Source organism: Geotrypetes seraphini, chromosome 3 (assembly GCF_902459505.1).
Source record: "Geotrypetes seraphini chromosome 3, aGeoSer1.1, whole genome shotgun sequence".
Classification (NCBI taxonomy): Eukaryota; Metazoa; Chordata; class Amphibia; order Gymnophiona; family Dermophiidae; genus Geotrypetes; species Geotrypetes seraphini.
This window is the reverse complement of record NC_047086.1, coordinates 156,243,026-156,347,242: the sequence shown is the minus strand read 5'-3', so window position 1 is coordinate 156,347,242 and position 104,217 is coordinate 156,243,026. Positions and strand designations below refer to the sequence as shown.

Below are 104,217 nucleotides of genomic sequence, written 5' to 3'. Positions count from 1 at the left end.
TGTCAGCAATGCTTCAGTATAATATGTGGTTATAAGCAGACTCCATCATGTTTGGCTGCCTATATGGTTGGCAAGGTGGAGACCTGACAACCAGTGTTTAAGCATGAGTAAAGGGGGCCTGCACAGAGTGGTGAGCGTGATTCTGGATGGACCGTGCGGATCTTTATCTGCTGTCAATTACTATGTTATCTGTGTATCACTTACCTTTGTAATTTGGGGCATGATGTCTGCCACTATAAGGTATGCTCTTTCCTTGATGCTGCAGCAGCCGTACTCTATGGCACATGTGTCAAACACAAGGCCTGTGGGCCGAATCTGGCCTGCCTGGCCCTTTTATGAGGTCCGCGGCAGTGCACCCGGAACTACCCCTTCTCATGGCCCAGCATGACCCGTGCTGGTCCAATGTCACCATCACGCTGAAAAATCTTCATTGATTCAGAAACATTGTCTGTGGCTCCCCTTCCTGCTTTCTGTCTGCCGTGGTTCATCTCCAATGACACAACTTCCTGTTTTCGACCAGGTGGACCACGGCAGACGGAAAGCAGGAAGGGGAGCTACAGACAACGTTGCTGAATCACTGCCAAGGCCAGCAGATTTTTCAGCGTGATGACAACATCAGACCGGCACAGGAGGGAAGACATGCTGGGCTATGAGAAGGGAAAATTCTGGGAGCACTGCCATGGGCCACTTTTTCAGCGTGATGGTGACATCGGACCGCGCGAAGAGAAGGGGGAGGACATGCTGGGCCGAGGAAGCCTCCTGGACTAACTGGTTCTTTGGAAGGTTTTGGTTTCTTTTTAAAGTAGGAAGGGAGAGGGTATTAAAAGCAGTGCCAGATTGTTTCTGGCCCCATAAGCTCTTGCTTCACGCCCAGAGGACAGAGAGAGAGATGGTGGGCAATGTTCTGAAGGGAGAGAAGTTGGACCTAGGGTGGTGTGAAGGAAGAGGGAAAGAGATACTTGAAGGGAGAAGAAAAAGGAAGAAACGATAGACCTTGAGGGAGGGAGGCAGGCAGACAGGTGGAGAGATGAGATGGGGGGAAGGCAATTGGGAAGAGAAAGGGAGAGAAGTTGGATCTGGGGATGGAAGGGAGGGAGAAATGTTAGGCCTGGGGGTGGAAGGGAGAGAGAGATGCAGCATCTCTTTTTTTTCCTACCATCTCATTGTTCAGCTTCAAGGGGGAAGGAAAGAAGAACAATAGAAAAGAGAGGGAGCAAACTGTTGGCCTATCTACTCCCCATTACCACATCTCTCAAGTTTCAAGTTTATTAGAAGTTTGTTGTACACGCAATATCAAATATTTCTATGCGTATTACAATTTAAAATTGGGAGACAAAATAAAACAATTTGTACAATTAAACATACAATGTATGTACATAAGTAATTAGCGATACAAAAGGGAAGAGAGGTGAACTACAATCTTTAAGGAAAGTAATAATACATTTAAGGGAAAAAAAAACAAGAGGGTAATGAAGAATTTTTTTTTTTTTAAGAAAATATGGCTAAGCCTAAAAAGAGGATAGGTGAGGTTGTGACCTATAAATAAGGTCTAGTTAAAATTAGGTATTTGAGCCTGGGATTAATATTAGATAAATTATTCTATCTATGACTCAAATGCGCCTTTGTACAGGTAGCATTTTAATGTGCTTTTACATTTTTCTAATGAGGTTTCTTCATGTAAATAGATTGGTAAATTGTTCCAAAACTGGGGTGCTATGACTGAAAAAATTGTAGAACTTCTGGTACCTATTATTTTTAGAGAAGGGATAGTCAACAAATGCTGTTCCGTTGATCTAAGTGTCCTGGCTGGAGAGTGTGGTATCAAGAAATGATCTAGAAATATTGGTGCATTGGTTTGTTGGATTTTGAAGGTTATCAGTATAATTTTATAGATTATTCTGTGCGAAATTGGTAACCAGTGTGCTTTTCCTCTCTCCCCAAGGTCCAACATTTTGCTCCCTCTCTTTTCTGTTGTTCTTCCCTCCCCCCTTGATGCTGAACTAGTACAGCTCATCCACCCCACAAGGGAGCAGAAAAAATGTTTGGGAATTGTCATAGAAAGTATCACTACCACCTCATTACAATGCACAATAAAAAAGAAAACAAAGAGTTCAATCCGAAGAGCACTCTGCTATTTTTGTTTTTAAATTGTTAGCTCATGATCACGCTAAATTGAAGAGTAGGGTTATTGAGGAAAGTGAAATTTTCTATATTGAAAACTGTGTAATACTCAAGTCTCAGGACTTAGAAAACAGGTAGCGATGGGAGAACAAAGAAATGGAAGCTAATGAAAAAGCTTCTTGCTGCAGTAGAATCACCAGTGAAAATTAATTCACAGTGTTATATCTGATCCCCTGCTCTCTGGAGAAGTGATGGCTGGAGGGTTTTATGAGGGAAGCTAAGAGAAAGGCACATCCTCAAACTACTAGTAATAGGAGAAACACACGCACACATATATACACCAAAGAGTTTTAAAAAAATAGGAATTACTGCACAAGTCGCATGCATTTCTTCTATGGCAGATACATAGCAGATTAGGTTAAGTACAAAATACCAGGAACGTATATATTTTCAAATGTGTAGTCTGTGGGTTGTACCTTACATTTGGAAGAACTATTGCATATTGTACTTACTGTACTTTTATTGAGCTTTCTTTCTATAGATTTAGTCTGCAACCTTTCATACTACTAGCCACCAAAACTACCTCTCTTACTTTACATGATTTCATATCACCCCTCACCAGAAGAGCTCGAGGTGAGTTACAATACAAAGAAAATCATACGTACTGTACAGCAAATGTTCTGATTTTACCACCCCTCCATTACATTTGTCCTGATTTAGTTTTGAATTGTAATTGTCTTATCATAAAATCATGCTTTTAAGTGTCTTTAAACAATGCACAGCTCTGTGTAGTTTTCAAATCAAAAGTGAAGGTGGTTGCCTAACCTAGGGTCCACAATTCCAAAAGCACTTTTACATATAGATTGTAATTTCAATCCATTCATCATGATCATGATGAGTTAAGCTTCATAGGCTCAGAATGAGAGAAAAGCCAACCATTAGAAAACTTAAGATCATAAGAAAGGCTGTGCTAAGAGACAAGATGGCGGTGCAGTGAGGACGCCGAGAAATTCCCTCTTGCTGCTATACAATTTCCTACCTGTTTGCACGGGGGAAACTTGAAAATTAAGATGCCAAAAAGAAGAGGAAGAGTTGCTGCTTCAGCCTGGCAGATCGAACCTACCTTGTTGCAGCAGGAGGTTATAACGTGCTTCTTAACATCTTCATCTTGGGGCGAACCGGCTTTGCCGAATCAGAGAGAGATTTCGGCACTCGGGAGCAAAGCTTTGCTTAGTTCCGCGGGATCTGCGCCTCCCCTGCAGCCGTGAGACTGGGGAGTGTCAGGAGCTTCACAGGGATGGGATTCAGCGTCACCAGCAGAGCTTGTGGGCTTGCCGACTCCTCAAACTGATGTGGCTGGGTCATCGAGGTCAGAGAGCGGGCTGGAGTCTTCAGCAAGTGAAGGACAGATTTCTTCACTCCTTCTACTGGTAAGACCTGCTGAATTTACACTGGAGTCAGTTTGGAAGGCTTTATAATAATAATAACAATAATTTATTTTCTTGTATACCGCCCTACCAGCAGTTCTAGGCAGTTCACAACAGAGAGAAAAAAACATTTCAATTAAAAAATACAATCTCTTATACATTATCTAATGAACAGATTAATACAACATAGTTAAAATGCATTTCAAACATGCTGCTGTAATGCCTTATACCATGGAATTACCAAAACAGAGTTAAAACATTTACAAATAATCCAGAACACAGCAGTAAAAGTCATCCATAAGGCCATAAAATTCGACCACGTAACTCCTCTTCTGATAAAAGCCCATTGGTTTCCCATCCATCACCGTATCATCTATAAAACTCTACTATTGACTTTTAAAACAAGAAACACTGGACAGCCAGAATTCATTAATGAGTTTTTGATACCATACACTACATCACGTTTTCTTCGTTCCTCGGAGCAAAATTTATTAGCAATCCCAACCTTGAACCATATTAACACTAGAAGAAACACTATCTTTTCAGTAGTTGCCCCAACCCTCTGGAATTCGGCACCAAATGCTCTAAGAGAGATAACGAATCTTGAGAAATTTAAATCTTTTCTAAAAACATTCCTTATCAAAGATGTAAATGTCTTTTTAAGGATTCTAAAATTTTTTTATCTTTTATAAGTCCACTCGTATTGGACTTACTTGTTTTTAATCTCGCCCTTTTGTTTAAACCTTTATATCTTACTTTTCTTTAATCATTGTAGTTCTTCCCTTTTTTCCACTTGTACCCATTTGTCTAATCGTGTATGTCATTGTTTTGTCTAATCTTGTATGTTTATTTTGTTAAAGTTATGTATAATTGTATTATTTGTTTTTACCCTATTTAAAAATGTATAACCACCTTGAAATAAATGATAAAGTGGTATATCAAATTTTTAATAAATTTGAAACTTGAAACCCAATAAAAATACCATTGTAAACATAGGCATAGTAAAAATCAACATTCCTGTTTATCAATTTCCTAAATATAGGGTAGGAATAAACTGTGCTGGAACCCTTCAGGCTCAGACACTGGATAAAATTGAAGAGGAAATAAAGGCTCACGGTGAAAAAGTTGACCACTTAGACCAATAGGTCCAAGGGTTACAATCCTCTCAATCTTCCATAATACAGGACAGACTATTGTTTGCTAGGGAAGTGGAAAATTTTGAAAATTACACCAAGTTGTTGAATCTTAGGATTTTTAATTTTCTAAACTGCTGACAAAGGGCTAGATTCACTAAACCCTTTGATCCTGTCTCGACGATCGCAAAAACCAGTTATACTGGTTTTGCAATCGTTCCCTGACCCGATTCACTAAACTGCTGCCGATCAAATCTCCTACCTGATCCAATCCACCCATGCAAATGAGGGGAAATGGCATGCAAAAGTAGGAAGCCATCGATTCACTAAGCAGAAGAAGAAACACCGATTGGGTTTGCTGATCTGAAGTGAAGTGACTGCTGAGGACCAGTCGCTTACTATCCTTGCCGACTCTCCTGCCCTCTTCCGCCCTTACAACCCCATATAAAACAACAATCAAAATAAAAACTGTAAAATATCTTTAAAACCACAGGTTCACATTGCGCTTTTTGCACCAGCTCACATGGCACTGTCTGTGAGGGAGTTTTTAGCCAGTAAACAAATAAAGTGATACCTTGGAATCCGAACTTAATCCGTTCCAGAACCCCATTCGAGATCCAAATCGTTCGAGTTCCAAGACAATTTTTCCCATTTAAAATAATAGAAACTGGATTAATCCATTCCTGGGTCTCACAAACTCAAGTTTTAACAGTAAATACACTGGATTTTAAGGTAAAATATTAACAAACTAGTCTTTAAGCCCGTTACATTAACGGGTGCTAGAATAGATGTGTCTGTGTTTCTTTCTCTCTCTCTATCTCTCTCTGCTTGGCCACTGTCTGTGTCCTTCTATCTTCCCCCTCCCGAGCAAAGCTGTCTGCCCCCAGCACACCCCTCCCCCCAAAGCAGCCCCCTTTCCCTCTCCCTTTCTCTCCATGGCCCCTTCTGTCTTTCTCCCCCCCCCCGAGCACAGCTGTCTTTCCCAAGCACACCCCTCCCCTCCAAGCAGCCCCCTTTCCCTCTCTCCCTGGCCCCCTGTATTGGCCCCATTCTTACCCTCCCTCCATGCCGGCGTCTTCTGGCCTGCTCCTCTTCAAAGCAGCCTGCGATCGTGGTGGCCGGCTTTAGCGAATCTCGCAGGCCGCTCTCCAACTCGGTAGCACGTTCCCTCTGACGCGATCCCGTGCGTCAGAGGGAACTGCTACTGAGTTTGGAGAGCGGCCTGCGCGGTTCGCTAAAGCTGGCCACGATCACAGGCTTCTCTGGAAGAGGAGGAACAGCAGTGGCGGCGGTTGGTGAGTTGAAGCTCCAGCTCATTTTCGGACACGGGCAGGGAGAGAGCTTGCCTGCGCTTAGGGTTGGTGAGTGAGGGCGGGAGGAGGGGGAGTGGCCAGAGTGATCCCTGCGGCCGGGTTCTAAAATGGAACACGGCCACGGATCACACACCACAGCGGCAGGGATCACGCTTTTTTAAAAGCGCATGCGCCGCTAAGGTTTTATTATATGGGATAATACAATACAGTATTTTCCTCACTACACTACACAAAGGCGAAAATCACACGAGATGCTTTCACTACAGCTTCCGACAATGAACTGAATGACGTATGGGTGGCCCGAGCGCTGGGGAAACGTATGCACAAACACACATGAACAATGTGCAGGGTGTTCAGATTCCAAAGCAGCATTTGGATTCCGGGGCACAAACAATGTGCAATGTGTTCGGATTCCAAAGCGTTCCAGGGCAAAATTTGCTTGAAGTTTTTGTTCAGATTCTAAGTTGTTTGAGTACTGGGGCGTTCAGATTCCAAGGTATCACTGTAACTGTATTGGAACACCCTCCCTACTCATCTGATCTGGCCCCCAATTACTGTTTTCTGTACCCATAGATAAAGGAAATATTGAAAGGAAGACATTTTGATTACATTCAGGACATCAATGGTAATACGACAACAGCTCTGATGGCCATTCCAGAAAAATTTGCTTTGAAGGGTGGACTAGGCACTGGCATTGGTGCATAGCTTCCCAAGAGGAGTACTTCGAAGGTGACCATATTGCGGTATATAAACTATTATTATTATTATTATTATTATTATGCAGGTGGCACCTATATGACAGTACAGTAGGGTTTGGGGGGGTTGCTGGTGTTCTGGAGGCAGGTATGTATATTTTTATTCTCATTTTTATGGCGGTGGGGGGGGTCAGTGATCAATGGGCGAGTGTGTGGGGGTCTGTACTTTGTCCCTGCCGTGGTTATCTGGTCATTTTGGATACCTTCTGGGCACTTATATCTGTTTTTAGATTGCCTAAGTCACAATGTATAAGTTCTGTCTAGGCAGTCTCATTGAACTTTTGATTAGCGCTGCAGGGCTAAGTTTGGTCGGCCCACCACTACTCGAAAAACACCCCTTTTCATTCTGGGCACACAGTGGCAGTCAAAAGGCCTAAGACGCCTCTAGATACATCTAAAACCTGTTTCGATTATTGGCACTTGGATGATCTGTCTTTTGGGTCATCCAAGTGCCGATTTAGGTGGGTTTTTAGACGTATTTTTGCTTTGATTATGAACCTCATAGAGTCTGAGCTGTCATAGTAAAAACCCACTATTTAAATTTGGGATAAATGACAATAGAGATTGGTTTAAAAAGATTCAACATGCTGTAGATAGTTTATTTTAAAAGGATCAACTTGGGATCTAGCTAGGTACTTGGAAACTGGGTTGGCCACTGTTGGAAACAGGATACTGGGCTTGATAGACCTTCGGTCTGTCCCAATACGGCAATTCTTATGTTTTTATGTTCTTATGAGTATAACGGAAACAACTGTCTATTTGCCTTGTGCTGCGGATTTTTGGCAGACAGCAGCTGGAAAAAATTGCCAAGAGGCAGCTTTGGACTATATATGCAGAGATGTCAAGTTCCCCAGTTCCAAGCTGGAGACATTTTGGCCAGTCCTGGTTTTGAATATAAATCCCAAAGTAGTGTGTGGGATTTGTGTAAAGCATAACCCTGCCCATTGAAATCAGTGCTGCATATTTCAGAATGCACCAGGATGAGCAAGTCAGAAACCCAGGACTGTCCCAAAATCTCCAGCCTGGAACTGGAGAACTTGGCCTCTCTTTATGAAATAGCAACCAAAGGTACAGTATGTATTGTCATAAGAACATACTGGGACAGACCGAAGGTCTATCAAGTCCAGTATCCTGTTTTCAACAGTGGCCAGTCCTGATCACAAGTACCTGGCAAGATCCCAAAACAGTAAATCAGATTTTATACTGCCGATCCTAGAAATAAGCAGTTCATTTTCCCAAGTCCATCATAATATGGTTTATGGGCTTTTCTTTTAGGAAATTATCTTGCATACTAACTATTTTCCACCACATTCTCTGGCAACAAATTCCAGACTTTAATTACACATTGAGTAAAGCAATATTTTCTTTGGTTTGTTTTAAATGTACTAGTCCTAGTATTTTGGGAAAAAGTAAACAAGCGACTGACATTTCTACTCCACTCAATATTTTATAGACCTCTATCATACAATGGCACATCCAGACAGCCAATTTTGGGCAGGCCTGAGCCCAAATTAGGTGGGCATCTCTCAATCTTTCCCTCCCTTCCTACCCACCCCAGCCTATGCAGCAGCCTCTCTCTTTCCTTCCCCAGCCTATGCAGTGGCCTCTTTCTCTCCCTCCCTCCCTCCCTTCCCACCCACCCACTTCCTAGCCTGAGCAGCAGCCTCTCTCTTTCCTCACCAAACTACTGCATTTATTTGAAGGGGTGAATGAACATGTGGATAAAAGTGAGCAGGTTGATATTGTGTATTTGGATTTTCAAAAGGTATTTGACAAAGTACCTCATGAAAGACTTCTGAGGAAATTAGAAAGTCATTGGATAGGAGGTAATGGATTAAGAACTGGTTGAAAGACAGAAAATAGAGAGTAGGTTTAAAGGTCAATATTCTCAATGGAGAAGGGTAAATAGTGGGGGTTCCCCAGGGGTCTGTGCTGGGACTGCTGCTTTTTAACATATTTATCAGTGATTTAGAGATGGATATAACTAGTGAGATAATTAAATTTGCTAATGACACAAAATTGTTCAAATTGCAAGAAAATAGTGAAAAATTGCAATCTTGTGACACTGGGCATCAAAATGGCAGATGACATTTAATGTGAGTAAGTGCAAAGTGATGCATGTAGGAATGAGGAACCTGAACCATAGCTAAGTGATGCAGGAGTCATTGCCCAGGAAAAATATCTAGGTGTCATCGTTGATACATTTAAACCCTTAGCTCAATGTGCGGCGGCAGCTAAGAAAGCAAATAGAACATTAGGAATTATCAGGAAAGGAATGGAAAACAAAAATGAAAATGTTATAATGCTCTTGTATTGCTCTATGATATGGCCACAACTCGAATACTATGTGCAATTCTGGTCGCCATATCTCAAAAAAGATATAGCAGAATTAGAAAAGGTACAGAAAAGGGCAACAAAAACTATAAAAGGGATGGGATGACTTCACTATGAGGAAAGACTAAAACAGCTAGGACTCTTCAGTTTGGAGAAGCTCAGGGGTGATATGATAAGAGGTCTATAAATTACTGAGAGTAGTGGAAATGTAGATGTGAATTGCTTGTTTATTCTTTCCAAAAATACTAGGACTAGGGTGCATGCGATGAAGCTACTAAATAGTAGATTTTAAATAAATCGGAGAAAATTTTGTAGTCATTTGGCTTGTTCGGTCATCTAAATAGTGGAGGGGAGGGAAGAAAGGGGTTTTATTGATACTTGTTCTGTATTTATAATTTATAAAATGATAGTTGTACAGAATATTGGGTTGTTTTTTTTGTACTTTAATAAAATGATTTCAATATAAAATCATAACTATTTGAGGCTTGTGTGGATGGTGTCAGACAGTTTGCGGGGACGGGGACAAACTTTGTCACCCTGTCATTCTCTAGCTTGCAGTCAAGAACTGAAAATGTTACAAAAATAGGGAAAAAATCTAGTAGTTGTAAAAGCACCTCATGGCACCATCAAATATAGGGTTAGTTCTTGCTGAGCTGGAAACCATAAGGAGCCAGAGGATAAAAATATAGTACAGAAATGTAAGTCTAATGAAAGCACAGAACATGCTTGAAGAAAATGATCTATGTGGTAACGTATGAATTTGTACCAGTGACAAATGCTTGTATAAAGCCTCATCTAATGAAGGCATCCAGTGAGATCATTTAAGCCATAATTGCCGCTTCCCAGGGTATTTCTTCACAGTTATGGCCCTATCTGGAGGACCTGCCAAGGCACTGACAATAAATTCTCTATTTGCAGAGAACATCGATGATTATAACCTAATAGGCAGTGATTTGCTGACATTTTTTAATCAAAAGGCTCTCCCTAGCTTTATACCAGTTGTTGACATATATCATGTTTTCTAAAAATAAAATTAACAAGAGACTCTAAGGATCCCCCTTCAGTATATCACTACTGAAAAGAGACTGCTCTTTGTTATCATCAAAATATTTTTTATGAGGAAAAAGATCAAATATTCTTGTACAGTTAATTCAGTGGAACAAAGCATATCTGTGATTTACAATAAAGGAATAGCTTAATATAACAGCAGGCTGAGAATCAGGAAAGCTCAGTTCAAATCTATGTGACTTTGGGCAAATTACTTAACGCTTTGCTGCTTCAGGTAAACACTGAGGTTGAGGGGTGGTAGATTCAGGGGCAATGCTAGGAAATTCTACTTTACGGAGAGGGTAGTGGATGTCTGGAATGCGCTCCTGAGAGAGGTGGTGGAGAGTAAAACTGTGACTGAGTTCAAAGAAGCGTGGGATGAACACAGAGGATTTAGAATCAGAAAATAATATTAAATATTGAACTAAGGCCAGAACTGGGCAGACTTGCATGGTCTGTGTCTGTATATGGCCGTTTGGTGGAGGATGGGCTGGGGAGGGCTTCAATGGCTGGGAGGGTGTAGATGGGCTGGAGTAAGTCTTAACAGAGATTTCGGCAGTTGGAACCCAAGCACAGTACAGGGTAAAGCTTTGGATTCTTGCCCAGAAATAGCTAAGAAGAAAAAATTAAAAAATTTAAATTGAATCAGGTTGGGCAGACTGGATGGACCATTCAGGTCTTTATCTGCCGTCATCTACTATGTTACTATGTTACTTTGATTGTAAGTCCTCTGTGGATAGGGAAAAACCTACTGTACCGTAAGTGAATTTGGTATATCAGTTACTGTTTTCAATTGGTTTCATAGATTCCTAGTTGACAGACCCTATACTGTTAAGGATGACAAATTTTTACATACTTGGACACCACTATGTGATGTACCCCAGGGTTCCCCATTTTCTCCTTTGCTATGCAATATGTATATGTATTTTTTTAATACAACTTTCCTGGAACAGGATGCAAATTTTTGTATCCTGATGATATATATTATTATGACTTATATTATTTATTATAATCTTATTTGCCTGAAGATTTCTTCCTATGTATCTAAACTCAATGACTGGGCAGTCTCCCATAAACTAAAGCTAAAAGTGACTAAAACTAATATTTCTCTTAGACTTCCATGGCTGTTACATGGTCTTATTGTGTCTGGGTAGGTAGAACTGACATTTCAGCCATCATGCTGTGGTTTTCTTTAGGGTATGTTGTAAGGTCTGCAGTTTGTCTTTATATATAGTGGATCCTCAAACCTGATTGGGCCTTGAGGTGATTGAGACAGGAAAGTCATGAATTTAATCATGAATTTGAATTTTGGCAGAAAAGTCCATATAGGAAAACTGCTAAAGAAAAATTACATCAAAACAGCCTACGGTATTATTTCGTACTTCCATGAGAGCCAAAAGTCAAATGTCTTCTAATAATAATAAACTTTTGCTCATTATGACAAGGGTTGCCATACAGCAAATTATGAAAAACTGGAAAAATTGGGATCGGTTGAATTATAATTTTTGGTGGAATTCGTTATGCCAAATCTTTAAAATGGAGCGGGCAATAGCCATACAGCAGGGACATTTTAAGAAATGTAGGGAGGTTTGGGAGCCATTAACAAAATACTGTACAGAATGAATTTTATTTTTCCCTTTTGTTCATACACGTCCAGGGTGAAGGGGGGGAATACTTTATGATTTCTCATGCTTAAGAACAATTGTTGGGTATAAGGGGGGTATTTGATGTGAATTAGAATTTGATGATATATTAAGTGATATTAAAGTATAAAAGCTAGATTAGGAGTCTCAATTGAAACTTATTTCCTAACTTTTTTGAAGCCCACTCCTCTCCCCCCTCCTATTGTTTTTTTCCCTTACTCGTCTCATTTACTATCAATAACTTGTATTTATTTCCCCATTTTTCCCTTCTGTATTATATGTTCTGTCAGGTGAGTCGTATTTATTTGGTTTGTTTCCCTCAGAAATTTATAATTTTACTGTTTAGTACATCACTTAGAATTTTGAATAACCAATTAATCAAATCTATAATAAACTTGAAACTTGATAAAATGATTGTTTCTTATGTTACACTTATTGAAAGTTTTAAAAATGAATAAAGATTTTTTAAAAACCTCCAAAACAAACAGCCTATGAGAGTGCACTACAGAAACTTGCATCCACACTCACACATGTGAAAGACTGATTACCTATGCTTCAAACCCCTGAAGAGTACAAAATCCCATACAGTTGCGACATTGGCAAAATCGGACGCATTATAGAGGAAAGGCTACAAGAGCACAAGAGACACCAAAAACTATGCAACACAGAAAAATCAGCTGTAGCCCTTCATGCTAAGGCAGCTGTCATACAATTAGATTTGAGTACACAAAATCCTGGAGAAAGAAGACCTGGTGGAGGCTGAGAAGAATCAAAAGTCAATAGAGATTGCAAGATACCACGATAACTTCAATTCAGAGAAAGGGCTCTCCCTAAACAAAGCATGGCAACCATTCATCCAAAAGGATGAGGCCAAACACCTTCTTCCTCCCTCTCAAAGTTTTAGAATATGAGCTCAGAAAATCCTCCTCCACCTTCCCCAGAATCAGAACTGTTCCAAAGAAAATCCTCCTCTCCCTCCTCTTCCCCCAGAATTAGAACTGTTCCAAATTATTTCCTGCCTCTATCTCACCAGAATTTAAAGTTGTGACCAACGGACTTTCCTGCCAAAATTCAAATTTGTGACCAATGAACTTTCCTGCCTCAATCACTTCTAGGCCCAGCCAATTGGGTTTGAGGACTCACTATATATCAAGGCAAACTGCAGACTATCAGATGTTGAGGTTGAGCCCCCAAATGTAATCTTTTGTGTTTAAAAGTATGCCATTGGCTAATCATGTTGTGGGTGGCTGAGAGGTCCTGGATTCAACTCTCAAAGAGTCAGCAGGAAGTACAATTACATTACATTAGTGTTTTTTATTCCACCAATACCTTGTGGTTCTAGGCAGATTACAATAAGAGGAGATTCTGGTCATACCCAGAAGATTACAAGATAGCTATTTGATTGGAACATTTAGGGACTGGAGATAGATTGAGGTAACTGGTTAGATCTTGAGCTTGTCTTGATAAATTTCCTAAATAACATAGTTTTGATTTCTCTTCTGAAGGTTTTGTAGTTTGGTGCTGAGGTCAGTAAATCAGAGAGGTGGCTGTCTAGTTTCACTGCTTGCGTGGTGAGTAGTCCGTCGTGCATTTTCTTTTGCTCTATGCCTTTTATTGGGGAATGAGTGCAGGGTGTCTGTGTTCTCTTGGTCTGGATAAGTTGTTCCGAATTAGGCAATTGATTTAGGCTGGTCTATTGCCATTTAGGGCTCTATAAAGAATGCAGTAGAATTTGAAAAGTATTCATGCTTGTACTGGGAGCCAGTGAGTGTCTAGGTAGGCAGCGGTGATGTGGTCATACTTCTTCAGTGAGTAGATCAGTCTGAGAGCTGTGTTTTGCACTGTTTGTAGTTGTTTTATCGTGGTGGCGGGGCAGGATAGGTATAGGATATTGCAGGTCTGGCATCTTTCCTTTTTTCATCTCCATCCCTGCAGCTACAGCGATGGACCCCCCCCATCCCCAGATCCCTTTTATCCAGCATCTCTCCCTCCTCCCCCACCATCCCAAGGTCCAAAAGCTCTCCCTTTCTCTTCCCAACTACCCTCCTATCCAGTATCTCTACCCCCACCCCCTCTCCACACCATCCATTGTGTCCAACTTCTCTCTCTTTCTGTTCCTTCCCTCTCTAAATCCCATTGTCCACCATCTCTCTCCCAGTCAGATCCGTCATCATCTTCAAAGAAGCACGAGATGCAGATTTTTACCCAGTACTCTGCTCTTTGTTCCCATCCTGTTCTCACTAGTTTCTCTTGCTGTCTCTTTTTAACATTTCCTCTTCCCCAAACAAACTCCAGCAGTTTCTCTGACTAGCTCCCCATATCAATCTCTCTCCCTCCAGTCTGTCCTACTCATCTGGGCCCGCTCTCCCATCCTCCGCGGGATCCTGTACTTGCTTGCTGCACTTTCACTCTTGGGGTCACACGGGCAGCGTGAGTGAAGCAAATACAATGCTTTCAGCAGCCCCAGAAGCCTATCACTCATCTACAGTTTCCTGTCCCTGCAAAGGTGAGAATTTTCCCAAAGATGCACAACATGGGAAGTCTTTCATCCATTCCAACCCCATGACAGTTGTCGGTGCAAACTGATCTCTCCATTAGCCGCTGTTCCACCCTACCTGAACCTGTTCCTCGTTCTCTACAGCACACAAATTCCGACTTCCACAGCCAGGAACCAAACCCCGCCCTAACACTCGAAAGGCAGCCTTCTCTATGGTCAGATGCTATAACAGAGGAAAAGCTTCCGGGGCTCGCGAAGGCAGCGTGTTTGTAACGCTGCCCGTGACCCCGACAGTGAACGCATGCAGTGCTGTTGGGGAGCTAGCAGGGTAAATAAGTACCTGATCCCGCAGGGAGGTGAGGGGGAGGAGGGGTGGATAGAGCTCCGGACAGGTGCGTGGGTCTTGCATTGAAGATGACTGGCATAACCTCATGCACTTCCTGACTGACCCCACCAAATTGGAAAGGCTGATTTTTTACAAAAACAAATCAATTCAAATTGATTCACCCAAAGTGAATCGATGAATTGATTTCAATCGCGAATCGGGCAGCACTAGTCTATGCCACTTGAAATACTGCTCAGTGAAATCAAGTGAAGCTGCAACCTCGCTCTTAAGTATGAGTTGTACTTAAGTCAGGCGTCTGTAACTTGTGAACTGCCTGTAGTTTATTCACTTTTAACATACATATATATTCATCCAGGTCTACAGATCATTCCCTATTTAATTTTCCTTCTTTTAAACATATTCACTTAAAACTTTTTTTTAAATCTTCCTTCTTCTTTCAAGCTGTGCAACTCTGGAATAGTCTCCCACTGTAGACTAAATTCTTAACATCCTATTTACTTTTTAGAAAACATATCTTTTTACAAAATATCTTTCCTCCTCTCTTTTGTTTGCTCCTCTCTTGTAACTTCTTTTGCTGTAAACCACTGTGGAACTGACTAGGCTTAAAAGAAAACTGCGCAGGAGTTGCTGAACCGCTCAGGGAGTTTTCAGCTCTGGGACCTTTCCACACCCTGGGATGCTGCTGCTGTTGCACTGTTTGGGGCTGGTGCTGCTCGGATCCCGGTTCTGCTGCAACCCGGCTCTCCTGCCGCGGCCCATTCAAGCCATGGAAAGCCTGTTTTGGGACCTTGGACAGTTCCTGGAAGATGACCAAGAAGGAACAGACAATGAACAATCCTTTGATTAATCGGTGGACTTCAACCAGCTCCCCCCCAATTACTGCAATAAGGAGCATAAGGAGAGAAAAGTGGGCAACGCCACTATTTTCAGCCACAGGAAGATTGACAAGATGACCAACAACTGAACAGGAGAGATGGTGATTTCCCAAAAGACATTCACCTCCATAGACGAGGGGGACCAGGGCCTCATGGACCGCTGGAAGAAGAATTTGGAGAAAGAGAGGCGCCACTTCAATAGACTTCAGGCTCTGAGAAGGCCTCTGAGGACCCATCAAGAGTTGGTACACCCACGACTCGCTTTTGTCATGATGCAAATTCCTCAAACCACGAGAACCAAGCTGCTCAATACCGACATGTTCCTGGAGCTCAAGCGGGAACTTCACATGCAAAGTATAGCAGCAGAGCCAACCCAGCAAAAGCTGGTCCCACAAGCCCCAGGACAGCACGAGTACCAAAGAAGTTGGCCGAGTCTCACAGGCCTACTGAGGAGAGTGTTTGCTTTTGATAGATAAACCAGCATGTCCTGTGAGGTAACACAGTGCAGTGGAGTCTGGAAATAAAGATGTTAACAGCTGAGAGAAAAAAAAAAAGCAATCAAATTAGATTATATTATGAAGTGGAGTCCTCCTTACTTTGAAATGCAGTGTCCTGCAGACAGTGCGTTGTGAGGAGGAAGGGCATCTATGTTGAACACCTGGGGCCTGTAGGGGCCAGCATGACAGACCTGGTTGTACGGATATATGAGGGCTCTTCAAAAAGTTTCCGCACTTTTATTTTCTTTAAACACTATTTATTAAATATCTCAAAAGCAAATTACATCACTACCTGCAAGTGAGCCAGCTTGCCTGACTGACTAGTCGCATGACATTCTGTGACGCGCCCTCTTACCACTTCTTCCGCCCCAACCATTTTCTGTGAAAATATGAAAATGTAGAAACTTTTTGAAGAACCCTCGTAGTTGACAGTACACACTGACGATTACATTACAAAGCAGCCTCATTTTTCCCATCTACAGCTGATTTGAGTGATCCTGATCAATTTCTTTGAACTCATCTATACGCAGACTAGATTTTCTACAAGGCATTACTGTATGCTAACATGCATTAACATGCAATATTTATTGCAAGTCTTATCTTATATAATGAGACCTAGTTAGTAATGCATGTTAACATGGTATCACATTTTGGGGCCTGTTTACCAAGGTGTGCTAAGCTGTTAGCAAGGGCGTCAGCACGAACCTGCAGTAACAGCTACTGCATGCTAAAACCAGCCAGTGAGATAAAAATCCCAAGCTTTTAAACATGGGCTGGGGTGGGACTAAGGCAAGTTAATGGGCAGGGAATAAGGATAGGGTGTGCCCAGCCCCGACAGCAAGCAGTACGTGACCACACGTTATCCTTGGTGCCAGTAGCACATTAAATCTTTTTTATTGTAATTATAAAATAAACTATACAATGACAATCTTTATGAACAGCAGGACAAAGATAACATAAACAAACTGATTGTAAAGAGCTTGGGCTCTTACAGCTCTCCACAAAAAAAAGGTAGAAAGTTGTTCATTACTAACTGAAATCCCCTTACCACGCCCCCACTTGTACCCAAAATGATCTACAATGTTGAATCGCATCAGGGCCCTTAAGACACTAACACAAAAGTGCTCTTTTGATCCCCAGTGGTAGTACCACAGCACTACCGTTACAGCCACCATTCTGGCAGTAATGGGATGGCTTCAGAGGAGGATTGCTCCTGCTTCATCTAGTAGACTACCAGGGATACCCCTGGGCACATTCAGGGGAAGGGTTAGGTTTGAATCCTTGTGGATGTTTGGATTGCTTGCTATAGTCTTGCATCTGGGAGGGGGGCGCTTCTTCATTGGTGGAGCTCTTGCATTAGAGCAGTGGTTCCCAAACCTGTCCTGGAGGACCCCCAGGCCAGTCGGGTTTTCAAGATAGTCCTAATGAATATGCATGACAGAGATTTGCATATAATGGAGATGCCAGGAATGCAGATCTGCTCCATGCATATTCATTAGGGCTATCTTGAAAACCCGACTGGCCTGGGGGTCCTCCAGGACAGGTTTGGGAACCACTGCATTAGATGATTAATGCTTGGAGGGATTTGCACTGGAGGGACTGAGTTACATCATCACAAGTACGGGATTTTGATATTGGTGTTGGGGGGGGTCTACGTTACTTGTCTTAGTAGATAGCGAGGGTGCATCCGCACTATCTACTGAGGCATGTAATACAGGCTCATGCAATATCTGCCCTGTGAGGTAAATTGTTTCATACATGTCTGACTCTGATCTGAAGGGAAACCAGACAAGCAGGCAGTTGCTGGCCACGCCCCCTCCATTTACCAGACAGGTTTTGCGTCTACCCACCTTAAGTTTTGCACTTAAGGAAGGTAATTCTCAAAAGGTTATTGACATTTATTTATTTAATTCATTTTCTAGCCTGTTTATCCCCAAAGAGCTCCGAACGGGTTACAGGTTAACAAATTACTGGTAACTGGGCTGATTCACTCTAAGCGCAAATTCTATAATGGTAGTTATGCATGCATGTACCATTATAGAATATTAGCATAAATTTAGATGTGGAATACACTCAGGTGTTCTGGAAGGGGGTGTGTGTGATGGGGAGCCATGTGATGAGACTAACCCCCTCTTCTATGAAACCGCGCTAGCAGTTTCTAGCACGGGGAGCCGTGCTGAATGGCCCGCGCTGCCCCTGACGCTTATAGGAACTCAATGAGCATCGGGAGCAGCGCGGGCCATTCAACGCAGCTCTCTGTGCTAAAAACCGTTTTGTAGAAGAGGGGGTAATTGTTAGGCTTCATTTGCATAAGTCACTAGGGGGCTGAATAAAAATGGAGGAGTAGCCTAATGGTTAGTGCAGTGGACTGAGATCCCAGAGAAACAGGTTCAATTCCCACTGCAGTTCCTTGTGACTCTAGGTAAGTCACTTAACCCTCCATTGCCCAGGTACAAAAACTTAAGATTGTGAGTCCACTTGGGAGAGAGAAAATATCTGCATATAATTTGACCATGTCTCTCCACTTCTGTCCAAGCTTCACTGGCTTCCAATAATCGCCAGGGTCCACTTTAAATGCACCTGTCTAGCTTTCAAAATCCTACACGGCATCCTCCCTCCCTGTATCCCTCTTTCTTGGAACTCCTCAAACCCTAATACCACCAGATCCACCCACAAATTAAAACTATCCTTCCCCTCATTAAGAGGCATTTCCCATACAGGAAAACTAGGGACCTCCCTCCCCATCAGAATCACCGAGCTCTGGAACAACCTTTCCTCCCCTCTTCGGAACCTGAGCTCTCTCCAACTTTTCCGCAAACATCTGAAGACCTGGCTATTCTCAAAAATGTGATACTTACTCCATCTCTGGCATTCTAAGTCCTCTAAAAACTCTTCATACTTGGACCTCTAACCCTTTATTGTAGTTCCTTTCTATCCCATATCCTGTACACCGTGCCGAGCTCTACGAATGTGGAGATGATGCAGTATACAAACCTAAGGTTTAGTTTAGTTTATAATGTGTACAGTGCTGTGCACATTTAGTAGTGCAGTCGAAATGATTAGTAGTAGTAGTAACTCTGCATTTATGCACCTAACTGTGGGCAGTTAGGTAAGTAAATGCTCGTGTTTTATATAACCTGTAGTAGCATAACTACTACCTGACACATCCCGACCCACCCACTCCCCTTCAATTGAACGTTCTGAAATTTGAACGTGCCACTTCTAGAATAGCGACTAAAAGGCCACTTCTAATACTACTACTATTAATTATTTCTATAGTATTACCAGATGTATGCAGTGCTGTACAGAGTCAAGTTTCAAATTTATAAAAAATTTGATATACCACCTTATCAATTTATTTCAAGGTGGTTATACATTTTAAAATAGGGTAAAAACAATTAATACAAATTAACATAACTTTAACAAAAAAAAAAACATACTCAACTAAACTATAACATATTAGACTAGACAAACGGGTACGAGTGGGAAGAAAGGGTAGAACTACAATGGTTAAAGAAAAGTAAGATATAAAGATATAAACATAAGGGAGGGGTTAAAAACAAATAAGTCCAATGCAAGTGGACTCGTAAAGAAAAGAAGAAAACATCCCTACTTGAGTGAGCTTACAATCTAAACAGCCAAAACAGGATGTCATGGATACAGGTAAGGGAACGGTTAATCAGATGGCTGGGTTGGAGGGCAGAGGAGTAGGGTTAAGGATTGAAGGCTATATCAAAAAGGTGGGTTTTCAGGGAAAGGGCTTGGCGGACAAACTCTGGTAATGTATTCCAAGCATAGATGCAACTAGATGAAAGGAACGAAGTCTGGAACTGGCAGTGGAGGAGAAGGGTAAAGCTAAGAGCGGCTTATCTAAGGAATGGAGTTCTCTGGGAGGTGTATAAGGAGAGAGAAGAGAGGAGAGATTGAGGAGGAGCAGAATGAACACACTTGTAGGTCAGCAATAGGGGCTTGAACTGTATGCAATGGCAGATAGGGAGCCAGTGAAATGACTTAAGGAGAGGGGGTGACATGAACATAGTGAGATTGGTAGAAGATGAGTCGTGCAGAAAGTTTTGCACAGATTGCAAGGGGGAAAGGCGACACTGAGGGAGACCAGTTAGAAGTAGATTGCTCAGAACCTAACGCCGGTGCTAAAGCCGGCATTAGGGTACACAGTATGTTCAGAGGGGCTATAGCATAGGAAATAATGTAGGGAGCAAACACTACTGCAAACAGCATGCAAATGTAATCCAGCCAATAGTAATTAGGTCATTACCTATTCCCTCCCAATGATGAGAGAACATTGCACAAAATAAAGCTGCATTTACCACCAAAAACCTAACGCTAGCTTGTGATTTCTTGTCAGATTCAAAGGTACTATCCTGCAGACCCTAACGTGGTTGTCAGTGCTGGGGCAGCTCAAATTGTGTTTGCAAAGAGGATTATAAATAGCAACATGTACCTTTAAATTAAACATTGTGCAGTGGCCAAAGTGGACTGCTTCTTAGATTTTAACAGGGTGGTTATGAGCAAGTCCAAATAGCCCTTGCACACTAAAGCTTCGTGCTCAAGAGCCAAGCCATAAGACCAAAGCGGTCTGGAACCTCCAGGGCAATAGGGCCTTGCAAGAGGAGTTCCAAAATGACAGGAAAGCTTGAGTCCTTTACCCCTCTGTAGATGCACTAGGTCTGTGTACCATGGCTGTCTCGGCCACTCCAGGGCAACCAGAATTACTTGCCCCTTATGGGTCCTTATCCTTCAGAGGACTCTTCCTATCATCGGCCATGGGGGAAACACATACAGAAGCTCTGCTTGAGGCCAGGGCTGGACCAGAGGCCAGGCAGTCACTTCCTGGCTTGTATCTTCGACTGAAGAACAGAGTGGCCTTCTTGTTCTTGGCTGATGCCATAAGATCAAGAATCAGTCACCCAGCGCACAAAAGAATTCTGTCAAAGGCCGCCTGAGACAGTTTCCGGGATCCAGTGTCAGGCAACTCAGGAAATCCACTTGCACAATGTTCATTCCAGCTAGGTGTGCCACTGAGAGGGCCAATAGATGGTCCTTGGTCTATTGGAACAGTATTTGAACCTCCAATCTTAGCGGTGCAATCTTGGTACCGTCCTGTCGGTTGATGTAGGCTACAGATGTGGCATTGTCTGAGAAGACATGGACCGCCTTGCCCTCCAAGATGCCCGAAGGGCTAACCTGATCGCTCTCAGTTCCAAGCAGTAGATTGACCAACTCCTCTACAAGGGTGTCCACCGGCCCTGCAACAACCATCCTTGGTAATGGGCTTGCATCCATAGTCAAGATCTCCCATGTGGATATGCACAGAGGCATTCACCAGGATAGAGACCGTGGCTCTAACTACCAGTCAAGGCTGCACAGAACTGTGTTTGTCCAAGACAGACTAAGTCCAGGCCATATGACTACAGGGATCACCAGGAGAGTAGCACCTCCTGTAGAGGGCATAAATATGCTCTTGTCCTGGGTACTACATCTATCATTGCCACCATGGATCCCAGCAACTGAAGATAATGTGAGCAGAACAGAACAGCTCCTACAACTTCATTGTAGAGAGTAAGACTGAGGAAATCCAGCACAACCCAGAGTGAGAGGAGGAGGAGCAGCAGAAGAATATGTAAATTAGGCTCTCTACAGACTTTGTAGTAAAAGAGGGTAAACACCTGCTGGTCAAGACTGATATTCCTGTTGCACTAGAATATTGTTTTTTCTTTGGAGCTTATAAACGTTTGTTTTAGGAAATTATCTAAACTTTTTTTAAACCAGATTAAGCTAACTGCTTTCACCACATTGTCCAGCAACAAATTCCAGAGTTTTAATTACACATTAAAGCCTGGATTCTCTAACCGGCACTGTTGTCGGTGGTCATCTTAAAAGCGGCCGCTGATCGCATGTCAATCACGTATAATTAGGGAATCGTGCCTCTGGCAATGGTAGGCACCAGAAATGTAGGCCAGGGTTTTCCAGGCCTACATTTCTGGTGTCAACCTTTGATGTGAATCGTGCCTCCATAGCTGCTTTATGGTGCTTAACACCATTTCTGGCTTTAGCCATGCCTTAGGAGGTGCAATTCCAGTGCAATTTTTTGAAAATCACTGAGAAATGTTGTTTAAACACTGCTTTTTCACTGAGCTTCAGCACCTACTGGCACCATTTAGAGAGAATCCGGGCCTAAGTGAATAAATATTTTCTCCAGTTTGTTTTAAATCTACTATTTAGGAGCTTCACTGCATGCCTCTTAGTCCTAGTATTTTTGGAAAACAATAAACATACACCCATTCCACTCCACTCAGTATTTTATAGACCTCTCTCATATCTCTCCTGAGCTGTCTCTTCTCCAGACCGAAGAGCCCTGGCCGCTTTAGCCTTTCCTCATAAGCAAGCCATCCCATCCCTTTTATCATTTTCCTCACCCGTCTGCGTACCTGTTCTAATTCTGCTATATCTTTTTTGAAATGCTACTTTCTCTTTCTTTTCTGAAATCATTTACTTTCCTCCTCCAAACTCACTATCTGTTCCTCTGATCCGATTCCCACCTACTCAGCACAATTTCTCCTACTGTCATCCCTTCTGTCATATCTTCAATCTTTCACTTTCCACTGCAACTGTTCCTGTCTTCAAACATGCCGTAATTACACCACTCCTCAAAATATCTTCACTGGACTCTTTCTGCCCTTTCAGCTGTCATCCCATCTCTCTTTCTTATCCAAGCTACTTGAACGTGCTGTTCACTGCCATTGTCTTGACTTTCTTTCATCCCAAGCTATTCTTGACCCACTTCAATCAGGTTTTCGCCCTCTACATTCTACAGAAACTACCCTTGCTAAAGTCTCCAGTGACATGTTCTTGGCCAGATCCAAAGGCCTCTCTTCTATCCTCATCTTTCTCGATCTATCTGCTACTTTTGATACTGTTGATCACCACCTACTCCTTGATACGCTGTCTTACTTGGATTTCAGGGCTCTATTATTTATTGGTTTTCTTCTTATCTCTTCCATTGCACTTTTGATTTATGTTCTGGTGGATCCTCCTCCACTGCTATCCCACTATCAGTTGGTGTACCTAAGGGCTCTGTCTTGGGACCTCTTCTTCCAATCTATACTCATTTCCTTAGTGTTCTGATCTCCTATGGTTTTCAGTATCACTTTTATGTTGATGATTCCCAGATCTATCTTTCTACTACAGAAATTTTTACAGGAATCCAGGCCCAAATTTTAGCCTGCCTGTCCGACATCGCTTCCTGGAAGTCCCATCATCATTTAAAACTGAATGTGGCCTCTTATCTTTCCTCCTAAACCCAGCTCTCCTCTCCCCCTATTCTCTATTTCTGTGGATAACTATCTCATCCTCCCTATTTTGTCAGCTTACAACCTCGGGGTCATCTTTGACTCCTCTGTTTCTCTGCACAAATCTAACAGACTGCTAAAGCCTGTTGTTTCTTCCTCTAAAATATTACCAAAATCCGACCTTTCCTTTCTGTAGATATTACAAAAAAAAACCCCTTATCCACACTCTTTATCATCTCTTGTCTTGATTACTGCAATTTGTTTTTCTTCCCTTTAATCCATTCAAAATTATGTTGAATGATTCCACCAGTGTCACTATGCTCACATTACTACTACTACTATTTCTAGAGCGCTATCAGCTGAATGCAGCACTGTACAGAGTCACGAAGGAGACAGTCCTTACTCAAAAGAGCTTACAATCTAAACAGACAAGATGCCAAGGTGGGGGATACACTTAGGTTAATCTTCTGACTAGGGTGGTGAGCAGTGGGCAGCAGGGAGTGAGGTTATGGATTGAAGGCTATATCAAAAAGGTAGGTTTTCAAATAAGCCTGTTTCTTAAACATTACCCCTCTCCTCAAGTCACTTTATTGGCTCCCTATCCATTTCCGCATACAGTTCAAACTCCTCTTATTGACTTACAAGTGCATTTGCTCTGCAGCTCCTCAGTATTTCTCTTTCTCTCCCTATATTCCTCCCCAGGAATTTCGTTCATAAGTGTCTCTTAGCTGTACCCTTCTCCTTTACTGCCAACTCCAGATTCCATCCCTTCTATCTTGTTGCACCATATGCCTGGAACAGATTGCCTGAATCAGTACATCAAGCTCTGTCTCTGGCAGTGCTCAAATGTAGGCTAAAAGCCCACTTTTCAAGACAGCTTTTAACTGCTCTTATCAATGTATGTTTTATCATTCCCTCTGAGAAATTCCCTAGCCCCTATTTGTTCCATTTGTCTCTTCTGTATGCCCTATTTGTATTTCCTGTTCTGTTCAAAAAATTTTCAATAAAAATATTTGAAATCATTTGTCTCTTCTGATTAGATAGTAAAGCTCTATCGAACAAGGACTGTCTCTTGTTTAAGGTACAGTGCTGCTTTATATCTGGCAGCGCTATAAAATTATAAGTAGAAGTAATAGGTTGGGTTTTTTAAAAATTTAAAGTAAGAACGTATTTTATTTAGTACACGAATCTCCTTATTTTCAAATATAATTTGCTAAGGTCTCCTACATTCTATGAGCTGTTTTTTCCCTAGATCCGTCCTCGCAACAGCATGTGCACACTCTTCAATTTCCAGGCCAAGGCAACAAAGGGTAGCTAACCCGTCTTTTGACGTCACAGCGAGAAGGATAATAGAAATGAGGGCGGGGCGCTGTAACGTAATAGAGAAGGGGACCTGCTTTGGGAGGCGGGGTGCTGTGACATCACAGTCCTTGGAACGGCGCAGGGAGGAAAGGCAGCGCGTCGTGACGTCACAGAAAAGGGCGGGGGTGTGGGCTGGTCAGTGCAGAATCAAAACAAGCGAGGCAGACGCGCCTTGTGAAAGCGCTCGTGCCCCTCCTCCCTCTCTTAAGAGTGTTGGTGCTGCAGCGTTAGTAAGAGAATAATAATGTACGCTCTTACTGTACCCGCAGAGATTTTCTCGGGATTTCACCCGCGCCTAACCAAAGCTGCACTTCTGTGCAGCCGTTGAGTTTTAGTTATTACAGTATTATTTTTTTTTCTTTAGTTTTGGTTTTTAACGCCTCCTCCCTCCTTTTAAAGACACCGAATGGCAGACAGCAAGATGACGGGGAGTAGCCTGCGCTGAAGCATAGCCCCGTGGGGAAGCCGAAGCCATGCCGAATGTGAAAAATAGCAAGGGCAAGAAGAATAAACGCGCGAACAGCAGCGGGGACGAGCAGGAAAACGGAGCCAGTGTAGCGGTGGCAGCAGGAGGAGCCGGGGCAGCGGCAGCAGCGGTGGCAGTAACGGCGACTGCAACCATAGTTCCGACAGCGGCGGCGGCGGCGGCGGCGGTAGCTACGGCGGCGGCCTCTTCTTTTCCTACGGCTGACAGCAGGAACGGTGAGCCCAGGCTGCTGCTCTGCTCTTGCATGCGGCTGCTGCGATCGGCTCCTAATGGCGCACGCTTCGCGTTTGCACTGGCACCACCGTAGCCTAGTCGGGAAGCCCAGCCCCGCGGCGCGAGTGTTTACGTTCCTTTCCTTGCAGTTACTCGGGGAAGGGTGCAGTTGATGATATCTTGTGCACCTATCTGTCGAAAAGGAGCCGATCGGCGCCGAGAAGCTGCGCAGAGACCCTGACAGATGTAAACAAAGAGCTTAAAAGTCTGCCTTGCTTTGGTGTCAATTGAACTTGAGAAATTGCTTCGGGATCCCTGCTTGGTTGCTCTCAGTCCCTCCCCCTTTTTCATATGGTACAGCACTGCTCAGTGTAGTAAATATAGCTGCTACAGATTTAAACCAACTCAAGAAGACGGGTGCGACTTTCTTGCAGAGAAAGTTAGGATGTTAACCCAACCCCACCACCAAACTAGAGCCATTTTCTGCTGTGAAAAAAAAAGTCATTTAGGTGAATCTGTAGTTTGTGCTTAGAGGTGGGATACCTACAAGCTTTTTCCATTGATCTCGTGAGAGTTGAAAATGTGACTGCAAGGGAAGGGAAAACCAAATTGAAATAACTTATTTAATCTCTGTTTAAAGAAAGTGACTTAGATACCTCGACGTATTAATAAATAACGTTTATTATATAGGTAGCCTATATTAAACAGGGCTGACTATATAATAATTTGCCCCACATAGCATCGGCAACTAAGCCACTAAGGCGATAAAGGGGCAAGGACAGATCTTAGTTGCTTTGGTCCTCCTGAGCTAAGGTTGCTCGGTTGCTCCTTTTATTTTTTTTTTTTTGCATAGCCTAATCTCTGAATTTATATATGCTAGTATTATGTTTAGAGGACTCGATTCTCCTTTAGTATATGTATTTTTTTTTTTTTTTTAGCTTTTTATGCTTATATAAAAAAAACTAGGGATTGGTGGTTTTTTTGGGTTTTTTTTTTTTTTTTTACCCCGGACGCTGGGTGACTGATCTGTGTTTTAAAGAGTTATAGACTTTGAATGTGCTTAAAATGTACTGCTTCATCGAAAGCGGCATTTCTTAGTCGGTTCTAGAGCAGTCTCTAGATTCACGGGTGAAAATTGACCTGTCAAGTTGGGGAAGTGCAAATACTTTAAATGTCCCCACCCTTTGACTCTGGTTTTGGCGAAGGCTCAGCACACGAAAACCAAACAAACACACTTCCGCACTATTCCCTTTTGGTGGTAAATGATCTGCGTGAAGTTATTTGTTGTTGTTTTTTTTGGAGGGGGGGAGGGGGTTATTTTATAATATCAAATTAACAAAACCCATGAATATTACAATCCGTGAATTAGTTTTGAATGAGAAACATTACTAAGCATTTGCTGTCCTATGTTCCAGCCAGCCTGGATGGGTGTGTCGAATTGAGCATTGTGTTTGTAAACTAAAGTCCTGTTTTTTCCTTTCATTTTTCACTTACAAGAGCAGTCTGCTTGAAACTCCTTGGTTTTAGATATTTTCTTTGGTGCTGGTCCCTTCAAGTGCAGATCTGTGGGGCTGTTAAGCATGCTACAGACCATAAGTCTGGATCCTTTTCAAGTTAAGGAAACACAGATGCAAAGCTAAAATAAGCCTGGTTGGCATTTCCTTTGCCTTGCATAACCAAGAAAGTTAATGGTTAAGCTTTATGTTGGCATTTTTCCAAAGTTAGAGTTGGCAGTGTGAACTTTTGTAGTTTGTAGTTACCAGTCGTATCATTTAAATTAGGAGTCTGTTTATCTTTTCATGCATCTTTAAAAAGTTTGACCCTGCTGCTTCTATTTCTTTGGGGTTTCAACTGAATCAGAAGCTGTCCTAACTAAGCAGAAACACCATGTGGTCAATTCTGAACGCATCGCCCGGATTTAGGTGCCAAAATGCAAGGCACTAAGCACAAATCCTGTTTTGGCATATGGGTGCTCAGGTTCCTTTATAGAATAGAACCTAAGTTGACATTTACCTGCCAACATTTAGGCCTTGTCACATACATCACAAGTTAGAGAGTAAATGTATTTGAGTAACTTACAGTATTTTATAAGTTACTGTACCTCCATAAATTTGGGAGCTGCCCCTGTCTCCCTTGCAGTTGCACACTAAGCTTCCAGAATACGCTTAGCACTCAATGGCATGAATGTTAAATTTTTGCTTGTTAGTGCTAGTATTCCAAATCTTAGTTCACAAATGGCATTTATGCTTAGGATGGGGGGGGGGGGTGTCAAAATCTTTGCACCTAACTTGGTGTTTTCTCCCTCCCATTGAATCCCAGGGACCACAGTTTTTTTTCAGACCCCTATCCAAATGCATCCTGGAGCCAGCTATTAGATATTGCTGTTGTACAATGCCTGTTTCCAGGAGCTGCGAGTCCTGACACCTCACTTGTAGCCCTACCTAACGAGAGTACAGAATTGGTAATTGTATGTGCTCTTGCTTTCTCATCTACCATGTTTCCCCACAAATAAGCCCTACCCCAAAAATAAGCCCTAGTTAGGATCCCTCCCCCCTTTGTACACCAGAACCCCATCTACCCTCCCACCGTGAGCCTTACATACCTCTGAAGCCTTCAACTAAAATTCTGTAACTTCATCCAACTTGTTTGATGCAGAATAAATTCAAATAGCATTAACTTAGCAAAAGAATAAAAATGATTAGATGGGCCATTTGGCCTTTATCTTCCGACATGTTTCTGTGTTTCTTTTCTTTAGGCTTTTACTATGATCGCCGTTTTAATGCAATGAGGTTTTCACTGGCAACGGGCTGCTTCGCGGCCTTCCCCCTGCCGCATCGCTGATGATGTCATCAGTGATGCGGCAGAGGGAAGGCCCCAGCGGGGAAGGCCGCAAAGCAGCCCATTGCCAGTGAAAACCTCATTGCATTAAAACGGCGATCACAGTAAAAGTCTAAAGAAAATAGAGAGTGACATGGGGACAAATTTTTCCCTGTTCCTGTGGGAACTCATTTTCCTATCCCATCTATCCCATCCTCACAAGTTCTTTTTCTGTCCCTGCCCCATTCCTGCAAGCTCCATCCTCATCTGCACAAGCTTCAACCCTTTAAGTGTTTGAGTCTTGTGTGGTTAAGGCAGAGCTTACAGGAATGGGACAGGATGTGAAGGGATACTTTTCATGTGTCTTGCAGTATTCTTTCAACTGTGTTTGAAGTTGTAAATCCAGACTGTTTGCCTTCTCTTGCTGATATACTACAAGGCCATTGTATGTTTGAGAGATGTGTTTTCTTATTCTGTTGTAAAGTGAATCTAATTGTTTTCTTAGCTGTATTTGTAAGAAAATTTAGATAAGGCTCTGCTGGCCAAAGCACCTCTAGACTTTGGTCTTAGATAAGTAAAGGATTTGTTATTTCTTTTAAAGTTGCATGTGATCTGTGTCCACATATGGTTTGCATTTACATCTTATGCTGACGACCCTTACCCATGTAAAATGATATAAAAGGAGATACAGAATATTCAATAAAGCGGACATGTTTGAGAGATAATAGGCGTCTGCTTTCTCTTAGATATTGTCCCCGAATGCATCTGCTTGTCAAATGACAGAGTGTGTACGGCCATAATCGGGCTTTATCCTTTTCAGGATGGACCAGGGATGATCACACTTCCTTCTAATATAAGTGTGCAAAAAAATCTTTGTACTAACTTAATTGCAAATAAAGCTAGTTATTCAAATGAGATTACAAAGCATATGCACAGAATTACTATATTACTATGTAAACATTGCAGACTCTCAATTCGTTCTTAACATTTTAAAAAAGACTATTTATCAACAACAAAAAAATTTGCAAATCATTCACTTATATAGTACCACCAATTTGATCAGCAAGGCTTTCTGTGTGAATGTTGATGGCTTAAAAAAATTATTAATTATTTCTGTCCTGATGAAAAAGAACGCACATCAAATGCGTGCAACCATAAAACTGCAGCAGCCTAGTAAAAGGTTCCAATAAAGATGCTGCCAACACAGCATGCACCATGATTACAGAAAAAATAATGGCATTAGCTGACTGTTGCTTCCTTTCTCAGAAAGATGTAGAGTCTACCGATGTTAAACACTCAGTCTGATCAGAAAGGATTTTATATGCAAATGTGACCACAGTTCGGTATAAAGTAAAGTAGATAAGTATAGTGAGATATCAATCCCTGAAATATGTATTCTTTGAAACTTCTCACCTAACTGCGTTTTTGTCCATGAAGCGCCTTGAAGGAGTGTGAAGTTCAGAGCTCTTAGAATGTTGATATTCTCTGGGAACCAGGCATCAGATGATATAATTTGCCTTTTTTTCTTCCTAATCTAGTAATATCCTATTAAATTCTGTTGTTTGTAATCATGGATCTAATGGTAGACTTGAGAATGATTAGTTTATTATATTTATTTACATATTTTTGTTTCTTTGATATGTATTAGTCTTTATCAATCTTTTCTGTACAATATTTTTGCTTGATCAGAGGTATGAAACTTGATTTAAAAAAAATAAAACAAAATGAACTAGATTTACAGAAGAGTCCTGTAAAAAAAACCCCAGCTTATCTCAAAAAAAATATATATATCAACTTGCACAGAGATCAAGAGAAAATGCCATCGCTATCAGACGTTACAGAGACGAATGTTGCTACATGAATTTATGTCTAAAGCAAAGCACAACTGGTAACGTCTGATGAATGTAATAAGGCAAGGTACAAGATGCTGAGAGACGCCGATTGGCTTCCTTCTGTATATAACATAAACTTTTATTTATATACCGCAATACACCATTAAGTTTGATGCGGTTTACAAGGTTATCCAAAGGCTGGACGTGTCCAGCATGTGTTACAAGTTGGGGACATAGAATTTATGTTATATTAGATGTTAATCAGGTTTTCTATTTTGCCTTTACCTATTCATTTCAAGGTCGGATTGCATTACAAGAGGCTAGGTCAGTTACCCAGGAAGTTACAATGGACAGGTTGACATGGACATTCAATAGAGTTCCTAGTACAGGTAGATCAGGGCAGTTATTAATACACTTGATTTTTTTTTTTTTTTTCAGATTCTTTATTCACTTTTAAACTACAGTTGTGCACATTAATTAATACATTTACACAGAATATTACAATTAAAGCACATTAAACGTACAAGAATTTATAACAAAAATTATTTCCCCCACCCTTCCACCTATTAATCAATAAATAGATACCTACAAGAAATATCTAAACATCCCCCTTAAATCAATTCCAAAACGTACGCCCTCCCCCTTCATCCCTCCCTGGATGTGTATGTTAAAAGGACATCTGAAGAGGTCAGTCCTTACAGTATTTAGTTAATGGCTCCCAAATATCCATGAATTTCTTGTAACTTCCCTGCTGAATGGCCATGAACTGTTCCATTTTAAAAATATAACAGAGGGATTCCCACCAAAATGTGTATTACACTTGATTTTGTGTTTTTTAAAAATCTACCATTCCGGGATACTTATTTATTTATTTATTTAAAAAAATGTCTATCCTACTTAAACCTAAGCGGTTTACATAAAAACAAACATAATCAGCATGTAACTAACACATAGGTAAATAGATTTTATTGATTTAATTCGATTTCTATCCTGTCCTCCCGGGAGCTCAGAACAGGTTATAAGCCAACATTCACAGAAGTTACATTGGATAGTACATTTGGCGATACAATACTATACTATACAATACAGTCACACAGAGCAAGGCTGGGTAGTACAGTAACTTGAGGACATTCATAGGGAATTGCTGAAGGGCTATTACAGAATAGAGAATGACATGGGGAAAAATTTGTCCCCGTCTCCACCCCATCCCTGTGAACTCATCCCCGCAAACCATCTGATCCCATCCACACAAGCCTCAAATAGTGTTATACTGAACTTATTTTATTAAAGTATAAAAAGAAACAATATTCTGTACAATTGTCATTTTATAAATCAAAGTTCCGGCTGCCAAACTAGAGAAAGAGTTCTTCAGCTGGCAGGGCTTTGTTTATAAATATTTATCAATACCACTAATATACTACTTTATCCTAAACAAAAGAAATAGAAAAAAAATTTTGATCTATCTTTGTTGTCTGGGTTCTGCTTTCCTTATCTACTCATCATTCTATTCCTTCCATCCACTGCCTGCCTTCTCTCTGCCTCTTCCATATGGCATCTGCTCTGTTACTGTGCCTCTCCATTCCATCTCTTCCTCCACCCTCTGCTCCCCCCATAGTCTGGCATCTCTGTCTTCTTCCCTTCCATCTTTCCTTCTCTCCCCCAAGTGGTTTTTAGCATCTCCTCCTTTTCTCCCCTCAGATCTAATATCTGTCTCCCCAATCCAGCATGTGCCTTTTTTTTTTCTTTATCCCCTCCTTCCTTCCAGTTCCCTTCAGCATCTGTTCCACTCTCTCCTACCCACTTTCCTTCAGTGTCTTCTCCCCCTCTCTCTCCTACCCACTTTCCTTCAGCGTCTTCTCCCCCTCTCTCCTACCCATTTCCCTTCAGCGTCTTCCCCCTCTCTCCACTTCCCTTCAGAACCCTTTGTGTAGTCCAGCAGCTCCCTCCCTCCCTTCCTTCCTTCCTCCCTCCCCCTTACCTTCGCTGATGATTTTTTTAATTTTTCTCTCAACAAGCAGCCGGAGCCTTTTCTGAAGTTGCATGTGGCTGCTGGAAACTTCTCTGACACAACTTCCTGTTTCCGGTTGCGTCAGAGGAAAAGTTTCAGACAGCGACTTCAGAAAAGGCTCCGGCTGCTTATTGAGAGAAAAATAAAAATTTCCAGTGAAATTAAGGGGTAGGAAAGGAGGGAAGGAGATGCTTGGACCGCAGCCATTGGGAGAAAGGTAGCTGCTGGACTGCGTGATCAGAGATGAGTATTTTGCATGCGTTCCCTCAATTAACTGTGGGGACAAGGCCATTCATCACTCCACGGGGCGTTGAATGGCCTTGTCCCCGTACCTGTGGCAACCAGGTTTTTATCATCCCCTCTTCAGTCACCGTGTCTCTATTACAGAAGACTAAACCAGGGGGCTGCCAGCTGGTGGTTGTGGGCTGGAGAGAGATCAGTCAGAATCATAATTCATTCAAAATAATGTCACCACAAACAAAGTTGTTTTCAGCAGTTTCTTAATTTTTTGAAGATCAGGAAGCAGCCTCAACTGTCCTGTCAACTTATTTTATAATAATGCGCCTGCAACTGATATTATAGATGCTCTCATAATGTACTTTTGCTAATTCATCTGTTGATAATAGAAAGATTCCCTCTTATCTTAATAATCTAGGAGGCTTGTAAAGTTTCATCAGTTGTGTCAAATTCCACGGGATGCTATAGTAAATTTATTTTAAAAGCCTTCTGTTATTAGGTCCTACTTCTTTGCTCCTTTAATAAGCCTTATAGAAGTGTTTTTTAAAAGTTATGACATTTTTATATATCACATCTCTTTCAGAAGTAAATTAAAATAATCAGTATTACTTATCATCATATAAAGAGCTATCATTCTTAAAGCCTCAAAAAATGTGATTTTACTGAACAAATTATGTGCATCTGAAAATAATTTTTTTTTTTTTAAATATAAATAGTACTATAACCACTTTGGGTGAATCTCTTCACTCAGATAAGCATACTGTACATCCCTGTATCAGAAAACTACTGGGGTCAGGGCCCTCACAGAACTGCAGAATGCAGAGGTTTGATCTGGGACGTTCCCTATTTCAGTAACAGCAGGTTACAAGGTAAAGGAGAAAACCAGGATAGCACTAGTAAAAGAAGTATCAGTATAAAGCAGTTATATTTATGTGTGGATCAGAAGAAGATCCTTAAGTATCAAATAATTCATTCAGAGGCCAAGGAAATCTGGCAGAAAGATGCGGAAATATTCACTTGCATTAGGTTCTACTAGATGATTAAAAAGAATATTTAAGCCTATTTTAATATGTTGCCCTGTACATATTACACTCTGTGGCCTAGGAGGAAGCTGGTTCACTTCATTATGATGAACTTGCATAGAATTTCCTATGGATGCAAAATTTCACACTTGCTGTGCAGAATTTGGCATGTGGCCCGGGAAGCAATAGTGGCAGTTTACATGGCCAGAAAGAGAAGCTGGAGGGGCTGGAAAACAAAAAGAGGCGGCTGTGCATTCAAACTCCATCCCTGAATCCCCTTCCTTGTCCCTCTATCCCAGTGTTGAGCTCACTGCAAGAAAAAAAGTGGAACAGGTGCCATTGCCAGGTCACATTATGATATAATTCATAGGCAGTTTCACCATTATCATACACCATTGGTCAATTGCTTAACACTTACCATGTATACATATATGATTTGATCATATTTCACATTAGGACCACTGAGGAAGGAGTGTTCTTCGAAACATGGACCGTGTCGGGTTCTGGTTTAAAACCCCATGTGAACCATATTCTTTGGATACAAACTGCAGTTCTCTTTTTTGTTTGCTGTTTGATACATTACTGCAGATTTGTTGGATTTTCTTTGCTTGTGTTGGTATTGCTCCTCTTCCACCAGCTAGTTTCTGTCTACACACAGGTCCATGCCTGAAATAAGAACATAAGAATAGCCTTACTGGGTCAGACCAATGGTCCATCAAGCCCAGTAGCCCGTTCTTAAGGTGGCCAATCCAGGTTACTAGTACCTGGCCAAAACCCAAGGTGTAGCAATATTCCATGCTACCAATACAAGGCAAACAATGGCTTCCCCCATGTCTTTCTCAATAATGGACTATCCGCTCTTACCACATCCTCTGGCAATACATTCCAGAGCTTAACTATTCTCTGAGTGAAAAAAAAATTCCTCCTATTGGTTTTAAGAGTATTTCCCTGTAACTTCGAGTATCCCCTAGTCTTTGTAATTTTTGTCAGAGTGAAAAATCGATCCACTTGTACCTGTTCTACTCCACTCAGGATTTGTAGACTTCAATCATATCTCCCCTCAGCCATCTCTTTTCCAAGCTGAAGAGCCCTAACTGTTTTAGTCTTTCCTCATATGAGAGGAGTTCATCCCCTTTACCATCTTTGTCGCTCTTCTTTGAACCTTTTCTAGTGCCACTATATCTTTCTTGAAATAAGGAGACCAGAATTGAACGCAATACTCCAAATGAGGTTGCACCATGGAGCAATACAGGGACATTATGACATTCTTAGTCTTGTTAACCATCCCTTTTTTAATAATTCCCAGCATCCTATTTTCTTTTTTGGCTGCTGTCACACATTGGGTGGAAGGTTTCTTCATATTATCTACAATGATACCCAGATCCTTTTCTTGGGCACTAACCCCCAAGGTGGACCCTAGCATCCGGTAACTGTGATTCAGGTTATTCTTCCCAATGTTCATCACTTTGCAGTTGTCTACATTAAATTTCATCTGCCACTTGGATGCCCAGTCTTCCAATTTCCTAAGGTCTGCCTGTCATTTTTCACAATCCGCATGTGTTTAAAAAACTTTGAACAGTTTAGTGTCATCTGCAAATTTAATCACCTCACTCGTCATTCCAATTTCCAGATCATTTATAAATAAGTTAAATAGCACCGGTCCCAGTACAGACCCTGCGGCACTCCACTATTTACTCTCCTCCATTGAGAAAAATTACCATTTGACCCTACCCTCTGTTTTCTATCCGATAACCAATTCCTAATCCACAGCTGAACTTTGCCATCTATCCCATGACTCTTTAATTTTCTCAGGAGCCTCTCGTGAGGAACTTTATCAAAAGCTTTCTGAAAATCTAGATACACTATATCAACCGGCTCAACTTTATCCACATGTTTATTCATACCTTCAAAGAAGTCAAGCAAATTTGTGAGGCAAGATCTCCTTCGGCTGAACCCATGCTGACTCCGTCTCATTAAATCGTTTGTCTACGTGTTCCACAATTTTATTTTTTATAATTGTTTCTACCATTTTGCCCGACATAACATTGGCCACCCTCCAATCTTCAGGTACTATAGACGATTTTAGCGACAGGTTACAGATCACTGCCTGGCTGGCCTGGAACGTCCTATCCAACATTAGAATTGACGGGCGGTGAAAGTTGGTCACCCCTGCACTTCAGCGTCCTCTTTATGGGGAAGGGAAGCAGAGAGAGCTCAGAACTCGGCCTGTTCCCCGATGGCGGCAGTGGAAGCCTATTCCCCGGCGGTGGTGGCAGCCTGTTCCCCAGTGGCGGCCTGTTCCCAATGGCAGTAGCTTGGGGAAGGGCAGGGAGAAAGAACGATAGAAAGGGGGGGACAGGGAGACAGAAAGAAAGAAGGGAGATGGGAGACAGACAGAAAGGGGGCATGGAGAGAGAAAGACAGACAGAAAGAAAGAAAAGGGAGCATGGAGAAAGAAAGAAAGAAATGGGACACGGAGAGAGAGAGAAAGAAGGGGGTGGGGTGAAAGAAAGAAAAAGTTGAGGGAGGGAATGAGGTCTGGAGGAGAGGAAGCACACAGGAGGCTGAAAGAAGGGAATTGGATGCACAGTCAGAAGAATAAAGTGCAACCGGAGATTGATGAAATTACCAGACAACAAAGGTAAGAAAAATGATTTTATTTTCAATTTAGCGATCAAAATGTGTCCGATTGAGAATTTATATCTGCTGTCTATGGCCCCCTTTTACTAAACCACAACAGCGGTTTTTAGCGCAAGGAGCCTATGAGCATCGAGAGCAGCACAGGGCATTCAGAGCAGCTCCTTGCGCTAAAAAACGTTATTGCGGTTTAGTAAAAAGGGAGGGGGTATATTTGTCTATTTTTGTATAGTTGTTACTGAGGTGACATTGCATAAAGTCATCTGCCTTGACCTCTTTGAAAACCTGCGGAATATAAATGATAATTAACATTTTCTCTGCGTGCAGTGTCCTTTGTGTTTTTAAAAATTTTATTGTTGGTAGATTATTTTGACTTGGCCATGAAGGTAAGGAGTAGGGAGGGAGGGAGGGGAGCTGCTGAAAGACATCTAATAATCCTTGCAGGCTTGACTGTGCAGGGAATTATTTTTGTAAAATCATGTTTTGTTATGTGACTGGCATTATTTAGACTTTAATTTCTATGAATGAATAGAATGAAAATGATATAAAATTGCTTGCTTGCTGAAGGGAAGTGGAGAGAGAGTGGGCTGAGGATGCTGAAGGGAAATGGGGAAGAGAGAGTGGGGAGAAGACGCTGATTTATAAATTGATAATTGTACAGAATATTGTTTCTTTTTATACTTTAATATAATAAGTTCAGTATAAAACTATTCGAGGCTTGTGTGGATGGGATCAGATGGTTTGCGATTTCGACTACGTGCGGGTGAGCGGGGTGTCAGTTGGGTTGACATAGCCATCTTAGCGCAAGCGGGTATGGCTCTCAAAAAAAAAAAATCTTAATCATACTGCTGATTTTGGCTCTTTTGACTAATGAGTTTGCCTATCACTGCCCTAGGGCATACATATTCAGGGCTTCCAGTTTCTCCTCCTACATCTTTTGGCGCAAACCTCCTACCATTTTTGTTGCTCTTCTCTGGATCGCTTCAAATCTTCCTATGTCCCTTGCCAGATATGGTCTCTTAATCACTTGATGAAGTTACAGGGACATACTTTTAAAACTAATAGGAGTAAATATTTTTTCACTCAGAGAATAGTTACGGTAAGTGCTGGAACTCGTTGCCAGAGGATGTGATAATAGTGGTTAGCATAGCTGTGTTTAAAAAAATGTTTGGACAATTTTCTAGTGGAAAATTCCATAGTCTGCTATTGAGACAGACCTTGGCGAAGTCATTGCTTGCCCTGGGATCGGTAGCATGGAATGTTGCTACTGTTTGGTTTTCTACCAGGTACTTGTGACCTGGATTGGCCACTGTGGAAACAGGATTCTGGGTTAGATGGACCATTGGCCTGATTCAGTATGGCTATTCTTATGTTCTTTCTTAATGTAGGGAGGGGTTGTAAAATGAAGCAGTTGGTGTGGATGAGCAGACTGAAGAGGCCTCATAATCCTTTTCTGCCTGTATGTTTCAGTTGTTTCCTTTTTTCTATTCTTTCATTCTTCTTTCTCCTAATCACACTCTCACACACATTCCTGTTACCCTACCTTTTATACACTACTTTTCTCTTATCACATGTCCTTCTTTCCTGCACTCCTCTTATCTTCCTTTATCTCATACCTCCACATTTCCTCTTCTTTACACTTTCCTCTCTCATTAAATTGGGTGCACTAGATTTCCAGGGTATGCAGATTTATTTCATGCATATTTATTGTGGATATCCTGAAAGCCTAGCTCCCTGTTGAGTCACCAGGACAGGTTTGGGAACGTCCATTTTACATCTTATAAGCCAAAAACCTGCCTAAGGCTTGAAAAAGCTAACAAGCGAAACATGTCAGCGTTTGTAATCCCTAGCCAGAGATCACTACATTTAAGTTAAGTATAACTGAATATGTTTTTAAAAAAAGTTAAACATTCAGTAAGCATAAGCATTAGTAAAGTTTAAAATTAAAAATATAAGAAGGTGGATCCGATGACGATTAGACACGTCAAGCTTAGAGCAATGAGACATTTTGAGCTCTAAGTGGTGCTGCTGAGGATTCGGTTGAGTCGAAATCATATGAGGGTGTTGACAAGTGGTTACTAATATAACAGCTAACGGGTAGACTTTGGGCATGCTTAACTTGAATGTCTTACAGCAATAATTGAATCTTTTTTCCAAGACGTCCTAGGATCTAGACAGAACTTAGATGTCCGGAGTTAGACCAGTTTAAGAAGCATCTAAATGCCACAGAGGTAGCCAAACTGACCAGAACCACTGGATGCAATAAGGTATGACCCCCACACACTCCTCCAATACTCAAACCCTCTTCCACCTCCAAAATATCTGAATGAAAGAGTACATACCTGTCTCTAGAACAACAGCACTTAGTATGGGAAAGCCTAATAAAGCATCACATAGGTATCTTAAGTAACTTGGTGGATGGGCTAGTGAATCATAGAGAGGAGGACTCAGGCCCATAAGCCACTCTAACCACTACATTTATGGTGGAAAGTGTGAGCCCACCAAAACCCTACTCTACTGCCATATAGGTGCCACCTGCAGCAATGAGGGCTATTGAGGTGGTAGACAGGTGAGTATACTAGGTTTTGGGGGGCTCACCATAAATTATAAGGGGGTTATGATGAAATGTGCTTTCTGGCACTTTATGTGAAGTTCACAACAGTGCTCTATTAGCATGTCTGTGTGGCCAGTCCATTAGAATGATGGCCACTCCCATGTCCAAATGGTTTGGATTTGGATGTTTCTTTGGTCGAAAATAGGCTATAAAGTCAGGCATCCTAAGGGTTGGATGTTCTGTTGGCCTAGACGTTCAAGTAGGCGATTTTTGGACATCTAGCAGTTTGCTTTCAAAAATGGATGTTTATGTACTTCCGACTTTGGATATTTAGCTGGAAACGTCCAAATCGGACTTTAGATGCCCTTTTTGAAAATGGCCTTCTGTGTATTACTATCACACAACTGGCTCTTGTATATAATTTGTAGTAAATGCAAAGAAATAATGCAAAGATTTAAAGAATGCATAACCTTTTCTCTTTTTGGCCAACAAAGTAGAATTGTATTATGCAAAGTGATTACATCGTGTTTCAACATGCGTAAACTACCATATAGGAACATAAGAATTGCCGCTGCTGGGTCAGACCAGTGGTCCATTGTGCCCAGTAGTCCGTTCCTGCGGTGGCCCTTAGGTCAAAGACCAGTGCCCTAACTGAGACTAGCCTTACCTGTGTACGTTCTAGTTTAGCAGGAACTTGTCTAGCTTTATCTTGAATTCCTGGATGGTGTTTTCCCCTATAACAACCTCCGAAAGAGCGTTCCAGTTTTCTTCCACTCTCTGGGTGAAGAAGAACTTGCTTACGTTTGTACAGAATCTATCCCCTTTTAACTTTAGAGAGTGCCCTCTCGTTCTCCATACCTTGGAAAGGGTGAACAACCTGTCTTTATCTACTAAGTCTATTCCCTTCATTACCTTGAATGTTTCAATCATGTCCCCTCTCAGTCTCCTCTTTTCAAGGGAGAAGAGGCCCAGTTTTTCTAGTAGGTTTTATTTATTTAGTGACTAGATCTGCCAACTTTGTTTTATTATGATGTCAACTTTCCTGGAGGAATGCCTACCCAGTTGAGATTTCCGAACATTCAAGATGAATTTACTGGGGGTCTAGTGCAGGGGTGTCAAACTCAAATCACATAAGGGGCTGAAATCTAAAACACAGGCTAAGTCGCGGGCCAAATTTTTTATTAAGATACCCCCTCCTTTTTTGTTTATTTTGTATGTAACACATAGCTGGCATGGGGTTGGAGAGGTTGTATCCCTATACTTCTACTAAGACTAACCCCCTCCTTTGCTAAGGCATAGTGTGGATTTTAGTACCGGCAGCGGCGGTAACTGCTCCGACACTCATAGGACGTCTATGAGCGTCGGATCAATTACTGCTGCTGCCGGTGCTAAAACCCACACTACGCATTAGTAAAGGAGGGGGTTAGTCTTAGTAGAAGTATAGGGATACAACCTCTCCAACCCCATGCCAGCTATGTGTTACATACAAAATAAATAAAAAAGACTTTCCTCTCTCTTTTAGGTCCTAGTTCACACTTGCTGTCTAACACCAGCTCTGACAGAATACACATTTCAAATCTGACATATTGTAATCACAAAATAGAAAATAAAATTATTTTTTCTACCTTTTGTTGTCTGGTCATTTTGCTTTTGGTCCCATTTTCTCTTTCTGATTTTGTCTATCTTCTAATTCTCTTTCCAGTGTCTGCTGTCCATTTTGTTTCTCTTCTTCTCTCTTGCTCCAGTCCCTTTCTCCAACATATTGATTTTTCCCTTTCAACTTTTCCCTTTTTTTCTTTTCTGCCTCTGTCCACTCAAATTTCGCCCTCTCTCTCATCCTTCTCCTTCTTCTTTTTAAATTTTCAACTATCTATCAATTTTCCATCTTCTCTTATTCTGTAGCTCTCCCATTTCCCATCTCCTTTCCTAGCCTCCTATTTCCTTCTATCTCTCCTCCTCTCTCCTCTTGGTCCAACATTTTGCTACCTCTTTTTTCTGTTTTTCTTCCCTCCCCCCTGGATGCTGAACAATGAGATGGAAGGGAAAAAAAAGAGATGCTGCATTTCTCGCTCCCTTCCACCCCCAGTCCTTTCTCTTCCCAACTGCCCCCATCCCATCTCTCCCCCTGTCTGCTTGCTTCCCTCCATCTAGGGCCACCATTTCTCCCTTTCTTTTCCCAACAGTTCTCCCTTCAAGTATCCTTTTCCCTCTTCCTCCACACCACCCCAGGTCCAACCTCTCTCCCTTCAGCTCTCTTTCTCTCTCTCTTCATAGCCCTGCATGTCTTTCCCCCCAGTGCTGGTCCCTTTCTCCTCACAGCCCAGCATGTCTTTCCCTCCCCCCAGTGCTGGTCCCTTTCTCCTCACAGCCCAGCATGTCTTTCCCTCCAGCGCCAGTCTGATGTCGCTGTCAAGCTGAAAAATCTGCTGGCCTCAGCAATTCAGCAGTGTTGTACGTGGCTCCCCTTCCTGGTTTTTGTTGCCGCGGACTGTCCCCAATGACGTGCAACTTCCTGTTTCCGCCTGGGTGGACCATAGCAGACGGAAAGCAGGAAGGAGAGCCACGGACAACATTGCTGAATTGCTGCCGAGGCCAGCAGATTTTCAGCGTGATGGCGACATCAGACCGGTGTGGGAGGGAAGACATGCTGGGCTGTGAGAAGGGGAAGTTCGGGAGTATTGTTGCGGGCCACATAAAAAGGCCAGGTGGGCCGGATTCGGCCTGCAGGCCTTGTGTTTGACACATGTGGTCTAGTGCAGTGTTCTTCAATCACTGGTCCGTGGACCGGTGTATGTCTGTAGAAATTTCCTGCCGGTCCACAGTGCTGGCAGATGCATTGGGCCTGAGACAGTGTTCTTCAACTGCCGGTCCACGGTGCAATCGATGCGATGTTATCTTCGGGCCAGCTTTCCTCTTTGTTACTGCTGCAGTGCACAAAGCCGTGGGCAACGGCTCTTACGGGCGTCCTGCGCCTGAACCAGAAGCTTTCTCTCTGATGTCATAATGTCAGAGAGAAGGCTTCCAGATGAGGTGCGGGACGCGTGAGGAGCCGCTGCCTGCGGCTTTGTGTACTGCAGCAGTAAGGAAGAGGGGAGCTGGCCTGAAGATAACACCGGGGGTGGCATAAAACGGCAAGGCAGGAGCAGGCCAGAAGGTAAGGCACAGCATGGAGCATACACAGCATGTGTAGAATGAAAATAAATCCCTGGTCTTTGAGGCTTCACTGCTTAAATAGTATCATAGGCTAGCTTTCCATTGCCCTATGTTCTAACTGGCTGATTTTTTTACATGGTGGATAAAATCATATATCACAAATTATTAATTTAATTTTTAATCGCATTGTTACATAATGTTCATCCACAAAACGAAGCATTAACTGAGTTAGGCAAAATTGTCTGATTCAGTGCGTCTGATAGAGCTTTTGTTAAAATTGCCTCCTTTTCCCTGTAAATGGTTATAGGGAAGGTAGAAGTATAGCTGGTCATGTACTATTTGTCTTTAATTAGAGAAAGAGAAATCTAGTAAAAAAAAAGAAACATGGAGGGAGGGAGACAACAAAGGTAGGGGAAATGATTTTATTTTCAATTTAGTGATTGAATTGTGTCAATTTTGAGAATTTACATCTGCTGTCTATATTTTGCACTGTTCAGGAAGAAATGCATTTGTTTCTTTCTCTCTGGGGTTGTACAGCATAGAGTCTTGAATCTTAGGGTTTCATTTGTATATATTAGTATTTTTAGTTTTTGGTCCTGTAGTTGTATAGGGGTTATCTGTGTTCTGGTAGGAATGAATTTTGAGAAACATACAGTGTGTTTTGTGTAGTTTAATTTTGTGGTTAACCATTATGTGTTGTTAATATAAGATTATATTGTGTGTGTATATATGAAAAATGAATTGAAAAAATAGTGTTACAATTAGTACTATTATGGGGGCGGGGTCTGGGCCGGAGATTGGACAGAGATGGGCAGGGTCTGGCCAATGACTTATCCCAGTGTTTTTCAACCGCTGGTCCGCGGACTGGTGCCGGTCCATAGGTGTAAAAAGGTTGAAGAACACTGTTCTAGTGTATGCAGATCTGTGCCTCTGGGAGCGATTGCAAAATTTACTTCACTATCCCTTCAGCACAAACACACTGATGTAGTTTACAATAAAATACTAAAAAAACTCAAGGAGGCCAGCTTTTAATTGAACACGGGGGTTGTTTAGAGTGTTTACATCTCTTTAAATTAAATGAATTGATTTCAACGTTTGCACCACCGCTGCTGATCTGCCTCCAATCCTGAGTTTTTTCTGCTTTGATCAGATAAGTAAAGAAAGCAAAAGTTTTTAATGATATATTACAGCATATAGTATATTTATTGTTCTTTGGATGGCAGCAAGAGGGACTCTGTAGTGCGATGATGGTCCCTCATTACAACCAGCGCATGGTACATTTGATGGTTCTACTGCACTTTTTGGTTGGTGACTGAGCAGTTTATAATATTGATATAGCACTTTGAAAGCACTCTGTGCACTTTATTAGGACTTTTTGTAGGTTTATTTATTTCTTTATTTAATTTATGGTATAGAAGTAAACTTGTGGAGATGTTGTTTGATTGAATAGTTTACAATAATAAATCCATAGACGGACTCAACCACCTATAACATGTATATATACAACTGGCACCGTACTGTTCCTTTCTCACCAAATGCCTGCCTGAAGAACCTTTCTTGTAATAGCTGTTGGGGGTGTGTAAGGGTTGATTGCTTGGCTGAGAGTGAACTTTTCAATTGCACAATTAGGAAATAAGAAGTTCACGTGACTTTTTTTTTTTTTTCTATTTCTTTATTCATTTTCAAATTTACAATAAGTGTAGCAATATATCCAAACAAATTAACAATAAATATAACACTTAATAATCATCAATGGTACAAATAATATGCTCTTATCTCCCACCCTTCCCATCCTTTCTTATCATATAATCAATACCTTATACAATATGTAACAATAAATTTACCTTCCCCTCCCCCCCTCACAATCAAACTTGTAAATTTAAGGGAAAAAAAATAAAATGTCATCTAATCGGTACAATACTTTGTAAATGGCTCCCACACATCCTGAAATTTCCTGAAAAAACCGCGCTGTATTGCAATAAATCTTTCCATTTTATATAAACATGACTTTAAATGTAACCATCAAGCAGCTCGCCATAATTTTGCATTTTTGGCTTTTGGTAGGAAGCCAGCCTTAATTCATTTCACTCCTCTATTAACTATTTATTTTCTAGGCCAGGATTACTGGTAACTGTTGCATTAGTCACCCTGTACTCAGAGAATTGAGGTAGATGTAGGATTTTTTTTTTTTTTTTAATGTAATGAAATTTGAGTGTTTCTTGTAAAACTTATGCTCATGAAAGGTGTCATGGACACTGAAACCGGGAACCTCTATTAATACCTGGAGCTGGTATTGCAGGGGTGGGTTTCTGAGTAATGCGCTGTTTTTGAAGGGAACACCTTAAGCGGAGATGGGATAAGTTGGCGCCCATCCCTGTGTGGTCCTTGACCTCTTTGCTGAGTCTGCCAGTAGTGGGGCCAGCTAGTGCCAGTTTGAGGTTGTTGGCTTGTTTGTCATAAGGGCACACAGCCCCTGGGAACTAGATTGAGGCCACTAATTTTATTTTGTATAGGGTACTGAACAGCTGTCAGATCACAATGACTTTCAGTCATACCAATCTGAGTCACATTTGACCCTGTGATCTAGAGATGAAAAGTTCTGTAAACTTGCATCCACTGACAGAGCCACCCATTTCCCTGCATGGCAGGTGCTTTCCAGTGTCTGTCTAAAGTCTATGCAGCTGTATAGCTGCCATCTTTTTTCAGTTGGATACTGAGATTGAAAAGGCAGAAAGGAGCTGGGTTTTCCAGCTTGTGAAGGTAGTTTCATATAAACGCTCTTTCTAACTGTAGGTTTGTGGCTCTGTGTTTCATACTTTCTAAGCAACTGCTTCAGTGTCGGCATGTTCCGGGATCTCTGATTTAAATCCTACTCCTCTAGCGGCAAAACATATTCCCAGGAATATACAGTAATACAAAAAAGACAAGGGAATATTCATTCTCCCCTCCAACAATGAGGAAAAATTCTTAACCACTTAGGTATACCCGACAGCTGGTCCCTGGGTTGTCCTCTTTTCCGTCTCCTGGCTTCTTCAGCACAGATTGTTTTCAGGGATTTCCCCCTTCCTCTTCGTAAATTAAGTTTGTTGCATATGGTTGAGTCTACCGGGTTTAGAGATGTAGTGTTCCTGAGGTGGGAAGTTAGTCAGCCATCCAGAGGGTGTACTCATCCAGACTATTCCCCAGCCCCTTACAATTGCTACTGCCTCTTTGTTTTGGTTTTTTTTTTCTTCTCATGGACTCCCTTCAGGGGTAGTCAGCTAGAAGGGAAGACCTTTGGCTCTTCTGAATACCAAGGCCTCTTATACTTCCCTCTAAAATACAAAAAGAGACATCCATGTCACAAGGGTGTTTGGTGGACTCAGCCTTGATTGCACAGTTTACAGGGGTATATTTTGGAGCAGGGTTCCAAATGTTTCTTTGTTACTACATAATGGATGCCTTTTTTGATGTTCTGCTGCACAAACCTATGTGTACAGCTGCTACTACTATTATTTCTATAGTGCTGTACTTTAAACATGCAATAGCCATCCCTGCTCAGAAGAGCTTACAGTCTAATTATAACAGACAGACAGGACAGAAGGGTGAATCTATACAAACTACTCAGATAGGGAATTACAAAGGGAATGATGAGGTAGATAGGGGACTATAGAGGGAGTGACAAACAGATATGAGTGCTTTATAAGTGGGTTGGGGTTAGGACTTAAATGCAACTTCAAAAAAGTGTACTTTTCAGTTTGGATTTGAATATCTCCAGAGATGGAGCCTGTCTTACTAAGTTAGGCAGTTTGTTCCAGGCATACGGCGCAGCAAGGTAGAAGGGACAGAGTCTGGATTTGGCAGTAGAGGCGAAGGGTACAGACAAGAGAGACTTACTCGATGAATGGAGTTCCCATGGTATAGAGAGAGATAGGAGAGGGTGATGGGTGAGATGGAATCCCTTGGCCAGAGTATTAGGTTGACATCTGTGGGGATGATAGTTGACTTGCTGAATTGTTTTGGAGATAAAGGAAGGTATGTTAAATTTATATATCGGTAAAGCAGGTCTTTAGAAAGAATAAGGGATTTTGCAGAACTAGACAAAGGTAGAACGGCCATCCTTCTGACGATAGAGAAATGCTGTATATGGTAGAGAGAGGTTTTTCTTGCTATATAAAATTTTACATTATATTACATTACATTTGTGATTTCTATTCCGCCTGTGCCTTGCGGTTCTAAGCAGATTACAGTTAAAGAGATCAGGACATTACCGAGAGAATTACATTACAACGATTTAAGTAAATTACATGTTGTGGTATAGAAATACAAGTATAAGATATCTGGATTTATCGATAGAATAACTTGACAGGGTTCAACTAGTTACAAGGTTCAGTGGGGAAAACAATATAGGCAACTGAAGAAAGATACCTAACTTTGAAGGAATCAGTTAAGTGGATACCTAAGGGATATGCTTATTTAGGAGAAGGTTAAATGGATACCTAAGGGAGATGCTTATTTAGGAGTTTGGATATTTTTGGTAAATGAGGTTCAAGGGGATGACTAGTGTGTTATTTGCTGGGGAGAGTGCATGTGCGATTGGGGAGGGGAATATTAAGTAAGGACGTGTTTTTTGAAAAGAAATGTTTTGATTTCTTTCCGAAACACTTTGATGTTTGTTGTTTTGATCATCAGTTTTGTGATGGTGGGGTCAATTTTCGCTGCCTGAGTTGCTAGAAGGCTGTTGTAAAGTTTCTTACGTCGGGTACCATTATGAGGGGGGAAGGTGAAAAGATTCTGAGCTCTTCTTGATCTGGGTAGTCTGTAGCGGCAAAGATGGTTGTTCAGGTAATTGGGGGCCATACCATGGGTTACTTTGAAAAGTAAGCAGTAGAGTTTGAATTGAGTTCTTGCTTTTATCGGGAGCCAGTGAGAGTCTACATAGGCGGGTGTGACGTGGTCGAATTTGCTGAGTGAGTAGATGAGTCTGATAGCTGTGTTCTGAACGGTCTGTAGTTGTTTTATCATAGTATTTAGGCAAGGTAGGTAGAGGCTGTTGCAGTAATCTAAGGAGCTGAGTATGAGGGATTGTACAATGATCTTGAAGTGTTCTTTGGAAAAGAATTTTCTTATTTTTCTTAGGTTTCGCATGGTGAAGAATGCTTTTTTTATGGTTTTGTGTATTTGTGTTTGCATTGTGCAGCCTCTGTCTAGGTGTGTTCCCAGAATTTTGAGAGTATTCTGTATTGGATATTTGATTGTGTTTACATCTAGTTCTGTTAGGGATGGTTTTTGTTCCTTCTCTAGTAGTAGGAATTTGGTTTTCTCCGCATTCAGTTTTAACTTGTGGTTCGTCATCCATTTTTCTACAGTTTCCAATGTTGTTTTCAGGCGTCCGTTGGAGGTGGGGTCTTGGATGTCGAAGGAGAAGAGGATGGTTATATCATCCGCATAGCTGAAGGATGTAATGTTTAGGGCGTCTAGGGCCGTGCCTAGGGATGCTATGAAGAGGTTGAAAAGTATGGGCGATAGAGGGGATCCTTGTGGAACTCCGCAGGGGTTTGACCATGAGTCAGATAGAAGATCATTTGACTTGACTCTGTATGATCTTGTTTTGAGGAATCCTTAGAACCAGTTGAGAACATTACCCTTCTAGAGCAAGGAGCAAGGTTTTGAAAGATTTACAAGAAGAAATTGGGTATTCTGTGTAATATAATATAGACATACTCAAGTTATTCCCCCTCTGGCTTTCACTTTAAGCCTTTGTGGTTCCTTGATTAGATGATGGGCTCCTCGATTAGATTTGAAGGGAGGCATGGGTAGGGGGAGTTCATATTTCAGTTTAGTTTTCTCTTAGGTGACAGAAACCTAGTTATTTTTATAAGGAACACAGTAGATTCATAGGGTGTTTTTTTTTGGGGGGGTGGGGGGGTTTGGAGAGGGGGCAGCCAAATTCTAGATATGGCTTAGGTAGGTTTCAGTTTAATGCAGTTCCATTTTGAAAGTATTTGTGTGTTTGTTGATGTGGATAGCCCTACTTGTAGGCTTTATGAACTATGACAATTCAGTCAGCTGATTAAAATCTCTTTACTGTAAATGAGCTGCATTGTTTTCTTTGTTGAATGGTTTTCCTCAACAGAAAAATTGGAAAATAACCAAAACACAATTGTAAATATTTCTCTCATGCAAAATTCCACACCATGTCGTTCGAAAACCAAAAAGGAATATTGCCTACTGATGCTGCTGTACAAGTTGTGCTCTGACAGAGAACAAGTATCCCAAGATATGTTAAAAACAAATAGGAGTAAATTGATCTTGTTTCTAAAGCAAAAAGTACATTTCCAAAACAAAGCATTGAAAGGATATATTTTTAAAAAATTCAATATGACTTAATCTCATTGTCTATTATTTTGTGTTTGTTCTTACAGAAGCACCTTGTGCTACTCCATTGATCTGCAGTTTGGGGAGATCTGTTGACCTAGAGAAGGACGACTACCAGAAGATTGCCTGCAACAATGAGCATTGTCCATACAGCACCTGGATGCACCTGCAGTGTTTTTATGAGTGGGAGAGCAGTATCCTGGTGCAGTTCAACTGCATCGGCAGGGCCCGCAGCTGGAATGAGAAACAGTGCCGCCAAAACATGTGGACTAAGAAGGGCTATGACCTTGCCTTCCGCTTTTGTTCCTGCCGATGTGGGCAAGGTCACTTGAAGAAAGATACAGACTGGTACCAAGTGAAGCGCATGCAAGATGAGAAGAAGAAGAAAACTGGCTCGGAGAAGGCTCTAGGACGATCAATGTCAGAGTCCCTAGATGATGGGAAAAAATGCCGAGCTGCGAGTAAGTCCCAAAGAGGTTTGAACTTTGATTCTCAACGAAGGCACTCGGTTGACAGACAAAACTCTCAAGAGAAAGGGGTTGGTGCTGTCTATGGGCTGCGATCTCCCTGCGGCTCTCCTGGCCAGTCCCCTCCTTCAGGCTACTCTATTCTCTCACCTTCGCATTTCAGTGGCCCTCGAAGTTCACGATACTTGGGAGAATTTCTAAAGAATGCAATTCACTTGGAGCCTCACAAGAAGAGCATGGCAGCAGGTAGCATGTACAGGAACCCCCACTGTGATTACAGTGCCACAGGGCTGCAGGGCTACAGGCCTGCCCATCTAGACGCACCCGTGCAATTTCTGAGGAGACTCGACCTTTCTGAGCTTCTTGCCCATATACCACGGCACAAGCTGAACACCTTCCATGTTCGCATGGAAGACGATGCTCAGCTGGGTCAGGGAGAGGATCTCCGTAAATTTATTTTGGCAGCGCTTAGTGCTAGCCACAGGAATGTTGTGAACTGTGCACTGTGTCACCGGGTGCTTCCGGTGTTTGAGCAGTTTCCACTGGTGGATGGAACCCTGTTTCTTAGTCCATCAAGACATGATGAGATTGAATATGATGTTCCCTGTCACCTTCAAGGTAAAAGGTTGATGCCAGCCTGGCTGATTTGTCCATTTAAAAAAAAAAAATCCAATGAATGGAATAATTTTTGTGTACTAGTGTAGTTAGTTAGTTTTTTTCATGTTGACTTAAGGCCAGATGTGTAAAGTTCTTATGGTTTATCGCTGTGTGGAAATTCATGAGAAGGGAAAAACTACTGTTCTATCAGATATTCAACAGTTGCTTCTACTTAATGTTATGTATATCAGCATCATCTTTCCGTAAAAACTTGTCAGTAAGTATATGAGCTCAGCTGTCATTGGTGTAAATGTAGCATCTTGCTGACTGGTGTATACATGCATCTTTGAGGCTATGTCTGGGTTAGTTTAGACCACTGAGGATACTGTAGACTTTAGACCGTAGACCAGTTTAAATATGGCACAGTAAAATTCATGTGCTTGAGCAGAATCTTGCTTGCCTGCATACAGGCTCTTACAGTTTTCTCTGTCAGATAGCTGTGCATTATACTGTAGTGTATCACACGAAACACATAAGTCCAGATAGTATTTGCACATATTGCACTGTTAAGTAAACATAGGGACAGAGGATGGCAGTTTGAACCATTGCAGTTTCTATTTCTATTTATTTGCAAGCTGCAGAATATTAGATGTAAGTAAACAAAAATATAATTGAGAACAGGAGCTTAAGACAGAAAGTAAGATTACAGTACTTTCTTTCTGTTCCTGCAACAATATTTCTCCCTTTCCCCCAGTCTTCTGCTGATTGATCACAGATGAAGCAGGACTGTATCTGCAGCTCCCATGGAGTTCTACCTCTGTGTATTGGAGATTTGCCTGCTGCATCAACTTGAGCAGGGCTGCCCAAGTCCGGTCCTCGAGATCTACTGGCAGGCCAGGTTTTCAGGATATCCACAATGAATATGCATGAGAGAGATTTGCCTGCACTGCCTTCTTGGTATGCAAATCCCTCTCATGCATATTCATTGTGGATATCCTGAAAACCTGGCCTGCCAGTAGATCTCAAGGACTGGATTTGGGCAGCCCTGAACTTGATCTTCAGTCAGGTCGGTGAAGCTCCTGTTGGTGAAACAAACTCTATCCCTGTGACTGTCATCTCATTAGGAAGGCATGATGGGCCTCCAAATGTCAACATGGAGCCAGATCTGGCAAGCTACAAAACTGCAAATAATATACAGAAAACGAAATTGAGGGCCTTAAGATGTAAATTTATATTTTTGGACTGCAGGGTCATGCCTTTAAGGTTTCGTATAATTTTTATATTCTGTTTGCTTATTGGACAACTTACTTTAAAGAAGATGACTATACTGTAATTAGCATCTTGCCAAGTCCACAAAATAAGTTTCTAGTTTGCTTGGGTTGAAAAGTTAGGCTGTGCATTGATTGATTTAACCTTATTGAGGAGGATAGCTCAAGTGAGCTTAAAAGGAGCTCAAATCTTATTTTGCATTTCCCAAAAGTACATGTATGATTTCAAAAAATGCAACTTCTTTGCAGCTGTTGGGAATAAAATCTTCTGGTAAATTACAGCCTAAATCTCTCTGCCAGGAGGTTTGTAACTTTATATAGTCAATCACTGGAGTTTCATCTTTCAAATGTCTATGATGAAAACAGAGGGGTACTTTCAGTTGAGAGAGTGAAGTCCGTGGATAGTAGCTCTTGTCTATCCAGTGTAAGATCTTGAAAAGGCAGCTGCTAGATGTAGTGATGCACCTGAAGATAGGCAAAAAGGTCCCTATGTGAAAGTCCATATTTCTATTGCAAGTTTGGGAAGGATTTCATCTTAGCCTCATCTGTAACTACCTGTAACACATAATTAATACCCTTATCTCTCCAAGACAGCAGTATAGGGTTATTGATAACCAGGGGGAAATTTTCCATGAAAATGTATGGGTAGAAAAGGAGACGCCATAGACTAGATTCCATGAAATCTACAAACCCACTTCCAGACCCTAGGTAAAGGAGTGTATAACACATATTTGCTGATTTCAGATGGCCATAGACCACCAACAATATGCATTCTTTGGTACCCAGGGTCAAATGAAGCAAAAGGTAGCGGCCCATAGAAGTCTCCAATATTTGAACCTTGGAGGGCAGGGACTTCTGCACCAAGATAGCTATCCCACCAAGACGTCTCGTGGAAGATGAAAATTAAATGTCATCTATTCAATGGCGACACAATCTAGAGTGTTCTTCATCTGTCAATCTTGTCTCCTGGAGGCAGGCGATATCCACCTTGTAGCGATTACGTGTTGTTAGTATTTTCACACATTTAATCGGCGAAGTGATGCTTCCCACATTCCAGGAAACAAGCCTAAATGCCTGGTCTGTCAGGGGAAGTCACTGTGTTGAAAATGTGATGTAAAACAGAGAGATAAGCCAATGTCCTGGGAGCCCAGCCTCCCCCAGGATGAAATATAAAATATGCATCCATGTACCCAGATAATAAGGAAACAAAGGTATCATCCGCTGTCTGACTGCTTGGACAGAGCAAAATGCTAGGACTAAGAGTAGCAAATAAGACCCGACCCAATTGGGCCCCTGCTCACCTTTTCCCTAAACATGATCGAAGCAGTATCAAAAACCCCTACCCTCCCACCCAACCATTCCCCTACTCCCCAACTTCCCAATCTAGCATAGAAAAATAAAGCAAACCTCTCTAAATGTCAAGAGGTGTGCAGAGATCACAAAATGATGTTTACAACCCTCCTGCACCCCTCCCCCTCCCCCAACACACACACATATCAAGATGTGAAAATAACCAGTAAGTGAACCAAGAGAGTCCTGAACATATACCACAAGAAAGTGGGATAGCAAACACAGTACTTTTAACCCATTATCAGTTCAGCATTAGATCAGGTAATAGATTCTTAGGGATCCATGGTGTTCAGAAAATCTTCTGCTGCTTCTGAGGTGGCAGATTGTTTCTATTGCCTGTCATGAAATACCTTGAGTACCGCTGGATAAAGAAGCATGAAACGAAGTCTTCTACAAAGCGGAGTAAACCTCCAGCGGGTTTCCGTCAAGGTGGTAGAAAAGTCGTGGAATATTTTCACCTGATGACCCTCAAAAGAGAGAGCCTCATGCTTTGCTCGATATTGTTTTAGTATATCCACCTTGTGGACATAATTATGAAGTTCCACAGGCACAATATGGGATTTAGACAAGTTTTGGGCTTTATGGCCCACTCGGTGTGCACGTTCCAGTCTCACAGGCCCCGCTGAAGATGTAAAAGTAAATTCCCAGGATAGCCAGGTTTCCAGATCCTTCAATAAATGAGTATCAGACACAGATTCGGGGATGCCAAGAAATTGCAAATTTCCTCTGTGGACCCAGTTTTCTAAGCCTTCAAGCTTGTCGGCTTGTTTAGTAAGTTGTTGTTTTAGCGCCAACAATTCCTCTGACAATTCACTGGATGTATCTACGATGGAAGACACTCGCTGTTCAATCTCACTCATCCTATTAGTTGTTTCAGTGCGTAAAGTTTCTAAATTAACAATCTGATTTGAGAGTTGTGTCAGAGCCACAACCACAGCAGAGGTCAAAGTTTCCACGTGTTCCGGAGCAAGCAGCAAAGAGCAATCTGGAGGCTGGTCCGCCATCTTACCCTCAACCACCTTCATACATTCTCGATCCTTTTTTTGAGATTTAGAGCTCACGGGGCCGCAAATTTAAAAAGATATCTCCATAGAACCCCAGACTGTCTCCAATGACGAAAATGTGATATTAGAAATTTCTCAAGGTTCTTGTAAATTGGGGAAAGTGCTGGAGGGCTGCAAGCAGTTCTGCTATGCGTCCGACTCCACTCACAACATCACATGAACTTCCCACAAATTGTATTTAAATGCGTTGAAATGGCTGTTAATGAGGTCGGTTGGTATTCCCTCCCAATTCTCAAAGCTGAGAATGACACGGGGACAAATTTTTCCCTGTTCCCGCAGGAACTCATTTTCTTGTCCCGTCCTCCGAATTCTTTTTCTGTCCCTGTCCCATTCCTGCAAGCTCCATTCTCATCTGCACAAGCCTCAAACACTTTAAAATCATGTGTTTGAGGCTTATGCAGTTAAGGCAGAGCTTACAGGAATGGGGCAGGGACAGGGAGAGCAACAAAACTTTCAGGGACGGGATGTGGAAATTGACTTCTTCTGGGGATGAGGAAAAATTTGTTCCCGTGTCGTTCTCTAGTTCAGACAGCAGCACAGAAACCATTACTGGCCTTACTGCCGAAAACTTGCCAACAGCTTGTGGGTAGGATTGTGGGGTTTCAGAAGATTTCTTGTCATTTTGGAACTTTAAAATACGGATTTTGTCCTCTCTTGTGACGGAGAGGAAGCTCGTGCAAGATTTAAGTGCCCATAGTGAGAAATAAACATGTGCACGAGCCTAAGCTGAAAGGAAAATGAAAACTCACCTTGACACCTGTTTATCTGCACTTTTAATATAATCCTTAAATGCAAATAATTTTTAAAAGGCTCATATTTAAAAGCATAGAAGAACAGCGCCAAAGTATGCTTGTATTTCTGATTTTGTCTGGACATGTGCACAAAATCCCTGCTAACTGTAAAACCCTTGTGTGCGTTTGCCAAGCACGTAAATTGCCTTAACTTTTGGTTTATAGTGTGATTTGACCATTCATAAAATTCAAAAGATGATCAGCTTTGAGCATTGGTTAGTTATTACTCTGCGCTGTTATCGTGAAACAAGTTTCTGTGTTGTAGGCTTTTGGTGCAAACGTTTGAGCATCAGCCCTGGGATTCCATTTCTTTCCCATATCTCCACCCATCCTATCTTCAAAAGAGAATTCCACTATCTCACAGTGGTCTCTCTGTAGACCAGGGATCTCAAAGTCCCTCCTTGAGGGCCGCAATCCAGTCGGGTTTTCAGGATTTCCCCAATGAATATGCATTGAAAACAGTGCGTGCACATAGATCTCATGCATATTCATTGGGGAAATCCTGAAAACCCGACTGGATTGCGGCCCTCAAGGAGGGACTTTGAGACCCCTGCTGTAGACCATTTAAATAGGTGGTGCTGAACTGTAATGCCTCATCTACTGTTGGTTTGATAAAGGGGTGCACAAAATTGCTGCAGGGTATAGTTTTTTCTGTGTCCTGTTGAAAGATGACATTTTAGTCTTTGTTTACAGCGCCTGTGAATGATACTGTTTGCCATAGGGAGAGTTCTGTAGGCTGGATTTCAGATGAGAACTTTGCAATATTGACTCATGCAATTGGTCTGCATCCAGATCAAACCTACAGTTTTAGTTCAGCTTTGCACAATAAGATCAAAGATTTTGTTTTCTCTGTGTAGCAAGAACAGATGTTGAGACAAATGAGAGCTGTGTTTTTCACAGATAAATTGCTTCATGTAAATAGTAAGAAAATGAGAATGATTTTTGATTGAACTATTGGTTAACTCTGGTAAAAGTGTATCTCAGGGTAGGCTTGCCTGCGAGTTCCACGCTCTACCACTTTCCTAGGATCAGAGGTGTAATGAAATTTCCTGAAAGGTGAGATATCCAAATATTCAATGATATCTAAATTTTTTTTAAAAAAGTGTGCTCTATGTTCTGGATCTTCTCCTTTCTTGTGCTTTGAAATAACATTTTTCATAACTTATTTCCATCTGGGTGATTTACCATTGCCTTGTCTGAAATTGGTATCCAAAATTTGTATGAAAAGAACAAAGTAGAACAAAGGATCTGGATGACCAAAAATGTATTCAGCAGATGATATAAATAATATACATGCACTTGGTTACAAAGCACACATTCATAAAAAATAGAGCTGTGAAATCTGAATAGTGAAACATAAAAACTGCAAAGAACTTGCTGGGGCGATCCAAGATGGCAGCTGCTATCTGATTGCTGAGAAAACGTCTCTGACTGTCTCTTTTACCTACTCGTGAATATGCCAAAAAGAAGGGGCAGAAGCGCTGGTGGTGCCTCCTGGTGCTTGGAAGCCCCGTTGGTTACAGTGGATGACCTTTTTAGACGCCTTCAAAGTGAGCAAATATCGTCGGGGAGTCACCCGCTGGAAACGCCTGCAGAGAGTAGTGCAGCGGCAAATACCCTTGGGCTAGATGTTACCTTGAGCCCCGACTTAAGGACGCCACCCCTTCAGCCGCTGCCACTGGGAGCTAGCTCACCGCGAGAAGAGAGCACGCCCGAAGAGGACGTGTTCTCGACAGGCCAGTGTATCGGAGGGCTCGCTACTTGAAACAGCTCAGAGTGATTTACATTACATTACATTACATTAGTGATTTATATTCCGCTTGTGCCTTGCGGTTCTAAGCGGATTACAATTTATAAGACTGGACATTTCCAGTAGCGGTGCAGTACATAGATTCAAGAATGTGTCAGGATATAATTGTTAATCTGGGTTTTTCGGAGGAACTTGAAAGCTAATAGTAGATTGTGATAAGTTGTTGTGATGAGTAGATATAATAAAGTCAGGATTCTGGTAGGTTGTTGTGATGAATAGAAATAATAAAAGTCAGGGTTCTGATGTATTGCGATGGTGGTGGTCATGAGAGTATTTTCTATTGTTGTTGAGGGGTTATGATGATGGGAAGTGTTTTTTGAAGAGATAAGTTTTGATTTCTTTTCGGAATATTTTGATGTCTGTTGAATTTATCAGTAGATTGTTGATGGTGGGATCAATCTTTGCTGCTTTACTCCTCTTGAAAGAACCAGCGACCGGGACAACTCAAACTAAGGAGGAACAAGGCTCCAGGGAGGTAAACCTGCCGAATGAGCAATCTCTAATTGCACAAGCAATTCCTTTTTCTCCTGTTAAACCCCCAGAAGTCACTTTAGACGCTCTTTGGGATCTGGTGTCTAATTTGGGAAATTCCCTTAACCCTCAGATAAAATATTTGGATAAAGAAATGAAAAATCAGAAAGAAGAAATTAAATCTTTAAAACAAGATATAGTTTTGTTGAAATCTAATATTCAGGAAGAAAATAGAGACCTAAAAACAGTTAAAGGTAATCAAGATTTACTTGGATGTTTCCACTTTATTGGAACAATCAGATAGAGAAGTGGCTATCTCAGCCACTCTCTTATTGACTGTAGCTTTAGCTCCAGACAAGGATTGGATCCTTAAACTTTTCTTTAAAAACAGATCTAAGGACTTCCTGGGTTTCCATATTCAGATATTTCCTGATATCTTGAGAGAGACTCAGAAGAGAAGAAGGGAATTTCTAATGTTGAAACCTGGTGTGACTCAGATTGGGGGGGGTCTTTTTTTTTCTTAGATACCCTTGCAAATGTGTTATTAGATACCGTTCCTTAAAATATGTGTTTGTAGAACCGACTCATTTGACTGGTTTCCTTTCTTTGAAGCGTCTTGAGAATGAAGAAACATCTGCACCTAAGTAATAATTAGCTCTCTTTCAGCAGTAGATTGAATGATTTTGTTTGCTGGTTATGTTTAACTTAAATTACTCTTATCATCAAGTCTTGGATCCAAAGTTTGAGTACTAGTGTGTGATTAAGTTAAGTTGTGTTTCCTTTTATAAATTTGATTTATTTTCAGGGTTGAAAGTAAATTTAAATATTATGTTTTCTTGAGTACACTTTGTGTACAAGATGATATACTTGAAAAATAATGTGCAACTTTATAAATACAAAATAAAAAACTATAAAGAACTTATAAAGGAAGTGACTAATGCTATAGGTGATAACATATGTAGAATATATATATACATAAGGAAAATATATACTGTGGGGCTCATAATAATTTAAAAAAATGTCTAAAAAGTGGCCTAAATGGGTACTTGGACGATCAAAAAGCCTGATCGTCCAAGTACCCGTAATCAAAGCTGGATTTAAACGTATCTAAAACCAGCTTAGGCCTTTCCCCTGCCTCTAAACGCACAGAGAGAAAAGAGGCGTTTTTAGAGGAGGGGAAAAGGCAGGTGATGGGCAGGAGGTGGGCCGACCTAGACCTAGGCATGCAGCAGGTATAACCTAAACTTTAGGCAGGTTGCCTAGTCAGCACTTATACGTTTTGACTTAAGGACCAAGTCAAAACAGGTATAATGTGCCGGAAAAGGGGCCGCTGAGCTGATCTTGGCTGCTGTGATCAGCTCAGCGGCCCCAGCAACCTGCCTACCCTTCTGTCGGCGAGAGGGAAAATTAGAAGTCCTTGAGCATGCGCAGATACTGCTCAAGGCAGGCAGGCAGAAGCTGGAGAGATCTTCTTAGGCACATGATCTGTGCACTGCGCTAGACGGGGGAGGGGGGTAAGTTTAAGTTGTATCGGGCAGGGGGGCTAGTTCACAGCGGGGGGGGGGGGGTGTGCCGGTTGGAGTGAGGAGGCCTTTGCGAGCGGGGGGGAGCGTTGCCGGTTATCGAGGGGGGTGGGGTGCTCACAAATCGAGTCAACATTCGGTTTGCGAGTCAAAAGTTTGCTGAGTGTTTTGCTCATCTTGCAAACTGGGTTACTCGCAAACCGAGGTTTGACTGTAGTTTTAATGAAAATTATTGAAGAAATAAAATTTATACTTAATGTTAGGAAAAAAAAAGGTAGGGAGGATGGGTTCAAGCCAGTGATGTGAATGTGAGTAAGAGAAAAGAAATGTCTTTCTCTTTGAAAGAACCCTGAATGGGTGAAAATCTAATACTCAATATTCTGAGGCTTGTCCCTGTCTATAAATAGAGAAATAAAGAGATAAAAAAAGAGAAAAGAAATTATATCCAGTGTCATTTTGATTTATTTTGGTGGTTCTATATATTGTATTATTTATTGCTGTCATGTACTTATCTAGTGTACATCTGTTTTTTTCCCTTTGCCCCCCCTTCTTTTAACATTATTTGAGTTTACTTATGTCATCTGTTGAATAAATGTTTGGTCATCCAGATCAGTTCTACTTTGCTATTTTCATTTGGGGCTTTTTTGGCATTGCTGTGGAATGATTGGTCTCCTTTTGGCTTTTCTGGTTGTATTTAGAAAACATGAACCTCCATTGCAGTTTGCCTGTGATACTCCACATTTTTGTTTTTGCCAGTGGTATGTTGAGGGGTTATTAATCTTCCCACAGTTCACCTTATGTCTCAGCTACTTAACGTGACTATTCCTAAACAAGATAAAAAGCTTTTAGTTGGAATAGTGACTATGTATAAATCCATAACATTTTAAATTATTAAACTTGAAATAGAGTATGTCTTTGTAGTGAGACTGTTGCTATAATTAGTCCTGGAAAAAAAAATGAAGTATTGCAGAAACTGTAGTATCCTATTCAACCAACCAAGTACATGTGAAAACTATGAAAATGAAAAATAATATCTTAAATAAAAAGGTTATATCAATATTAATTAATTAATTCGTTTTATATCCCATCCTCCCCAGGAGCCCAGAACGGGTTACAAGAATACATACACAGTAGTATAGGGGACATCTCACAACAGGCAGACACTAGACAGTGAGACAGGCGCTCTAAAGGGGTCTTTTACTAAGGCGTGCTAATCGATTTAGCGCGTGCTAAATGCTAAGGCGCCCATAGAATATAATGAGCGCCTTAGCATTCAGCGCACGCTAAATCGATTAGCGCGCTTTAGTAAAAGACCCCTTTAGAGCGCCTGTCTCACTGTCTAGTGTCTGCCTGTTGTGAGATGTCCCCTATACTACTGTGTATGTATTCTTGTAACCCGTTCTGGGCTCCTGGGGAGGATGGGATATAAAACAAATTAATTAATTAATATTGATATAACCTTTTTATTTAAGATATTATTTTTCATTTTCATAATTTTCACATGTACTTCTGTCATGCTAAGAAATGCATTTGGGCTGCAAACACCCAAAGGAACAGAACAGTTTAGGGGGTGAAGAACTTATATGCATGACAGAAGAGTGAGTGGGACTTGGGTGTGATTGTATGTGATGATCAAAAAGGTTGGAAAGGTGACGGCGAAAGCTAGAAGGATGCTAGGTGCCTTCATTTTTTTCTGTTTTTCTTTTTACATGCATAACTTAGAGTAATGTAAGTTACAAATGTGATCTGTACTGTCCAGACCAGTGGCGTAGCCTGAGCCCAAAGTGGGTGGACATCTCTCTCTCTCTCTCTCTTTCCTTCCCTCTTCCCCCCCCCCCCCCAGCTTATGCAGCAGGCTCTCTTTCCCTCCCTTCTCCCCCAGCCATGCAGCAGACTCTGTCCCTCTCTTCCCACCCCCAGCACCTGCAGCAGATTCTTTCTCTCTCTCTCTCTCTCTCTCTCTCTCTCTCTCTCTCTTTCTTTCTTCCCCTCCCTTCCCATCCCTAGCCTCCCTTCCCATCCCATCCCATCAAATTCTCTTTTTCCTACCCTTCCCACTCTCCTAGCCTGTGCAGCAGCAAATTCTGTCCCTCCCTTACCATGCCCCCAGCTCGTGTACCATTTCTTCAGGTCACCAGCAGCAGTTCCTACATGCTGACGGTGGCTGACCCAGAAGCGTCAGAGGGAAGTCTTCTGGGTCAGCCGCCAGCAGTGTATACAAAGTGCTGCCAGCGGCCTGCCTTAAAGCTACTGGGTGGCCAGCCTGAAACCCAACTGGGTGTGCCAAGCTCGCCCTTGGCTGTGCCCCTGATTTAGATGCACTTGTGCCTGCCGTTTACCTGACATATAAGTGAGTGTACCCAACATTGTGTGCACATCTTTGGACTTAAGCCAGTATCCGTTAAACAGCATCTGTGTGCACAGATGCTGTTGTAAATGTAGCGGTTGGTATGTCCCATCGTGGTGCCTAATATGTGCCTGTTTTTTTTAGAATTGTCCCCTTTGTCTGAGCTGTTTTAACTATATTATATTACAAAATAGCCATTAAAACTGTTTACTAAACAATCTCATTAAAATACATTTTCCATGACCTGTGTTTGGAATAATGAAAATGTATGTTTTAGGGATATCATCTGTGTAACAAAAGTGTAAAAACTTTGTGATTCTTCTGAAGGGTACATTTCAAATGTAACTTTATAGTCCAGTAGCCTTAGGGAACTTCTTAAAGTTTGGAAAGAGCAGACAAGCTGGGACAATATCTTTAAATACAAGCAAGCAAAACCACTAACAAATTCTTGGTCAGATCCAGGCCAAGGTCAATGCTTGGAAGTGAGATCAGCAGCCTGATGGCAGGAACCAGCAGGGATGATGGCAGGAAACTGGCAACGAGTTTAAACAGGACTCTGGGAGGGAACAGGAGCAGGTCCAGACAGAACTCTGGTATCATTCAGAAGCAAGTATAAAACTATTTAATCCAACCTTCCTGACTGATTCTTGACAGAGAGGGTGGATGTGAAGGCAGATATGCAAGAGAAGTGAAAGGTGTCTGGCATCAGGAGAAAAACAGCTCATTAGACAAGCTTTTAGACTGGGAACAACAGCGATGCTCATTCTGGAAAACCCATGAGATGTTTTGGTGCTGTCACTGTGTGATTTAGGTTTTGGCAGATGTATTAAACAAACTGCTCTATGATCCTTTATTATCAGATGTGAAACATCCCATGTCCTAATATCAGGAAGGAATTGCCTGGTCACTGTCTAACTAGACATCAAACTTGCTAGTTTCTCCAAAGCATCTTATAGCCAATCGCAACAGATGCCACTTTAGATGATGTTCCCTTTAGAAAAACAACCTAATATAGTTTGGACTAAAGAATGATACAGAGACAAAGTTTGTCCCCAACCCTGCCTCGTTCTCGCAGACTCTGTCCTCATTTGCACAAGCCTCAAACACTTCTGATTTTATATTGAAATGTTTTTATTAAAGTATAAAAAGGGACAATATTCTGTACAACTGTTTATAAATCACAAATAGAGCCTTTCATTTCGATCTGGTTTTGGTGCAACCTTCCTAAAGATTCAGTTGCCTATGTTTTTTCATCATCTTGCTCTGAGCCACAGCCAGGGCTTCTCTTCTTATTTTCTTAAGCTTTCGGAATGAGATTTAGTATATAATACATTTTATCATGTGCTTTGAATAATTGAGGCTTACTGGTCTGTAATTTCCTGGATCTCCCCTGGAGCCCTTTTTAAAAATTGGCGTAACATTGGCCATTCTCCAATCTTCAGGTACTACTGACAATTTTAGCAACAGGTTACAGATCACTCACAGCAGGTCAGCAATTTCATGTTTGAGTTCTTTTAGTACCCTGGGATGTATACCATCCGGTCCTGGCAAATTTATCACTTTTGTCGATTTGGCTTAGTACATCTTCCAGATTCACCAAGATTTCTTTCAGTTCCTCCGCATCATTACCCTTGAAAACCATTTCCACTTCAGGAAGATCTCTTGCATCTTATTCCGTAAAGACCGAAGCAAAGAATTCATTCAATCGTTCCGCTATGGCCTTATCCCCCCTGAGCGCCCCTTTCGCTCTTTGATCATCCAACGGTCCCACAGATTCCCTCACAGGTTTTCTGCTTCTGATGTGCCTAAAAAAATTGTTATGAGTTTTTGCCTCTTTTGCAAGTTTCTCTTCATATTCTTTCTTAGCTGTCTTTATCAATGCTTTGCATCTAACTTGCCAGTGTTTGTGTTTCTTATTTTCTTCATTCGGATTAGAGAGTTGCGCGGGGACAGAAATCCCACCCGTCCCCACCCGTCCCCGCCAAAGTCCCACCCGTCCCCACCCGTCCCCGTGAGGAATCCCACCCGTCCCCGTGAGGAATCCCTCAGTCCCCACCCGTCCATATAAACTTCAGAAATAGTTATTTCATTTAATTATGCTACTGAATTAAAGGCTCTGGTAGAAACCCATTTACAAATAAGCAAAAATACTTTATTAATTTGAAAATATTAATTGGGAAGAATACATACTTTGCAAATGGGTTTCTACCAGAGCCTCTAATGTTTATAAATTTTTATCAACACAACTAATATACTACTTTATCCTGAAGCAAAATAAAAAAAAAGAAATATAATTCTTTTCCTACCTTTGTTGCCTGGTTTCTGCTTTCCTCATGTTCTCATTCAATTCCTTCCATCCACTGTCTCTCTTCCTTCTGCATCTTCCATTTGCTCTGTTACTGTGCCTCTCCCTTTCTTCCCCCTTCCAAATTGGTCTGGCACCCATCTTCTTCTCTCTGCTCCCCCCATAGTCTGGCATCTGTCTTCTTCCCTGCCAGCGTCTTCTCCCTACTCTCTCTTCCCCATTTCCTTTCAGCGTCCTTCTCCCTCCATCTTCCCCATGTCCTGTCAGCGTCCTTCTCCCCCCTCTGTCTTCCACATGTGCTTTCAGTGTCCTTCTCCCCCCCTCTGCTTCCCCCTGTCCTTTCAGCGTCCTTCTCCCTCTCTGTCTTCCCCATGGCCTTTCAGCGTCCTTCTCCACCCCCCCCCGTCTTCCCCATGTCCTTTCAGCGTCCTTCTCCACCCCTTTGTCTTCCCCATGTGCTTTCAGTGTCCTTCTCCCCCCTCTGCTTCCCCATGTCCTTTCAGCGTCCTTCTCCCTCTCTGTCTTCCCCATGGCCTTTCAGCGTCCTTCTCCACCCCCCCCCGTCTTCCCCATGTCCTTTCAGCGTCCTTCTCCACCCCTTTGTCTTCCCCATGTGCTTTCAGCATCCTTCTCCCCCCTCTGTCTTCCACAAGTGCTTTCAGAGTCCTCCCCACCCCTGCCCTTCCCATGGCCTTTCAGCGTCCTTCTCCACCCCTTTGTATTCCCCATGTGCTTTCAGCGTCCTTCTCCCTCCTCTGTCTTCAAGTGCTTTCAGAGACCTTCCCCCCCTCCTCCCGTCTTCCCCATGGCCTTTCAGCGTCCTTCTCCCCACTCCTTCTCTACCGCCCCGGGTGCAGCACAGCCGGCCAGGTCCCCTTACTTTTGTGGCACTTTCCCGACCGACTGACAACAGCCCCGGTCCGACAAACCTCCCTGCCCTTAACTGCGAATCTAAATTACCTTATTACAGCTGCTGTAAGAAGATAATTTAGATTCGCGGCTACAGGGCAAGGAGGATTGTCGGACCGGGGCTGTTGTCGGTCGGTCGGGGAAGTGCCACAAAAGTAAGGGGACCTGGCTGGCTGTGCTGCAACCGGGGCGGGGTGTGGCGGGGCGGACCGCCCCCTCCCTTGGTAGCCACTCGAACCGCGAGGCTACTCTCCTCCTTACCTGCACTGCCTGCAGCACAGAGCCAAACGGAAGTCTTCCCGACGTCAGCGCTGACGTCGGGAAGACTTCCGTTCGGCTCTGTGCTGCAAGCAGAGAAGGTAGGGAGAAGAGCAGCGCGACTGAGTACATCCAGCCCCGCAGGAACCCCGCGACCCTCGGAGGCGTCCCCACGGGATCCCCGCGACCCTAGGGGCATCCCCACGGGATCCCCGTGACCCAAAGGGGGAACCCGCGGGATGCCCGCGGGTCCCGCGGGATTCCCGTCGTCCCCGTTCCCGTGCAGCTCTCTAATTCGGATCCTCTTTCCATTCTTTAAAGGATGTTTTTTTTGGTTCTAATAGCCTCTTCACTTCACCTTTTAACCATGCCAGCTCTAGTTTCCTCTTCTTTCCACCTTTGCTGATATGTGAAATACATCTGGTTCGGGCTTCCCTGATGGTATTTTTAAATAACATCCATGCCTGGTTTACATTCCTAACCTTTGCAACTGAACCTTTTAGCTTCTTTACATATTTATAAATCTCATCTGGGTGATGCTCAACTAAAATGGGTTAATTAAGTGAAATATTTAGGTATCTGGTTTAGACCTTCTGTTGAACGTTCATTGGAACTCAATAGACAGTTGAAACTGACCCTTTGTGCGCTGGTCTCCTCTATACTTGTCCTGGTGGGGCAGGTTAGAAGTGATAAAAAATGGTATTAGTTCCCAAAGTGAATTATACAAGGGACCTTTATTCATAAAAAATACTTGTATCAGATACAACAATCTTATACTAATCTCCTTCAAAGTAGTCCCCTTATGCTGCCACACACTTCTTCCAATGGTTCTGCCACTGTCTGAAGCAGCGCTGGAATGCCTCTTTTGTGATTGCTCGCAACTGGTCCTTCGCATTCTGCTTGATGTCTTCTCTTGACTGAAATCTGGTCCCTTTCAGGGGCATTTTCAGCTTGGGGAAAAGCCAGAAGTCACACAGAGCCATGTCGGGAGAGTAGGGAGCCTGAGGAATCACAGGTGTGTTGTGTTTGGCCAGGAAACTGTATCAAATGTGAAGAATGGGCAGATGCATTATCGTGATGGAGCTGCCAGTTGCCCGCTGCCCACAGGTCCAGCCATTTGCATCTCACAGCGTTACGAAAGCGATGCAGAACTTCTTTAGAACCCCTTGGTGATGGTTGTGCCGTGTGGTGCATACTAGTGATGAATCACGCCACTGGAGTCAAAGAAGACGGTCAGCATGACTTTGACATTGCTGTGAACCTGCCTTGCTTTTTTTGGCCTTGGGGATATTGAATGCTTCCATTGTGATGACATCATCTTGGTTTCTAGTTTGTACCCATAAACCCAGGATTCATTGCCAGTGATCACTGTGCTGAGGAAGTTGGGATCACTGTTCACAGTCTCCAGCATGTCCTGTGCGATCTCCAAACGGAGTTGCTTCTGCTCGATTGTTAGCTTTGGCATGAACTTCGCTGAAATTCTCCTGAAGCCCAAATCCTCAGTCAAAATGGAATGAATGGATCCAACGCTGATGCTCACCTCATCTGCAAGTGCTTTGATCGTGATTCGACGATCCAGAATCACCAGGGTCCTCACTTGGTCAATGAAGATCTCATTTCTAGATGTTGAAGGCCTACCAGAACATGCTTCACTCTCCACTGATGTGTGGCCATCTCTGAAGTGGTTGTACCACTCCTTTATCTGTGTGATGCCCATTGCTTCATCCCTGAAGGCCTGTTGAATCTTGCAGATTGTTTCCACTTGGGAATCACCAAGCTTTACACAAAATTTAATGCAGTAGCGTTATTCAACTTTTTCTGTCATTTTGTCAAAAACGAAAATCGGACGGTGCTCACTTACACTTCCTCACTCATCGGCGTTCTGCCAGCGACTGACAGCTTCTGTAGGCGGGAAAAAATTCAAGCATGCGCATTAGGGTCGCCTATATACATGCACCAAACCACACCTCCCTAGCTTTATTTGTTTACACAAGCAAAATTAAGGTCTGATACTTTTTGAACAGCCCTTGTATACTGAGTATGATACTTCTCAGTTTTATAAATCTATAGAAGGAAAAATACTTAGTTTCCTATGCTTTTTGTAAATTGAGAATGTTAAAAGTTTCTGGGGGAGTCAATTTTCCAGATTTTAAGCTATATCACACACCTTTTTTAGTTGCCTCTGCAGTGTATTGGTATGCTCCAACAATTGATGTTGATGTACCCAAATGGTTACTATTGGAGAGAGAAATTGTGGCCCCGATTCCCTTGAGTGGCCTTTTAACTGCTCAGGTTGAATGCGTTGCATCACAGTCTCCAATTTTGAAGGCTGTTGCTTGTGACTTAGGGTTTTTGTGGCCGGAATATGAGTATACAGTCAAACCTCGGTTTGCGAGTAACCTTGTTTGCGAGTGTTTTGCAAGACGAGCAAAACACTCAGCAAACTTTTGACTCGCAAACCGAGTGTTGACTCGATTTGCGAGCACCCCCCCCCCCCGATAACCGGCATCGCTTCCCCCCACTCGCTCCAACCGGCCCCCCGCCAGTACAACTTAAATTTACCCACCTCCCCGTCTAGCACCGGCACGCAGGCACAGCTCGTGTGCCTAGAAAATCTTCTGGCTTCCGGCTTCGGTTCATAGACAAAGAGCGCCTTTGTCCCGGCGCACTTTGACCTGACACCTCTGGCTTCTGCCTGCCTGCCTTGAGCATGCATCTGCGCATGCTCAAGGACTTCTAATTCTCTCTCTCGCCGAGATTCTCGGTGAGAGGGAGAATAGAAGTCCTTGAGCATGTGCAGATGCATGCTCAAGGCAGGCAGGCAGAAGCCGGAGGTGTCAGGTCAAAAGCGCGCCGGGACAAAGGCGTGCTTTGTCTATGAACCGAAGCTGGAAGATCTCCTAGGCACACGAGCTGTGCCTGCGTGCCGGTGCCGGTGCTAGACGGGGAGGTGGGTAAATTTAAGTTGTACTGGGGGGTGCCGGTTCGCGCGGTGGGGGGGTGCCGGTTGGAGCAAGGGGGCCTTTGCGAGCGGGGGGGAGCGATGCCGGTTATCGGGGGTGGGGGGTGGGAACATATCAAAGTGAGTTTCCATTATTTCCTATGGGGAAACTCGCTTTGAAAAACGAGCATTTTGGATTACGAGCATGCTCTTGGAACGGATTATGCTCGTAATCCAAGGTACCACTGTATATTTATTTGGCGCAACCCAGAAATTAAGATTCAAGGTATGGTTCTTAATTGGTTAGAATGGCAACATAAAGGAATTTGGTATGCGAGTCAGCTTGTTCAAAGCAATGACTTTAAATCATTTGAGAATCTGCATTCAGAGTTTCTATTTTTTTTCAATAGATGCAGCTGAAACATTGGGCTCCTTTTACAAAGGTGCGATAGGGCCTTAACGCGCGGAATAGCACGCACTAAAATGCCGCACGCACTAGCTGCTACCGCCTCCTCTTGAGCAGGCGGTAGTTTTTTCGGGTAGTGCGCGCGCTAAAAACACTAGTGCACCTTTGTAAAAGGAGCTCATTGTCTAGTAAGAACACTTATAAAGCAAGGATTCATGTTAATGATTTAAGCTTATTAGACTTTTGTATAAGCTTTATGAGGCAATCAAAAAAAGGCTCTTCTGTTTATCGTTAAGTTCAATAGGACAAATACTTGTGCCGTATTGCAGCAGTTATGGGAACATGATTTTGGGGAAAATATAAGTGATGATGTTTGGAAATTACTCTGGCTCGGCCCAAAATTAGCTCACCTGCCCGCCCTCTTCACCCTACCCACAGGCCCTGCTCTACACCTTGAGTTCTCAAGCAAGGTCATTGGCATCACTATCGACTCCTCCCTTTCCCTCAACGATCACCTGAATTCCCTGGCAAAATCTTGTTTTTTCAGCCTCCACATGCTGAGGAAAGTTAGATCCTATTTTCACCAAAAGCATTTCACTGTCCTTGTACAATCCATCATCCTATCCAAACTCGATTATTGTAACGCCATCTACTTAGGCCTAACGAAAAAAAGTCTTCGCAGACTCCATCTCATCCAGAACACTGCGGCTAAGCTGATTTTTGCTAAACGCAAATATGACCACGTCTCCCCTCTACTTACCAATCTTCACTGGCTCCCAGTACTTTCCAGAATTCATTTCAAATGCTCCTGCCTGGCTTTCAAGATCATTCACGGCATCCTTCCGCCCCTAATCCCTCTATCCTTCCTCGCCCCGACACCAACTACCACCAGATCTGCCCACAGACATAAACTTTCCTTCCCCTCTCTACACGGCATCCTCCACGCAGGTAAACTGGGTAGATCCCTCCTCTCCAAAATCACCGGCCTCTGGAACGACCTCAATGTCCCGCTGCGGAACCTGGACTCCCTCCAACTATTCTGAAAACAACTGAAAACCAGGCTTTTCTCTAGCATATAATAATCTCTTCTCCTGATTACATCCCCTCTTTTTATGCTTTTTTTTTTTTTTAAATTTTTTATTTATGCAATTTTATAAAAATTCCAAGCATAAACATCTTGTACAGAAAAGTATGATCAAGACATCTCTGTTAAAATTAGTTTTCAAATCTGAAAAATAATTCACTCAAATTACAATAGGAAAAGAAAATACAGCTTCCCTGATCACACACAAGTCCTCTAAATTAAACTAGATCCAAAATTTAAAGAGTATCTTAATTAAATGCAAACAAATATAAAGAAGCACTTTAACTACTACTAATTACGAGAACTAATTTCCAATAGGAGCTGTTGTTACTTCATTCTCAAGGCGTTTCATTGAGATAAATCTTATCAAATGAGAAGGATCTACAAATACATATTTCAATGAACCATATCTAATAACACATTTACATGGATATCTTAAAAAGAAACCCCCCCCCCCAAAAAACTCTCTACCTCCCCTTACAAGGGCTTATTATCTTCCTGTTAAAGCACAATCTCTTCAAAAAAAAAAAGATGAAGGACCTCAGGAACATCCATTGGATATTTCCGCTATATTAGAACAATTGGACAGAGAAGTGGCTACGCCAGCCACTTTTCTGCTGACTGTGGCTTTGGCTCCAGACAAGGACTGGATCCTGAATCTTTACTTCAAGAATAGATCCAAGGATTTCCTGGGTCTCCATATTCAAATTTTTCCAGATGTCTCAAGAGAGACTCAAAAAAGAAGAAGAGAATTCCTAAATTTGAAGCCTGGAGTGACTCAAATTGGGGGGTTTTTCTTTTTAAGATATCCCCTCTTTTTATGCTTTGTAAACTCTTTCTCTTCTCTCTTCCCATATTTTTTAAACTCTGTAAACCGTGTCGAGCTCCACTTCAGTGGAGAAGATGCGGTATATAAACCTAAGGCTTAGTTTAGTTTAGTTTAGTTTGGAAAATTTTCTGGGGTAAAGTCTGCAGGCCGGTGTTATCTGCCTCTATAACCCAATCCTTAATGTATGTGGTGCACAGGGCATTTTGGACACCTTACAAGGTTTCTAAGATGTCTACACATGGGTCTAGTTTGTTGGACTTGTAAATCAGGTGTAGGCACTTTTTCTCAGATGTTATTTGAATGTGCTGCAAAATCATTTTGGGATGTGGTTTGGCAGCGAATGCAAGATATATTTGGGTTTCATACTGTGTTAACTTACAAAATTGTTAGATTGCGTTCAGCTGCGTTGCCACATTTAGTTCGGAAATATAAAGCTAAATTGTTTGACACGCTTATAGGCTTAGCTATTTAACATGTTTTATCAGAAGGGAGAAAGAGAGCTGCACTTTCCTTTTCACTTTCCTGGTCCAGTATATGTTTAACTTGCAAATATGAAGAGGTGGCCACCAGATGGAAGAATAATCATTATGCACAGAGGGTTTGGGCTCTTTTGGATAACTTTTGTAATTTATATACTGTATAATTTTCCATTTTTATCTTGAGCTCCCAGTTTGCCTTTGTTATACTTTTGTCTTGAGGGGGGGGGGGTGTTATTTGGTGATTCCGTAATTGTTTGAAATCAATAAAATACATATTTTTTTTTTAAAAATGCAGAATATATTGTAACTTGCTGTGCCGATAAAAGGAGGCACTGAAAGAAAAAAGGAGAGGGAAGCTGTAGTTCTCTTTTTGCAAGACAATGCACCTGCTCACAAGGCTGGCTGTTTTGATGCAGTTGGGATTTTAGTGCATAGACCATCCACCCTACTCATTAGATCTGGCTCCATCTGACTATTTTCTGTTTCCAAACCTGAAAAAGAGTTTGAAAGGGTGACAATTTTTGAGTGATTCGGAGGTGATTGCAGCAGCGGAGCAGTATTTCAGTGATCAAACATCAAGAGTACTTTTTTGGAAGGGTTACAGAAACTTCAGACAAATTGTGCAACATGTGTTGAATGGGGTGAATTTGTGGAATAGCTTTTAAGCTTTATGGCTTCAAGTTATTCCCTTCTTGGTTGGGCTGAGAATTTTTCAGCACCCCGTATTGTTTGCAGATGGAAATACCGTATTTTCACGCATATAACGCGCGCGTTATACGCATTTTTACCTACCGCGCATACCCCTCGCGCGTTATATGCGTGAGCGCGGTATACAAAAGTTTTAAAACATAGTTCCCACCCCGCCCGACGCCCGATTCACCCCCCCAGCAGGACCGCTCGCACCCCCACCCCGAACGACCGCTCGCACGCGCTCCCACCCGCACCCGCATCCACGATCGGAGCAAGAGGGAGCCCAAGCCCTCTTGCCCGGCCGACTCCCCGACGTCCGATACATCCCCCCCCCCGGCAGGACCACTCGCACCCCCACCCCGAAGGACCGCCGACTTCCCGACAATATCGGGCCAGAAGGGAGCCCAAACCCTCCTGGCCAGACCGCTCGCACCCCCACCCCGAACGACCGCTCGCACGCGCTCCCACCCGCACCCGCATCCACGATCGGAACAAGAGGGAGCCCAAGCCCTCTTGCCCGGCCGACTCCCCGACGTCCGATACATCCCCCCCCCCCCCCGGCAGGACCACTCGCACCCCCACCCCGAAGGACCGCCGACTTCCCGACAATATCGGGCCAGAAGGGAGCCCAAACCCTCCTGGCCACGGCGACCCCCTAACCCCACCCCGCACTACATTACGGGCAGGAGGGATCCCAGGCCCTCCTGCCCTCGACGCAAACCCCCCTCCCTCCAACGACAGCCCCCCCCAAGAACCTCCGACCGCCCCCCCAGCCGACCCGTGACCCCCCTGGCGACCCCCACGACCCCCCCACCCCCCTTCCCCGTACCTTTGGTAGTTGGGCCAGAAGGGAGCCCAAACCCTCCTGGCCACGGCGACCCCCTAACCCCACCCCGCACTACATTACGGGCAGGAGGGATCCCAGGCCCTCCTGCCCTCGACGCAAACCCCCCTCCCCCCCAACGACCGCCCCCCCCAAGAACCTCCGACCGCCCCCCAGCCGACCCGCGATCCCCCTGGCGACCCCCACGACCCCCCCACCCCCCTTCCCCGTACCTTTGGTAGTTGGCCGGACAGACGGGAGCCAAACCCGCCTGTCCGGCAGGCAGCCAACGAAGGAATGAGGCCGGATTGGCCCATCCATCCTAAAGCTCCGCCTACTGGTGGGGCCTAAGGCGCGTGGGCCAATCAGAATAGGCCCTGGAGCCTTAGGTCCCACCTGGGGGCGCGGCCTGAGGCACATGGTCGGGTTGGGCCCATGTGCCTCAGGCCGCGCCCCCAGGTGGGACCTAAGGCTCCAGGGCCTATTCTGATTGGCCCACGCGCCTTAGGCCCCACCAGTAGGCGGAGCTTTAGGATGGATGGGCCAATCCGGCCTCATTCCTTCGTTGGCTGCCTGCCGGACAGGCGGGTTTGGCTCCCGTCTGTCCGGCCAACTACCAAAGGTACGGGGAAGGGGGGTGGGGGAGTCGTGGGGGTCGCCAGGGGGGTCGCGGGTCGGCTGGGGGGGCGGTCGGAGGTTCTTGGGGGGGGCGGTCGTTGGGGGGGAGGGGGGTTTGCGTCGAGGGCAGGAGGGCCTGGGATCCCTCCTGCCCGTAATGTAGTGCGGGGTGGGGTTAGGGGGTCGCCGTGGCCAGGAGGGTTTGGGCTCCCTTCTGGCCCAACTACCAAAGGTACGGGGAAGGGGGGTGGGGGGGTCGTGGGGGTCGCCAGGGGGGTCGCGGGTCGGCTGGGGGGTGGTCGGAGGTTCTTGGGGGGGGGCGGTCGTTGGGGGGGGGGGGGTTTGCGTCGAGGGCAGGAGGGCCTGGGATCCCTCCTGCCTGTAATGTAGTGCGGGGTGGGGTTAGGGGGTCGCCGTGGCCAGGAGGATTTGGGCTCCCTCCTGGCCCGATATTGTTGGGGAGTCGGCGGTCCTTCGGGGGGGAGGGATGTATCGGACGTCGGGGGGGGCATCAGGCTTTCAGGATGGGGACAGACCTTCAAGGGGGGACAGTGCACGGAAGTCAGGGGGGGTGAACGGAGAGTCGGGACAGCGCACGGAAAGTCAGGGCGGGCGAAAGGAGCGTCGGGCAGCATGCGCGGTATACCCGTGAGCGCGGTATACCAAAGTTTTTGTACATATCATCGTGATTTCTGCGCGCTATACCCGTGTGCGCGTTTTATACGGGTGCGCGTTATTTGCGTGAAAATACGGTACTTCTAAAATAGGGGTTCTCAACCCAGTGCTTGGATACCCCCAGCCAATCAGATTTTCAGGATACCTATAGTACAGGGGTCTCAAAGTCCCTCCTTGAGGGCCGCAATCCAGTCGGGTTTTCAGGATTTCCCCAATGAATATGCATGAGATCTATGTGCATGCACTGCTTTCAATGCATATTCATTGGGGAAATCCTGAAAACCCGACTGGATTGCGGCCCTCAAGGAGGGGCTTTGAGATCCCTGCTATAGTGTATATGCACAAAATAAGTGGGGAAACCCATCTGTCAAGTTCTTTGGCTTTAAATGACGTCAATTCCTCTACATGATAAAAGCACTAGAGGTCTCTGCACATTTAAGCAATGGAAATCAGTTATGCAGACCATGAATGGATTATAACATTTGTACTACAAGAACAAGCATCACATTGTCTTTTTAAAGAAAAATTGACTTTCAATGAACATAGAGGTGTTCTCTCAGAAAACCACAAATAATAATAATGCTAATTTTAAAGCACATTTTAGTTATCATTTATAGAACGTTATTTATGTCCTGAAAATGTCAAACACAGATTGGGATCCAGTATGTGTATTTTGTATCGTAGCCAAGTCAAAAGAATGAGATTTAAAAAGAAGAGGAGGAACCGTTTGAGGAAACAAATACATTCTTAGAATATTCACTTTTATTCCAAAATGCTGAATGCTGCTGTTTCGACATTAATGCCTGCGTTAGAAATGCATGTCAGTTCAAAAAAGAGTTGTTATAAAGGAAGTGATACTTGTTTCTGATGAGATAATGTGATAATGAGAGATTGGACTACTGACTACTGCTACTTATCACTTATATAGTGATGAAAAGCATACGCAGCGCTGCTCAGAAGAGCTTACAATCTAAATTGGACAGACAGACATGGATAGGGATGCAGAACCTAAGGTGAGAGAAGGGGGATGCGTAAGATGACCATATGTCCCGTTTTGAATGGAACAGTCCCATTTTTGGATCCCCTGTCCCGTTGTCCCCACACACAGCTTTGGGACGCCAAAATGTCCCGTTTTCAGGGACAGTGTCCCAAAGCTGTGCGCGGGGACAATGGGATAGGCAATAGCTTCCTGTCCCTCCCTGCCACACCAAAAAAAAAAAAGCCTCCCTCCCGACCCGATTTAAACCTCCTTCCAGGTCTGCCGCCGCCGCTCCTCTGCTTACCTCATTGCAGCTAATCGCGCCCAGAAGCCATCTTCCCGACGTCAATTCTGACGTCGGAGAGGACATTCCGGGCCAGCCAGGCAGCGATTGGCTGGCCCAGAACGTCCTCTCTGACGTCAGAATTGACGTCGGGAAGAAGGCTTCTGGGTGCGATTAGCGGCAGGGAGGTAAACAGAGGAGCAGCGGCAGTGGACCGGGGGAAGTTTAAATTGGGTCTGGAGGTATGCTTTTTTTTTCCCATGGTAGGGAGGGAAGGGGATAGGCAAGCTGGCTGGCTTTTGCACGGCAGAGAGGTAGATAGGCAGGCTGGCTTTGTGGGAGGTAGGCCGGCAGGCTGGCTCTGGGGGAGGTAGGTAGGTAGGCTTTGGGGGAGGCAGGCAGGCTGGCTTTGGGGGAGGTAGGCAGGCAGGCTGGCTGGCTCTGGGGGAGGTAGGCAGGCAGGCTGGCTGGCTCTGGGGGAGGTAGGCAGGCAGGCTGGCTGGCTCTGGGGGAGGCAGGCAGGCAGGCTGGCTGGCTCTGGGGGAGGCAGGCAGGCTGGCTGGCTCTGGGGGAGGCAGGCAGGCAGGCTAGCTGGCTCTGGGGGAGGTAGGCAGGCAGGCTGGCTGGCTCTGGGGGAGGCAGGCAGGCTGGCTGGCTCTGGGGGAGGTAGGCAGGCTGGCTGGCTCTGGGGGAGGTAGGCAGGCTGGCTGGCTCTGGGGGAGGCAGGCAGGCAGGCTGGCTGGCTCTGGGGGAGGCAGGCTGGCTGGCTAGCTGGCTCTGGGGGAGGTAGGCAGGCAGGCTGGCTGGCTCTGGGGGAGGCAGGCAGGCTGGCTGGCTCTGGGGGAGGTAGGCAGGCTGGCTGGCTCTGGGGGAGGTAGGCAGGCAGGCTGGCTGGCTCTGGGGGAGGCAGGCAGGCAGGCTGGCTGGCTCTGGGGGAGGCAGGCAGGCAGGCTGGCTGGCTCTGGGGGAGGCAGGCAGGCAGGCTAGCTGGCTCTGGGGGAGGCAGGCAGGCAGGCTAGCTGGCTCTGGGGGAGGTAGGCAGGCAGGCTGGCTGGCTCTGGGGGAGGAAGGCAGGCTGGCTCTGGGGTAGGTAGGCAGGCAGGCTGGCTTTGGGGGTGGGGTGGGATAAAGGCTGGAAAGTAGTGAGGAGGACATAAGAAGGAAGGATGAGGGAAGGAGAGAAAGAGGTAGAGGATGGGTGGGGGAGGGGTTGTAAGTAGAAGAAAGACTAGAGAGATAAAGGCCTGGACCAAAGGGGAAAGACAGGAGACAGAAGCAGGACTTTGGGAGGTGCAGACAGAGGGGGAGAGCCCCTGAGGAAGAACAGAGAGAGGCAAAATCATAACAGAAGAGGGAGAGAGAGGGAGATCTGGAACAAAGGTACAAAGGAGAACTGACACTGGATCTGGGGGCACTAAGGACATAGGAAGGGGCACTAAGGACATAGGAAGGAGACACTGGGGACACTAAGGACATAGGAAGGAGACACTGGGGACACTAAGGACATAGGAAGGAAGCACTGGGGACACTAAGGACATAGGAAGGAGCACTAAGGACATAGGAAGGAGGTGTTGGGGACACTAAGGACATAAGGGTGGGGCTAGGGTGGGATTGGGGGTGGGGGTGGGGTGGGATTGGGGGCGGAACTGAATATTAATAGATGTCCCGTTTTGATGAAAAAAATAAATGGTCACGTTAGGGATGCAGAACCTAAGGTGAGAGGGGTTAGGAGTTGAACGCACTCTTTAAGAGGTGGGCCTTTAACTGGTTTTTGAACACTGCCAGAGACACAGCCCGCCATAGGGATTCAGGCAGCTTGTTCCAAGCATATGGTGCAGCAAGGCAGAAGGGATGGAGTCTGGAGTTGACAGTTGAAAAGAAGGGCGGAGCTCACAGTGGGGGGGGGGGAAGGATCATAGGGGAGATAAGTGAAGAGAGATAGTGAGGGGCAGCTGAGTGAGTTCATTTGTAGGTCAGTAAGAGGAGTTTGAATTGTATTTGGAAATGGATGGGAAGCCAATGAAGTGACTTTGAAAGAGGTAACATGGGTAAAGTTACTCTCCCAGAATATGAGTCGTGCAGCCAAATTCTGGATGGATTGGAGTGGCGTGAGATGGCTAAGCTGAAGGCCTGATGTAGGCATTACTGCCAAAACTGTCCAAGTTAGATTGTAAGTTCTTCCGAGCAGGGACCGTCTATAAATGTCAAAATGTACAACGCTGCGTACGCTTTATAGAGCTATATAAGTGATAAGTAGCAGTAGTAGTAGTAGTAGTATTTTGAGGAGGAGTGGGGTGCATGCAACTAGGGCAGCTGTCAGGCCCTTGTTCTGCACGGGGTACCACACCTATCCTGGCTTGCAGAGGTTGAACGGTTATATAACAGGAAGTGGTGTTTTCCTTAAAAAGTAAAATAAACATTTCTACTTCCTGTCCATAGGAAGACTTATGCACCTGTACGCTGTGTGTGTAGACTGCTTGGAAGGTGTTCACAAAATCATCTGTATCAAGTGCAAGTCGCGATGGGATGGAAGCTGGCATCAGCTGGGAACCATGTACACCTATGATATCTTGGCAGCCTCTCCATGTTGTCAGGTTGGTATGATGGAATGTCACCCACAGATGCCACATGATTGCACAGCTGCTCTGAATTGAAATGAAGCTGTACATTGACGGTATTTTTAAATAACTATGGATGGTACAGTGCAGAGTTATGGGTGCCAAATGCTTCTGCTCTTCTAGTGGAAGGTGAGAAGATAAGTCGGTCAGTAATGGAAATGCGTTTTTACTAATACTGGTGATGGAATTGGAGGGGAGAGTGTAAAAAGTGGTGAAAAAATGTATGTATGTGTGTATATATATTGTAGCCTCACTGCAGACCTAGGCTGAGACTCAGCAGTGCTCTCTTGTGGCTACTAACAAAATGTGCACTGGCATGTGACCCGGACTGGAGTCATCCTGTAGGTTTTCTAAAGGAACTGGAATCAAACCACAGACACGGCTGTAGAATGGCAATATGAAAAATTTACTGTTCAAAATAAAGTCATAATGTTCCACAAATCAGAATGGCTCAAAGCTTAACGAACAGATAACTGTCCAAAACAAAAATAATGGCCAGAGGAAAAACTCCGGCAGCTCTCGGGATTTCTTACTTTTCCCAAAGTTTATTTTCCACCTAAATCTGCTCCCAAGCAGAGCTCAGGTAAGTGCAGTTCACCACACTCCAAACAGTTCCTGCAAAAATTATGTTTTCCACCTTTCAGTCTTCCTGGTCTCAAAACCATAAACCAAAAAGAAACCTCCAGCCTAACAATATATCTGGGCTGGGTACAGAGGAGTGGTCTAAGTTTGCCTTTCCAAAAAGCACACACACAGCTTTCAAAACTCCCTCCCAGGTGTCAGCAAACTTCTCCCCCCCCCCCCCAACTCACTCTGAGTTTCACAGCTTAAACAAAATCCAGAAAGATGACTGGGAGCAGGTAAAAGAACCAGTCACAAAAATTAGAACTACACAAAAACTCACAGTCTTTGCTTAGTCCGATTTGATTGTTACTCCCACCTCCATTGGTTCCAGGGCTTCACATACCCTTTCAATAGGAAGCTCCATTTGAATCTCCATGGGAGTCTCCTCCTCAGCTGCTGTTAAATCTGGTAAGGTTCCAGTTTCTTCAACCTCCGTAGGTGTACAGTCATTACTCCTGCTTGAACCAGGCAGGTTTTCTTGAGAGGGAGAGCTCAGCTTTCTCCCTTGTGTGCAGGATTGCTGGCCTTTCTAGGTGAGGGACACGCCCTGATCTTACTGAGTCAGCATACCTCTGCTCCTCTCCTGGGCTCCCTCCGGTGGCAACCTAGATAATAGACCCTCTGCTGGCTCTCAGGTTTCACTTCATTCTGGCTCCCCCTGGTGGACAGCCGGGAAATCACCGTGACCAAGGTAGGCACGGAGCCTGCCTGATCACAATATATATATATATATGTATATAATTTTTAAGTAATTTAACACACATTTACAACAAAATTCTTGATCAGTAATGACAGAAATAATCACTAAGGGCTCCTTTTACTAAGGTGCGCTAGCGTTTTTAGCGTGTGCAAACCCTGCGCTAAACAAAAAATACTAATGCAAGCTCCGTGGAGGCGTTAGCATCTAGCGTGCGCAGCATTGTAGCGCGTGCTAAGTGCTCGCTAAAATCACTAGCGCACCTTAGTAAAAGGAGCCCTAAGAAAACATGAGATACAGGTAATAAAAACCACCAAGAGTTTATACATGATGTAAAAAAAAAAAAATCTGTCCCTATTTCTAAGAGACAATTATATTAAGAAATCAAATCTGATAAGTCTTTCTCAAGTTCACCATAAGAAGCCAGGAGGAAAGGCACAAATTCAAAAGGAAATATAAAGAAAGACAAAAAGGAAGACAAACACCAAGCTAATTACCGTATTTTCTCGCATATAACGCGCGCGTTATACGTGTTTTTTACGTACCACGCATACCCTTGCACGTTATACGCATGAGCGCGTTGTACAAATTTTTTTTTACATAGTTCCCCCCCGATGTTCGATTCACACCCCCCCCGCAGGACCGCTCGCACGCACCCGCACCCCCACCCCGAAGGACCGCTCGCACGCACTCCCACCCGCATCCCCCACCCTGAAGGACTGCTCGCACCCCCACAGCCTCCCGACCCCCCCCCCATCATGTAGAAGCTCCTACCGGTGTCCTGCTGCTTCCTCTTGGCGGTCCTGACATCCAACACGATCGGGGCAAGAGGGAGCTCAAGTCCTCTTGCCCCAGCCAACCGCGGCACCCCCGACACGATTGGGGCAAGAGGGAGCTCAAGCCCTCTTGCCCCCCCGACTCCCCGACACGATCGGGGCAAAAGGGAGCTCCCTCTTGCCCCGATCGTGTCGGGGGTGCCGCGGTTGGCTGGGGCAAGAGGGCTTGAGCTCCCTCTTGCCCTGATCGTGTCGGGGAGTCGGGACCGCCAAGAGGAAGCAGCAGGACACCGGTAGGAGCTTCTACATAATGGGGGGGTCGGGAGGCTGTGGGGGTGCGAGCGGTCCTTCAGGGTGGGGGTGCGGGTGGGAGTGCGTGCAAGCGGTCCTTCGGGGTGGGGGTGCGGGTGCGTGCGAGCGGTCCTGCGGGGGGGGGGGGGGGAATCGGACGTCGGGGGAGGGGGGCATCAGGCTTTCAGGGTGGGGACAGGACTTCAAGGGGGAAAGGAGAGTCGGGGCGGGCGAAAGGAGAGTCGGGGTGGCCAGAGGAGAGTCGGGGCGGGCGAAAGGAGAGTCGGGCAACATGCGCGGTATACGGGTGTGCGCGGTATATAAAAATTTCTGTACATAAATTTGTGTTTTTCGCGTGCTATACCCGTGTGCGCGTTTTACACGGGTGCGCGTTATCTACGTGAAAATACGGTACATATGATTACAGTAGATGTTGAAGGTACAGCCATAGTGAAATATATTTTATTACAAATATGACAGCTATAAGTCTCAAGCTAGATGCCTAAATAAACACATTTTTCAATTAATCTTCAAACCTCAATGGTTGCTTCTGACGTGATTAAAAACTTTCTTGCCATGGAGTCTAAAAGCACCATATTGGTCACAAGTCCATATCTATTTTAAAGGTATAAATCTTCATAAATATCAGCAATCTTAGTTGAAATGCTCATCCTATTTTATACAAGAAAGTTTTAAACTGCATGAGCAGCTCCACTGAGGTCTGAAGATGGATTAAATGAATGATTTAAAGTATAAATTTGTTTTATAGAAACATAGAAGATGACGGCAGATAAGGGCCATAGCCCATCAGATCTGCCCACTCTACTGACCCACCCCCAAGTCTACTATCCAAGGGATCCCACTCCTGGTGACAGGTTCCCTTGGCTTAACCCTCTAAGGGATCAGTTATTATAATCAGTTCTTTGCTTTTTTTCCACTGATATTTTAGAATCTAAATTCTCTCTGCTATGCTAAATAAATAAGGTGGCAGCTCACATTCAATATGTGAGGGAAATATGATGGGAATGTGAGAGCAAATGCCCTGACTTGAAGGAGAACTGCTACACAGTTATAGCTGCACAAGCTCACAGGAGTTCCCTGGGGCTTTCTCTTAAATTATTTTCTGAAATTAAAGGTCCTGGTTCTCGTAACAGCGCTCTAACACCCCCCTCCCCTTTATAAAACTGTGCAAGAGTTTTTTTTTTAGTGTTGGCCTGCATGCTGAATGCTCTGCGTGGCTCCAATGCTCATAGGAACTCTCCGACCATCGGGGCAGCTCAGAGCATTTAGCGTGCCAGCCGGCGTTAAAAACTTCTTGCACAGTCTTGTAAAAGGAGGGATAAGTTAGGCAGCGGTAAGTGCCCTACTGCTGCCTAACTTAATTGTTTTAATTGGTGATAATGGCATGGTAATTGGCTGCATCGTCTTAAACCAATTAAAAATACATTAGAAAAAAAATGTAGATGCCTACAAAGAACAACGGCCATCCAATCCTTAGCTTTATATACCAATTCATCCCTTACAGAAGGGCTCGACTCGGTTGACAAAATGTCCTAAATTCAGCTAGAGAGTAAGATAATTTCTATTCTGCAAATTATCTTAGAACAGAAGAATCTTCCTTCCATAGAGGTACCTACTGGTGCTTACGTCGAAAGTAGGTGTGGTTTATGCCAGAGGTGGACATAGGCACCAGTAGACGCCTATGTGGACATAATTCTCGTCAAAAGTAGGTGCTGGTAATGTAGGCCTGTAAAACTCTGGCCTACATTTCCGGTGCCTACTTTTGACATGGACATGATTCAGTAAACGGCACTGTCGCTTGATTGTCATGTGAACGGTGCTGTTTTTCTGGGCAGCTGCTGATAACGGTGCCGTTCTCAGAATCCGGGCCAAAGTGTTTTAGTAAGTGAAGCAGAGTGATCTAGGACTACCAGGACTGGGTTGTTTGTTTTTGGGTTTTTTTTTTGTTTTTTTTTGGGGGGGGGTGGTTTAAGAGCTCTCCCAAAGAGGCAACTACTGACATCTACCAGTCAGACTCCCCAGTGGCTGAAGTGAGCATTCATGAAGGGTTAGCACCTTAGGAAATTTCAGCTCAGAGTTCGTAGTTCCTGTCTACAGTACATAGACAAAGGGGGTAATAATAAGAAAAAAAAAAGTCTAAAAAGTGTCCTAAGTGGCTACTTGGACGATCAAAATGCCTGATCGTCCAAGTACCCATAACCAAAGCTGGTTTTTAGACGTATCTATAAACAGCTTAGGCCTTTCCCCTGTCTCTAAATGCACAGAGAGAAAAGAGGTGTGTTTAGAGGAGGGGAAAGGGCGGGCAGTGGGCAGGAGGTGGGCCGACCTACACCTAGGTGTACAACACCTATAACCAAAACAGTTAAAGGTTGCCTAGTCGGCAGTTAGATCTTTTTCACTTAGACGAAATAAAACCAGGTCTAAGTGCCGAAAAAGGGGCCGCTGAGCTGATGGCCGCTGGCGCCATCAGTTCAGCGGCCCGGCAAACTAACCATTGCGGCAGGAGAGATGCCTCATCTCCCCTACTGCGATGCCATCACTCCTCTACCTGAATTGCCGCGACCCGCGGCAGTTCCGGTAGAGGAGTGATGGCATCGCGGTAGGGGAGATGAGGTATCTCTCCTGCCACGATGGATCATTCCCCCCCCACACAACATCGGGGCAAGAGGGAGCCCAAGCCTCTTGCCCCGTGGCAGCCGCGACCCCCCTGACAATGATCGGGGCAAGAGGGAGCCCAAGCCCTCTTGCCCCGCGGCAGCCGCGACCCCCCCCCCGACACGATCGGGGCAAGAGGGAGCCCAAGCCCTCCTGGCCCAGGCGACCTCCCTACCCCCAACTCGATCAGGCCAGGAGGGAGCCCAAGCCCTCCTGGCCCAGGCGACCCTCCTACCCCCACCCCCCCACTACATTACGGGCAGGAGGGATCCCAGGCCCTCCTGCCCTCGATGACCCCCCTCCCCCCAACGTCCGCCCCCCTCAGAACCCCTGATCGGCCCCCCCAGCCGACCCGCGACCCCCCCGTCTGATCCCACGACCTCCCCACCCCCACCCCCACTACCCTTCTGTTAGGTTGGCCGGACAGAAGGGTGCCAAACCCGCCCGTTCGGCAGGCAGCCCAGAGAAGAATGGGGCCGGATTGGCCCAGCCTAACCAAAGCCCCGCCTACTGGTGGGGCCCAAGGCACCTGGGCCAATCAGAATAGGCCCGGGAGCCTTAGGCCCCTCCTTGGAACCTCAATGGCAGTCATATCGCCACTCTGTGTCCATTGGCTTATATTTCCTCCGCTTTTGTCCTTAGAAATTTCATGCTGCTCTTTTAGTTCTTCTAGCTGTTTCCCTCACCTTCCCTTACCACTATGCATGTTTGTTATATCATAGGTTTGGTTGCTATTACCTCTGTTGGTAGACTATTCCAGGCATCAAAGCATCTCGGCATTTTCTCTTTATCTTTCATGTGATTTTGTGTTATGACTTTTTTTTGTCCTTGAATTCTGTTTTCTGTGGAACAACTGTTCCAAACTTGATTGAAACTTGCTAATTGAATGTTTCTATTGTGGTCCTTCATTCTCTCTCTCTCCCCACCTATCTGCCAGCAAGTACATTTTAATTAATTAAGCTTTTCTGTGGAAATTTTATGAAACCATGTCTTTGTGTCATTTTAGTAGTCTTTTTCTGAACTGCTTCCCTCCTCATAATCTCCTTTTTGAAAGTTATGGCCTTTTAGGGCTGATCATTGTACTCCTGTTGGGGGTCTCATGGCTTGCTTCTTTTTTTCATGCTTAAACTAATTTTTCCCTTTCACTCCTGACTATTACATAGTTTTGTAGCATCTGCCGATGAGCATATTTTCCCTCAAGTTCTCAGCAAAGTTGCTAATAAAGATATTGAAGAAACTGTCTCCAGTATCGAGCCCTGGGCTGGATACAGTGACTTAGTAAAAGGAGGAGGGAGTGCGGACTGCCCCAGGTGCCACCTTGGTGGGGGCACTGGCCCCTCTCCACCCTCCCACGCCATGCCATGCTCACGCCTCCTCCCCGTACTTCTTTAAATCTTCGCCAGTGCGAGCAACTTCTCCCGCCTGCGGCTCGTGCCAGTCTTGCTCCCCTTTGAAATCACTTCTGGGTTGCAGGGCCAAGAAGTGACATCGGGGCCAGCGCCAGTGCAAGCAGCAGGCCAGAGAAGCTGCTCATGCTGGGGAAGACTTAAAGAGGATATGGGGGGAAGGGAGGATGCGAGTGTGGCATGAGCGGCGGTGAAAGAGCAGGGAGGCAGATAGGAGTCTGCTGGGGGGCGCCTCCTACCCTCGCTGCGCCACTGGCTGGATCCAAGCTGGGAACCCGATGAATCACTTAGGGTCAAATTCTATAAGAATCGCCCAAATGTTAGGCACCAGAATAGGCACCGTTCAGCGCAATCTGTTCCAGACAAACAGGGCAAATAAAGGGAGTTATTTATTTTGGGAGTGATTAAAACAATCTTGGGTAGTGAACAGATGAATAGGGGGTTAAGAGTTAAAAGCAGCCTTAAAAAGGGGGCTTTTAGCTTGGATTTGAATAGGGCCGGAGAATGAAGTCTGACGTACCAACTGAGGAAGTCTATTTTTGTCATACCAAGTAGCCAGATGAAAGGAATGGAGTCTGGAATGGGCAGCGGAGAAGGGTACAGATGAGAGTGGCTTACCAGATAAATGAAGTTCCCAGGGAGGGGGTATAGAGAGAGAGAGAAGAAAGGAGAGATACTGAGAAGCTTCAGAGTGAATTCACTAGTAAGTCAGTAAGAGGAGTTTGAACTGTTTAAGGAAATGGATAGGAAGCCAATGACATCATCAGTTGCTCATCCAATTTACAGTCTTCTGGCCTGGCTCTCTACTGCCCAACTTGCTTATCAACCTTTTATGTAGAACAGTGTTAGAAGCCTTACTCAAATACAGAAAAACAAGGCCTATTACTAGAGAATTGCAGTGACTGTTTCCTGCAGTAAACCACGGCAAAACCACAGGCAAGGGGAAAAAAAAACTGCCCATTTGCTATGGGTTCAGGAACAAGGCTTTTCACACCCCACAGGAGCGGTAAAGGGCCTTGTTCCCACAGTAAAAGATGCCATTGTCGCAGGTCGCCTCTCTCCCTATCACTCCTCCTGGCTAGCAGCACCCGTCCCTCCTGATCATGGGTACTACTACCCCAGCAAATCCTGACCCATGGTTTAAAAATGGCAAAACAAAACCTACCCAGCGCCTCTCTACTGGGCCGGCCCCTTTGAGCCTCCCTCCCTGGGCCTACCAGTGTCTTAGAAGCTTCAGCAACTGAAGAGGAAATGTCACAGGCCTGCTCTGGCAACTTAGCGTAACTTCCGGCAAAACCGTGCTGTGCATCCTATTTTATAACTTTTGGACCACATGGCAGTTAGCGCACACTAAGCTTTAGTAAAAGGGCCCCTAAGCCTGCTTATACTTTAAAGAATATGCAAGACACTGGCAAAACTAATGCTAATATTTTAGGTTGTAATAATATCTCTGAAAATTAGGAGTCTTGACTATCACAGTCTTACCTACCCTCTCCTCAACAGTTGTGAAAAAATCTTAATCATCTAGGTAGGACAGAGGAGTGAATTTTTTTCTGCATTTTTCTGATTGAGAAGAGGGGGAAGGAAAGATTAGAATTTAACTCAAGCCTTTTCGTTGGTAGTTCAGTAGTAGTAGTAGGGGACTGGAGGTAATCAAAATGATCTGGTATCTGGAAGCTTTAAAAAAAAAAAAAAAAAAAAAATCAGCCCTAATTTTGTGGATTGTTGAGTGGTGATAGTTGTAGAACTATTTTGAATATTATGTATAATATTTTCTTTATATAATTTTTTTTCTTTGAGTGCTGTTCTATCATAAGTGTGTTCTCGTTGAGAAAAATAAGTATATCAATAAAAAGATAGTTTAATTAAAAAAATGAAAAATAAAAAATTGGGCACGAGACACTGTCGCACTCTTCCTTTTTCCTGTTTTTCAGGCTCGCTTGAACTGCAAGCACTGTGGGAAGCCAGTCATCGATGTGCGGATTGGGATGCAGTACTTCTCTGAGTACAGCAACGTGCAGCAGTGCCCTCACTGCGGCAACCTGGACTACCACTTCGTGAAGCCATTTTCTTCCTTTAAAGTGCTGGAGGCTTATTGACGAATGCTCCTGCTTTAGTACCATAGATTATTTTATAGGTGTTGCTACTTTTATTGTAACTTTTCATAGGAAATATTCAGTGACAAAATCTAACTTGTTTTCTAACTTGAAAGAGCAGCTTTTTTAATATATATATATGTGGTTATATATATATAGAGAGGAATATACATACTGTATATATTATGTTCAGCTGATCCAAGTTCAGAGTCTCTAGAATTCAGAAGCTGCGAAATATGACAAGTGAATGTATGTTTATGCCAGAACAAGTGTTAACTTTTATTCTGTGCTTTTATATTTTGGCATAATGTTCTGTAGCGTGAAAATTGCCCTTATTAGATTGGTGCTCTGGGATCTACCAAGCACTGCATCTGCCAGTATTGTAACTCATCTCTGAGTTATACTAAAACCTGTTAGAAATTTTTTATATGCATATAAAAAAAATATTTTCTATGTAAAGCTATTTGCTCTAAAATTTGGACATTTTTACTGGCAATTCTGTCTGAGAGACTAATATTTATGGACATTGAAAACTGGTTGTCAGGGAAACTGTGTTTTGAGGCCTGGGTTGAGGGGCAGAGGAGCATTTTCTACATTGTTTATGTCCTTATAGGACATAGGTTAAAAGAAATTCAGGCGAGGATGGTCTGAGCTGGCTTGAAATCTGTGCATGCCTTTACCAGTCCTCCTTCATGGCTCAAAGAATGATGAAAAAGTGAATGATCCTCTCATTTTTACAGGTAAAGACATTCTACAAAGATGGAGAAAAGTAAAAGACTGGATATGTATCCATGAGAAACTGACTGAAATTAAAGCATTTTATTGAGGCCTTTATTTGGTGATGGGTGCTGATGGGGGAGAGGATTATGAAAAAAATAGTATTTGTTAGACAAGAGTAGTACATAAGTCTATAACATTCTCCCCCCCATTCTTCTTAGGATCCCTGTGATTGTAAAGTCCTTCTTGACCCAATTCCAAGAATCAGGCCTGTCCACATTCAGTATTAGATATGATACAAATCTCAATGTCTAGTGTATATCGTACACACCAATCATTTGTAGAGTTTTAGGACAATAAAATGCCGATTTCTGACTAGAAAATTACTAGATCCAGGATGGCACATACTCAGTTTGCCCATTCCATCCTATTGTGTAGGTTTAAGAAAAAGGATTGGAACAACAGTTCAGTTTCTGAGAGTGGTTTCATGTGCTAAAATTGCATAGGAACAGGAGTCCAGCAGGCTGTCAGCATTCAAGACCCTTCTGCCCATTTCTCCAATTAAAGCTCTTAATATTTTATTACTAATCATTGATTATACCACAGTGGAAATAGATTAGGACATCCAGGAAGGCTGCTTCTCATGCCAGTGTGAATAGTCAGTCTGCTGTGTAGTGCCATGGTTAATACTTGGAAGGTTTGTAATTATGGGTTTTCTAGTTTTTCACTGACCTCTGCCACCAGAGTGCCATTTGATAGAAAATATTCCTCATGTGCTTTTTATTTTTTTATTGCTATGTACTAAGGGCACTAAGTGATCATTTTTGTTATGGTTTTATTTCTTCTTTGGAATTTTCAAAGCCAGTATTGTGGGCTTACTGTTGTTCTAGAAATACAGTATACAGTTGATCTGCTGACCCTTGACAGCTCTTTGGGTTTTTAATTCCACTGCAGAACTTCCGAAAAAGAAAACCTTCTACTCAGAATCGGAGGACTTTAGAAAGAGTCAACTGTCAAAAACCCTATCTGCTAGCTCACTGATTTGCAACATAAGGTCTTCTGCAGCAAATTGGGATCTTGCTGAAATTTAATTGTCAGAGGTAAACTCATGAAGACAATCCTGTAAGCAGAGTGGTGTGCAGTATTATGTAACAAATAGCACTTGTTCATCAGTTTGTTCTGAATGCTGAGTTTGTGCTCGTTACGGTGTGGAGCAGTGATGCGTCTCGCCTGTGCTCTGAAAGCCGTGTGTGTGGTTAACGCAGGATTCTTCTATGATAACAACCAAATCAACCTAATGGTTAAAATGAAAATGGAAGACAGCAGTTGAGTGTGATATTTGGTGATTTGGCTCACTGAGTTAATGATAGCTAGAGTGATAACGGTGGCACTGGCAAGAACCACCCCCACCTCCCCTGTGATTTCTTATCCACTCCTGCCTCCGAAAAAAATAAGACAAGGTGTATGCTAGTAGAAACATAGGAGATAGGGGCAGAAAAAGAGCTGCTGTTTTCAGACTGCCTGAGGAATTGTTTGATAGCATTTCCCCCCACTCCTACTACCAAGATCCTTTGCATCTTTGAATTCTTTCATTGTTTAGGCTTCTGTAACTGTCACTAGAGCTCTTTTTTTTATACCTCCTTCAGCTGTCTCCAACCTTTAGTCATCCAGGGATAGTGTTTCCCAGAGAATGGAATAACCTCCCTGAGTATATTCTCCAGCAGCAGAATGTACAGAATTTTAAGAAATTACTCAAAAGACACCTGTTCTGTCGGATGAAATATAGGGTCTGAGATTGGTTAATTGAGGAAGAGCGAAGACTGTTGAATGCAGGGTGCTGGTCACTGATTTATTCTATGGTCTGGACTGTTTTATGGTTATAGTGATGTAAATAAAAAAAAGAAGTGTTTTCTTGGTTTTTTTTTTTCTTTTCTCTCTTTTGCTTTATCTGATGATCCCTTGTCTGTAATTTTTTTCATTCTATTGGAATCGCTTCCTCCTGTACTCTGTTGAAGCCCTCAAGGTATTTAATTAGTAGAGGAGTGAGCAGTGGGCCGAAAAGCAGGGAAACTGTTCAAATCGTACTGTCGCTTCTTGTGATTTGGGATAAGTCACTGAAGGACCCCTTTTACAAGGCTGTGGTAGTGATTCCCCCGTGGCGAATGCACTTAAGCCCGTTCAGTTCCTCTCTTAGGAGAGTCGCTATCGCAGCTTTGTAAAAGGGGCCTTAACCTTCCATTGCCTCATGCATAGACTTGGGGGGCCATTTTACTAAGCAGCTGTATAAATAAGCAATATCATGCCCTTACATGGGTCTTTTCTGTGTGCTAAGGCCATTTTTACCACAGGTGTAAAAATGCCCTTTTTTATTTTTACATTAATGGCCACTTACTACAATAGTCTCAAAACAAAATACTTGTGGGTTTTGAGAGTGGCCGCCGAGGTCTTTTTTAAAATCAATATGAATAATTGTATCAACATGAACTGTCTTTATATCAGAGTTTGTAATTAATGAAGGTGAAGTTCTTTGGAGACTCATGTACTAATACTGCCATTAGTTCAGGGCCGTGTTAAAAATTACCACAGAAGCACTTAACTACTTTCTGTGTTGTAGGTGATAAGGGCCTCCTGCATTATCCACGCCTGATCCAGTTAGCATGTGATAATGTAGATCAGTGGTTCCCAAACCTGTCCTGAGGGACCCCCAGCCAGTCAGGTTTTCAAGATATCCCTAATGAATATGCATGAGAGAGATTTGCATATAATGGAAGTGACAGGTATGCAAATCTCTCTCATGCATATTCATTAGGGATATCTTGAAAACCTGACTGGCTGGGGGTCCCCCAGGACAGGTTTGGGAACCACTGATGTAGATGCACTAACTGGTAATCTTATGAACGTCCACTCTCTGCCCCTGACCTGCCCTCTCCAAAAATTTAGCACAACCTACTGTGGGACGCTGTAATGTGTCCTGGGGTTGTCCATTTTGGGGGAGAGAAATGTATCCTAAAAAATACATTTCAGATACATTAGGTATTTTTTAAAATTCAGTCTGAGCTATTACTGAAAATGTACGAGACAAATTCAGGATCCTTTTCCATTTCTATTGTTTCCTAATCTTGTGGCACCTTCAGTTTTCATGGGTGGCTTTTGAAGACCCTCCTCCTAAATTACCTCAGTTTGGTCAATGTTATTTTGTAGAACCAAACACAACTGTACTCAAGGTGGGACAGTACCGAGACAGAACCTGAAAATAAAGAACCAATACTTTTTTTTTTTTTAGGTTGTTGATGCTGTTTAAATTTCTTTGGTACTTTTCTTTGGTCTCCCAAAAGCAAATCATGTTGCATAATTTTAAGCTTTTGCAGGTATTTGGGGCTCATTCATTTTAATCTTTTTTTTTTCTGTGTATGGCCTATTTAATGTAATATTTTGTGCTACTGCATGGAGTAAGCAGCTGGTTATTCAGTGGCTGAAGAATTCATGCATTTTATGTAGGAATAAGCATGGGTTTGTTGTAAGGCAAAAAAAAAAAAAAAAAGATGTTACCAAGTTGAGCCAGATGTAACAGGAGAGTCATATAACTGTTGGACTGTAATGAAACATCAGACCATCAATCTGCCTTCACTGTTGTACCCTCAAGAACTTTATATATGTTGACTTGTCTTTTATTAAAAAAAAATTTAATTTGCCTCCAGCCAGAGTAGTTTTAAAAAATAAAAGATACAAAATCACAAAACCAAAACATTATTGAATGAAAACATCTCGGCTTCCCCTCATATCAACACTCATTATTTGCCTCATCATCTTATAGGTTATTCTTATACCCTTCAGCCTCAAATATTGACACTGATGCACTTCCTTTGCCTGATCCTTCAAAAAAGAATGAAGGCTGATGGGGGGGGAAAGACATTTATTTTATTTTTACTGTATATGTAACTTGTACACTCATATGTGTGGGGGGCTGATGGTTCTCTTTGTTCAGTGCTTGCCCTAATAAAACAGGCATAGCATAGACACCCATATGTGTGGGGGGCTGATTTTAGTAATGTGGTGTCTATGCTATGCCTGTTTTATTAGGGCAAGCACTGAACAAAGAGAACCAGAACAGAATCTTAACACACACACAGTTTTGTGTGTGTAGAGCAGACATGTCAAACTCTGGCTCACGGACCAAATCTGGCCCACGGTTTGCTGAAATTTGGCCCACCAGGCAATTTCCAATTTCCGCCTAAATCTGGCCCGCCAGTACAAACACCGCATCATCTGTAGGTTCACGCGGCCTGCAAAGGATTGTTGGTCAGCTGTAGCGATCCTAGCAGGCCGCCATAGCCTCAGATGCACGTTCCCTCTGGTGTAGTCCCACTGATGTACGGGACCGCGCCAGAGGGAACGTGCAGCTGAGGCTATGGCGGCCTGCTAGGATCGCTACAGCTGACCAATGATCCTTTGCAAGCTGCGTGAACCTACAGATGATGCGGCGCAAACCTACCTGTTGGATATTGTTTTTAAAGTAGGGACGCATTTTTGCAGCAAACAAAGTTGAGGATATAGATATTGATGCCATTTAAGTCAAGCCAGTTTTAAAGATCCATTGTTCTGCATTTTATCCCAGGAGTGCAACATGGATGTTACAAGCTGAAACGACTGACTACACTTTGTATTAAATGTTTATCTTTCTACTGTGATTAGTCTTTCAGAAATCCAAAATGCAGGCATTAGTATACTAGAACTGAGACTACTGTGGCGTGTTAATTTTCTTTTTTAAAAATACTTGTTGGACACTGCATTTGTGTTTTGTGGAAATAAAGATTTGAGATTGAAAAAAAGAAAAGTAGGGATATCATGGGGTTGGAGACATTGTTACCCTATACTTCTACTAAGACTAAGCCTTCGTCACTTAGGGGTCCTTTTATTAAGGTGTGCATTTAGTGCACGCTAAATCAGTTAGAGTACCTTAATAAAAGGACCCCTAAGTATCTTAATAAAAAATTCGGCCTGCGACTTAGCGATTTTTCAGACTTCGGCCCCTTATGTGATTGAGTTTGACACCCCAGGTGTAGAGGCATCAGCTTATGAGCTTGTAGACCATATAGTCGTCTGCCTCCATTCTCTCAGCATAAGTTCTTCCTCTGTTATCTAAAACTCTTTTCTTATCTATTTTATGTGTATATCTTTGGTGTTGTATTTTTTTAATGGCCTCATCATGATTTCTTTTGCTCAAGTTCTGCTCCACTGTTGCAGTTATATTTTTAGTGTGTCAGAATAGTACTAAAACAGCTTTCTGATAACAAATAACATTTCAGGGTCCTGATTAAGACAAGTGGGAAGTAATTCTATAATTGGTAGCAGCTAATTATACAAAGAACATAAGAACTGCCATACTGGGACAGACCAAAGGTCCATCATAGAAACATAGAAAGATGACGGCAGAAAAGGGCTATAGCCCATCAAGTCTGCCCACTCTACTGACCCCCCCCCCCCCCATTAAGTATGAGTTCTAATGTCCTAGTTCCTTATCTCGACCCTCTAAGGATCCCACTTGGATGTCCCATTTATTCTTAAAGTCAAGCACGCTGGTGGCCTTGATCACCTGCACTGGAAGCTTGTTCCAGTGATCTACTACTATTTCTGTGAAGAAATACTTCCTGGTGTCACCATTAAATTTCCCTCCTCTGAGTTTGAGCGGGTGTCCCCTTGTGACCGAGGGTCCTTTGAGAAAGAAGATGTCGTCCCCCTCGACACGTCCTGTGATGTATTTAAATGTCTCAATCATGTCCCCCCTTTCCCTGCGTTCCTCTAGAGTGTAGAGCTGCAATTTGTTTAGTCTTTCTTCATACGAGAGACCATTGAGCCCAGAGATCATCCTAGTGGCCATCCGCTGAACCGACTCAACTCTAAGCACGTCTTTACGGTAATGTGGCCTCCAGAATTGCACACAGTATTCCAGATGAGGTCTCACCATGGTTCTGTACAGTGGCATTATGACTTCAGGTTTGCGGCTGACGAAGCTTCTATTGATACATCCCATCATTTGCCTTGCCTTGGATGAGGCCTTCTCTACTTGTTTGGCAGCCTTCATGTCTGCACTGATGATTACTCCCAAGTCTCGTTCTTCTGAAGTCGTAGCTAGTGTTTCTCCATTTAAGGTGTAAGTTCTGCATGGATTACTGCTGCCGAGATGCATGACCTTACATTTCTTAGTGTTGAAGCCCAGCTGCCATGTCGAGGACCAGTTTTCCAACGTAAGCAGATCCTGCGTCATACTATCCTGCAGATTGCTTTCATCAAATCCAGTGTCCAGTCCAACTGTGGCCAACCCATGTCCCAAATACCTAGCTAGATCCCAAGTAGTAAAACAGATTTTATACTGCTTATCTTAGGAATAAAAAGTGGATTTTCCCAAGCCATCTTGATAATGGCCTTGGACTTCTCTTTTAGGAAATTAGCTAAACCTTTTTTTTTAAAACTCTGCTAAGCTAACTGATTTCTCTGGCAACAAATTCCAGAGTTTAATTACATGTTTGAATAAATATTTTCTCAGGTTGGTTTAAATCTACTACTTAGTAGCTTCTTTGCATGCCCCCTAGTCCTAGTATTTTTAGAGTGAACAAGTGATTCACATCTACCCTTTTTACTCCACTGCAGTATTTTTATTTATTTATTCATTTTTCTGTACCATTCTCCCAAGGGAGATCAGAACAGTTTACATGAATTTATTCAGGTTCTTAAGTATTTTCCCTGTCTGTCCCAGCAGGCTCACAATCTATCTAATGTACCTGGGGCAATGGAGAGATTAAGTGATTTGCCCAGGGTCACAAGGAACAGTTTGTGTTTGATCCCACAACCTCAGGCTGTAGCTTTAACCACTGCGCCACACTCTTCTCCCTTCTTTTATAGATCTCTATCATACCACCCCTGAACTGTCTGTTCTCCAAGCTGAAAATCCCTAGCCGCTTTATCCTTTCCTCATAGGGAAGTCATCCCAAGCCTTTTATCATTTTTGTCTCTCTTCTCTGTACCTTTTCTAATTCTGCTATATCTGTTTTTGAGATAACAGCAACCAGAATTGCATACAGTATTCCTTTATACAATACCAGTTTAGCAGCAAAAGTACATGCCCATAATTTAGTTGTGAGCTGGAATAAGTACTTATTTATTTAAAAATGTATATACCGCCTATGCTTTTAAGTGGTTTCCATAAAATAAAACATACATAATTTGAAATCAATAACTTAAAAATTTACAAACTTCTATTCACTCCTAATTAAAAATAACAAACTTCACTCACTCCCCTACAAACAGTTTATCCACTGCATAAAAAGACCCTACAAGCAATCTATTCATAGCATAGATGGTCTAAACTGTCTACTTGTAGACTGCAAAGACCAATACAGAAAATACCGTATTTTTTGCTCCATAAGACGCACCTGATCATAAGACGCACCCTAGATTTAGAGGAAGAAAGCAAGAAAAAACCCTTCTGAACCAAAATATACCAGGCTCTGGGGGGAGGAGGTACTGTGCAGTTGTTCATTCTGCCCCCACCAGCACAAAATGCTCAGTCTTCAGCCCATCCACCACTATAAACGCTTTGCAGAGTTCAGGTAGTGGAATGATTAACTGATTTACATGGATGCTAATGAAACAACATTGTGACTTCTCTCCTTTAATGGCTGTCAAACCAGTCTGGAGTGAATCATGGTTTTCCTAATAACCCCTCTCTAAACAATCACAAAGCCCTAAAATTCCTAAAGATAGATTTACTTGTAAACACCCCCTACATCTCTTCTCCATTTACCCACAAGATGTGGAGTTAAAACATGAGTTCAGTATCAAGTACATTGACATTCCATCCCAGAGGTGACTGCAAGCCACATGACACATGATACAACATCTGGAGGGTTTTTAGATTCAATTACTGTATATTCGCTCTATAAGAAGCACTCTTATTTCCACCCACTTTTGGGGGGGGAAAAAGTGTGTCTTATGGAGCAAAAAATATGGTACATATTTTATAAAGATCAGACTTATCCTAAGCTGTATTATCTCTACAAGTAGTCATCCACAAACAACTTGATTTTTAACAGCTTCTAAAAATTAAGGCGGTCAGTACATAATCGTAGGTGTCCTGACAGCTTATTCCAGAGAGACATCCAGCAATTGAAAACGTTTTTGATTTTGTGGCTACATATCTCACGCATTCATCTTTTTTTCACTAATAATCTCATTCCACCTTCAGATCTCAAGGCTCTGTTTGGTATATAGATATCCCAGAGAAATTGAGACCAGTATGGGGCCAACTGATACAAAATCTGGTATACCAAAGATAAGCACCTTGCAGTGAAACGGTTGTTACATAGGTAACCAGTGAAGTTGTTTCAGAATGGGAGTAATGTATGTTGTCTTTGTAACGCCATTAATCAATCTAGCTGATGAAATGATTAATAACTGTAGGGCTTTCATCTTTGTTTTAGTTAACCTCAAATAGAGAGAGTTACAATAATCCAACCTGAATAAAAGCAGGCATTGAAAGTAAATGCTGAGCTATTGGTGTAGCTTATAAGAACTTAAGAATTGCCGCTGCTGGGTCAGACCAGTGGTCCATCGTGCCCAGCAGTCCACTCCCGCCGCGGCCCCTAGGTCAAAGACCAGTGCCTCAGCCGAGACCAGTCCTACCTGCGTACGCTCCAGTTCAGTAGGAACTCATCTAACTTTGTCTTGAATCCCTGGAGGGTGTTTTCTCCTACGACAGCCTCCGGAAGAGCGTTCCAGTTTTCCACCACTCTCTGGGTGAAGAAGAACTTCCTTACGTTTGTACGGAATCTATCCCCTTTTAACTTTAGAGAGTGCCCTCTTGTTCTCTCTACCTTGGAGAGGGTGAACAACCTGTCTTTATCTACTAAGTCTATTCCCTTCAGTATCTTGAATGTTTCGATCATGTCCCCTCTCAGTCTCCTCTTTTCAAGGGAGAAGAGGCCCAGTGTGTAACTTGTGGGATATGAGTGAATCCCTCCCATACTATATTCTGCCTCCACTCATCTGTATGTCTACCTGTCAGATACACGCTATGTAAGATATGCAGGAATTTACAGAGCAACACTTAGGTAGAATTTTGATATTTACTTGTATAAGTGCACATGTGCAAATATGCCATATTGTAAAGATTTACAAATACAATTGGTGCATAAATATTGGTACATCCTTCATAGAATTATCCTCTAGGAACCTAATATGGCACTGTATCCTGTATGCTTATAGCTGAGCTGATTGCCACATTGTAGGTGTTTGGGAATGAATTCTCCTTTGTGTTTTGAACAGATCTAATAAGTGATATTTTGAACTATATCAAAAATACTGAAGAAAAAGATAAGATTGAAAATTTTGAAAAAAATCTAATACTTGGATGTATGAAAGTTATCTATAATTGAACGGAGTTTTTTTTATAAACCTGTGATGATGAGAGCGGCTTAGGGCACTTGTGTAGTCCCGGCTGCTCTCAATTGAGGTTTATTTTTCTCCGTTGCGTTTTATGATTTTGTCTACAGTCTTTTTCTGTCCATTTTGGTATGAATGAATCCCTTCTACCTAACATCATTTACAATACGTGTTGAATTGAAGTTTTTGGTGACTGTATCCTTTAAGCCAGTGTCTCGCAAACTTTGCAAAGCTGCGGCACACTAAATGTGGTGCCCGCAGCTTGAGCCATCCGGAAGTGCGCAGATGTTGAAGTTATGATATCACAAGCATGCGCGACATTATACTGACATCTGTGCATGCGAATAGGCCCTCCAGACGGGGCCCTGAGCCGCCATTGGGGGGTGCTGGAAGGGAAGAGGTGCGGAGAGTTGGAGAGGCGCTGGCTGACTGCCTACAGGATGTGCCTCCTTCCCGGCGTCTCGCAGCATATCTGGAATCTCAGACGACGCGCTAGTGTGCAGCAGCGCACAGTTTGTGATTCACTGCTCTAAGCTACAGTTCTGTCAGTAGGGGGGTGCTGCTTCATTATCACATTTTCAAAGTGAGGGATGAGCAAGCTCTGCAGGAATGCATGGAACCTACCTGTCTCCAGTGATTGAAACCCAGTATTGAAGCACCAATACTGGCATCAATGCAGTTGGAAGACTCCCGCTCAGTTTAGAGGGAACAGTGGTCTTTGGGCAAGCAGCAGGATACCTGGAATAAAGCCATCCTTCGTTAGCTGTTCCTAAGCAGCTTCTTGAGGGGTTACATATTATCCTTTAAATTTTTTTTTTCTTCTCAATACCTCACCTTCTTTTTTTTTTCTTTATTCCTGTATCCTGATTATTTTTTTTCCAGGCCCCACCTTGCCCTGCTTGACTCAAGATTGTGATGATAACAGTTTGAAAGGGGGACTGACATAATGTTCAGACTTGTATAATACCTCAGGAAAGAAAGGGAAACTAGGAAGTATCTACTTTAGCTGTTATTATTTTCTTGGAAAAAAATCAAGGTTTCAAAACTTCTCTAGTTGCCTTCCATAGTTATGAAAGCAGAGAGAGAGAATGGAGAGTTAGTGTACTGACAGAGTAGGGTTACCAGATTATTATTATTTTTTTTTTAAAGAGGACTCATGGCCCCATCCTGTTCTGCCTGCAGCTCTGCCCCATTCTGCTCACCATCCCTGGCACCACACTGACTTCGTCTCTTCGGGGCTGTGTCTGGAGGACATCTGCGCATGCGTGGAAGTGATGCGATGACATCACATGCAAGTGTGCATGCATGTGACATCATTGCATCGCATCTGCTCATGCCTGGACAGTCCTCTGAAAAGAGGACATGTCCGAGTAAATCTGGACATCTGGTAACCCTAACAAAGAGACTAATGTGGTAAACTGCACTGTGCTTTCAGCACAATGGAGTGTTACCAATTTTCCTAAGTTGCTCTTAGCCTGAGGCAATAGGAGGTTCTAGAGTGGAAAAATCAACAGCAAAACTAAAGTGTAGCATGCTAGGCGTGCAGAATGACTGAACTGGAAATTACGTGGTGGTCAAACAAACAAAAATCTGCGCTAAATTTGGATATGGTAGTGTATTTTTGTGATAATGACGGATCTTTTTATTCCAGTTCAGGGTGCAGTAAAGATTACAGTATTGGAGCAGATTGGTCTTCTGAGGTGAAGTGCAGCACGTGATCTCAGATGACTCTTTTTGACAGGATGCCCTCCACCCCCTTCAGTTCTGCAAAGGTTGCCCTTTTAGCCCAGTGGGCCCCAAACTTGTAAACTTTTATATCTGGTGGAGCATTGGACCACTGTCTTCTTTTCATCCCTCCCAACCCTGCAGCTATTACAACTGGAGGTCCGGTTGATCTTAAGCCCTCCTGAATTCCTTCCCAAATGCCATCTCCCAACTTTGGTAGGGAGGTTGGAGCAATACCCACATCTTCTCTTTTGCTTCCACCCATCGAATTGAGCGTAGACTTTTAATTTGGGTCTCAAAAAGGGAGTTCATTAGTCACCGAGACTCATAGCTTAATTATGAGGGTGATGTTTTGGCTCAATAATTTACTTGTCTGTTTTTGTTTTGATAACTGAGAAGAGCGACTAAGACGGTTAAGGGGCTGGAGGAGCTGCCGTACAGCGAAAGATTAGAGAAACTGGGCCTCTTCTCCCTCGAACAGAGGAGATTGAGAGGGGACATGATCGAAACATTCAAGGTACTGAAGGGGATAGACTTAGTAGATAAGGACAGGTTGTTCACCCTCTCCATGGTAGGGACAACAAGAGGGCACTCTCTAAATTTGAAACGTGATAGATTCCGTACAAACATAAGGAAGCTCTTCTTTACCCAGAGAGTGGTAGAAAGCTGGAACACTCTTCCAGAGGCTGTTATAGGGGAAAACACCCTCCAAGGATTCAAGACAAAGTTAGACAAGTTTCTGCTGAACAGGAACGTGCGCTGGTGGGGCTAGTCTCAGTTAGGGTGCTTGTCTTGGACCAGAGGGCCGCCGCCTGAGCGGACTGCTGGGCATGATGGACCACTTGGTCTGACTCAGCAGTGGCAATTCTTATGTTCTTAAATAAATAAATTGTAAAAGCAAGGTGATATAATTATATGAAACACAGAGTCATAGAAAATGAGAGCAGCTGAGGTTCTCAAGACCCATCAATTCTGCCCATTACCAGTACAATATTGCATGTGTGTATCCCAGGCCTTACTGAATTTGGTTACTGTTTTGGTTTTCTTTGACGGGCTGTTTTCTACATATCCGGGGCTAATCTAAAGGTATTAGATGCCCTAGGCCAGGGGTCACAAACAGCAGCAAAAAAAGGTCTGATGGACCTTCAAAGTAACTAACTTCTGTCTCAAGCACTGGACTACCAATCATATGCCATATAAATAATATAATTGAAAAAAGGAGGGAGTCTCAGTGTGAAGGACCAGCGAAAGGAGAAAAACATCTCCAGCACTCACCTGCTAAGGTGAAGGTCTAATAACTTCCACCTGCACACCATCATCGAATCCCTCCTGTGTGCACTCACCAACCAAATCAAGGCTGACATGTTTGCTTTATTTGCCGCTCATGGCTGAATAAATGCTGTCCGTCTAGTTACAGGTTCCTGAGGAAGGGACCTAGAGTCCCCGAAACCGGGCTGGTTGAACCTACTCCTAAATTTCATCTGACTTGGCAGTTTACAGTGTCTCCTTGCCTTTGTTTTTCATCTACGGACCAAGCTAAGTTTTCCTTTTTGATTCTGGGAGTCAGCTGGGGGGACCTTCAAAGTGTTTTTCTCTGTTTCAGCACTGTGAATATGTGATTTATTATTATCACTATTGAATTTTACTTTATTTCACCCTATTTTTGATTTGGTTGGTGGGTGCACACAGGAAGGATTCGATGATGGTGTGCAGGTGGAGGTTATTAGACCTTCACCTTAGCATGTGAGTGCTGGAGATGTTTTTCTCCTTTCGCTGGTCCTTCACACTGAGACTATCTTCTTTTTTCAATTATATTATTTATATGGCATATGATTGGTAGTCCAGTGCTCAAGACAGTAGTTAGTTACTTTGAAGGTCCATCAGACCTTTTTTTGCTGCTGTTTGTGGTTTCTATTTAGTATCGTGTGCAGCTTTTTGCTTAGTGGAGTTAGTTTTGCTAGGCCAGGGGTCGTCAACTTGTGACTCGCGAGCCACATGCAGCTCTTCTGCCATGTAGCTGCGGTTCTCCAGGCCTTGATCTCTTAATCTCCCTCCCACGATCTCCCCTGGGCCTACTGAGGTATCTGGTGGTCCAGCAGGGGTCTTTGTGGAAGGAGTACTGCCCTCTCGCTTCTGCCTCCTTGCGGCTGCATTCTAAAATGGCTGCCGCATCCTCTTGTGGCAGCTCGCAGTACTACAGGAAATGCCGCAAAAGGTGACATCAGCCATTTTAGAAGGCAGTTGTGGAGGCTGCAGTGAGGAGGCCGCGCTTCTGCCACAAAGACCTCTGCTGGACCACCGGGTACCTCAGTAGGCCCGGGGGGGTGGGATCATGGGGTTGAGAGGAAGATTAATGGATCAGGACTTGGAAAGGGGAGAAGAACTTTGGCTATGGGTTGGGGGAGGGAAGAGAGTTACAGAGACCTGCAAGGGGTTGGAGGAAGAAAGGCAAGATAAGCTAGACCTTGGGAGGGAAGAGAGAGTGAGAGATCTGGAATATCTCAAACTCCTTTCTCTACTCATTGTGGCTCTTTGTAAATCTTGGGTCAAATTTATAGGATAAATTGGCTGTTTGCTTTAAAAAGGTTACCGACCCCTGCCTTAGAGAAACTTTCATCTATGTCCCCCCCCAAGGCCCTCCATTGTTCAGCTTCTCTTCCTGGTTTCCAACACCATACTTATTTCCACACCAAGTGGCTGGCATCCCCTCTTCTCCTCTGTACCCTCCAATGTGGATAGCAACTTCCCCTTTCTCTATCTACCCACCACAAGATGGTCAGCCCACTCACCCCCTACATTCCCCAGGAGGTCAGTATCTCCCATTCCCCTCCCTCCAAGGTGGCTTACATCACATTCCCCTTCCATTGCCTACCCCTCTCTTGAATTCAGCATATCCCCCTCTTCCATCTCTTCTTCAGGCCTGCTTGCTGCTGCCATCCCCTATCTCTTCCTACACCATCCCCAGTCTTGAAGAATGAGCATCGTGGGGGTCCTATAAATATATGCCTATGCTGAAGCACTGCAGTGTCTTCCCCCTCTTAGCGCAGGTAAGACGAGTCAGAAACTGTGCGTAAGATGGAAATTAATCTATGCAGCACTCACTTTTCAAGCTCTGAGGCTGTCACAGTGATGTAGGAGGGCATGCATGTGCTGGAGCTGCACTTCTGCCCTCTCAAATTCAGCTGCCCTTGTCTGCCTAGGGGCAAGGCTGGTTCTACACATATCCATCATTCCCTCTCTTCAAAGTTTATTTAAAATTTGATAAATCGCCTGTACATAGTTTTAAGGCGGGTTACATTTAAAATTAGCATGTAGCCTGACATAAATTATAACATTTATTAGCAACATTTATTGACAACATATATAACGAGATAACTTACTGGGAACAAGAGGATAGACGGGGAGAACTACAATATTGAATAGTAAAGAAACAATTAAGGCAGGAACAATAGGTAGGATATTATATAAAATAAAATAAAAGTTAAAAAAAAAAAAATTTTGTCTAAAAATATTTTCATTTTTGTCCTAAAAAGGACATTTGAACATTGTAAGAGTCTTTGAATGAAAATGCTTTAGGTTTGATCAGTCATTTGTTTTATTCTGTCTAAATGAGCTTTCGTAGTGTTCTCAGTTTTTGCGTTATCAGGGTAGGCTGCTGTGAACCTGAAATGCTGTGAGAGGTAACTGTGGGTGGGAAACACTTTGCAGGCAGGACAGTGCAGTAATAGTTTAGAATGTGTTAGTTCCCCCTGTCTGTTGACACTTTTGTTTGGTTTAATATTCCTTCCTGCTTTTTTTTGTTGTTGTTGTTCTAATATATAGTCTTCTTTTTTTAAAAAAAATTAATTCTTTAGGGGTTCTTTTACTAAGCTGCTTTAGGTGTTAACATGTGCCTAACACAGCTTAAAATGGGGTACAGTGCGGCATGTCCAGGCTTTCTATGATTAACTGCCAAATATATGTTTAACTGTGCACTAAAAATATTTTTGAGGGTGTGTGCCAGGGGCAGAGAGTGGACTTTTCTGTGCTAAGTAGCTTATCTACATTACTACTTCCTAACTAGGGTTACTATATGGCTCCAGGAAAAGGAGTCAGTATACAATAAGAATCAATACTCCACTCATATGAAATGATCTATATTCTGTCACTCATTCTTATACTCATTTTAAACCAGTTGATTAGTCATGTGTTGAGCATTTTATAAGCATTTTTTTTAAGCACACTGTTTGTGCAGGAAAAGGCCTCAAACCTGTTTAGTGCATTTTTACTATTAGTCTTTAACTTATAACTCTTTAACTATTTTTAACCTAATTTATCTTTTTAATCTTTTTTTTTTCTTAATTGTAGCTTGTGATTAATATATTCTACATTGGAATTCTGAATACAGACCACTTCACAGTTTGAAAAAACTAACAGAGGTTTACTTATCTTTAGTGTTTGTAGTTGTTCAGTTTTCAGTCAGATTTCATTTACTGTGTGCCTCCACAAACTACCGGAACCAGGACCGGAGCTGTTCCCTGCTCTCGGAGCTAGAACTGGAGCCGACACGGCCGGCGTTTCGTGGACCGCTAGTTTGTCCACTGCTTCAGGGCCAATTTTAGGGCACAACAATATTGCCTCATTGTCTTCTGTCAGAAATTTTTCAAACACAGAAAACAGGAAAAGGAGGACAGATTGAGACAACCGGGTTTTACTTCCATTTGTTTCAATAGAAATAAAACCCAGATGACTCTATCTGTCCTCCTTACTTCCATAGCTTTCAGTAGAAGTAAAACCCGGATGTCTCAATCCATCCTCCTTTTATCTGGAGCCATATGGTAACCCTATCCCTAACTGGTTAGTGCAGAAATAGTGCCTGAACCCGTACTGCTCACAAAAAGGGTGACAGTGATTGTGTAGTAATTTTTCTAATGATTATGAGTAATATCAATGCATGGCCATTAACGGAAAAAAAAAGAAAATCAGCCATTTTAGGGTTGCTGTAAAAATGGCCTTAGCACGTGGGAAAAACACACATAAGAGTGCATTAAGGCCACTTGCTACTGCAGTTTAGGAAAAGGACTCCTTAAACTTTTTTTTATGAAATCATCTACAAACAAGACTGAGTCTCATTGTCTTTTCTTGGACTTAGCTATAACATCATTGCAACTGAACACTGGGCTAGAATATTAGTAAAGGAAGATTTTACACCAACTGCCTATTATCCCCCCCTCTTTTACGAACGCATAGTGCGGGTTTTAGTGCCGGCAGCGGCGGTAACTGCTCCGATGCGCATAGAATTCCAGTTACCACCGCTGCTGGCGCTAAAACCCGTGCTATGCGTTTGCAAAAGAGGGGGATTATGTCTTAATTTTTTTTTTTTTTTAATAAAAAGGTGTGCGTGTGCTGTGGTGGCCCTACTACTTTCAAATGCTCCCTTTCCAAGTTCCCCGGCCCCACTGTTCCTGCTGGGCTCTCTCTTCCCACTTCTGGGGTTCTGATGCTGGTCTGGGCCGCAACCTCTCCTTTCACTCGGATTCCCAAATGAAAGGAATGGCTAATTTAAGAGGAGCTTTTGTACAGTTTAAACCAGAAACACAAGCCAGCCTGGAACTAGAGAAATCCGTAATATGATTTAAAAAAATTATGTTTCATTTTTGCTAGTAATGCTGTTTTAAACAATATTGTATTTAGAAGTGCTTTGTGAAAGCAATCTGAATGCAAGAAGCCAGACTGGCTTTTGTCGCGCTCTGTTTTAATTTGGCCCCAACCATTAGGGAAAAATAGGTATCTGCCTACGACTGCAGATTCTAGGGCAGTGGTTCCCAACCCTGTCTTGGAGGACCACCAGCCAGTCAGGTTTTCAGGATAGCCCTAATGAATGTGCATGGGGAAGATTTGCATGCCTGTCACCTCCATTATATGCAAATCTCTCTCATGCATATTCATTAGGACTATCCCAAAAACCCGACTGGCTGGTGGTCCTCAAGGACAGGGCAGCTACAGTACAGTCCAAGCAAAATAATAGGTCTATGGAAAGAAATAGAAGAAACTTTAAAGCAGTGGGCAGTTGTCAAGTAGCCCATTTACCCAGGTTATGCTACCAAGGCTAGGGTTTGGGGAGGGGAGGGGGGTCGGTCGGTGGCACAGTAATGAAGGTTTGCATAGTGTGCCCAGTATTCTTGCTCTGGCCCTGACTGATGGAACCAATTTTGGGGCAATGTGTGATACAAGCACAATTTATTTTTTAAATAATAAAATCTAATCTAATGCTTGGCTTTATATACTGAGACTTCAATCCAAGAAGCTCGTCTCGGTTTACAGTAGTTATTTTAGGCCAATAAGGACTAAAGAGAGAGAAAAAAACCCAAGAGGAAATTAATTACCAAAGTGCTTAGTGAACAGAATAGTTTTCAAAGACTTACGAAAAAAGGAAGAGAGACAGAACTTCTTAAAAAGAGTGGAAGATTGTTCCAAAGTTGAGGAAACTTGAAGGACAAAGAATGGCCAAAGATCTTGGTTCCTTTGATACGATGGAGAAGAAAATATAACTTTCTGAACTATTATATAGAACTTGTGGTTGCTATCTGGAACAGAAAGCACATGTATTTGGTTTTGCTCAAAGGTGCTGAAAAACTGTGTCTTCCCTCTTTTTCTCTGATTAGGATTGTTATATGGAGAGAGAAGGGTAAGTGGGGGTGAGGAAGCGTGAGACTCTTATCATTCTTGGATCAGCTGAGCTAGTAGAAGCATATGCATAAAATAGTCCTTTTATGGTTTGCTGCAGTTTTGGAATCAAAATGTTTAAACAAACATATACAGCCTAGAGCTCTTTTCTAGCAAAGGTGCATTTATTCACATGAAACGTGAGGACCTGCATGTGTGAATTGTTCCACCAGAGCAGGGAGGACATCAGCTAGAGAACAGGACAAAACTTACAGCCTGAAAATTTTTCTAACATTTTAATTTATCCATTTGTGGAGGAAGGAAGGTTACTAAGCTGTACATTTTACTGCAGCTTAGTCTGAGTCAGTCTCGCTAATATGTGATAACTCATTACCAGGTACAAAATAGAAACCTGTTTATAATATGTAAACTGCTTTGATTGTAACCACAAAAAGACAGTATACGAGTATCAAGTCCCATCCCCCTTTCCCTTACCAGTATTAAGGAATAATTCATCTTATGATCAACCTCAGACTAACATATGGCCCAGTGCTTCCAGAGAGCCTTCTTAAAGGAGTGGTGAATCCCCCCCCCTCCTAAAAAAAACCCACGCAGTCCAGTTGACATTCCTTTCCCTCCAGGAAAAATACTCCCTATCCCTCCAAAGTTGCATGTTATAGTTTCATTTCAACACCACCCCCTGAGGTGCTCATGGATCCCCAATCATAAACCCCCTCTACCCCCTCAAATGTTTAAAATGGCACCAGTAGTAGTCTTGGGGTAGTACTGCTAGGGTCAAATTGCCATACAAGGGCTTTTTATCATTATGTGGCAGTAGCAGTGGTACCATAAATTTACCATTATGGAGTTATAGGTGCCTCTTTTGAACCTGGTGCCAGCAGGGGTAGGAAAGATTGGTGATTGCTCCTGCCCGGTACTCCTTGACCATCAGGGAATAGTTCAGGTACACCAGGGGGGTGGGGGTTTAAGGATGAGGATAGGGCTTGAGCCTACAATATGTGTGTTGGGGAGGGGGGGGGGGGGTAGTGGTGCTGGAAGTGAATCTCAGCCTTGTGTTTCTTTCCCTACCACACCAACTCTGTTAAGATGGTGCTCAGGTGCATCAGGTCACGTCATAGTGGCTGAATTCTCCCGGGCAGAAAGATAAAACCAGTTTTGAGTTGGCTTTATTTGTCCAGGAAGAACGCTACTTGTGAGGTTCAACGTGAGCTGTGTTATTTCATTTACACAATAATTTTCTATGTATTTGCATACTTTGCATCCAAATTATGTATCCCACGATAACTTAAACTAGCATATGTTACAGTAATATAACACAAGATATTGCCGTTAAAGCTTGTTAAGGAGCAGATATCATTCTTTATTCCTTTAATGCACATTAGCAGCTACCCTTCTAAATATAATTTGACTCCTGTTGTGTGGAATTAGTTGAATTTTTGTCTCCCATTTCTGCATAGATAGTTTGAAACTTTGCAGTGAGCTACCTGCAGATTTGGGAATAGTAATAAGTATTATTTTTTTTTTCTGTCACTGCAGCTATTTG

General features: G+C 43.2%; 1 protein-coding gene across 4 annotated transcripts; it reads left to right on the top strand.

The window, feature by feature from the left end:
• Positions 1-24,805: 24,805 nt before the first annotated feature.
• Positions 24,806-86,509, top strand: HECA (hdc homolog, cell cycle regulator). Of its 4 annotated transcripts, XR_004538926.1 has the most exons (5): positions 24,806-25,362; positions 48,025-49,062; positions 75,384-75,538; positions 83,967-84,868; positions 85,800-86,509. XR_004538926.1 is itself a non-coding variant. In XM_033939292.1 (4 exons), the coding sequence occupies exons 1-4, from the start codon at positions 25,134-25,136 to the stop codon at positions 84,129-84,131; spliced, it is 963 nt and encodes a 320-aa protein (XP_033795183.1). In that variant the 5' UTR covers positions 24,806-25,133; the 3' UTR covers positions 84,132-86,509. The 4 variants fall into 4 exon arrangements, 3 of the variants coding, with proteins under 3 accessions (XP_033795183.1, XP_033795182.1, XP_033795181.1); XM_033939292.1 differs by having other exon boundaries at positions 48,025-48,438; positions 83,967-86,509; XM_033939291.1 differs by having other exon boundaries at positions 48,025-48,690; positions 83,967-86,509.
• Positions 86,510-104,217: the final 17,708 nt, after the last annotated feature.

Excerpts from the sequence above, each read along its gene's own strand:
- HECA (XM_033939290.1), top strand. The coding sequence starts at position 25,134 with ATGCCGAATGTGAAAAATAGCAAGGGCAAGAAGAATAAACGCGCGAAC. Across the intron at positions 25,363-48,024 it reads TACGGCTGACAGCAGGAACG|AAGCACCTTGTGCTACTCCA; the intron begins GTGAGCCCAGGC and ends TTGTTCTTACAG. Across the intron at positions 49,063-75,383 it reads TGTTCCCTGTCACCTTCAAG|GAAGACTTATGCACCTGTAC; the intron begins GTAAAAGGTTGA and ends TCCTGTCCATAG.